Below are 109769 nucleotides of genomic sequence, written 5' to 3'. Positions count from 1 at the left end.
TGGTGACACCAGACCCTACTCCAGTGCAGAGGGTTGTTTTGCAATCTGAAGTCACCTTGTTAATATACTGTCATGCATGGTTACGAGGTGACATGGCTCCAGTGTGTCTTTAACATCTCTCCCCAGCTATTCAACAGGTTAGTGAGGGTTAAGCCACATAGAGTCCACTGATAAATACTTATATTGTGATGTGATTAGGTCCCACTCATGTTGGCCTCTCCATCAATGCCTTCCAGTTTGAAACAGAAGTGCTGATGAACATTCCAGAACCAGGACCTCTGGCCTCAGTGGGAACACAATCACGTTCCATTCAGAACACTAATTCCATAACCACACAGAACTCCATGTATGTTGTTGAGACAGACTGCAGAAGCAGCAGGGACAGATAAGACAGGGCTCAGGACAGGGTGAGTCAGCCAGACCAGAGAACAGACTGAAAGGTGTTGATTCCAGTCTGTAACTGTCGTTACGAGAACATAGAGGAATTTGACTGGCGTCAGGAATCACAGCTGGTATTCTGGTCTGACTGATGATGTCATCAGTGTATTGGCCAATGGATACAGGTTGCGGCTGGGTTGGATTGATGAGGTCATAGGAATGGGACAAAGGTATGTGAAGTGAAGAGGACACAAGATATTTGAATCCAGTCACCCCTTACCACAGCCCATTGCCGGTCACAGACCCATTGCCGGTCATTAACATAATCTATCAGTGAGCTTGTACTTGTAAATGGGACACTCCTTCACAACATTTATAACTCCCTTTCCCTGTCATGTATACCCCAGTGACTGAGCACAGAGTTTTCTGTCTAACATCTACTGACTAGACCCATTACTGGTTCGAAGTGAGTCACTCAGATCATGTTGCTGGCAGGACGTTTTATTCCAGTAGAAATTAAAAGGGTCCACCACAAAATGGACAGCTCCCTTCAGCAGGATTCAGCAGGACATGCATTCTGAGCAATCAGGAAGTTGTTATTTGATTACCGGACTCTATGTGATGTGCCAGTCTCAAGATCAGTCTGTCAGTACCCATCTCTTGTTCCATCCTGACCTTCTATGGTCCTTTTATATGAATTGTATAGCCTTATGCCTGTTTTGATGTTACTCCTTTTGTCTCCTACTGTGGCTTCTACTGTGTGAATGTTAAAGGTGACATTGTATGTATGTAATTGATAAACAGACCTTATAATGTATGGTTTGAAACTCTGGGTCAGCTCAGAGAAAGAGAAGCCTGTCTGTCATTCTATTATGATGTTGTTGTGTTAGATTTGACAAGGTCGGACAGTGCGAAATGTGATCAGGTGGAACATTTAAATTACAGGGAATAAGGGAGACGGATTAATATAGGGGAAGGGGGGAAGATGGTTGCTTTTAAAGAATGGCAGAGGCTGAGCGGTGTACTATAGGAAGCCTTTCTGCCTCAGTTAGCCTCAGAAGCCTTTCTGCCTCCCTGACCTTTTGGACATTCCATGTGTATCTCTGACCATCAGGTGGACAGGAAATTACTCACAGGAGAGACAGAATAACAGGAAGTTAGAAAAATGACAAGGAATTAAGGGATGAGCTAAGGACCAATGGCCCTTTTAGAAAACAATTCCCCCACAATCCTTGAAGTAGTTGCAGCTGATTTGACGGAATTGGCTTGGTGAAAGCGTTTTCACTCGATTTTAAGTTGGATACTTATTAGCTGATAATGACTGGCTGAGATACCCTAAATGGTGCAGTTAGGAGCAGTAATGAGCAGGTGTTATCCTAATGTTGCAGTAATGTAGTCAGGTTGATGCGAGGGAGAGCTGTGACACACTGGTCTGAACAGGACAGGAGCCGTTGTTAATGCAGAAGGTGGCTTGAGCTTTGATTGGTTCTCTCAAACATAGTTTTTTCCTGGGGGGTTGAAAACTGTCATTGTTTGGATTTGAAAATCCAACAGTTGTATTGGAAGGGGGGTGGGGCTCATGGGCTGTGTGTAGCTGCCCATGTGGGTGTTTGAGTGAGAAACACAAAGACGAGCCAATCAGTAAAAACCACACAGCCCCCTTCATTATCGACTCATCTTGACTACAACATCATGGAGCCTTTCCAGACTTAAGTGAAGAAGACTTTGAGTTGGGTGTCAGCCAGACTAGCAGTAATCAGCTGTTATAAGCAGTTATGACCTCTTGTTGAAAATGACTCAAGCTGAACTGAGTACTTGATTTATTTTTTTTAGTTGACAGACACCATAGCTGTTTATAAGAAGGTGCAAACATGTTTTATTCTCATGGTGTTACAAGTGAAATAACAGAACCCAACCTGGCTAGTACTCTACTGGTGTTGTCATCAGAGAGAACAAAATGGAGAGAAAGGAAAGAGAGAGAGGGAAGGAGAGAAAGATACATTCTAGCTACTCTCATTCAGTCCTATCAGTGTTTCTCTTTTGGCACATGTGGTGTGTTTTGTTTCACACTCTGCTGAGGCATGACTCAGGGCTTGTGTGGTATATGAGGGAGATGGTGTGAATCGTTATCAGCCACCTGATTCCCTCCTCTTTCTCTCTCAGTGTTGTTATTGCTAGTTCACCATTACGTTCTCTCTCTGGATCCACAAGTGTTCTAGCCGGGAATCCACACTGAATATCACACAAATGTAGTGAAATGGACACACTTGCTAGCCAACTTCAGCAGTTTTCTCATGGTGTTTTGAGCTTGCCCACTGCTTTCGTGGAGGAGAGACCCAGGTTTATTCGACAAAAGTATAGTAAAAAAATATATATATCTTTGCGCCATCTAATGGAAACAAACGGCAGATATAGAAATATTTTAAGATCGAAAACAGTTTTATACGTTCGACGGGTGGATTTATTTTTAACAAATGACGATGAAAACGCTGTTTTTAGAATAAATGATGATTGACGAATAATTCTAAAGGTACGCGGAGCACGTGATGTCATCAGGTAGCCTAACTATAAACTCCACTCCACATTCAATTCTAAATGCCTAGTCTATTGCTTGCTAAACACATTTTCTTTGCAGGACAAGGATTGTCCAGACTTTCAAGACTACCTGAATTGCTTCGCTTTGCTTTTCTGGATGGCCGGGAAGTTTCACCATCCAATTATTTGAGATCTGCAAGTTTCGCAATGGCCCGTCGATATGTGAGCATATGAGACATTAGAATATGGCAAATCTAGTCACTTATTGCATTCTATCTATGCTGACTTTCGCGGGCTACCTAGACATGAAATAGGTGTCAGGACAAATGGGCTGTGGCAATTTATTAATGCGCAATTTGCCTAAATGGGCAATGGAAACACTTCAACCACTACATTTTTATTCGACAATATAGGTTTTTGCAAGATCATTTTTTAGGTATGACGTCATTACGTCCAGCTGTTTTTATCGACACACAAGATGGTTAAATGGAAAAGCACCCTAGCAGGCAATTGTCGCATCTATTTTCTATGCAAACTTTCTAAATGTCGACAAAAAAAATATCTAGATAATTTAATGGAGACATAGCTAGTGTCTCAGAGGAAGGCTTGTGACAGTCAATAGTGATTAAAAAAAAGTCAGGTATAACTTTATGCTCACATAAATACATTTCATTGCCCAGTTATCATACAGTATATTGACACAGTTCAGACCGAAATTCCCCTGAACACACATTTAATTGTGTTAGCAATAGCCCCCGAGACATTTGACACCTTCATCAGCGCAGCTGTTTCCATGGCTACTGTAAGTCATTAAATAGGCAACAATATTCCTCTGTGACTTAACAACCAGAGGAAGACCACAATCCTAGCAGCAGGCCCTCTCCAAAGACTTACAGAAGGCCTACATTAACAAGGCCTTTAATGGTTTTGAAAGTTTCCCCGCCCCAAGCTTGACTTGGTGGAAACTAAAGGGTGGAGTATGTGTGAGCAAGGGTGGACTATGAGGGATAGTCACACAAGCATTCTCCATTTCACTAGGCTGATTCCAGCCTGCTTAATTGTTTGAAGGGGATAAAACATACTAGCGTGTTACAACCAGACTGATCTGGCAAACTGTATATATAAGCCCACCAAATCAGTGTGGTTGTACGAGGCTAAAAACATACAGGAGCTGGCAAATTTTCTCAGAGACCGAACTAAATCGGGTAATTTGGTCGTCCAAGGAGGTTTGTTTGTTATATTTAATTGTTTTGATGATAAAGCTAAAGCATTGGTATGTATGGTAAAGGACCACATTAAGCCACAGTTATTCTGTTGTTTACCTCTCCATAGCAACACATCATGTGGAGCAGGTTGGCTGAAGTTCATTTACATTCCAATTTCATGTTTTTACTGTACATTGGTATTTCATATTTTTTAAATGTACATACATTATGAAATTAGGTCTCAGTTTTATTGCTAATTTCACCTTTTCCAAATGAAAACATAACATCTCTGTTGTTGCCAGTGGCGTGTATTCATGAAAGCCAAGGGAAGCCAGGTTTCCTAAAAAACAAATGAGTCTCTCTGTGTTTCATAATTTTCCTTAAATTCGCAAGAGGCTGAATGTACTGTATCTCACTGGAGAAAGCATCCGAAACAGTCCCCCTTTGTCTCTGTATGTGTAACTCATCTATCTGATGCTGTCTGGTCAAAAATAGTATGACATAAAATAATAGCCAATAAGTAAGCTCAACTGTGAATGGTCCTGGAGCACCAAAAAGAAGTGTCAAGTGAAGCCAGTTTGGATTTGGCTTCACACCAATCACATCACATTGAGAGCAAAATGTAATTGACAGAAACAACTTAAATTGTTACATCTCGTTGTGTTGTTGTCCTGATAGCTAGCTAGCTACTGTAGATAAAATTGTCCCTTTCCTAAATTAGCCATGGATGGAGATATGGATTTGGACTTGAGGTTTTACTTATTTCTCCATACTGGCCAATGATTATAACGGTAATTCTGATCCAACCAAAAATTCATACATTGTGCCACTGGCCTGAGAGGATGGAAGTTGAATATGTAGCTAGATGTAGTAGGCTAATGTTAACTAGCGGGCCCTTTCGTTCTCCATGAAAGGAAGTTAGGCTAGTGAGCAAGCATTTTAGCCAGGAAGTCTAGGACAACAAAAACTAAAACCGTGTACTGTACAACAGAGTCATAGACCATTTTGTCAACATGAAAGAGAGGAGGATGGCGTTTCTCTACAAGTAGGGTGAGTCGACATGTTTTTTCTACTTGCACGAATGCATGCACACAAACACACACACATGCACACGCACACACACACACACACACACACACACACAGAGAGAGAGAAATCAGAACCACAGACAGTCAAATCATATTTACCTTACACTGATTGGACTAAATTGTTTTTGGTATCTTTTAGATGTCACTGTATTAGACTAAGCATAGGTGATTTGATGTTGAAATGTTGATGTTAAAATGGTGCTGGAATAATGGAGGCAGCTCCTGTTGTCTTTGGGACTTGCGGTAACTCTCAGGGGTTCTAATTCAATAGTTGTTTAATGGTCCAAAAATGTCAGAAACATTAACTTGCTTGACCATGCTGTAGGTCATGTAACTGTTTGGTACATGCAATATGTTTTGTGGACTTCACCGGACAGAGTTTGCTCTCGGGTTTTGTGATGAAACAAATGTGTTGTTGAATTTATTTTGCCATTGTGTCTTCTTATTGTCTCGGCCTTAGGCGTATATTTCACGGTGTCAAGGCATATGAACTAACAGGTTATAGAGAAAACAACCTATTATGGCTTGGCTTCCCAGGGATTTTACCCACGCACCACTAATGCTTGTTGCCAGAAACTGTACCATTTGCTGGGAAGGTAGAGCTCTGCCTTAATAAATATCCATATTCTAATTGTTAGAGCTGATTAATCCGAGCAGTAAAACAACATGATTTTCTCCAACAAGATTTCCATCACAATCTTAATTAGCTCAAAGTAGTGCCTGTCTGTTGTTGGTGGGTATTTGCATGAGAACGTTATAAACAAGTGTACTAAGCTCCTTTTTGAGGATGGCTGTTTGTGGTGACTGTTTCCTAATTAATGTATGGTTGCCTTATAAACATTCTCTTTTGATTACATCACAGCCAACCACCACTCTCACAGTCTCCATGCTTCTATGTATACAGCTCGGCTCCACAGACAATGGGATTAATACACAGTACTGAAAGTCCCCACCAAGGACACAGAAAAATACAGATGTGTCCCAACTTGTCAGTTTGAGAAACCCCCCCCCCCCTCCTTTTCCACACACAGTTAGTAATATTTACATATTTTGCATTACTCATCTCATGTATATACTGTATCTTATTCTATTCTACTGTATTTCAGTCTATGCCGCTCCGTCATTGCGCGTCCAAATATGAATATTTTCTTAATCCCATTCCTTTACTTTAGATTTGTGTGTATTGTTGTGAAATTGTTAGATACTACTTGTTAGATATTACTGCACTGTTGGAGTTAGAAACACAAGCATTTCGCAACACCTGCAATAACATCTGTTAAACACATGTATGTGAACATGTCAAAGCAGCCGATATGCATCTGTCAGCACTTCATATGAACTTGAGTCATCTGAATGTATAAATCCACATTAACCATATGTGGCCAATTTTTTATAGGGACTAATTTAGACTGCAAATCACACTGTAGCCCTACATGATTCCTTAGCTATTACACTGTTGATTCATAATTAACTTGAATTCAGTTGGTCCTGCACCAACAAGGTAGCCAAAGAGATTGTGTGTATAAAGTAAACGTATCAATAAACAATGTGTGATAAAAAAATAGCATAGCCTAAAGGTAAATGTTTGTTATGCTATGTGCCTTGAGTTATCTGGGGGTCCGGATATCATGAAAAAATCTACCCCAGAATGAAGTAAACACTGCGCCTTTAAAATCAAACAGCGCTCCCTAATCCCACGGTCGACTCCACACTATCCACCCTCGGATCAAGAGGTTTGCTTTAGTTCAGTATTTTGCCTACGCACTTGTAATAACTGTTTAATTATAGGCGAGCTAAGTTGGCGTTGTGAGAGGACCACAGTGGAATTTGTTCAGAAACTTGCAGGAAAAGTTTGGAACTCATGTACTCGCTACAAAGTTGCAAACAACGTTTTTTGAATGGAGGCTTCGGCAGTGAGCGCCATAGTGAAGTTCGGAAAGGGGGCGCAGGCTGGGGTGGTAGGCTATCTGATCTGACTTTATAATCAGACAGTATCCTGTTGCGAGCAGAGTCAGCTGGCTCACCGAGGAGAGGACGGAGCTTCTCGCTATTATTCGGATCTTTATCCATTCCGGAGTAGGCCTAGACATAATTGCTTCCGCGGGATAGCTGACACATTACGGGTGAAACTGTACTTTAACTTCGGGTTGGGATCTCCACGTCAGAATACCGCGTGACAGTGCTCTCTCTCCGCTGCCTGGACTGGACAGTAGACTGCGGTAATATTTTACTTTGGGAGTGACGAGTGTTTGGATTTAATCCTGTCGTTTCAATTGTTTACTGTATTTAACGTTGTTTTTACTGGTTAGCCTACTTTACATTTTTTGGGACGGAACGTTTTTTTGTGAAAGTTGTGACTCGAACCCTAAATCAGATCATAGTTTATACACATTTTGTAATTCACTTCAAGATGGATAAATACGACGATTTGGATCTTGAGGCAAGTAAGTTTTTAGAAGACCTCAATATGTATGAGGCATCTAGGGACGGGTTGTTCCGAATGAAGAAGGACGCAGGGAACAACTCCGACTTTGAAGAAACTAGGAGAGTTTTTGCCTCCAAAATGACAAAAATCCACATACAGAAACAGCAAGAGGAAATTGCAAAAAACAATTTGGTAGTGAGAATGAACGGGGGTCAAAACAGAGCGGCAGACAGCACGTTTTACACCAAAGACAGGCCGCCTATCAATAGCTACAGACCGGCAGGAGAAGCTGCAGCCAAGCCTCCCATACTCTCTGGCCCTATGCCAGGCACCGCCAGTGGCGCGAGTCAGTACGCGCCCTATGACGCTCTGAAACACCATTCACCCAGTCAACAGTCATACGGCTACGGAAACAATTACGATAATAAGGAACGTTTTGAGCCGCATTCTTACCACCACGCCTTGAGTCCCACCAGCCCTGGGAATGCACACACATATGCTTCTGGTCACCCTGTCAGTCCCTCGGGCACTTCGGCCTCCTACTCCTCGAGGGGGGGCCAGGCCTCCTCAGGATCCTCCAGCCCTGGTGGATCATCAGGCCTTATGTGCAGCCCATCTCAGCAGCCCCCACACCACTCACCATCTCCCTCCTTCTCCGACAGCCTACCGTCTTCGAGCCCCACTAGACTGCACCAGAGCAAGGCTGCCACCCTACAAGTGCAGCAGAGACCCCCCATGGTAGCTGATGCTGGGGCTGCAGCAGACTGGATGCGGAGCTTGGGGAACCCAGACCTGTTAGCACCGCTCCCTCTGAGTGCCTTCACTGACGGAGCTGACCTGTACCAGCAGCTGTCTCCCCAACCTGCCCCAGTTACACTGCCAACAGGCCCTTACTCAGCAGCATCCTCTATGAGCCCAAGATCAACAGCCAGCCATGGAAATCTAGGCCAGAATGGGCTCTCTCAGAGTCCTGTGGCTCTCACCCCCAGCCCCACCCCTGCTCAGGTGGCTGTCCCAGCCCCAACTGCACCCCCATCTGAGGCAGCCCAGCCCAAAGCCACCGCTGGAGCTTACTTCCCTGCCTCTGCCTCTCCCTCTGGAATCAGTGTCTCTAGGAGCTTTGGCCAGGGTCAAGGTGTAGGCCAGGCACAGGGCAGGCAAGTGGCCATGGGGGTGGATGTGCCCTCTGGCCTAGACAGCCAGCTGTCCTCTGGTGGTGTGGCCTGCCAACTCCAACCCCAGCCCCAGTCTGAAGCCCCCAGCCCCCCCAGAGCTCTCAAACTGCCCAGCCAGACTCTCCATGTCCAGCCGGAGCAGGGGCCGTCTGCCGCCGAGATCAAATTAGAAGCCCTGACCAAGCGTCTGGAGAAGGAGATGGACGCCCAGCCAAAGGCAGACTACTTCGGTAAGCTTAGTTTGACATTTTGATCGACCTGGTGTCTTTTATCAAATTCACTATTTCTCTGCGTGGGTCACTGTTCAAAACCTTTCACCTCGTTCATTTAACCTTATCTTTGTGTATGCGTGTGTATGTGTTGGTTTGCTCATGCCAGATCAAGTGGAATAGTTGTGAGGGTGTCCTAGCGCCCTGTGTATGTTTCTGATCATCATGGCTCATACTGTTGTTCAGTATTGAACTCGACAGACAGACAGACAGAGTGTTTAGCCAGAGGCCTCTCTTCTATTCTCTTCTCCGTCTTTTAGTCTAGAATGAATAATTGTCTAATTTGTTTTTTCTCGTTCTCCTTAAATCCTCCCGTCTGTGTATGTCACTGACTGCCGCCCGCCCGCCCGCCTCAGTAATAATAAAGTCTTTAATAGTTCTGGCTGAGGCTCGGCCCAGGGCCAACCAGGAGAAGGTGGTCTTCTCCTCTCAGCTGTAATAAGCCTGGTGGATTAAGTGGAGGACACATCAATAACAAAATTCATTAGTAACAGGATATTGGCTGCTTTTTTTTAGATCAGCGCTGCGCTTTCGTCATTCTCTCCCCGATCACATCCATTCTCTCCCCGATCACATCCATTCTCTCCCCGATCCCGATCACATCCGTTCTCTCCCCGATCACATCCATTCTCTCCCCGATCCCGATCACATCCGTTCTCTCCCCGATCACATCCATTCTCTCCCCGATCACATCCATTCTCTCCCCGATCCCGATCACATCCGTTCTCTCCCCGATCACATCCATTCTCTCCCCGATCACATCCGTTCTCTCCCCGATCACATCCGTTCTCTCCCTGATCACATCCATTCTCTCCCCTATCACATCCATTCTCTCCCCCATCACATCCATTCTCTCCCCGATCACATCCATTCTCTCCCCTATCACATCCATTCTCTCCCCGATCACATCCATTCTCTCCCCTATCACATCCATTCTCTCCCCCATCACATCCATTCTCTCCCCGATCACATCCATTCTCTCCCCTATCACATCCATTCTCTCCCCGATCACATCCATTCTCTCCCCGATCCCGATCACATCCGTTCTCTCCCCGATCACATCCGTTCTCTCCCCGATCACATCCATTCTCTCCCCGATCCCGATCACATCCGTTCTCTCCCCGATCACATCCGTTCTCTCCCCGATCACATCCGTTCTCTCCCTGATCACATCCATTCTCTCCCCTATCACATCCATTCTCTCCCCCATCACATCCATTCTCTCCCCGATCACATCCATTCTCTCCCCTATCACATCCATTCTCTCCCCGATCACATCCATTCTCTCCCCTATCACATCCATTCTCTCCCCCATCACATCCATTCTCTCCCCGATCACATCCATTCTCTCCCCCATCACATCCATTCTCTCCCCGATCACATCCATTCTCTCCCCTATCACATCCATTCTCTCCCCGATCACATCCATTCTCTCCCCTATCACATCCATTCTCTCCCCCATCACATCCATTCTCTCCCCGATCACATCCATTCTCTCCCCTATCACATCCATTCTCTCCCCTATCACATCCATTCTCTCCACGATCACATCCATTCTCTCCCCTATCACATCCATTCTCTCCACCATCACATCCATTCTCTCCCCGATCACATCCATTCTCTCCCCTATCACATCCATTCTCTCCCCGATCACATCCATTCTCTCCCCGATCACATCCATTCTCTCCCCTATCACATCCCTTCTCTCCCCGATCACATCCATTCTCTCCCCTATCACATCCATTCTCTCCCCGATCACATCCATTCTCTCCCCGATCCCGATCACATCTGTTCTCTCCCCGATCACATCCGTTCTCTCCCCGATCACATCCTTTCTCTTGTCATGTGTTTGGCTGTTTGACTCAGTCTTTCCAAATAACATCATCACATGGCCGAGCACAGACCCGGGCTTGCACATTCTTGCTCTAAACCACCATGTGCATGCACGCAGACACACATGCATCCACACACACACAAAGGCACACAGGCACACACCCACCCACCTTTTGATGCAGCCACAGTCTGGGGAATACAGACAATGACAACTGAATAACAGCACCTGTTAGTGTTTTTCCATGTAGCCTGTAGCTGCCCTAGGATACATGACATCAGTCTCTTAAGTTTAAGTACAGATGAATATATAACTGGTTACAAGTAAATTTACACTTTTCACTTTTAATGCAGAAATAACTATTGAATATAACATTTGTGCCCAATGTGTGCAACAGGAGAAGTGGAAGTGAAAGAGCACATGTTTGGTGGGGCTGATCTACAGATGAGAAAAGCATTGAGGAAGAAAGAAAGAGGAAAAGGAGAGAGCGAGAGAGAAAGAGATAGGGCAGGAGGAGAAGAGAGAAAGAAGTAGGGCAGGAGGAGAAGAGAGAAAGAAGTAGGGCAGGAGGAGAAGAGAGAAAGAAGTAGGGCAGGAGGAGGAGAGAGAAAGAGATAGGGCAGGAGGAGAAGAGAGAAAGAGGTAGGGCAGGAGGAGAAGAGAGAAAGAGATAGGGCAGGAGGAGAAGAGAGAAAGAAGTAGGGCAGGAGGAGAAGAGAGAAAGAGATAGGGCAGGAGGAGAAGAGAGAAAGAAGTAGGGCAGGAGGAGAAGAGAGAAAGAAGTAGGGCAGGAGGAGAAGAGAGAAAGAGATAGGGCAGGAGGAGAAGAGAGAAAGAAGTAGGGCAGGAGGAGAAGAGAGAAAGAGATAGGGCAGGAGGAGAAGAGAGAAAGAAGTAGGGCAGGAGGAGAAGAGAGAAAGAGGTAGGGCAGGAGTAGATGAGAGAAAGAGGTAGGGCAGGAGGAGAAGAGAGAAAGAAGTAGGGCAGGAGGAGAAGAGAGAAAGAAGTAGGGCAGGAGGAGAAGAGAGAAAGAGATAGGACAGGAGGAGAAGAGAGAAAGAAGTAGGGCAGGAGGAGAAGAGAGAAAGAAGTAGGGCAGGAGGAGAAGAGAGAAAGAAGTAGGGCAGGAGGAGAAGAGAGAAAGAGGTAGGGCAGGAGGAGAAGAGAGAAAGAAGTAGGGCAGGAGGAGAAGAGAGAAAGAAGTAGGGCAGGAGGAGAAGAGAGAAAGAAGTAGGGCAGGAGGAGAAGAGAGAAAGAAGTAGGGCAGGAGGAGAAGAGAGAAAGAGGTAGGGCAGGAGGAGAAGAGAGAAAGAAGTAGGGCAGGAGGAGAAGAGAGAAAGAGGTAGGGCAGGAGGAGGAGAGAGAAAGAAGTAGGGCAGGAGGAGGAGAGAGAAAGAAGTAGGGCAGGAGGAGGAGAGAGAAAGAAGTAGGGCAGGAGGAGAAGAGAGAAAGAGGTAGGGCAGGAGGAGAAGAGAGAAAGAGGTAGGGCAGGAGGAGAAGAGAGAAAGAAGTAGGGCAGGAGGAGAAGAGAGAAAGAGGTAGGGCAGGAGGAGAAGAGAGAAAGAGATAGGGCAGGAGGAGAAGAGAGAAAGAGATAGGGCAGGAGGAGAAGAGAGAAAGAAGTAGGGCAGGAGGAGAAGAGAGAAAGAAGTAGGGCAGGAGGAGAAGAGAGAAAGAGATAGGGCAGGAGGAGAAGAGAGAAAGAAGTAGGGCAGGAGGAGAAGAGAGAAAGAAGTAGGGCAGGAGGAGAAGAGAGAAAGAGATAGGGCAGGAGGAGAAGAGAGAAAGAAGTAGGGCAGGAGGAGAAGAGAGAAAGAGATAGGGCAGGAGGAGAAGAGAGAAAGAAGTAGGGCAGGAGGAGAAGAGAGAAAGAGGTAGGGCAGGAGTAGATGAGAGAAAGAGGTAGGGCAGGAGGAGAAGAGAGAAAGAAGTAGGGCAGGAGGAGAAGAGAGAAAGAAGTAGGGCAGGAGGAGAAGAGAGAAAGAGATAGGACAGGAGGAGAAGAGAGAAAGAAGTAGGGCAGGAGGAGAAGAGAGAAAGAAGTAGGGCAGGAGGAGAAGAGAGAAAGAAGTAGGGCAGGAGGAGAAGAGAGAAAGAGGTAGGGCAGGAGGAGAAGAGAGAAAGAAGTAGGGCAGGAGGAGAAGAGAGAAAGAAGTAGGGCAGGAGGAGAAGAGAGAAAGAAGTAGGGCAGGAGGAGAAGAGAGAAAGAAGTAGGGCAGGAGGAGAAGAGAGAAAGAGGTAGGGCAGGAGGAGAAGAGAGAAAGAAGTAGGGCAGGAGGAGAAGAGAGAAAGAGGTAGGGCAGGAGGAGGAGAGAGAAAGAAGTAGGGCAGGAGGAGGAGAGAGAAAGAAGTAGGGCAGGAGGAGGAGAGAGAAAGAAGTAGGGCAGGAGGAGAAGAGAGAAAGAGGTAGGGCAGGAGGAGAAGAGAGAAAGAGGTAGGGCAGGAGGAGAAGAGAGAAAGAAGTAGGGCAGGAGGAGAAGAGAGAAAGAGGTAGGGCAGGAGGAGAAGAGAGAAAGAGGTAGGGCAGGAGGAGAAGCGAGAAAGAGGTAGGGCAGGAGGAGATGAGAGAAAGAGGTAGGGCAGGAGGAGAAGAGAGAAAGAGGTAGGGCAGGAGGAAAAGAGAGAAAGAGATAGGGCAGGAGGAGAAGAGAGAAAGAGGTAGGGCAGGAGGAGAAGCGAGAAAGAGGTAGGGCAGGAGGAGATGAGAGAAAGAGGTAGGGCAGGAGGAAAAGAGAGAAAGAGGTAGGGCAGGAGGAAAAGAGAGAAAGAGATAGGGCAGGAGGAGAAGAGAGAAAGAGGTAGGGCAGGAGGAGAAGCGAGAAAGAGGTAGGGCAGGAGGAGATGAGAGAAAGAGGTAGGGCAGGAGGAGAAGAGAGAAAGAGGTAGGGCAGGAGGAGAAGAGAGAAAGAGGTAGGGCAGGAGGAGATGAGAGAAAGAGGTAGGGCAGGAGGAGAAGAGAGAAAGAGGTAGGGCAGGAGGAGAAGAGAGAAAGAGGTAGGGCAGGAGGAGAAGAGAGAAAGAAGTAGGGCAGGAGGAGAAGAGAGAAAGAGGTAGGGCAGGAGGAGAAGAGAGAAAGAGGTAGGGCAGGAGGAGAAGCGAGAAAGAGGTAGGGCAGGAGGAGATGAGAGAAAGAGGTAGGGCAGGAGGAGAAGAGAGAAAGAGGTAGGGCAGGAGGAAAAGAGAGAAAGAGATAGGGCAGGAGGAGAAGAGAGAAAGAGGTAGGGCAGGAGGAGAAGCGAGAAAGAGGTAGGGCAGGAGGAGATGAGAGAAAGAGGTAGGGCAGGAGGAAAAGAGAGAAAGAGGTAGGGCAGGAGGAAAAGAGAGAAAGAGATAGGGCAGGAGGAGAAGAGAGAAAGAGGTAGGGCAGGAGGAGAAGCGAGAAAGAGGTAGGGCAGGAGGAGATGAGAGAAAGAGGTAGGGCAGGAGGAGAAGAGAGAAAGAGGTAGGGCAGGAGGAGAAGAGAGAAAGAGGTAGGGCAGGAGGAGGAATTCAACTGGTCAGCAGAAACAGATTCGTAAAAGGCCCAAGAGCATTGCCTTCTGCTCCTTTTATTAAGCTAGTGCCACGCAGCACCCAGTTTGCGTGCTCTCTGGAAATTGTTATCGGGAAATAAGGGGGAGAAAATAAGTGCTTGGCTGTCTTTCCCCAGCTATACTGCTGTACTGTTCTGTACCAGACCTGTACTCTGTGTGCTGCAGTTAGAAACTGCTGACAAGGTGTTTATTACTTTGCACTGAGAGCCCAGTTCCAGGCTAGTCCTGTTACTCACACTGACACGGTACCCGTGGAAAATATGTGTACAGCATACTATGTCCTACAGGTAAGGCCAGGAGTTTTTCCTCCTCACCAGATCAGGAAAAACTACAGATGCTAGTTGTCATAGGTTATGCCAAGTTTATAACTCCTTGTCCTAAGTATGTACTACCATGTATTTTGATTTGGGAGAAAGTTTAGTTCACATGGATGCTTGGGTTCGGCATGCTGAGGCAAGGCCAGTCATCAAAACGGGACGTCCAGCCGAGCAAGAGAGAGAGAGAGAGAGAGAGAGAGAGAGAGAGAGAGAGCGAGAGGAACAGATAGAGAGAAAGAAAGAGAGAGGTAGCGTGAGAGGAGAGATCTCGCGTGCACTTGTCCATCGGTCATAAAGCATCTCACTGCCGCCTCGTAAAAGGAATTTTCTGCAGGAACGAGGAACGTCAGTTAGGATTGTAATTCCCGTCCCAGCCCCCCATGGATCCACTCATTCAGTATGTAAGGGAAGATGTTCTGGGGCATGTTGCTGTCATGCTGAACAGACCCACACAGATTCATAAGCACACATGTTAACATGTTATAGAGATTCCTGTGGGGGGCTGCAGTGGAAGATGGTAGAACGTTTGTGTATGACAATACTGTAATGCTGACACGCTCACAGCACACACACCCAGCACACACTCATTTTCTGCGTCATGCTGTCGTGCCAGACAGATGCAGTTCCTGGCCTGGTCTACATACTGAACTGAAAGAGACCTGCATTTTCCACTGAAAGGAGAGGAGTATTCTCTCAGCCTGATCCATAGGTCTGGATGCTCAAACAGCAAGCAATGCAGATGCAGAAGCACAGTGGCTAGGAGAAACTCCCTAGAAAGCCAGGGTCCGAGGAAGAAACCTAGAGCGGAACCAGGCTCCGAGGGGTGGCTGTGTCGGGTGAAGATTATAAGAGTATATGGTCATTAAGGCCAGATTGTGTTGAGTTACTCCTCTCTACCAAGCTAAACTATGGCTAAATGAAGAACCATAATACTATGGGAATGATGTTCTATTCCAGGGTTATCTGTTCAATATTTCGTGTAATTTATTAAAGGATTGCCTAATTTGTATGATACAGTATATTATTGACCAATGTGACTATAGAGTATTAAGTATGTAAGCCATATTTACACTGGGGGCATATATCTAGTGTAGAGGTCGACCGATTATGATTTTTCAACGCCGATACCGATTATTGGAGGACCAAAAAAGCCGATACCAATTAATCGGACGATTTAAAAATATATAAATAAAAATGTATATTGACAATTACAACAATACTGAATGAACACTTATTTTAACTTAATATAATACATCAATAAAATCAATTTAGCCTCAAATAAATAATGAAACATGTTCAATTTGGTTTAAATAATGCAAAAACAAAGTGCAATATGTGCCATGTAAGAAAGTTAACGTTTAAGTTCCTTGCTCAGAACATGAGAACATATGAAAGCTGGTGGTTCCTTTTAACATGAGTCTTCAATATTCCCAGGTAAGAAGTTTTAGGATGTAGTTATTATAGGAATTATAGGACTATTTCTCTCTATACGATTTGTATTTCATATACCTTTGACTATTGGATGTTCTTATAGGCACTTTAGTATTGCCAGTGTAACAGTATAACTTCCGTCCCTCTCCTCGCTCATACCTGGGCTCGAACCAGGAACAGTTCGACAACAGCCACCCTCGAAGCAGCGTTACCCATGCAGAGCAAAGGGAACAACTACTCCAAGTTTCAGAGCGAGTGACGTTTGAATCGCTATTAGCGCGCACCCTGCTAACTAGCTAGCCATTTCACATCGGTTACACCAGCCTAATCTCGGGAGTTGATAGGCTTGAAGTCATAAACAGCACAATGCTTGAAGCATTGCGAAGAGCTGCTGGCAAAATGCACGAAAGTGCTGTTTGAATGAATGCTTACGAGCCTGCTGGTGCCTACCATCGCTCAGTCAGACTGCTCTATCAAATCATAGACTTAATTATAACATAATAACACACAGAAATACGAGCCTTAGGTCATTAATATGGTCGAATCCGGAAACTATCATCTCGAAAACAAAACGTTTATTCTTTCAGTGAAATACGGAACCGTTCCGTATTTTATCTAACAGGTGGCATCCATAAGTCTAAATATTCATGTTACATTGCACAACCTTCAAAGTTATGTCATAATTACGTACAATTCTGGCAAATTAGTTCGCAACGTGCCAGGCGGCCCAAACTGTTGCATATACCCTGACTCTGCGTGCAATGAACGCAAGAGAAGTGACACAATTTCACCTGGTTAATATTGCCTGCTAACCTGGATTTCTTTTAGCTAAATGTGCAGGTTTAATAATATATACTTCTGTGTATTGATTTTAAGAAAGGCATTGATGTTTATGGTTAGGTACAGTCGTGCAACGATTGTGCTTTTTTCGCAAATGCGCTTTTGTTAAATCATCCCCCGTTTGGCGAAGTCGGCTGTCTTTGTTAGGAAGAAATAGTCTTCACAAAGTTCGCAACGAGCCAGGCGGCCCAAACTGCTGCATATACCCTGACTGTGTTGCAAGAGAAGTGACACAATTTTCCTAGTTAAAATAAATTCATGTTAGCAGGCAATATTAACTAAATATGCAGGTTTAAAAATATATACTTGTGTATTGACTTTAAGAAAGGCATGGATGTTTATGGTTAGGTACACGTTGGAGCAAGGACAGTCCTTTTCCGCGAATGCGCACCGCATCGATTATATGCAACGCAGGACACGCTAGATAAACTAGTAATATCATCAACCATGTGTAGTTAACTAGTGCTTATGATTGATTGGTTGATTGTTTTTTATAAGATAAGTTTAATGCTAGCTAGCAACATTCCTTGGGTTCTGACTGCATTCGCGTAACAGGCAGGCTCCTCGTGGAGTGCATTGTAAGGCAGGTGGTTAGAGCATTGGACTAGTTAACCGTAAGGTTGCAAGATTGAATCCCCAAGCTGACAAGGTAAAAATCTGTCATTCTGCCCCTGAACAAGGCAGTTAACCCACCGTTCCTAGGCCGTCATTGAAAATAAGAATGTGTTCTTAACTGACTTGCCTAGTTAAATAAAGGTGTAAAAAAAAAAATAATAATAAAAAAATAATAATTGGCCAAGTCGGTGTCCAAAAATACCGATGTCCGATTGTTATGAAAACTTGAAATCGTCCCTAATTAATCGGCCATTCCGATTAATCGGTCGACCTCTAACCTAGTGATTTAGTAGGTTCATGTAAAAGGGAGATTAGTGTGGCCATCCTAAATGCTCATATGGGTCACCTCCAAAATGATACCCTATTGCCTATTTAGTGCACTACTTGTGACCAGGGCCCATATAGTAGTGCACTGTATAGGGGATAGGGTGCCATTTCAGATCCATGCCTAGTGAGTTCCAGCCAGCTAGGGCTGGGGTCTCTCATATCATATACTCTGCTCTGATTGGCAGAGCTGCAGCTGGATGTTCTGGGAAACTGAGTGTGGTGCCAAACGGCTGCACCAGGGGAACACAGAGGAATGTCTGGAGGACGGGATTGGGCTGAGGAACATAAAGAGCGGGTGGGGAGCACACTTAGTTTCAGAAATGATTGGATTAGCAGAAGGTACTTCGGGTTAATTTATAGAACCTTTTGGTGCGCCTTTGGCTGTGAGAGAGCGAGGGCGAGAGGTAGAGCAGGGAAAAAGAGGCAGAGCGGAGAGCAAATTTATGGGTGGAAGGTCAGACAGGAAGGGTAAGTGGTGGGACAGGACAGAGGGTGGAGGGGATCACTGTCCCTGCGCGCGCGCACACACACACACACACACACACACACACACACACACACACACACACACACACACACAGACAGACAGACAGACAGACAGATAGTAGAGGTTGAGTGCTTTGTATTGTGTTGTGATTAAGGATGGCTTTCTCCTATCAGGCTGTAGTCTGTCTGTTGACTGGACAGTTTGCCTTAACTCTTCCCAGAGTTTCTTGGCTTCTGCTTTGGCACTCAACCTGTACCCCTGTCAAGTCCTGCAGGAAGCCTTTGTATGTGTGTGTGTGTGTGTGTGTGTGTGTGTGTGTGTGTGCATCTCTCTCTCCTCTCTCTCCCTCTATCTCTCTCTGTGTCTGTGCCTGGGGCCTTGCTTCAGTGTTTGATTGGTTGTATAAGTAAATGTGTGTTAGTGTAGTGAGAGAATGTTTTTGTGATGTTAGGCTGTTGTTTTTGGTGGGACCAGTGTTGATGTGATTTCATAATGTCCAAGCCTTGGATTCTAATACTGCCATATGATACACACACAAACATAACTAGTACTATCATAAAGACTATTACTAAGTGCAGTAGTCTTATTTGGCTTCTAACATGACAAGTCAACTACCATAACATCAAGTTCCTGTCAGAGATTGTGGAGGTATATGAAGAGGCTTGTTGTGAGCCATTGGGAAGCAGTAGAGGCAGACGTTTTGACAGCTGGGCTGCTGGGCTGGTGTTTGGGGGGTGAGGTGAGGGGGAGGATGGGGGTGAAGTTTTGGCTCTGTGTTTTGATTCCATTCCCCCCTCACCCACGCCGTCGTAACCGTTAAAGAAAGCACTCCCCTATAAAATCACAGGGGTTTTGGAATATGGGACTGTAATCAGGGAGGAAAATGTTGCTTCTTTACCTAAGAATGTTTGTCCTAAACAGGAACCAGTTTGTTTGGTTGTTTATGTATCCCTCTTACATTTCTGTGCATTTTATAGTTTCAATGGCATGTGCATTACAAACAACAGCTGTGACTTTCAACTCTGGTAGAAAATCATACAATTCTCCGTTTTGAAATTTCACCAAGTAAATCCAAAGTTGAGCTAAACAAACCCAACCCTGTTGAGTCCATACAGTACAACTGACTGTCTGTCAGTCTGTCTAATGATGGATTGAACCTAGAATTCCAGGGTTGAGGTGAGATGGTTTGGAGGAGAGGAGAGGAGGGGTAGAGGAAGAGGAGAGGAGAGGAAGAGGAGGGGTTGAGGAATAGGAGAGGAGAGGAGGGGTAGAGGAAGAGGAGAGGAGGGGTAGAGGAAGAGGAGAGGTAGAGGAAGAGGAGGGAGGAACACATCATGAGAGCAGTAGGCCCTTCATCTCCAGACATTGTTATATAAGGGGATAGGTAGATGCGGCTGTGCTGTAGGCTACAGTGGTTTATTGTCATTTTGAGGGGAGGGTTAATTCAATAAGGTGTGTATATAGCTCATTCATATAGTGTGTTATAGTGTGTAAGGTAAAGTCATGACGGGCAGGACAAATGGCTAGAAGAAAGTCACAAGAAGCTACTTAATGTACTCTAAGACTGAATGTACTGTAAGACTTAATGTACTGTAAGACTTAATGTACTGTGAGACTTAATGTACTGTAAGACTTAATGTACTGTAAGACCAGAGGGTGCTCTATATTCATTGTAGTTAACAGGAAATGTTGATTCAATCAGGTGTATATATAGCTCATTCCTATATTGTGTTACAGTATCAGAGGAATTCCTATATTGTGTTACAGTATCAGAGGAATTCCTATATTGTGTTACAGTATCAGAGGAATTCCTATATTGTGTTACAGTATCAGAGGAATTCCTATATTGTGTTACAGTATCAGAGGTATTCCTATATTGTGTTACAGTATCAGAGGTATTCCTATATTGTGTTACAGTATCAGAGGAATTCCTATATTGTGTTACAGTATCAGAGGAATTCCTATATTGTGTTACAGTATCAGAGGAATTCCTATATTTTGTTACAGTATCAGAGGAATTCCTATATTGTGTTACAGTATCAGAGGAATTCCTATATTGTGTTACAGTATCAGAGGAATTCCTATATTGTGTTACAGTATCAGAGGTATTCCTATATTGTGTTACAGTATCAGAGGAATTCCTATATTGTGTTACAGTATCAGAGGAATTCCTATATTGTGTTACAGTATCAGAGGAATTCCTACATTGTGTTACAGTATCAGAGGAATTCCTATATTGTGTTACAGTATCAGAGGAATTCCTATATTGTGTTACAGTATCAGAGGAATTCCTATATTGTGTTACAGTATCAGAGGTATTCCTATATTGTGTTACAGTATCGGAGGTAGAGTCATAATAGGCAGGACAAATGGCTTAAAGCCAGTCATAGGTTATAAGGCCAGACTAGAGGACTGTGTTGTAGTTAACAGGAGATGTTGATTCAATTAAGTATATACACTTAGAACAGCCTCAATTCGTTGGGGCATGGACTCTACAAGGCGTTGAAAGCATTCCACAGGGATGATGGCCCATGTTGACTCAAATGCTTCCCACAGTTGTGTCAAGTTGGCTTGATGTCCTTTCGGTGGTGGACCATTCTTGAGTGTGGAAAAACCCAGCAGTGTTGCAGTTCTTGACACAAACCGATGCGCCTGGCACCTACTACCATACCCCGTTCAAAGGCACTTCAGTCTTCTGTCTTGCCCATTCTATCAGGTATCAAGGTAAGACCCAAGTGCAGACTGTGTGAAGTAACAATGTTTATTGTAACAACAGGGGCAGACAAACGACAGGTCAAGGCAGACAGGGGTCGATAATCCAGAGTAGGAGCAAAGGCTCAGGGACGGGAAGAGTCGTCAGGTGGGCGGGTACAGGGTCAGGACAGGCAAAGGTCAAAAACCAGGACGAGAAAAGGCTGGGAAAAAAATAGGAGCTGACAGGACGAATGCTGGTAAGCTTGACAAACAGGACGAACTGTCACAAGGACAAGGACAGGTGAAACAGATCAGGGCGTGACACATTCAACCTCTGAATGGCACACATACACAATCCGTGTCTCAAAAATCCTTCTTTAATCTGTCTCCTCTCCTTCATCTACACTGATTGAAGTGGATTTAACAGGTGACATCAATACGGGATCATAGTTGTTACCTGGATTCACCTGGTCAGTCTATGTCATGGAAAGAGCAGGTGTTTCTAATGTTTTGTCTACTCCGTGTACATTCAGTTTATTAGGTACACCCATCTAGTACTGGGTCGGACCCCCCTTTGCCTCCAGAACAGCCGGAATTCTTCAGGGCATGGAAACATTGCTCAATTGGTTTCAAGGGACCTACTCGTGTGCCAGGAAAACATTCCCCACACCATTACACCACCAGCCTGTACCATTAACACCAGGCTGGATGGAGCCATGGGGTCGTGCTGCTTACACCAAATCCTGACTGCCAGCATGACGCAACAGGAACCGGGATTCATTGGACCAGGCGATGTTTTTCCACTCCTCAATCGTCCAGTGTTGGTGATCGTCTGCCCAGTGGAGCCGCTTCTTCTTGTTTTTAGCTGATAGGAGTGGAACCCCGTGTGGTCGTCTGCTGCAGTAGCCCATCTGTGACAAGGACCGACGAGTTGTGCTTTGCGAGATGCCGTTCTGCACACCACTGTTGTACTGCGCCGCTATTTGTGGCCCGCCTCTTTGCTTGCACAATTCTTGCCATTCTCCTTCGACCTTTCATCAACGAGCTGTTTTCTCCCACAGGACTGTCGCTGACTGTTTGCCGCACCATTCTCGGTAAACCCTAGACACTGTCCTGTGTGAAAAGCCCAGGAGACCGGCCGTTCTGAGATACTGGAACCGGCGAGCCTGGCTTCGATGATCATAACACGCTCAAAGTTGCTTAGGTCACTCGTTTTGCCCATTCGATCAAACAGTAACTGAATGCCTGTCTGCCTGCTTTATATAGCAAGCCATGGCCACATGACTCAAGGTCTGTAGGAGCAATCCATTTTTGTGAACATGGTGGTGTACATAATAAACTGTGTATAGCTCTATATTGTGTGTATAGCTCTATATTGTGTGTATAGCTCTATATTGTGTGTATAGCTCTATATTGTATGTAAAGCTCTATATTGTGTATATAGCTCTATATTGTATGTAAAGCTCTATTGTGTGTACAGCTCTATATTGTGTGTACAGCTCTATATTGTGTGTACAGCTCTATATTGTGTAACAGTATGAAGAGGTGAAACTTAATGTTGTCTCTTCTCTGTGGCTGACAGTGGATGCGTTGCAAATGGTCCCCTATTCCCAATGTAGGGAGTAGGGGAGCATTGGGGATGCTGCCAGTGGGTTAGGGGAGGCGTACAGACGTAGTGCCTGGTGATATCTGTCTGCAGGAGAGCAGGCTAGAGACAGAAGCTTCTTTGTGAGTGGCCAGGCGAGGCGGTACTGTCCCTGGCGTGGTCTTCGTCCCCCTGGGGAATGTTGTGTGTGTGTTTAAAACACTGTTGTTTCAGCACAGTTCCAGGCCATGCTGCTGTGGGCTCATGTTGTTCTGTTACCACATCTCTCTCAGCTCTCAGCACACTGCCGACCTCTCAGCTCAGTCAGAAGACCTCAGCACACAAAACACCTCAGAGGACACATGACACCAACTCTTTCTATTTTCACTGGACTCTCTCTCGCTCTCTTTCTCATTCTTTCTCTCACTCTTTCTGTCTTTCTTTCTTTCTCTCGCTCTCTCACACTCTATCACTCTATGGAACTTTCCACCTCCGCTGCCTGTCAGCTGACTAGATTATACTGCATGATTAGCTGTGTGTGTGTGTACGTTGCTATGCACTGCAGCATGCACATGCATGACTGAAGAGTGTGATAGAACAAACCACTGCCTGTGAAGACCCAACATGATAGATTGATTAGGACATGGCGTGTACTGAACCTCACCCACCACAGGTATACACACCAGCTGGGACAGCTCTCCAACTTGCATTACAGTCTCTTACATTTCTATCCCTTTCTCCTCTTTCTCTCACTCCTTTCTTTCTCTTTCCTTCTCTTGTCTGCCTGTCTCTACCACCAACCTCTCACTTCCTGTCCTGTCTGACTGGTGGTCTATAAAGGGGAGGGCGAAAGGGACGTTTGTGTTTGTGTCTTTCAGTCTGGCTGAAGTGTGTGTGTGTGTGTGTGTGTGTGTGTGTGTGTGTGTGTGTGTGTGTGTGTGTGTGCGCATGCCGTCTGTCTAGCAGCAGTGTGTGCAGGGAGCAGCGTTTGGTAGGAACAGGTCTTTTATCACTGTGTTCATGTGACAGACTCCTCTAGCCCAGAGCCAAACCAAACAAGCAGATTGGAATATATTTCCCCTTTCAATGATACAGCATGGCTAACTAATTTCCTTTGACTGTTGTTAGGCCTTTTACATTCCATTGTTTGTGTCTGGTTTTGTCAGGCTGCTTGTTATGGATCCCGCCTCTTAATCAGACTGTTTTTATTCATGTTATGGAATGCATACAATTGTAACTTTCTATTCTAACAGGACAACTGCTTATGACTGAGACAATAGTGGTGCCAAAGTACATGATGGTGGCACAGTGTGTGTGTGTTCATGTCTCTGACCTGGCTGTTGTGTTGTGTTCCAGTGAGCTGTGTGAAGTGTAACAAGGCTGTTGTGTTGTGTTCCAGGGAGCTGTGTGAAGTGTAACAAGGCTGTTGTATTGTGTTCCAGGGAGCTGTGTGAAGTGTAACAAGGCTGTTGTGTTGTGTTCCAGGGAGCTGTGTGAAGTGTAACAAGGCTGTTGTGTTGTGTTCCAGGGAGCTGTGTGAAGTGTAACAAGGCTGTTGTGTTGTGTTCCAGGGAGCTGTGTGAAGTGTAACAAGGCTGTTGTGTTGTGTTCCAGGGAGCTGTGTGAAGTGTAACAAGGCTGTCGTGTTGTGTTCCAGGGAGCTGTGTGAAGTGTAACAAGGCTGTCGTGTTGTGTTCTAGGGAGCTGTGTGAAGTGTAACAAGGCTGTTGTGTTGTGTTCCAGTGAGCTGTGTGAAGTGTAACAAGGCTGTTGTGTTGTGTTCCAGGGAGCTGTGTGAAGTGTAACAAGGCTGTTGTGTTCCAGGGAGCTGTGTGAAGTGTAACAAGGCTGTCGTGTTGTGTTCCAGGGAGCTGTGTGAAGTGTAACAAGGCTGTTGTGTTGTGTTCCAGGGAGCTGTGTGAAGTGTAACAAGGCTGTTGTGTTCCATGGAGCTGTGTGAAGTGTAACAAGGCTGTTGTATTGTGTTCCAGGGAGCTGTGTGAAGTGTAACAAGGCTGTTGTATTGTGTTCCAGGGAGCTGTGTGAAGTGTAACAAGGCTGTTGTGTTGTGTTCCAGGGAGCTGTGTGAAGTGTAACAAGGCTGTTGTGTTGTGTTCCAGGGAGCTGTGTGAAGTGTAACAAGGCTGTCGTGTTGTGTTCTAGGGAGCTGTGTGAAGTGTAACAAGGCTGTCGTGTTGTGTTCCAGGGAGCTGTGTGAAGTGTAACAAGGCTGTCGTGTTGTGTTCCAGGGAGCAGTGTGAAGTGTAACAAGGCTGTTGTGTTGTGTTCCAGGGAGCTGTGTGAAGTGTAACAAGGCTGTTGTGTTGTGTTCCAGGGAGCTGTGTGAAGTGTAACAAGGCTGTTGTATTGTGTTCCAGGGAGCTGTGTGAAGTGTAACAAGGCTGTTGTGTTGTGTTCCAGAGAGCTGTGTGAAGTGTAACAAGGCTGTTGTATTGTGTTCCAGGGAGCTGTGTGAAGTGTAACAAGGCTGTTGTGTTGTGTTCCAGGGAGCTGTGTGAAGTGTAACAAGGCTGTTGTGTTGTGTTCCAGAGAGCTGTGTGAAGTGTAACAAGGCTGTTGTGTTGTGTTCCAGAGAGCTGTGTGAAGTGTAACAAGGCTGTTGTATTGTGTTCCAGGGAGCTGTGTGAAGTGTAACAAGGCTGTTGTGTTGTGTTCCAGGGAGCTGTGTGAAGTGTAACAAGGCTGTTGTGTTGTGTTCCAGGGAGCTGTGTGAAGTGTAACAAGGCTGTTGTGTTGTGTTCCAGGGAGCTGTGTGAAGTGTAACAAGGCGGTGTACGGAGCCACTGAGGCCTGCCAGGCTATGGGAAGCCTCTATCATGATGTCTGCTTCACCTGCAGCGCCTGCAGTAAGTACTACTACAGTAAACCCTGTCTACCTCACCTACGCTCTCCTTACCTCTAACATGACATACTTCACCAGAAGTAAGTAACCTACCACTTCCCCCCTATATTAATATATATATATATATATATATATATATATAGGCTGTTGTGTTATATATATATATATATATATATATATATATATATATATATATATATATATAATTCAAATAATATGTAATTAACATTTTATAATTATTAAAACTATTTTATATATTTTTTATGGATGTTAATTTGTATTCTGTGTAAACTTAAACAACTTAAACCAGATATAAAGTATGTAGAAAATATAATGGAGCTATATTTTTTTTATATGATCATCTTTTGAGAACTAACAATCACCAAAATAAAACTAGACAGGGAAAGCCTAAAATTCTAAAAATGGCATGGGGCCCCCATTGATTTTGTTATAACGTTATAGTTACTCAGATAGCATAAGAACTTAGCTAGGAAATTAGCTTTAAAATTGCACATTTGTCTCAGCATTTCGATTAAGGCAGCCCTCCGCACCTCTCTGATTCAGAGGGGTTGGGTTAAATGTGGAAGACACATTTCAGTTGAATGCATTCAGTTGTGCAACTAAGTAGGTATCCCATTTCCTTTCCCTTTCCCATGACAAAATGTGTACAATTGCAGGAAATTAGCTATAAAACAACAACATGTTGTCTTTCCGGCCAAGAAGACAACATCTAAAATTCGGCATCTACGGAGACCGCACCATTGGCATCGACCACTACCACTACTACGACCACTACCACTACCACCACCACTACTACGACCACTACCACTACTACGACCACTACCACTACTACAACCATGACCACTACCACTACTACGACCACTACCACCACCACTACTACGACCACTACCACTACTACGACCACTACCACTACTACGACCACTACCACCACCACTACTACGACCACTACCACTACTACGACCAATACCACCACCACTACTACGACCACTGCCACTACTACTACCACTACTACGACCACTACCACTACTACGACCACTACCACTACTACGACCACTACCACCACCACTACTACGACCACTACCACTACTACGACCACTACTACGACCACTACCACTACCACTACTACGACCACTACCACTACTACGACCATGACCACTACCATGGCCACTACCACTACTATGACCACGACCGCTACCACTACTACGACACTATCACGGCCGCTACCACTACTCCGACACTATCACGGCCACGACCACTACCACTACTACGACCACTACCACTACTACGACCACTACTACGACCACTACCACTACTACGACCACGACCACTACTACGACCACGACGACTACTACGACCGGTACTACGACCACGGCCACTACTACGACCACTACTACGACCACTAACACTACTACGACCACTACCACTATTATGACCACTACTACGACCACTAACACTACTACGACCACTACCACTACTACGACCACTAACACTACTATGACCACTACCACTACTACGACCAAGACCACGACCACTACTACGACCACTACCACAACAACCACTACCACTACTACGACCACTACTACGACCACTACCACGACCACTACTATGACCATGACCACTATACCTACCACGACCACTACTACGACCACTACTACGACCACTACCACTACCACGACCACTACTATGACCATGACCACTATACCTACCACGACCACTACTACAACCACTACTACGACCACTACAACTCCCACGACCACAACCACGACAACTACCACGGCCACGAACACTACTACGACCACTATACCTACCACGACCACTACTACAACCACTACTACGACCACTACCACGGCCACTGCTACGACCACTACTACAACCACAACCATGACCACGACCACTGCTACAACCACTACCACTACTACGACCACTAAGACTACTACGACCACTACCACTACAACGACCACTACCACTACAACGACCACTACCACTACTACGACCACTACAACGACCACTACCACTACAACGACCACTACCACTACTACAACCACTACCACTACGACCACTACCAGTACTACGACCACTACAACTACTACGACCACTACCACTACTACGACCACTACTACGACCACTACCACGACAACCACTACGACCACTACCAGTACTACGACGACTACAACTACTACGACCACTACCACTACTACGACCACTACTACGACCACTACCACGACCACTACTATGACCACTACCACCACGACCACTACTACGACCACTACCACTACTACAACCACTACCACTACTATGACCGCGACCACTGCTAGGACCACTACCACTACTACGACCACTGCTACAACCACTACTACGAGCACGACCACAACCACGACAACTACCACTACTATGACCACTACCACAACCACAAACAACTACCACGGCCACGAACACTACTACGACCACTACTACGACTACTGCTACGACCACTACTACAACCACTACTATGACCACGACCACTGCTACGACCACTGCTACTACCACTACTACGACCACTACCACTACTACAACCACTGCGACCATTACCACGACCACTACCAGTACTACGACCACTGCAACTACTACGACCACTACCACGACTACGACCACTGCTACAACCACTACTACGAGCACGACCACAACCACGACAACTACCACTACTATGACCACTACCACTACTACGACCACTACTACGACCACTACTATGACCACTACCACTACTACAACCACTACCACTACTACGACCACTACCACTACTACGACCACTACCACTACTACGACCACTACCACTACTACGACCACTACCACTACTACGACCACTACAACTACTACGACCACTACCACTACTACGACCACTACCACTACTACGACCACTACAACTACTACGACCACTACTACGACCACTACCACTACTACAACCACTACCACTACTATGACCACGACCACTGCTAGGACCACTACCACTACTACGACCACTGCTACAACCACTTCTACGAGCACGACCACAACCACGACAACTACCACTACTATGACCACTACTACGACCACTACTATGACCACTACCACTACTGCGACCACTACCACTACTACGACCACTACGACGACCACTACCACTACTACGAACACTACCACTACTACGACCACTACCACTACTACGACCACTACCACTACTATGACCACTACCACTACTACGACCACTACCACTACTACGACCACTACCACTACTACGACCACTACCACTGCTAGGACCACTACCACTACTACGACCACTACAACTACTACGACCACTACCACTACTACAACCACTAGCACTACTGTGACCACGACCATTGCTAGGACCAATACAACTACTACGACCACTACCACTACTGCGACCACTACCACGATCACTACCACTACCACAACCACTACCACTACTATGACCACTACTACGACCACTACTACAACCACTACCACTACTATGACCACGACCACTACTACGACCACTACGACCACTACTACGACCACTACCACTACAACGACCACCACCACTACTACGACCACTACCACTACTATAACCACTACCACTGCTAGGACCACTACCACTACTACGACCACTGCTACAACCACTACTACGAGCACGACCACAACCACGACAACTACCACTACTATGACCACTACCACTACTATGACCACTACTACGACCACTACTACGACCACTACCACTACTACAACCACTACCACTACTATGACCACGACCACTGCTACGACCACTACCACTACTACGACCACTATGACGACCACTACCACTACTACGACCACTACCACTACTACGACCACTACTACGACCACTACTACGACCACTACCACTGCTAGGACCACTACCACTACTACGACCACTACCTCTACTACGACCACTACCACTACTACGACCACTACCTCTACTACGACCACTACCACTACTACGACCACTACCACTACTACGACCACTACCACTACTACGACCACTACTACGACAACTACTACGACCACTACCACTACTACGACCACTACCACTACTACGACCACTACCACTACTACGACCACTACCACTACTACGACCACTACTACGACCACTACTACGACCACTACCACTGCTAGGACCACTACCACTACTACGACCACTACCTCTACTACGACCACTACCACTACTACGACCACTACCTCTACTACGACCACTACCACTACTACGACCACTACCACTACTACGACCACTACCACTACTACGACCACTACTACGACAACTACTACGACCACTACCACTACTACGACCACTACTACGACCACTACTACGACAACTACTACGACCACTACTACGACCACTACCACTGCTAGGACCACTACCACTACTACGACCACTACTACGACAACTACTACGACCACTACTACGACCACTACTACGACCACTACTACGACCACGCCAGCCATTCCTCAAACCTACTGATCTATATACACAAACCCAACCCAACCTGCCTCACTCACTCTTTCCTCACCTTCTGTGTACATGCATGTAAGCACGTGCGTGCACACACGCACACACACACACACACACACACACACACACACACACACACTAGTCACCTAGTCCAGGATTTCCCAAACTTGGTCCTAGGTGACTCTGAGTGCACATTTAGTTTTTTGCCCTAGCACTACACAGCTGATTCAAATAATCAAAACTTAATGATCTGTTGGTAGTTTGAATCAGCTGTGTAGTGCTAGGGCAAAAACCACAACGTGCACCTAGACGTGGGGGCCCCAGGACCCAGTTTGGGAAACCCTGACCTAGTCCACCCAGTGTGTTGAACAGGCTCCCATATAGCTCATGTCAGATCATGTTGCTGTGAGTTGTATTGTATGCTGAGTTCCTGTCCTACTAAATGGAACTGTCACATCATCTCTCCGACACTCATCCCCCGCCCCAGGCACACACACACACACACACACACACACACACACACACACACACACACACACACACACACACACACACACATATATACACATACCGTCAGCTCCATGATTACAACCAAGGAACTGTGGTGTTTAGTTTCGGGGTGTGTCAGTCTCTCCTTCAGCCCACACAAAGAGAAGAGAATGCCACATCAAAACACACAGACCCTGGGACATGAAGCTAGAACACCGCAGCTGCAGTTTAGTGGCTCATTGATTCATCAAATCAATCGATGTGATTCAGTTACTCAGGGATTCTTAGAATCAGTGATTCAGTAATTCACCAACTTTATGGTTCAGTGTCTCACTGATTTAGTGATGTTCAGCTCGGATGATTCCCTGGCTGCACCAAATTTGCTTCCCCCTGCCCTTGCCTGTCTGTCTCATCTCCCCTGATCTTGGCTTCTCTCATAGATGAGCTTTTCACTGTGTTTTCACTGTGATCTCCTTACTAGAACTTCAGAGGGATTCCAGAGCCATCCTGTCTTTTCCACCAATTATAATCCCCCTGTGGAGATGATCTCTGACCTCTGCCCGTGCCCATTAGAGGGCAGTGTGAGGCCTCCTGACCCCTGACCTGAAAGCTCATGCTCTACCATCTCTGATTAACACACCCTGTGCTATCCTTTATCTGCCCAACCGTGTGTGTGTGTGTGTGTGTGTGTGTGTGTGTGTGTGGGTGTGGTGTGTGTGGTGTGTGTGTGTGTCTGTGTCTGTGTGTGTGTGTGTGTGTGTGTGTGACTGTGTGAGGCGCTAAAAAGAAGAGCCACAGAATGGAGAGAGTTAGGGAGGCTGGTAGGGTCTAAACTGGGGGGAGTTAGGTGGATACACACTGACTACATACCTCCCATAACCTTCTCCATCTGAGGGCACAGAGGCTGCGGCCGGCTCCACCAGGAGAGGGACCGGGCCGGGGAGGAATGCATACGTAAGGGGCCTCCAGGTGGGAGTCCGAGGAGAGGACACAGACTGATGTTATGCCAGCTGGACCCAGGGAGGTAGGGGTGCACGGGGCAGGACAGGAGGACCATTCAGAACTACCTACCACCTACTGTCAAGTTCCACCTACGCCGGAACACGCACGCACGCACACACACACACACACACACACACACACACACACACACACACACACACACACACACACACACACACACACACACACAACAACGGTCTTGTTAAGCAGACTCTCCCTCCCCCTTAACCTCTCTACCACCTTCATGGTTCTTTTGTTGCATAACAGAATCTTTATGACCCTGAACTTAAAATACTTAAAGGGGAAGGTAGTGGGGAGGTAGGGGGGAGACAGGGGGTGCGTCCTTTGTTAGGTAGAAGGATAGTTCAAGCTGCATGGCTAAGACAGAAGACGCTAAAAGCAGCTAATTATTGACTCTTCTAGAACGGTCACAAGCATGCCTGTTTAAAGCACCAGCACACAGCAGCCCAAAACACCACTCAACCCCCTTCAGAACTCCCCTTCGCCCAGGGGAGATATGGGCTTGTTTGTAAAAGAGGAAAAGGGCTTGCAGGTCTATTAAAGTTGGCTATAGAGTGAGCTTCCAGCTAGTCTATGACAATAATCTGTTGGTCAAGACAAAGGGCTGTTAGAAGGAGCAATGAAACCAGAAGGTGAGCAGAGACAGCAAAGCTCCAGCAGGACGCTAAAGACCAGAGTAGGTGAGAATGAGAGTGAAGGATTGTAGGGGATTACACATCTCAACCTCAGAGCAGATCAACAGACTGGACGGCTGGGAAGCGCACTGGACGGGAAATGACATGGGCAGGAAGTGGTTTTGGTCGCCGTGACGCCTAAGATATTTTCGCCACCATGAATTGTAATTTTTTACTTTCCTTTTAAGACCTTTATTTATTTTGCACCATTATTCTCATTCAAATACTCATCATACTCACAATTTTGGACGAGAGAGAATGGAACACCTTTAATACCAGCACGACTAGAGATATTTGCTTCTAAATAAGTGTTGGCTTTGCCACGTCTCCCTCAATAAAGAGGCCCTTTCTCACAAACGTAGAGTCTAAATCTGCCCTCACGACACACAGTTAGGCAGTCAACTCCCAGCTTTTCCCATTGGAAGATGATTCGGCATGATTTGATCAAGCGGAGAGTAGCGCAGTGTGTGTGTGGACCAGAGCATCTGGCTGAGCTGAGACTGGAGGGGATGTGGTTTGTTGTGAGAACAGAAGTGTAATTGTTGTGTCCTCAGCCCAACCAATCCCAACCCACCTTACAACATCAGCCTCTCCAACTAATCTTCTGCCGTTATAGAACACAAGCATGGATTGGATGTGACGTTAGTGACCTGAAAACTGCTGTGGTTTTATTGCTGGCACTCTTAGATGGTGGATAGATTGTGAAGCTAAACCACCCTACCCTGTCCCTGTGTCCACACTGTACATCTGATAAATGTGATTGAGATAAGGGAGGACATTGCTGTGAGTAACAATTTCCTCCAAATAAACACTTATAGGCCCTATTGGACACATGTTGTTGTGCTGGGGAAATAAGTATTAGAAAGGATTCAACTAAATGAACCTTAATTCACATGCTTTTTGAGAACCATTACAGCTTTTCTAAGGAAGAGTGGGTTATGGGTATTATGAATGTTTTCAGCACATGTGAAATGTGGTCCATTTTCTTTTCTTTTGCTGTGATGGCATCTGATCTGTGCATTTCTCACATAGCTCTTGTGATCTTCTTCCTATATTTCTAGTGTTTATAGTACAGTAATAGACAGGCTTATACATAATTAATGAAAGGTGTTGGAGAAGTGGACAGATAGATCTTAGAATCAACCTAAAGGTATTAAAGAACGTTTTCATTAGAAAACAGCCCAGGCCTGTGTGTGTTTTCTGTCTCTGAGGCATATATTATTTATATTAGGGGGGACATAGTCGTCATTCTTCTGGAACTCTTTCGTTACTGTCAGCACAGTCTTCTTCGGACATTCATTCATCTTATTGTCTCACAAGGCTCCCTGCCTTCTCTCTCTCTCTCTCTCTCTCTCTCTCTCTCTCTCTCTCTCTCTCTCTCTCTCTCTCTCTCTCCAAAAAGACAGGAATGTGAAGAAGTGTTCATCCCCCATTCCCTCCATCACACTTTTCTTCGTTCCTGAGGGAAATGAAGGGGAAAATAGGGTTATTAAATTATGATTATTCAAGGACAGTTTTGCACCTTTTCCTGATGCGGAGATGGTCTTTTTGTTGTTGTAAGGATTCCCTTTCTGGCTTTGATATTGTCAGTTTATCCCTCTGAAGTACAGGCAGGATAGGTATGTCATATGGCACTTATTACAAAGGAATGTTACATTCCATTCAAATCAGTTCAATGTAATTCAATGAAATGTTGTACATGATAAGACCGTTAGTTCCGAGTTCTGTCAGGAAGCTTGGCCAGTTTCATAATGCTACTGCATGCGTAGGTTCAAAGCCTTGATAGAAGTACAGTACGGGATGTCTCATTGTTTGGCTCTATCCATGTCCTTAAGAGGAGCAAACCCTTCAGATGGCTGTTGTGGGCTTTCAGGAGCTCTACTGGGATTTAGGGTCTATTATTGTTGCCCCTGGGAGGGTCCCACATGGCATTAGATGTTTTTAGGATAATGTGGGTTCTGGGTTTATCACGGATTTAGAGTTAAAGTACCAGAGAGGAGGAATCAGTGGAAAGTCTTATTTTCCCTGGGGGGAGGGGTCACTGGGGTCATGTTCAGTAGGGGAGAAAACCTTAACTCAGGGAAACGGGAAGGTACTACCTGAACTTCAGCGTTCTTATTGGACAAAACTACCCGAACTGTCAATAAGAACACACATGTCCGTTTTCCATTGAAAAAGGTTTCGCTACAGTGTACCCTAGCATGATCAGGTCACCACTGGTATCACTGCAACCGGTGCTCTGCCCTTCTCTCCATCACAGGCCCCCATTCCTTCAGCCAGCCATTTCTGACAATGAGACCTGTGAATAAAACATATTAGTTCCTAATCGGTTAGGGATTCTTTTAGCAGTTAGTGATTCTTTTAGCACCATCTCTCTACTCGCCTTTCACAATTTTTTATTAGTCTAACGTGTGTAGCTAATAGCTCTGTGGCAGACAGGAGATGAAGAAGGCTACCATTCACTAGTGTTAACCCCTCCCTTCCTCCTTCACCTCCTCCCTGAAAATGTGTGGAATGTTTCCCCTTCCTGTGGGATGGGCTGTAGGAATGGAGGGAGGGGAGGGGAGAAGAGAAGGGGGTATATTATGGGGGATTCAGACAGACAGTCAGACAGGAAGTGCTCTCGGTGTGTGGAGCGATCTTGGAGAGAACAGACAGAAAGCAGGAAAGAAGAAGAGCTAGTGCTGCCTCTGGGCCTGAGGCCTGGGTCTCTCACTCTCTCTCTGTCTCTCTCTCTCTCTCTCTTTTTGCCACGTGAAGCAAACCATTAGAGAACTCTGTTTTAATCAGTTACGCTCTGTTTAGTCATTGTATTCAATCACACCATTTTCCCCTCATGTGCTAGTGATTGTCTCAGCGAGGGCCCAGATGTGTTCCCTGTAGTTCCCAGTGCAGCAGAAAGCTGTCCAACCAGGCCAGTCTCTCTCTGAAGCAGATTAAATCAAGAGGCTGCTACAGTATTAGACTCAGTGTTTATTTGAGTTGGTGTCTGGGAATTAGCAAGACTTAATGGATTCTGTCTGACGTTCTGGAGCCTTTGAACTGAAATAAGTTACCACAGCGCTTAGGAGAGATGTATAAGACTCATTAGCCCGGTCCCAGATCAGTTTGTGTGGTCGAATTGATCTGAGACCAGGCTAGGATTTCATATGGAGTTCACACATCTCTCCGAATACTCCCAGATGCCTCCCGTGTGATCTGCTGCAATTTGGTCAAAGTAATCTTTGTGTCACGACTTCCGCCGAAGTCGGCTCCTCCCCTTGTTCGGGTGGCGTTCGGAGGTCGACGTCACCGGCTTTCTAGCCATCGCCGCTCCATTTTCCATTTGTTTTGTCTTGTTCCCTGCACACCTGGTTTACATTCCCAATCACACTGCATGTATTTATTCCTCTGTTTCCCCCAATGTCTTTGTGTGGAATTGTTTGGTGTTACGTGTTTGAGGTTACGCGCCAGGCTGGTGTTTATGATCCGTGTTATTGCACCTAGTATGTTTATTTGAATTCATTAGCTTTTGTGACTGTGTTTTGCGCTCTGCACTTTTGCTATTGTGGCTGGAGGTTTTGACGCAGTTGCGTCCGCCTGCTGTTTTCTCCTGCCTCAATAAAGTGTGCGCCTGTTCACAACTCTCTGCTCTCCTGCACCTGACTTCTCCACCAGTACGCACCCAACACCTTGACACTTTGGTCTAATCATGGTCAGACAGTTTGATCTCATGGTTGGACCCAGCCCAAACTGTTCAGTGTTGTTTCAGTTAAGTTTATACTCTGAAAGCCCGTCTCTCTGTTTTTCGTCCCAGGCAGAAGGCTACGGGGGAAAGCATTTTACTACGTCGGTGGGAAGGTGTTCTGTGAAGAGGACTTTCTGGTAAGTAGTCCATCTGGATACTGTATCTAGAACCCTGCATAGTTTAGCAGTATGTGAATAGAGTATTATCTATATTTCTGACAGCAGATATGTGTCTTCCGCCGTGTGCTACCGTGACTATATGTGACCGTGACCTCTGGACTCCAGATTATAGTTTAAATTTGATTTCTTCACCTCGTGGCCCAGGTTCAAGTTTCTAAGGGATTCTGGATCAGTTTACTCCTGTAGGGGCATTAGGGAGGGGGGTCGGGGAACTGGAGCTTGTACTTATCCATGTTTTAGAGGCATACGCCCCTGGGCATTGCACAGTGACACCTTGTATAAAGAAGGACAAGCAGGAGGACCCATGTTTACCTCAGCTGCCCTTTCACAACAACACGCTCCATTACATTACAGTTTGTCTGTTACTAGTCGATTAAATCAGTTGTCCTACTGTCTCTGTGCTGCTAATGAGTCTAACTTGTCTCGCCTGGTATTAGAGGACTATTTCTGGACATGGTTGTATTTATCCCTAATTAAACATTAAGTTGATGTGGGAGAATTCCCCCATGTATCATATGAAGTGGACTGGGCTCATATGAGAAGAAGACTAGGAGTCAGTCTAAGATGCCAGCTGATGTCGCAGCCGTAACCTCACTGTCCTCCCCTCTCCTCTGCCTGTTCCAGTATTCTGGATTCCAGCAGTCTGCAGACAAGTGTAACGCATGCGGACATCTGATCATGGATATGGTGAGTGTGAGTGAGTGTGTGTGTGTGTGTGTGTGTGTGTGTGTGTGTGTGTGTGTGTGTGTGTGTGTGTGTGTGTGTGTGTGTGTGTGTGTGTGTGTGGGTGTGTGGGTGTGTGTGTGTGTGTGTGTGTGTGTGTGTGTGTGTGTGTGTGTGTGTGTGTGTGTGTGTGTGTGTTGAGCAGCAGAAACATGGAGTCACTCCTCCTTCAGAGAACTTCCTGTGGGCACATCTGGAGAAAGCTTAGGAGGAAGTGGTTGTTTCAGGACACGCGCACACACACACACACACACACACACACACACACACACACACACACACTAGGGTAAAACCAGGACACAAAGAGAGAATGTTAAACCCAAGTCCAGTAGTCATCAGCAGGTGTAGTAACACATGAAGGATTTACCATGACATGGCTTTACACATGTTAACCATACAGAGCTGTAGCGGAGGGACAGATCTGTTTTCCTATTATCACTGTCTCTCTCTCCAACACACTGCTTCCCTCAGCTACTAACTTACTGTAAGACAGTCAACTCTATGCTCCATGGATGAGTGATCAGCGATGCACCACTTGTTCGATATGATAAAGCATTGAAATTCTCTCTCTCTTTCACTCCCCTTCTTTTGCTCTCTCTATCCCCTTCTCTCTCTGTCTCTTTCTCTGTCTCAACTTCTCTCTCTCTCTGTCTCTCTCTCTCTCCACCCCCCTCTCTCTCTCTCCCTCTCCCCTTCTCTCTTTCTGTCTCTCTCACTCTCCACCCCCCCTCTCTCTCTCTCTCTCCCTCTCCCCTTCTCTCTTTCTGTCTCTCTCCCTCTCCACCCCCCCTCTCTCTCCCTCTCCCCTTCTCTCTTTCTGTCTCTCTCCCTCTCCACCCCTCTCTCTTTCTCTCTCCCCTTCCCTTTCTCTCTCTCTCCCCTCTCTCTTTCTATCTCTCCCCCCTCCACCTCTATAGATCCTGCAGGCCCTTGGGAAGTCCTACCACCCTGGCTGTTTCCGTTGTGTCATCTGTAACGACAGTCTGGACGGAGTGCCCTTCACTGTGGACACAGAAAACAAGATTTACTGTGTCAAAGACTACCACAGGTATGTGGGTACAACCGTGATGAACACTGCAAAACATAAACATATTAGTTTAACTGGCGCTAACAATACGGCCAGAAGTCATGTTGCTATAACAGAAGCCAGCGGCAGTTCCATTTGGACATAGCAGGATCAGGTTTTTGCCACGTGGAGAGGAAGGGGGAGAGAGGAGATGTTAGGTAGGAAGAGCTGAGTCTCCTGTGGAAGAGCAAAGGGAGTAGCAGCATGGGGTCACCTCAGCCAAGCACAACAAACACACTGAATCAGGAATCTGGTCACAATGGAATCCACAGCAGCCGGCCAGGCCAGACCAGGGCAACCGCCCAGTATACTGACAGAACCATGGGGAAACTAAGAGCCATGGGCCTTATGTTAGAGCAATCAGAGCTCACTGTACTGAAGCCACCAGATGTCTTTTCCCGCCTATTCACGGTGAATCGTCACTAGCATTCATTCACTAGCATACTGTTGCTTTGATTAAAGGGATAGTCTGTCACCCAAATTACACATTGGTTTCCTTAATCTATAGGCAGTCTATGGACAAGGGATGACATCAATCAAGGCTTTTGTTTAGTTTCCCTGGCACTGCTTCCACATGCTAACATTTTAGCATTCGTAGCGCCAATCTCACTGAAGTCATGAAACCGATATTTGCATTTTTCGTGCATCATGTCCAAATCATCCGAAAGTCCAAATCATCATCCCGAGTGGCGCAGCGGTCTAAGGTACTGCATCTCAGGGCTAGAGGCATCACTACAGACCCTGGTTCGATTCCAGACTGATCACAACCGGCCGTGATTGGGAGTCCCATAGGGTGGCACACAATTTGCCCAGCGTTGTCTGGGTTTGGCCGTGGTAGGCCGTCATTGTGAATAAGAATTTGTTCTTAACTGGCTTGCCTAGTTAAATAAAGCTTAAATAAAAATGTGAAATAAAATAACAAAAATGATTGTGAAGCTCAACATTTATATTTTAGCGACTTACAAGAGAAATTAGGTTTAAGTGCCTTGCTCAAGGTCACACCACCAGAATTTTCACCTGGTCGGCTCGGGGATTCAAACCAGCATCCTCAACCAAGTCACTTATAGATGCTTTGAAAATGATGCCCAAAAAATGCTACTATTGGTCCCATGACTTGAATGGTATTTGTGCCACAAATGCTAAAACGTTAGCATGTGGATAAAGTGCCAACAAAATGAAACCAAAGCATGGATTGCTATTATACCTTGTCCATAGACTGCTTACAGGATAAGGAAACTATGTGTAATTTTGTAATTTGGGTGAACTATCCTTTTAACGCAATTCAAATTCAGTGGTGTTACACTGGGCTATTAACACAATAATACTCTTATAAATACTGCACAGAGTCCAGGAAAAACATGAATTTATTACGGATACCCTATTACGCATATATCTAGGACAAGAAATGTGTGTGGTTTCTCAATCAGACCTAGTCATGCCCACTACACTGAGAGGTCCTTTGTTTTACAGACTCAGACATTCAGGTGCCAGCCAGCTGCACACGGTGTGTGTGTCTGTGTGTGTGGGGAAAGAATGAATGTATTTTTCTGGATTGCTTGAATCACGTGTGAGGCTGAGCCAGCACATCTGCAGACCTGGAGACTCACCACCTCTCCTTAGCAGTCTCAACGCTCTCATACACACACACACACTGAAGGGGAGAGAAGGGGCAAAGGAGGAGAGAAGGGGCAAAGGAGGAGAGAAGGGGCAAAGGGGGGACTGGTTGAAGAGAGGAATAAGGGTTAGAAGTATTAACCTGAAAAAATAGTAACAGATATAAATGCTGTATCTATGTCAAGCCTGGTGGTCTTTCTGTAGGGAATCAGTATAAACCGGACATATTTTCAGTCTGAAACTGTTATTATTTCTATCAATTGATTTATCTTCGTTGTTCTCTCGTTATCTCAGGGTCTTGGCCCCCAAATGTGCAGCATGTAACCAGCCCATTCTGCCTTCAGAGGTAAGCTCTCTTTGAACACAACATTTTCAAGTAATAGCCTAAGGACTTACACGTATACAACCATAAAATAGGTGTTTTTCTGATCATCTGCATGTCATGTATGATAAAAAGACCAAATTGATCGGTTGACTAATAGTATAATGAACAGTATAATGAACAGGGCCTGGAATGGTTCCTGTCTGCAAAGTGATTTCAACAGGAAGAACTCCTGTCCGTAGTAATGATGAATGATAATCAAAATATTCAGGCATATATTATGGTTTATGATGCAAACACTTCCACTCCCATCCCATGTCAATATAGACAGTCACATTGCAACCCCTGACCTGATTCCCTCAGGGTAAAGATTGATAACCAACCCCAGTGTTGAACCTGAGACAGGAGCCAGATGTGAGGAGAGAGTTCCTCTGGCATATCAAACGATCAAGTGTCCTACTGAGGCAGTAGCACACATCAAGTATCCTACTGAGGCAGTAGAAAACATCAAGTATCCTACTGAGGCAGTAGCAAACATCAAGTATCCTACTGAGGCAGTAGCAAACATCAAGTATCCTACTGAGGCAGTAGCAAACATCAAGTATCCTACTGAGGCAGTATCACACATCAAGTGTGCTACTGATCAAGTATACTACTGAGGCAGTAGCACACATCAAGTATCCTACTGAAGCAGTAGCACACATCAAGTATCCTACTGAGGCAGTAGCACACATCAAGTATCCTACTGAGGCAGTAGCAAACATCAACTATACTACTGAGGCAGTAGCACACATCAAGTATCCTACTGAGGCAGTAGCAAACATCAACTATACTACTGAGGCAGTAGCACACATCAAGTATCCTACTGAGGCAGTAGCAATCAAGAATCCTACTGAGGCAGTAGCACACATCAAGTATCCTACTGAGGCAGTAGCACACATCAAGTATCCTACTGAGGCAGTAGCAAACGATCAAGAATCCTACTGAGGCAGTAGGAAATGGATCAAGTATCCTACTGAGGCAGTAGGAAACGGATCAAGAATCCTACTGAGGCAGTAGGAAACGGATCAAGTATCCTACTGAGGCAGTAGGAAACGATCAAGTATCCTACTGAGGCAGAAGCAAACGATCAAGTATCCTACTGAGGCAGAAGCAAACGATCAAGTATCCTACTGAGGCAGTAGAAAACGATCAAGGATCCTACTGAGGCAATAGCAAACGATCAAGGATCCTACTGAGGCAATAGCAAACGATCAAGTATGCTCCTATCCTGTAGTGCAGGAGAAGGAGGAAGGGGTGTGCTGTGTTTTAACATGTTGCACATGAGCAGGTATCCCTTTAAGCAACTGTTTGGATGTAGAGGGACTTGAAAGGGATCTCAGGCATGATGATCAGCTTCCCCTCTTTAAACATTTGGAACTCGTCTCTGAAGTCTCGCTCTGTAATGAACACGATGGGAGACAGAGAGCTGGTTTCAAGCACAGGGTGCAGCAGGTGTTTATTTGTAAAAGACCACAGGAGGAGGCAGGTAACTGGGTCCAGGGGCAGGTAGTAGGTCATACACAGGGGGTCCAAAAAAGCAACAGTACAGGCAGGGAAAAGGATAGTAACGTCGTCCGGGAGATCAGGCAATAGGTTGACAACAGGAAATCCGATAGGCTAAAGTACAAGCAGGGAAAAGTAAAAAACGATCATACATGGGAGGATTAAATTACGGTGGAAACCAGCGCTCCAAATAGAAATGTGTCACAAAACAAACAAGAATTCAGGTGATTGGGAATCTGGAGAGTGAGCTGCGTTCAGGGGATCTATGTGCTTGAGAGTGTGAGCTAGAAAGTGGGCTGGAAGGTGAGCTGCGTTCAGGGGATCTACGTGTTTGAAAGTGTGAGTTGGAAGCAGATGTTACACGCTCTCTCCTGAGCCAAGCAAGCTGCAGTCAGGATTCAGGAAGACATCAATTTTCACAGCTATTTACTCAGTTTAAGGTCTGGGCTGAAACGATAAACCAATCTGATAACAGACCTGGGAACATCTCTTGTTGTAATGGCTGTCATAGTTACACGCAGGTCAGCAGACATCCCCCCCAAACATTTTATTTATTTATTTAGTACTTGATTGAGCTGGTGCAATGGAACCAATGGAATAGTCCCAAAAGAGCAAACCCATATGATCTGGCACTCCATTCAGGCTCAATCAAAGTATCTGAAAGAGCACTATCTGAACCAGAGGCCCTACTAGGACACCATCCACAGAGGTGTAGATTCAGGGCTGGGCTTCTATTGGAGACCTCTGTGTGTAGGTCTACGTGGGGTGGTTTTGGGAGGGGTGTTGTTTGCATTTTTTGGTGTGTCGTTCAGATGCAGGCACTGCACCCTAACGCCTCACTCAGTGCATGACTGTTACCCTAAACGTTATCCCTCCCTCTTAAAAAAATGTCCAAAATTAGAGTTGACTCTACAGGAATGTTGCCCCTCCTCACTGAGGCTATAAGGGTAGAATTCAGAGCAGGGGGGCAGTTTGTTTTGCACGTGCATGTACTTTGTTATGAAAAATGCCAGATAAATTCATGCCTACTAGCAGGTGGTTTGTAGAAGGGACCACGGTGCAGTACACGGAGAGAGTTTAGAATAGCTTTTATTTAATGTGTATAACTGGTTTTAAATGAGTTGATGGATAACTGAAGATCGTCCATGTACCCTCCTGCTGAGTGTCTGGCTGATATAGAATATAAGAAGTCAGTTAGCTGAATAGTTAATTCTACCATAATGTCAATTCTGACAAGACTTACTTCATTATCACATAACAATGGTATATAACCACATGACCATGATGAATAGCTTGTGTGATGACAGTAATAATTGGTGAAAGTCTGATATATACGGAACATTCCAGCTGTAGTACCTGCCCTCTGAAGCTGTCGCAGGCTGAACACAGACTGTCTGTCAGAAGCTGACTGTTGGTTTAGCCTTGGTCTTTGACACCTGGCTGTTTTCTCAGGTGAAGGTTCACAGTACTGTTCAGAATGCTGGTGTTGGCCAAAGGACAACTTTCTACACAACTACCATCTTGCCAATCTTGGCCTATTTGTAGGCCTATTTCAAATGCTGTAGTTTGTAAAGGTTGGATGTAAAAGGACATATATGGATGTCAGGACAAAACCTAATTAGCTAGCCTGCTGGTTGATATATCATCAGTAATTAGCTTACTGTACATTTTAGCAATCACGGCTAACTATAGCTGAAAAAGAATCAGGCTAAATGAAAAAGCAATGGACAGAGGCCTATATTGCAAAGGGATATTTTTATTGATGGACGCTCAGCATTAAAAAACAAATGTACTGTAGGCTATCTAAGGACCTCAGCATCTCAATACTGTAGGTCGTTATCAATGAAACGTCACAATAAGGTGCAGAGCGTTTGATTTGTCTGTTGGGGGGCAAGGAGGGAAGCTTCACGATATCTCTCAATATTGGCCACCATTAATTGGATATTTGAGTGATCTAAAATATAAGTGAATTATACCTTACAAGTCTGAGAGGTTTAGGTTCATTTCCCATCCTTTGTGGGCTCTGCTTGTCAAGCAGCAGAAGGGCGCATTTGCCAATGTAAGCCTATTCTGCCCTACAAAGAAAAAAGGCAGCAACTGCTCATTGCGTGGAACTGAGAAAAATTGCTTTTAGTTAACTTGGTTAAACAGTAACTTTATGCAGTTACTGCTAACATGACACCCCATTTTCTCCAAAACACAATACAATATAGGCAGGATACTTGTCCACATGATTAAGCATGTATTTAATGTAGCAAAAATGACATTAACTAATTTTTGACCAAATGAGCAGTTACTGCCTTTTTGCTTGGTAGGGCAGTCTTGTTAGCTGATAATGTTTACTTTGCAAGCTACCAGTAGAAATGTTGTACAGTTGGCTAAACATAGTGGTAAGTAGACCTTATGTACTTTTTTCTCCAACCAACGTAGGCCTACCTAGTGAAGTTAGCTAACATTAACCCTTTTCAACAGCTAGCTACATGCCAAAGGGATTGGCTACCCTCACGAATCTGAAAATACATGTGCAATTGATGTTTCTTTATCATGAAGAACATGCAGTTACTTGTTGTTTAACTCTGATAGAGCTAAATGTGGAATAATCTGAAATGTGTAGTTCTGACTATACTCTTCAAGGTGATGATATTAAAACCAAATAGTTATAACATTTATTTAACAATCCCTTAAAAACAGCATGTACAGTAGTTGTCAATGCTTTTAGTGGAGCTGGGGGGCAAGGAGCCACCCAGCAGGCAAATCAAATGCTCTGAACCTTATTATGACGTTTTACTGATCACAACCTATGGAATCCCATTTGAATAGGATCTCTGGTTACAGGACTCTGATTGGCTGCTGCGTTTCCCACTGTCACCTGCACCTGCAGAAGATGAAAAGTGCTCTGAATTGAATGCACTCTGTTACAGCCAACATCTACTTATGGTTTTGTCCATAAAACAAACAAACAAAACAACATTGCTGATAACTACTGAGTACAAATGTACATACTATGACTGTGATAAGTGGTTGTCTCACCCATAGAATAATTTAATAGGATCTCTATGGTCTCAACTGTCTTAAGATGCATTAACTGTCAATTGCTCTGGATCAGAGAGGCTGCTAAATGTCTACATTTTTTATATATAATTTTAAAAGTCCACTGAACAGAGCCACCTGTCACATGTTTCTCCCACACCTGACATTGGCCGCAGGAAAAAATGGAGAGTTGACCGGGCCATGCACGCCATGTTTAACTGTTTTAATGAACCGATCCAGCCTATACTGATAGCTACTGGGGTTCAGTGGACACTGAAAAGGCTGTCTGTTTGTCTCCACAGGGCTCTGATGAAACCATCCGAGTGGTATCCATGGACAAAGACTACCACGTGGAGTGCTATCACTGTGAAGTGGGTAAACATTAAGATACAAATTCTCTTTTCTATTTCCTTGTTGTTTTCCCTATATCCTTGTAGAGACTGGATGTTCTGTGTTGTTGGTGACAAGACTAAATGTTAATGCTGTCATCTTAGTAAGTATATCCACTATAAAATGCCAAATTATTTCTCCACATGAATATGCTTAAATACCAGGGGGTAGATCCTATACCATATGTCAGCCTTCTCATCATATCAAGAACTCCATATTTCAGTCATCATTTAGTCTTTTAAAATAAACGTTAGAGAGATTTGGTTATGGGTTCTGATTAGTCGTCATAAAGTGTCAGGAGAATAGTCTCACTTCGTATGGTCACATATTCTGGAAAGCTATTTACTGCACACAGATCGTAGACAAGGTGGTCCCAGTGCTTAATTATAGTCTTGGTACTAATTGCGAGCTAGGAAGAGGAGCTCAAGCACATGTTAATTTGCTCGTCTGTCTGATTCTCCTCAAGTGCCTCTTCTCCTGACTCCCGCCTCAACAGCATTTGATTGACATATGGAGTTCTGAGAGCACTTGAAAACAAACAGCAGTGAGCCGTGTGGAGACGAGAGCTTTTGAGGATCTGTCTCTCTGAATAGCTCCACTGTGGAAGCCAGTTAAACAATTAATAGGGGTGTAGAGAGGACACCCACTGCCCTTCTCATACAGTGTTTAGTCTGTCAAGCCTGCTGGGCAATTCAAGAGGATTTAAGAATCCCTTCAAGTTATTTCGTCTTTGACAAGGTTTTGTTCTCAAAGACGTTTACATTGGAGGATAGAATGGCCCACAATTCACCTTGCTGGCATAGATAGCTATACCTCTGGGATATAGACAAATGTGTATTTTAAACCAGCGTTTTGAATGCAAATTTTGCAGTTCAGATCCCATAGAATTGGATAGATGTAGATGGAATCACAATCACCTTTTGGAGTAATGTTCAAGTGTTATTAGATTTATTTTATAGGCTTTTCCCTTTTATCTTCCTCATCCCTCTGTGTTGGTCTGTAGGACTGTCAGATGGAGCTGAACGACGAGGAGGGGCACCGCTGCTACCCGCTGGACGGCCACCTCCTCTGCCACGCCTGCCATCTGAAGCACATCGAGCCGGGCTGCGCCTCGCCCACCGCAGCCTCCTACCAGCACCAGTTCTAGTTTTAGGATCTAGTGCATGGTGCCACCAGGTGGCCCTCTGAACTAACTGCCAATAACCAACCACAACCAATCTGCCAAAAGAATCTGTCTATAATGGTTTGAATGATAATGTATGCCTTTACTGTACATCTCTGATGTAAGTGAGGTCTCTGTTAGGGTTAATTGTGCGATTTATTGATTGATTGATTGATTGCGTGTGTGGGAGTATGCTTGTAAATGACCTGTTATTATTCTTTATGTAAAAATCAATTTCTCTATTGAAGACATTGTTTATTAGTTGTAAAGTGTTGAACTTTCATCTGACACAAATGTTAATAATCTGGAAATAACAAACTTTTTATTTTAAATATATATATATATATTTAAATACCAATGCCAAAGCACAGATATTTTAATGACTGATACCAAGACAATTAAGCATGGAATTATAACAATACAATTTATAGTCTCAATTAGGTGCATTGTGTGTAAATAAATATACATTTCATGTGCTTGTGTAAATATCTTGATCTTCATTTTCCCCTTTGTGTGCCACCAATTTCAGTTGCTCAGTTTGAACCAATGTATTTGTAGATACTGATACAGTAGAAATAGTTTGCATGGCTTAATAGAGAAATTGCCCAGTTTTGTTGTGTCTCTGTGTGTGGGTTATGGTGTGTTTCCATTACATTTTATACTAGAAATACATGAATTGCTCATTTAAGCTAATATGCAGGCAGTGTCTAGAAAGTCAAAGTTAGCAATTTAATACACAAACTGTACATGGTCCTTTATTATTCTATGTCAGTGGGAATCATGTTGTATTAGTATTACATTTCTATTGATAAATGAACCCTGGATGTTCTGTTCCCAACACTGATACCGGGCTAATATTCCTACTGTCCTCTGTCACACACAACTCCTAGAATATACTTTCTATTGCATTATTAACCCAAATATGGCAGTTAAGTTATGTTCCGAGTCAACAATGTTTCCAAACTCCCTGCACACAATTACCACCTAAGTAAATAGATAACTAGGTTTATTCTATTCCAATAAACCCCCGAATGCCCTGAACCCATTTTGGTTTGCAGTGATAAAAAAGTGACTCTAAATTATTCTGTTTTAGTAGGCTTAGTCTATCATATTTCATGATTTATTATATTTATGCTTGTTTTAAAAAATTCCCATGATCATTAATCATTTGTATTCCAGTGGCTTACTCTATTTAAAAAGGATTTGAGAGATGTCCATATGAAATATATATATAAAAAAGTACATTGTAATAGCCTGTCAAATTGTCTGTCTCTTCTTCATGAACAAGTAGCCTATATACAACAAAAACTTTTGCACACCTGTAGTAGGTATATCTTTACACAGCTATCTAGGATAATCCAAATAAATTGAGCCTTAAAGGGCCAATCAGCAGTTGCAACGAAGACAAAGCCCTGCCCACCACTGTTTCAGTAAAAAAAATGATGGATTGGGCTGGAGAAATGTAATTCCTATCCTATTCATAGGCATAGCTATGGATGCAAAATTAGTTTTTTTCCCCATGTTTTGAGGCTATACAGTGTTTATTCACATTTACTTTTTTTTTTTAAACATTTGAGTAAAACAAGCTTTTATTTTTGGTTCTGATGGGGTACGACAGTTAAACTAAATTTATGAGGCATTTCTAAATGATATTCTTCAATAATCAATGGGTACAGAGCATTAATGTATGGATATATATACTGCTGATTGTCCCTTTAAGGCTATTAGGACACACAAAAACATGTGAATACAAAAGTTTGATCAATTGTAATATGAGCAGTAACGTTAGACCAGACAGCGCTGTTTTTTCAACAAACTCGCGGCAGTGCAGAATCAAATATGCAGTAGCCCCTTGGCGAGGAAAAGGTCCGAATCAGAGGATCCGAGTCAGCCAAGAGTCGAACTCAATCAAACAACTCATGATAGCATCGAAACAAATAATAATGTCTTCCTTCATCATGACAACAAACAACCTATAGCTTAATCTTCGTAGAATAAAAAAATCAGAGAAGATCCGGAGAGAAAAAAAGAACCGAGCTAGCCAGGAGTCGAACCTAGAATCTTCTGATCCGTAGTCAGACGCGTTATCCATTGCGCCACTAGCCCGCTTATAACAGCAATGGGACTATCGGATTATAAAGCTTTCATGATCTGATATGAGGATTCGTACAAAAATAGTACGATTATTAAACGGTCACTTTGATCAATTAATGTATTTGTGTGTGCTATATAATACGTTTCTGCCTGCACTTTATCATAGTTTGCAAATTTACTACGACACTAAATGTCTGACCCTGGACGCGAACTCCGGTCCAGCCATAATATACAATGTGCACATTCATTGACACGTCACTAGGTCAGACCTCCTCTAAAGATGGCGACCGCCTACGAGAAATTCAATCTGTAAGTCTTGAAAATATATATCGTTTTCAGACTTGTATTTTCAGAAGCTAACTACAACTTTTTTGAAAAAAATTGCCATATTCTGATGAGAGAAAATTGCCGTAGGTGTACGTCTAGAGCTAGCTAGCAGATGATAAGCTATTTAGCTAACGTTCAACTGCAATTACAGGCTGCAGTCAATCGTATGCGGGATTTGTTTCAGTTTACAGTATTGTAGACAGTTTACAGTTATGTCAATGATGTGTAGTTGTGTTGTCCATAACAGTACTTATCTAGCTATCTGCCTTTTGATTTAATGAGTGGTAGAATGCAATCGATTTTGTTGATGAAGCAGCTAGCTAGCTAAAAAATACAGTTAGCTTAGTTGTTAGCGTTAGTTAGCCCATTGAGCCAGCTAGTATGTGTGAGCTAGCTTGTGGTGACGTTAGCCACTAAATTGAGCTTTGCCAAATCAAGCCAATGATTTCCCTTTGTATAAGGCGGGATTCACCATGCCAGATGTTCGTCTACCAAGGTCACTGATTTTGTGTCTCCATCCTCTGTACCCACTCTCCCCATAGGCACACTACCCCAGAGAAGTTTTACATTGAGGCTTGTGATGACGGCTCCAATGATGTATTGTCCATTGACAGGGTGTCCACAGAAATGATCCTCACCGGTATGTTGAGTAGGCTGTGTTTGTGCGCGTTCATCATGACATGATACGGTCTTATGCTGACCAAAGTCCACTTTATATATTTTTTATTTTATTTAACTAGGCATGTAAGATAAGAACAAATTCTTATTTACAATGATGGCCTACCAAAAGGCCTCCTGTGGGGATGGGGGATGGGATTAAAATTACATTTAATAAAAATATAAGACAAAACACACATCACGACGAGAGACAACACTACATAGAGAGAGAGACCTAAGATGACACACATTGTTGGGCACAGACAACCGCACAAAGGGCAAGAAGGTAGAGAAAACAATACATCATGCAAAGCAGCCAGAACTGTCAGTAAGTGTCCATGATTGAGAGATTGAGATAACTGTCCAGTTTGAGTGTTTGTTGCAGCTCGTTCCAGTCGCTAGCTGCAGCGAACTGAAAAGATGAGTGAATGGTGGTTTGTGATCATAAAGGCAATGAAAAAATGATGTGGCTCAGTTGGTAGATCACCGTACTTTCAACAGCAGAGTTGTAGGTTTGATCCCCATGGGAGACCAGTACAAACACATTTGAAAATGTATGCATTCACTACTGTAAGTTGCTCTGGATAAGCATGTCTGCTAAATGACTAAAATGTAAAAAAATAAAATAAAAAAAAGTATGATTATTTGTCTCTGTCCCTCTAGTGAGGAAGGACATTCCTCCCCATGCGGTCACCAGGCCAATATGTGGGATTATGGGAACTATCCGTCTGGTGGCAGGTAGGTTCAATCTTGCACTCTTTCAACGTGAGTCAGTTCAGACTCTCCAGTAAAATATCCATTGAGAAGACTTTACCTGTGTATTACACACAAATGTTCTCAACAGAGTGAGTGTTTACTTTAACGACACCTGTGCCCCTCTGTCTACCCTCCCCAGGCACGTACCTCATCGTTATCACAAAGAAGAAGAAGGTGGGTGACCTGTTGGGCCATGCCGTGTGGAAGGCTATGGACTTTGACGTTATCTCTTACAAGAAGACTGTGCTGCACCTGACAGACAACCAGGTAGGGAGGTGTGAGTTGGGGCCCCAGTGCCAGCCCACAAGCACCCAAGCTCTACATGACTGTGGATGTTTCAGGCCAAGAAGAGAGCCTTTCACAATGATTCCTTGTTAATGACAGTGGGTTGTTTTGATGTGGATGTTGACCAGTCAAAAACCCTAGCCTGATACTCTGGGTTATCCTCTCTAGGGTAGGTGGCACCAAATCGTCCCACCTACGTAACAGCCAGTGGAATCCTGTGGCGCGTTATTCAAATACCTTAGAAATGCTATTACTTCAATTTCTCAAACATATGACTATTTTACAGCATTTTAAAGACAAGACTCTCGTTAATCTAACCACACTGTCCGATTTCAAAAAGGCTTTACAACGAAAGCAAAACATTAGATTATGTCAGCAGAGTACCCAGCCAGAAATAATCAGACACCCATTTTTCAAGCTAGCATATAATGTCACAAAAACCCAGAAGACAGCTAAATGCAGCACTAACCTTTGATGATCTTCATCAGATGACACACCTAGGACATTATGTTATACAATACATGCATGTTTTGTTCAATCAAGTTCATATTTATATCAAAAACCAGCTTTTTACATTAGCATGTGACGTTCAGAACTAGCATACCCCCCGCAAACCTCCGGCGAATTTACTAACAATTTACTAAATTACTCACGATAAACGTTCACAAAAAGCATAACAATTATTTTAAGAATTATAGATACAGAACTCCTCTATGCACTCGATATGTCCGATTTTAAAATAGCTTTTTGGTGAAAGCACATTTTGCAATATTCTAAGTAGATAGCCCGGCATCACAGGGCTAGCTATTTAGACACCCAGCAAGTTTAGCCCTGACCAAACTCCGATTTACTATTAGAAAAGTTTGATTACCTTTGGTGTTCTTCGTCAGAATGCACTCCCAGGACTTCTACTTCAATAACAAATGTTGGTTTGGTCCCAAATAATCCATAGTTATATCCAAACAGCGGCGTTTTGTTCGTGCGTTCAAGACACTATCCGAAATGGTAAATGAGGGTTACGAGCACGGCGCATTTCGTGACAAAAAAATTATAAATATTCCATTACCGTACTTCGAAGCATGTCAACCGCTGTTTAAAATCAATTTTTATGCCATTTTTCTCGTAAAAAAACGATAATATTCCGACCGGGAATCTGCGTTTAGGTAAATAGACGAAAGAAAATAAAGCACAGGATCGACTCGTGCACGCGCCTAAGCCCATTATCCTCTTATCGGCCACTTGCCAAAAGCGCAAATGTGTTTCAGCCTGGGGCTGGAATGACATCATTCAGCTTTTTCCCGGGCTCTGAGAGCCTATAGGAGCCGTAGGAAGTGTCACGTTACAGCAAAGATCCTCAGTCTTCAATAAACAGAGACAAGAAGAACAAGATCTTGTCAGAGGGCACTTCCTGTAAGGAATCTTCTCAGGTTTTGGCCTGCCAAATGAGTTCTGTTATACTCACAGACACCATTCAAACAGTTTTAGAAACTTTAGGGTGTTTTCTATCCAAAGTCAATTATATGCATATTCTAGTTACTGGGTAGGAGTAGTAACCAGATTAAATCGGGTACGTTTTTTATCCGGCCGTGTAAATACTGCCCCCTAGCCCTAACAGGTTATTTGCTAGCTGCAGAAGTCACTTTCCTTCACTACTGTATGTGACCAATACGAAAGCAGCATATGGGACAGAGAAGAGAAGAGAGCCCTGTGTTGAATTGGCTATGGAGCCGGTCAACGACAGACAGTGTGTCTGTAGACAGTTGAGTGTATGTGAAGGGCAAAGCTTTCTATCAGTCAGAGAAAGAGACCCCTTCTCACAGAGAGAACAAGTACTGCTTTAAGACGGTATCATGTAGCTGTTACAAGAACACTCTGTTCTGTCCCCAAGTCTAGACAAGTGTTTCTCTATTAGTGGGCATCTCTATGTTGGCTTCTAGTTGAATTATTGTTGGAGGATATGTTATTTATAGTATATATTTATAGTATATCAGTTTAGATTCCTTGTATATATTATTTTAGAAATATAGTGGTCATCCGATACTTTCTCACCACTGTTCCACCTAATTTCTGTTTTGCTTTCCTTCTTCAACCTGCCTCCTGACCCATCTTTGACCTCTGACCCCATCAGATGCAGGACAACAAAGCCTTCCTCTCCATGATCAACAGTGTTCTGCTCACAGACGGCTTCTACTTTGCTACAGACTACGACCTGACCCACACTCTGCAGAGACTTGCCAACACCAGCCCTGAGTTCCAGGAGATGAGCCTGCTGGAAAGGGTGAGAGAATATATATATATATATTACAGTTGAAGTTGGAAGATTACATACACCTTACCCAAATACATTTTAAACTCAGTTTTTCACAATTCCTGACATCTAATCCTAGTAAAAATTCCCTGTCTTAGGTCAGTTAGGATCACCACTTTATTTTAAGAATGTGAAATGTCAGAATAATAGAGAGAATGATTAATTTCAGCTTTTATTTCTTTCATCACATTCCCAGTGGATCAGAAGTTAACATACACTAATTTAGTATTTGGTAGCATTGCCTTTAAATTGTTTAACTTGGGTCAAACATTTCGAGTAGCCTTCCACAAGCTTCCCACAATAAGTTGGGTGAATTTTGGCCCATTCCTCCTGACAGAGCTGGTGTAACTGAGTCAGGTTTGTAGGCTTCCTTGCCAGCACATGCTTTTTCAGTTGTGCCCACATATTTTCTAAGGGATTGAGGTCGGGGCTTTGTGATGGCCACTCTAATACCTGGACTTTGTTGTCCTTAAGCCATTTTGCCACAACTTTGGAAGTATGCTTGGGGTCATTGTCCATTTGGAAGACCCATTTGCGACCAAGCTTTAACTTCCTGACAGATGTCTTGAGATGTTGCTTCAATATCCACATAATTTTCCTACCTCATGATGCCATCTATTTTGTGAAGTGCACCAGTCCCTCCTGCCAGTCCCGGCTTGCAAGCCTCCCCCTTTTTCCTCCAAACATAACGATGATCATTATGGCCAAACAGTTCTAATTTGTTTCATCAGACCAGAGGACATTTCTCCAAAAAGTACGATCTTTGTCCCCATGTGCAGTTGCAAACCGTAGTCTGGCTTTTTTATGGCGGTTTTGGAGCAGTGGCTTCTTCCTTGCTGAGCGGCGATTCCGGTTATGTCGATATAGGACTCGTTTTACTGTGGATATAGATACTTTTGTACCTGTTTTCTCCAGCATCTTCACAAGGTCCTTTGCTGTTGTTCTGGGATTGATTTGCACTTTTCGCACCAAAGTACGTTCATCTCTAGGAGACAGAACGCGTCTCCTTCCTGAGCGGTATGACAGTTGCGTGGTCCCATGGTGTTTATACTTGCGTAATATTGTTTGTACAGATGAACGTGGTACCATCAGGCGTTTGGAAATTGATCCCAAGGATGAACTAGACTTGTCGAGGTCTATTTCTTTTGATTTTCCCATGATGTCAAGCAAAGGCACGGAGTTTGAAGGTAGGCCTTGAAATACATCCACAGGTACACCTCCAGTTGACTCAAATGATGTCAATTAGCCTATCAGAAGCTTCTAAAGCCATGACATCACTTTCTGGAATTTTCCAAGCTGTTTAAAGGCACAGTCAACTTAGTGTATGTAAACTTCTGACCCACTGGAATATGTGATACAGTGAAATAATCTGTCTGTAAACAATTGTTGGAAAAATTACTTGTCATGCACAAAGTAGATGTCCTACCTGACTTTCCAAAACTAGTTTGTTAAAAAGAAATTTATAGAGTGGTTGAAAAACTAGTTTTAATGACTCCAACCTAAGTGTATGTAAACTTCCGACTTCAACTGTATGAGGGAGGAAAATAATGTAAAAACATGTTTCCAATTGGTGATACATTCATGAAAACACGAGTAATGTGTTTGTGCTTGTGTCTTATACAGGTGCAGATATTTCCTATGCAGGGCATGTGGAAACAAGTTGAATGGTATGATAAAGATGTGTTTTCTTGCCCTCGTTTTTAGGCAGATCAACGGTTTGTGTGGAATGGTCACCTGTTGAGAGAATTCATGCCACAGCCAGAGGTAAGGACAGAATTGACACATGTTAACCACTTGTGGTAAATATAAAATGAATACGCTCCAGTAAAGATCTTATGATCTTTCTAAACTGCATTGTCTCTGTTCTTCTCTTGACAGCTGCACAGGTTTGCTTACCCGGTTGTCCACGGCTGTATCCTTTCATGCTTTTTTTATGTTACAAACTCCGGATGAAGACTTTTCCCTCCTTTTCAATTCTCATAAACAGGAAGACCTCATTACCACCTTCTGTAAGACAACAGATATTACCCATGTGAGATGTCATTCACGGGGCGGTTGTTTACAGTGACTGAACTGTTAAACAGCATTGCAGTTTAAACCCTGTAATCTGTCATTGGTTGGAAAGCTACCCTCTGTGATGGGAACACACTAGATCACATGGTCATCTTTACGTTCATATTTTGCATGGGGTTTAGTAGTCTGAGTGCCAGGATGTAAAGCCCATTAGATTAGTCTTGTCATTCTTTTCCCTGAGAAACTTCAACTGTTTGACAGACCATGAATATCAATAAAGTTAACTTGCGGTTTGCTCCTTTAGCCTTAAGGGGGAGCTAGAGATTCATATAGGTGGCATTATAATTGGGAAATTAGGGATATTGTATTCACAGACAATGGAAAGTGGATCCATTGACATATGATGGAGCCCACATTTCTAAGCATCACAACAGTCCCAACTCCAAAACATTTTCTGAGAAGGAGGTAAAGAAAGGTTGAATTCAGGAGGTAAAGTTAGGCTTTAAAGGTTAAGACCGTGTTGTCCCTAACCATGTGTTGTCCAGTCATCATTATGAAGTCCTGCTGCATCAATGGGAAGATCTTTGACTGGAACATCATATCCAGGCGGAGCTGCTTCAGGGCTGGAGTACGTTACTACGTCAGAGGTGACTGACTCCACATCCACCAGCACGTCTAACTGGAGCTTTCTGACTAAAGCAGGGATGATGAATAATCTTTTCCACAGTGGACCAGTGTGGGTGCAGGGGTTTTTGTTCCAGCCAAACAGTAATATATACAGTACCAGTCAAAAGTTTGGACATGTCTACGCTTTCAAGGGTTTTTCTATTTTGTAGAATAATAGTGAAGACATCAAAACTATGAAATAACACATGGAATCATGTAGTAACCAAAAAAGTGTTAAACAAATCAAAATATATTTTAGATTCTTCAAAGTAGCCACCCTTTGCCTTGATGACAGCTTTGCACACTCTTGGCGTTCTCTCAACCAGCTTTTCCAACAGTCTTGAAGGAGTTCCCACATATGCTGAGCACTTGTTGGCTGCTTTTCCTTTACTCTGCGGTCCAACTCCTCTCAATTGGGTTGAGGTCGGGTGATTGTAGAGGCCAGGTCATCTGATGCAGCACTCCATCACTCTCCTTCTTGGTCGAATAGCCCTTACACAGCCTGGTGGTGTGTTTTGGGTTATTGTCCTGTTGAAAAACAAATGATAGTCCCGCTAACCGCAAACCAGATGAGATGGCGTATTGCTGCAGAATATTGTGGTAGCCATGCTGGTTAAGTGTGCCTTGAATACTAAATAAATCACAGACAGTGTCACCAGCAAAGCACCATCACACCTCCTCCATGCTTCACGGTGGGAACCACGCATGCGGAGATCATCCGTTCACCTACTCTGCGTCTCACAAAGACACAGTGGTTGGAACCAAAAATCTAAAATTTGGACTCATCAGACCAAAGGACAGATTTCCACCGGTCTAATGTCCATTGCTTGTGTTTCTTGGCTCAAGCATGTCTCCTTATTGATGTCGTTTCTTTGCAGCAATTTGACCATGAAGGCCTGATTCACGCGGTGTCCTCTGAACAGTTTATGTTGAGATGTGTCTGTTACTTGAACTCTGAAGTATTTATTTGGGCTGCAATTTCTGAGGCTGGTAACTCTGATGAACTTATCCTCTGCAGCAGAGGTAACTCTGGGTCTTCCTTTCCTTCCTTATTTTCCTTACCTGTGGCGGTCCTCATGAGAGCCAGTTTCATCATAGCGACTGCACAAAGTTCTTGACATTTTCCGTATTGACTGCCCTTCATGTCTTAAAGTAATGATGGACTGTCATTTCTCTTTGCTTAACTGAGCTGTTCTTGCCATAGTATGGACATGGTCTTTTACCAAATAGGGCTATCTTCTGTATACCACCCCTACTTTGTCACAACAACTGATTGGCTCAAACGCTTTAAGAAGGAAAGAAATTCCGCAAATTAACTTTCAACAAGGCACACCTCTTAATTGAAATGCATTCCAGTTGACTACCTCATGAAGCTGGTTGAGAGAATGACAAGGCAAAGCTGTCATCAAAGTACATTTTTTTGTTTGCAGGGATGTTCTGAACATTTTACTATGGTTCCCAGAAAGTTTTCCTGTTGGGTTTTATTAACGTTCTGAGCAAATATTTCAATAGGACTTTTAACACTGCTATCTTAGTTTGGGTTAACTGTTTTGTGCAAAGATGCGACACATGGAAATTCATATGCTTAGGCATTAATCATTCAAACTTGTTTCTTTTTTTTATTGTGGCATGGCGTAGGTGAGATTCAAACCTATGCTCTTCTGTTCTCGATCCATGGAATTAGTCCACTGCGCCACCAGGATGGAGCTAGCATGCCATATATTTTTCTAACAAATACAAAATTGTTCATTTTAGTTTAGAGTTAGAACTTTTCCCAATGTCAAACCACTTGGAGAACGTTCCTAGAACATTACAAACATTGAAAGTCAATGTAACCATGTTTGAACTTTTAGTAAATGTTCTGTTAAGATAATGAAATATCAAGTAAGTAACATTATTATATATTATTTTATTTTTTTTTGTCGTTCCTTAAATGTGCTGAGAATGTTCCAAAGCTATGAACTATTCTGCACCTTTCCCAGATAGTTGTGGGAAGATTATTTGCTAAATAACCATAGGACAACCACACTCTCACTAAGCTCTAAGAAACATATGGTTCTCAGAATGTTATATCAATATTTTGATTAGTGGAATCAGGTGTTTTACAGCTTGGTTGTAAGAAAACCCTGCACACACACCAGCCCTTTGCAGATAATATTGGCCTGTCCACTTCTTTATATTTTTACTGTCAAACACTCCTCACTCTGAGACGGATCATTACATAATGTCTATTTGGTCCACCAGGCATTGACTCAGAGGGTCATGCAGCTAACTTTGTGGAGACAGAGCAGATTGTCCAGTACAGCGGGGGCAAGGCCTCATTCGTTCAGACCCGAGGCTCCATCCCCTTCTACTGGTCCCAAAGACCCAACCTTAAGTACAAACCAAAACCTCAGATCAGCAAAACCATCGACCATGTAAGCTACCTGTTACAATATTTATATCATTTTTAAAATGTAATGTTCAAATGGAAAAACATTTTAATGTACAGTAGTAGTCATTTAAAACAGTAAAGGTATGTGATATTGAGTATTACTGTACTGAGTCAAGTCTTTCTTACCTTTTATTGTCCTGTCCTGCTTTCACAGCTGGATGGCTTCCAAAGGCATTTTGACTCGCAGATCATCATTTATGGAAAGCAAGTGATTTTAAATCTGATTGACCAGAAAGGCTCAGAGAAACAATTGGAACAGGCCTTTGACAAAATGGTGTCCAGCTTGGGCAACGGCATGGTCAAGTAAGGACTATAGCTTTTCCCCATCATTCATTCTGATCCCACTATGCCCGTCTTCTTCTAACGTCATTCATGTATTATTTTTTTTTAGAGGTGAACATTCTGTCTAAAGCCATGGAACTCCAAATAAATGAAATTATGTAATTGGGTTTTACCTAACTTTTCTCCCTGTGCCATGCACCTCTAGGTACATAGCGTTTGACTTCCACAAGGAATGCAGTCGGATGAGGTGGCATCGCCTGCAGATCTTAGTCGATATGGTGACAGAGATGCAGGATGAGTATGGGTAAGTGTTTAGTCTGCATGGCCGGTGAGATGAGTTTGTGTACTTTGTGTTCATCTCTGTCTGTGATTTGCTGATTTGTTTTGTGACAAATGCTATTGTAAAATCAAATGGGAATCAAATTGTTTGATTGGTTGGTCAGGTACTTCCTGGTTGATGTGGATGGGAACGTTCTGGTGCAACAGGAAGGGATGTTCCGCAGTAACTGCATGGACTGTCTGGACCGTACCAACGTCATCCAGAGTCTGCTGGCACGACGCTCACTGCAGTCACAGCTGGAGGTGGGAACCACCAACCAGACACGCCCACACGGACTAGACATGTCCAATATATAGACACTCCCACTAGTTCTACACACTTCTACCACATCCATCGAGACCACAGGTGTCAAACTCATTCCACGGAGGGCCAAGTGGCAGCGGGTTCTCTCCTCCCTTGTACTTGATTGATGAATTAAGGTCACTAATTAGTAATGAACTCCCACACCTGGTTGTCTAGGTCTTAATTGAAAGGAAAAACCAAAAACCAGCAGACACTAGGCCCTCCATGGAATGAGTTTGGCCTCCCTGATCTATATACTTTCACCACATCTAGACTCTCTGTGTCTTTGACATAAGGAGCAATGTCATGTTCCTCTCTGTTCCACCTTAGGAGTTTTAGTTTTACTGTTCAGTGAAGGTGTAGACCTAGCCTCCCCTTTTACATTTTGTAAAATCAATGGTAAAAATCTTAATGGCAAACTACATTTTATGAGGAGCTCTTCCATTTTGACCTAACATAGACCTTTTAACTTGACAAAGTCAAACGTTTCACAACTTATACTACTTTCACTCACTTGACCCATATTTGCAAATGAGCAACAAACAGACAAAACAGAGACTGGAAAACCCAAACTCTATGTTGAAGGCCTCTGACTAAAGCTGCTGTCTCTGTGGACTTTGACTGTGGTCTATTTAGTTATCTGACCCTATGTGGACTGTAAAAAGGTCAGGTCTCATCTCACCCAGGTACAATAAATACTTCAGGTACCATTGTGTTTTTTATTAAACTGTTTTAGCACTGTGGGTTAAACTGTCATTGAAACATATATTAATAGTGTAGTAGTTAGGTTGCTGGTTGACCCACAGGGTGATGAAGGTGAAGTTGCATCAAGGTCTTTTGGGTGAACAACAGTGCTGAATCTGATGGCGACCATCTTGGTTCCACCTTGCCCCCTGTAGTCAGGCCACTGCAGTATCTCACCACACATCTTTGTTTATCTGCAGCGACTGGGAGTTCTCCACATGGGCCAGAGGATTGAAGATCAGGCCGACTTCGAGAAGATCTACAAAAATGGTGATCCTCAGCTGAAATCTGCACACTTTCCTACCCCTCTGCCACCACAAGCACAGCATTGTCTTCCTTATGAGACTATTCCAACACTATGGTTTAACATGATTGAAATCCTCCCCTTTTTCCACTGACTAAATCTTTTTTTGTTTTCTATTTCTTCCTCTCCCTCTCACCCTTGCTCGCTGCAGCGTGGGCAGACAATGCCAATGCGTGTGCCAAGCAGTATGCTGGCACAGGGGCCTTGAAGACAGACTTCACAAGGTGAGAGAGAAGGCTCACGTGTTTCTTGCTAATCTGGGGATTAGCAAACTAAGGCACAGGACTGGCTCTTCATAGAAACACACTCCATTTCATCAGGAAATCACTGAGTTCACCTGGCTGTAGGAGGATATGGATTCCAATAGAACTTGTCCATTATACAATGACAGAGAACTAGTTGTCTTTCTGCTGGCACAGTACCATCCCACTGTCAGTCACACCCCACACAGCCATGAAGTTAACTAGTTGGCTTTCTGCTGGCACAGTACCATCCCACTGTCAGTCACACCCCACACACCCATGAAGTTAACTAGTTGTCTTTCTGCTGGCACAGTACCATCCCACTGTCAGTCACACCCCACTGTCAGTCACACCCCACACACCCATGAAGTTAACTAGTTGTCTTTCTGCTGGCACAGTACCATCCCACTGTCAGTCACACCCCACTGTCAGTCACACCCCACACACCCATGAAGTTAACTAGTTGTCTTTCTGCTGGCACAGTACCATCCCACTGTCAGTCACACCCCACTGTCAGTCACACCCCACACACCCATGAAATTAACTAGTTGTCTTTCTGCTGGCACAGTACCATCCCACTGTCAGTCACATCCCACTGTCAGTCACACCCCACACCCATGAAGTTGGCCATGCATTATTGGCTATGAACTACATCAAAACATCATACTGGTTTGCTGATGAGTATTGAATGGACTGGTGCCCTAAGAACAGGGAGGAGTAGGATGTTTTGCTTGTGGCCTTTGTGATAACCAGGAAGACAACTCTGAGTAAGAATGTGCTCAGGAAAGGGTGGAGGATGACGATGATGATTATTTGTGGTATGTGTGAGAGATGATTATGACAGGGATGACTGAAGCGTTGCTCATGTCTCAGAACAGGGAAGAGGACACAATGGGGGCTGGTGATGGACGGCTGGAACTCCATGATCAGATACTACAAGAACAACTTCTCAGACGGCTTCAGACAGGTGTGTGTCTAGTGTGCGTGTGCGGCAGTTATTAGTCATGTTTTTGTAAATCCTTGACGTGTGTGTGGTAACTGATAATTGAGACATCTCTCCTGATCATCAGGACTCTATTGATCTGTTCCTGGGTAACTATGCCATTGACGAGGCAGACATGACCACACCCCTTCACGAGACCAAAGACTGGAAGTTCCTCACGGTGAGATCTGATTGGCTATGCTTGATCAGTGCTATGTATACTGATTGGCTACAATATGTGTTGGTTTCAGTCACAGGCGTAGATTGAGATTCCGTTATCTTATTTAACTCCTGTTTCCCCTCTCCCCCTCTAGTTGCCCATTATCATGGTTGTGGCATTCTCCATGTGTATCATCTGCCTCCTCATGGCTGGTAAGACAGCAGTGGACTCCCTTGTCAATTCTACATTGAATCCTAATAAGGGCATGGAATTTGTTTGAAAATTCTAGTTACACCTGCACCGATCTCAAGTTAGGATTTGGTCCATAAACACATTTTGCAGTACTTCATTTTACAATACTGTTTCCACTTGTACTAAACTGGTATTGACTAGGCAAGTATGTGCTATCAATGGGTACTTTTTCAGTACTTAGTTATTCCCTGTAGTGACCCTCAGTGTCCCCCCTCAGGTGACACGTGGACGGAGACCCTGGCGTATGTGCTGTTCTGGGGCACAGCTAGCTTCGTGACGGCCGGCGTCATCCTCTTCAACGGTCGGGAGTTTGTAGACGCGCCCAAGCTGGTCCAGAAGGAGAAGATGGACTGAATGTGTGCGTGTGGAAAGCAGCTACGCCCCACAGACTTCTCCTCTTCCACTTCATCCCACTCTTCTTCATCATCGTACCCTCAGCATCAGCGGGCCTGGAGCCTGTACTGATTACTGAGCCAACGGCATGAGGAAGAGGAGGAGGAGAGTGAGGGTGGGGTGAGAGAAAGGCCAGGTGTATGATATAGGGCTGTGAAGCATACAGGGACTCGCTCTGCACTGGCCTGCTGCTGTCCACACCACTAAGCACATTGTTTGGGCTGGGGCTACCCTACCCTTGTTCATAGACTGACTGTATAAGCTGAAAACTGTCTGATTTTATGATACAATACCCCACTACGGTAACACAGTTACCCCTCTGCACGGAATGCATATGAACGGACACTGGCACTGCTGTTGTTGCCATAGCAACTTTGACACGGGAACTACTTTTTAAAAAAAAATCTTGCCTTTTTTGTTGATTTGTCGCCTTCTAGCTACATCATGTCATATTTGCTCTGTTGGTTGCCATATTGTTTCAGTATCATTGCCCCTAAAGGGTTGACCTGAACGTGGTGTCTTAGTGTGATAGCCACTGGCACCCAATAAGTCAGCTGTCTGACGGCCCAGCCCAAGCCATGATCCCAAAACTAGCTCACCAATAGTCATGGAGAGAATGTGCTAGCTGGCCAACAGTCAGATAGAGAATGTGCTAGCTGGCCAATGGTTGTTGAGGAAATGTTCTAGCTGGCCAATATTTGGGGAGAGAATGGGCTGAACTGTTTCAATAGGGAACTTTAGTTATGGTGTCCCACCACCGTTAATGTCATTGTAACTGGCCATACTATTCTCAATCACTGCACTTCTGAGTGCACAGACAGACTCTCCATGGGTTTCACATGAGGATTCCTCTGAGATGTGACGAGAGGAATGTTTGTCTGTCTGGCTGTCTAGTCTTCCTAGGTATGGAAAGCTTCATGAAACAGCTGGAAAGACAAATCCTCATTAGTTTCTGACAACTAAAAGGTGTGAGAGAGCATCAAACTATATAATATAGTGAGTAGGATCTGTCTTTGACCAGTAGACTTGGAGGCCCAGACTTAGGCTAATAATGAAGCATGGATTTAAAGGTCCAATGCAGCCATTTTTTATCTCAATATTTCTGGGTAACAACTAAGTACCTTACTGTTATTGTTTTCAATTAAAGTGGTCGAAAAGAAAATAATTGTCTGGGAATGGTTTTGGGGGAGGGGAAAGCTGAGCTTGCTGTTATTGGCAGAGAGGTTTGGAAATCTTTCTTATTCATCTATTAACTCATTTTTACCGTCTGGTGATGTCACCAGGCAGGTCAAAACTCCATCCCACCAAAACAGGCTGAAATTTCAGGTGGTCTTTTCAAACACTAGAAGATCATTATAATTTCACAGTATTATTCCAACCTGGAAATATATATTAAACACGGGGAAAATATAGTTTTTGACTGAACTGGGCATTTAAACGAACCAAAGTCTCATGGGGCATTGAGGATTTTAAATGCCACTTGTCCCCTATGACGATTTCTTTGTTTTAGTGTATCTCTGGGTGGGAATGTGAACTGTTGCTCTCTCTTACACAATATTTCTCTATATTATTCATCCTTTGATTATTGGCTTTTCTGTAGCACTAGCCCCAAGTCAAATTATGCTGCCTTACCACAGGTCATTATAAGAGACAGGGTGTTTAGTAGCAGGATTGGGGCCAATTTCAATTCAGGAAGTAAAATCCAATTCACAATTGTATTCTCATTGAAAAGCATTGAGAACATGTTTAATTGGAATGGGAATTTCAGTTTACTTCCTGAATTGAAATTAAATTAAATTGAGCCCAACCCTGGTGTATAGTGTACGTAATCATTACAGGATCACACTTATCTTACCTGCTGTCAGAGTGCTACCTGCTGATCTGAGAATGTTAAAGTATGTAATATTAAATTGATTATATTGCCGCTTATGTGTCTTTCCACTTCAACTGTAGTGGTACAAAACGACAATGAGAGAGTACGTATGTCCTATAACTTTAAATCTAGTGGTCCAATAAAACATTGGTGTATGGCTACTATGATAATGCATATTCCAGTTATTATGCTTCTCAAAGCTACATATTGAAATGGCTCACTTGCTGTAGCGGTACACATTGGATGCCATGCTAATGGTCAACAGTACATTCCGCTGTGCATTATCAGCCATAAGCCTATCAAATTCAAGAATCAGACAGGATAGTGTCTCTTGCTGATCTGTGTTTTTAAACAGATGATTTAGGTGCCATGTAAACCCAGATACAATTTAATGTAATGACAAAGCATTGTATGCTTGTAAGAATGATGTGCTATTTAAGCTGAGTAATGTTTGAGCGGTTTTAGACACATTTTTGGTTTGACTGCTTTACCAATGAAAATGGGTTGCTACTGTTGGCTCAATGCAGTAATAAGAAAACAAGCTGGACCAGTTTTAATTGTTTTATAGGCCTATATTATTGTCACTTGTTTTGTTTATCAGAGGATTTATTTTGGGGGTGTTATTTTCCAGGATTTTAATTTGTTATTGTGTTTTTTTGTCACTTAAAACATGGTGTCCAAGAATGTGTAATAAATGTGTCATCAGTTATTCTGTTCCATTTCCTAATATTGTTCTATAGAAATTGTTATTTTACACAAAATGTAGCCTATCTATTGTCCATAGTGTTTTCTGGTTTAGTTAAGTTTTAAGTGACAATATGGAGCATACTATTGGTACCGTAATAAGAAACAATGTCCTTCCTTATTTCCTTTAGGGGGTAGTTTATGAATGTGTGTAGCAGTCCATTTTAGCAAGTGTATTCTTTATTAGATAATGGTTAATCATTGTCTGATTTATTTTCAGAAAACAACAGAACTGCCCATAACTATTTTCTTGGCAGTTTTTCCCTAGGTGGCATAGTGCCACAAAGCAGTACCCACCCTTACTAGTGCTGGTACACATAGCAGAAAGTAGTTGAATTTTTGAACAAAATGTTCATACATTAGTTTGAGGATGTGCACATACAGCCTGCTCTTGGTGTTATTCCCTCCATCTATGATGCATTGAGGCACAGTATGTCAGTATGATGATTTTACTTAATTTTATTTGGATCCACATTAGCTGACGCCATGACGACAGCTAGTCTACCTGGGGTCTGACACTTAACAAAAAAGACATTAGACGTTAAGAAACATTGACAAGTAGACATTAGAGACATTTAAAATACCTGAAAGGTAACATTGATCACTGAATATGATAATTGACTGTTAAATCTCATCAGATCGTTTTCTTGAATATTAACGTACTTTTCCCTTGAGAAATGTCAAACAACTATCACAAACCATTTTTGAGTATTTTTAAAAAAATGGTGTCCGCCACACAATTTAGTTTTCAGTGCATTTCAAAGGCAGTAGGCTATACTTTTTCGTGGGACTGTTACAAATTTTGAATAAGTAATTTGTATATTTCAGAATCTGTGATCGTGTGTTGCAGAGTCAATAGTGTTTAGGCTTTGCCGTCATTGTAGTATAATTAAACGTAGACAGCGAAAATGACTTTGCCATTAGCAGCACCGCAGATATTGAGAAGAGTGAGATGCAAGACATCGCTCTCACAGGCACACGGTTTCTGCACGTGCACAGGTTCCCTTCGCAGCGTAGAAGTTGAGCCTTGTGTTTCAACACTCTTAGTTGTTGCGGAAATTGTCCCACTATGCTGTTTATTTTTCTGCATTTATGTCACATTGCTGAGTCTAACTTTAATGTGTAATGTTTTATCTGCTGAGGAGTTGGATAGCAGAGGTAACAGATAAACCAGCCTCCTCACCCCTCTCTTTATCCAAGCTGTGATGAAAGCTGTGATAAACAGACACAGATGCTCTCGCCGTAACGTTAACAGAACAGCTGTGTAACGTTACTGGAAGACTAGCTAGCTCACAGTGTCATTTGCTCCCGCCTGCCGAACACCTGCCCTTGTCGTAACGTTAAACTGCTGGGTAGCGGAGTGCGGCAGGCACTCCCGTTGTCTTAGCTAGCTAGCTACTGGTGTCGCTCCCGCTGTGTACCTGTGTTAAAACGGCCAACTGTAGCCATCTGAGCGGTTGGCTTCTGAGCCCTCACCCGCTGATTCTACTTTGGTCCGACCCGCTACAGGATGTCCGGCAAGAACCAGGCAGATGTGTCCATGTCCAAAGTTTTATTCTCTTAGTCACCACACACACACACACACACCCATCAGAAGTGATTTTTGTGGTTTCTATAGATGAATAGAACTAAACATGCATATTGGAGCTCCTGAGGGGTGCAGCGGTCTAAGGCACTGCATCTCAGTGCAAGTTGCGTCACCGGCCGTGATTGGGAGTTTCATAGGGTGGATCACAATTGGCCCAGCGTCGTCCGGGTTAGGGTTGGCCGGGTAGGCTGTCATTGTAAATAAGAATTTGTTTTTAACTGACTTGCCTAGTTAAATAAAGGTTAAATAAAAAATATATTTATTAACAATGATACTGCAAACTACACAATTTGATATTTACATAGCCCAATAAACAGCATGGCATTACAACATAACATCAGAGATATTCACACATTCAATTATCTGTAAGGTCCCTCAGTCGTGCATTAAATTTCAAACACAGATTGCCTCACAAAGAAGTGCACCTATTGGTAGATGAGTTAAAAAAAACAGACATTGAATATTCTTTTGAGCATGGTGAAGTCATTTGCACTTTGGATGGTGTATCAATACACACAGTCACTACAAAGATACAGACATCCTTCCTTTTTTTACCCCTCCACCACCCCGTTCGGAGGACAAATATCTTAGGTTTTTTTTTTTACAGCTTTTTTGCTAAATATACATACATTTTACCTATACATTTTGCATACACATTTTACATACATGGTACTTTTATATATAACAACAATACATTACCAAACAAACTCTTTAATCCCAACCCTCAGCCACTCTCAGCCCATCCCACCTATCACCATAGACCACCCTTGTTTGGTTTCCATGTGCCATATATTTTTCAATTGCGCTGTGATGTTTCACAAAACGTTTGAATCTTTCTGATCGTATATTATCCACAGATTGTGAGCTAAAGATGAAAACCTTTGTAACGAGTATTATTATATTATTTATTGATTGGCTATGGCTTTCCAGATCACCCAACACTGCTATTTGTAAGGTTAATTTTAAGTGCATGTTGTGATTTTTTTACCATTCCTGAAGCTGTGACCAGAAATAAGCTACAATGGGGGCAATACCAGAATAAGTGATCTATTGATTCTGTCTTTTCGCAACAAAATCTACAGAGCTGAGATTGTTGTATGGCCCATATATGTAGCATTCTGTTGGTGGCAAGAATTGTATATAATCATTTAAATAAAACAACTCTAAGTGTTGAGTCAAGTGTAGATTTTTGTACCAGTTCATTAACCATGTGCCATGGAATTGGTACATCGAAAATCTCCTCCCATCTATTTTGCAACCTGTATGGCGCAGCTGTCAACATTTTTGTCCTCAGATTAAACTGGTATATTTTTCTATATATGCCAGTTCCTTTCAGCCAATTTGTATATTTAATATATGGCATGCAAACAAGTTCCCTACTTTTTCCTTTTTCCACTTGCCTCCTCCATTTTTGTGGAAGTGCTGCAATCAGTTTTGGTTATAAATTTGGATTGAGCAGATATTCCCATATATTTTCAATAATTGCATAACTCCTCCATTTCTATTCATAATATCAATAATAAATATAATACAATTTATTTTAAAAATTCCATAAAGAATGTTTTTTTATTAATCAATATATTTGAGTTTAACCATAACATTTGTTGTAATAAAAGATTTAGATGCACTATTGTAAAGTGTTTGTTCCACTGTGATATCTTAAGGTGAATGCACCAATTTGTAAGTCGCTCTGGATAAGAGCGTCTGCTAAATGACTTAAATGTAAATGTAAATGTAATATTTGTCCTATCTTTTCTGGAGGATAAAACAAATTGTAACCAGCTTTGTATGGCTTGTTTAAGAAAGAGCGATACTTTAAACAAAATGTAATTTTCAATTAGTCGTAAATGAGAAGTTGTAATCCGTATGAAGGCAAAAAAGCAATTTTTGAACAAAGGATGAGCTTTTCTTAATAATCTACTGGAGAACCATTTTGGGTTTAAGTATAATTTATGTATGAGTGAAGCTTTAGTGAGAGGTTTAAAGCTTTAATATTGAATAATTTTAGTCCCCCAAACTCATTCATATATAAATAGGCACGTTTAATTTTGTCTGGCTTAGCATTCCAAATAAAATGAAATATTTTTTGCTCATATGATTTTAAAAATGAATCATCGAGAGTAGGCAATGCCATTAGTAAGTAAGTAAACTGTGATAGGACCAAAGAGTTAATCAATGTAATTTTTGGTATTTACCTCTCCATGGTTGCAAAATCGTATCTATTTTTGCTAACTTTCTATTGAAATTAATTGTGATAAGTTAATTTATCTTTTTTGAGATGTGAATACCAAGTATGTCTACTTCACCATCCGCCCATTTTATTGGTAAACTACAAGGTAGTGTAAACACTGTATTTTTTAACGATGCAATACGTAATATGGCACTCTTGTCATAATTAGGTTTTAATCCAGAGAGGCTAGAAAAGTGATCAAGATCTTCAATGAGACTGTGCAGGGATCCAGATTGCGGACTTAAGAAAAAACTAGAGTCATCAGCATACAGTGACACTTTTGTTTTTATCCCCTGGATTTCTAACCCCTTGATGTTCTTTTTGGATCTAATTGTATTAGCTATCATTTCAATGGCCATAATAAATAGATTTGGAGACAACAGACAGCCTTGTTTTACTCCTCTTAAAAGCTCAATCCTTTCTGAGAAGTAACCATTGTTTACTATTTAACATCTGGGGTTGCTGTACATAACCTTAACCCATTATATAAGAGATTCACCAAAATTAAAGTATTCCAGGCATTTATATATAATTTCTAATCATACTTTATCAAACGCCTTTTCAAAATCTGCTATGAAGACCATACCTGGTATCTTCAACGTTTCATAATGTTCAATTGTTTCAAGTAATTGTCGTATATTATCTCCAATATATTGTTCATGTAAAAAACCTGTCTGGTCAGGATGAACAATATCTGGTGTAACCTTTTTTATTCTATATGCTATGCATTTTGCCAGTATTTTCGCATCACAACATTGAAGTGTTAGAGGCCTCCAGTTTTATAAATGGACTGGATCTTTATACTTACCACCTGGGTCCTGTTTAAGTAGTAATGAAATCAGACCTTCTTGTTGAGTACCTGAAAGTCTACCATTTGTATAAGAGTAATTAAAACATGCTAATAATGGATCTTTGAGTATATCAAAAAAGCCCTGGTGTTTTTCCAGATATTTTGCCTCACAAAGTTCCTCTTCTGTAAGTTAGCCTTCACAGCGGTCTTTCTGTAAATGTGTTAATAATAATAATAATACATGTAAAATTATTATTATTATTATTATTATTATGAAAGAAATCCTTACAGTTAACATCATTCAGTGGAAATGGAGGAGACTGAAAAGAAAACATATGTTTAAAATATTTTGCTTCCTCTTTCAAAATATAATTTGGTGAATCATGGATAACTCCATCATTTGTAACGAGTTTCTGTAAATTATTTTTGGTAGAACTTCTGTGTTGAAGATTCAAGAAAAATTGTGAATTTTTCCCAATTTTCCATCCAATTTTTCCCCATTTTCCATCCAATTGTGTTCGGCGGTCGATGTCACCGACCTTCTAGCCATCGCTGATCCATTTTTCATTTTCCATTGGTTTTGTCTTGTCTTCACACCTGGTTCCAATTCCATCAATTAGATGTTGTGTATTTAACCCTCTGTTTCCCCTCATGTCCTTGTCGGTGATTGTTTGATTGTATGTTATGTGCAAGTTAGGTTCTGGTGTGCGGCGGGTTTTGTACCCACTTTTATTATTTTGTATATTTTGTTTTTCAGAGTTTTGTGAGCACTTATTAAACGACTCCGTTTATACCAAGTTCGTTCTCCTGCGCCTGACTTCCCTGCCACCAGCATGCACCCATTACACCTTTATTAGTCTAGTCTCTTTTGACCTAAACTGCTTTTGTTTTAATGATGAGTATTGTATTGAATGGCCTCTAAGTGTCCCATACAAAAAGTGTCCCATACAATAAGGGGATCTGCTGTACCTATGTTGTACAAAAAAAGACAATTATGAATGATTTTGTCTTAGTTAAGAACAAATTGTCATCCAATAGCCTTTGATTAAATTTCCAATATCCCTGTGGAAATTCTGTAAGAGTTACATGGAGGCCAATTAGATGGTGGTCAGATCGCATTCGATCTCCTATTAACACTTTTTTTTTGTACTTTTGAGGCCAGCAAGAACGAGACTAGGTAGTAATGAAGACGGCTAGCTTGATTAAGCCTCCTCCATGTATATCTCACTAGGTCAGGGTTTTCCAACCTCCATATATCCACTAGTTCTAATGTATCCATGATCTTTGTAATCTCCGTAAGTGTTTGAGGGTGATAGTTTGTAGAATGATTTCCTTTACGATCCATTGAGGTACTTAAAACCGTATTATAATCTCCCACCATAATAATAGATTATTTTGTTGCTTGTGAGCTCAATAGATTATTATGTATATTTTCAAAAAAGTGTGGCTCATCATTATTTGGCCCATATAGATTAATTAGCCAGATCTGTTTTTGGTCCAATAGAACATTTAAAATAATCCATCTTCCTTGCGGATCTGTTTGCACAGTTTGTACAATCGGATCAAAATTTGTATTAATTAGTATAATCACCCCTTTTGAGTTTCTTTGACCATTACGAAAATATTTTTCTCCCTCCCAGTCCTTTTTCCACCCAACCTCATCTATATTTGTAGAATGAGTTTCCTGTAACAATAGATATTATATTCTTTCTCTATTATCCATATAAAATTTTTTAGGATCTGCTAAGCCATTACAATTATAACTTGCTATACTTATTTCTCCACTTACCATAATGATACCCAAGTTTCAATTATACTTACCACAACCAATTTTTGTAAACTTACCATTAACAAGAATTTAAGCTTTCTGCCAATATCAGATATGTTTATGTCCTAGAAATAATAATGCATTAGCCTACGTTAGCTCAACCATCCCGTGGGTGGGACACCGAAGAGATCCTTAAGAGTTATTAAAAAGCACCATGATGATTAAGTGTCCATATAGCTGTACCATAATCATTTGCACTGTTAAGCATACTGTAACTGCAACTTTGTAAACCTCCAATTGTCCTAATATTCTACCCACTTAAACCTCCCCCCACATCTAGGTCTGTTGTCACTAAGACCGTCAAACCATCTCCCTGACTCATGACGAACCTTTGGGTCCTAAGGCAAACCCTTGGCCGCCCATTGGCGTTAGCCAGAGGGAAATATGGGCAGTCCCATGATAACATTATTATCTATGAGGATGCCTAAGACAACTAACCAAATAACATGGAAAACAGTCAGAAAAAAATAGTAACAATAATAGATACTATTAATATAAATTATAACAGCACAATCTTACAATGGTCAGTTCATTGGATTCAATTGTTCGTAAAAAAGAAAAAAAAATGAAATGCAAGATATATTTAATGTAGTCCTCATTATATCTTGTTGTATTCCGACAAAAAAAGGAAGAAGGAAAAAGGAACATAGATTCTAACGGCCGCTAATTACTGCAAATACAAAATTCGTCTTAGGCATCACTTTATATCATGTTGTGCTGTGCCAGAGCCGACCGCAAGCCAACCCCAGGCACTCCCTTATGAGAAGGCATACTCAAATACAACTCACAATCGATTCCGACACAGCCACGGCATGACAGCCAAGAACACATGCAGTACTGACGATCCAGAGCGCGTAAACCTGTAAAACCAACCCTCTCTCCACCCTACACATTATGTTTTTATTCCAGGGTCGTTGCTCTACCACCTCGGCTGTTTTACCTACGCCTATATCATTAGGATCAAGAATAAAAAAGGTAGTATAAATATTTCATATAGAGATATATAATATACCTTTCTCTCGCTCAGAGAAGTGCTTCCATAAGCCAATTATTGTATTAGTTCTACCGTTAACTTGAATCCCTTTATCCCAGTGTTAACCAGCCCACACCCACTAGAGACAACAACCCTGTTGATAATACCTCATCCATCCATTTGCCGATGTGATTCGAAATAATAATCATCCTTTACATTTTTTATATTGAGATTTATTTTTTAAACATAAAATGGTAATAGCAATTATTTTAGGATAGGCCTATTCCAATAGAGAACCTATGCAGGTTTGTAATTATATAATCCTTTATCCTAGCCCTATACTACATCTATTCATATTTAGCAAGTTTTATCTTAAAAGATAATCATTCCGATTCACATTGGTGAACAAGGGCCGCACTATATAACAGCTTTTAAGTCAAAATATACCCGACCTCTACAATTAGGACATATATAAACAAGAAAAATAACTTGGTATTTATAATGTACAATCTTCAAATTAAATACATAAAAAATCCTAAAGAAAAAAAAGGTCAGCCTTACCCACCCTCGCCTTCCCCTAAATCAATACCTGATAATACTTCCATATAGTCCAAAGTTCCACATTGCCTAAATAGAAAAAGGATGAGTTCCTCATACCCATTCTGCACTCTCCAACCATATTTTAAGTCGACATACTCCACGGTTCCATTAAGCATGAATAAAACCCAAAAAAAGTAGTTAATGCAAAAAAAATGTTTTTGTAAAAAAACATTGAATCTATATTTGTACTGTGTAACGCGGTGCAAATATGTATGTTTGGACTACTTCAACAGGACGTAGCTACACAGCCATGTTGTAATCTTCGATTCCTTGAACATTTGATTATTTACATATAATTTATCGACCACGAACATTCTGCTTCTCTGCTCGGAGCCTTTTGAAAGTGGCCTTTTGAAAGTGGGGTACAGGGCACGTCGTCTCTCCTCTATTTCATGAGGAAATGGTTAATTAATAGAGAATAGGGTGTTCTTCAATTCCATACCCTGTTGTAAAAAGGCAATTTTCATTGTGTAGTGGGTTAGCATAACTACTATCGAACGGTGCCTTCCCTCTGCTCTGCCACCAAAACCGTGAACTCTTCGAAAATCAATTGTTGACCACCTTGACTTTTTCTTCCATCGACTGATCGTTTTCATCCTCCTTTATTCTCATTATAACAATATTATTTCTCATACTTCTGCACTTTAGATCAAGTAATTCGGCTTTCGTTGTTTTATTATCAAACCGTAGCCTCTCTGTAGTGTCTTTTAGGGAGTCCACGGTAGTTTTCAATATCTTATTTTCCGCTCGTATTTCTTCCATCATTTTATTCTGTAATCCATTCATGTTTTTAAGGCCTCAACCTCCCCAGCCTCAGACTCCCCCTCCATTTTTGTGATGAATTCATGGGACAAGCTGTGCCTACCACGCTGCCACCTGCCATGTCATCCAGACCTAGTCCCAGGGTCCTTAGTTTATTGATGAACTTTGAGGGCACCCTTTCTAACTCAGATGCCGTAGAGGAAGGAAACCGCTCAGGGATTTCACCATGAGGCAAATTATGACTTTGGAACAGTTACAGAGTGTATCACTTTACTGCAAGTAACCTGGTGGCCTCATGCAGGGAATGTTATTCATAATTTCATAATTAATAGACCTTTTTTTTTGGTAAGAAAATCCAGTATTTCCATGTCAAATGGTTTTGTTCTATTTCAGTCTTCTGTGATGTATATAAAGTGTAATATTGGGATGCTAACTCAACATTTATTACATTTCAACTCTATATCTGACATGGTACAGGTGGCTTCTTTTTTAAGCCCGTAACCATGTGTGTGAAGTGTATACTTTTGTTTATAGATTTGTTTAAGACTACCAAGAAACTCTGTGTGACCCTGCAGTTGTAACGATCGTCTGACAGAGGGGACCAAGATGCACCGTGGTAAGTGCTCATATTAACTTTAATGACACTTTAAATAAAACAAGAAAACAAAAGCCAACAGTTCTGCCAGGTGAACACACAAGACAGAAAACAACTACCCACAAGACCTCAAAGGAAAACAGCCTGCCTAAGTATGGCTCCCAATCAGCGACAACGATGTACAGCTGTCCCTGATTGAGAGCCATACCAGGCCAAAACAAAGAAATACAAAAACATAGAAAAAAGGACATAGAATGCCCACCCTAGTCACACCCTGGCCTAACCAAAATAGAGAACAAAAACCTCTCTATGGCCAGGGCGTGACAGCAGTAAAAGGTTAATGGCTGTGATTCGAGAAAACTCTACAATACTAACCTAATTGACAGAGTGAAAAGATGGAAGCTTGTACAGAAAAAATATATTCTAAAACATGTGTAATGTTTGCAATAAGGCACTAAAGTAAAACTGCCCAAAATTTGGCAAATAAATGTGCTTTAAGTCCTGAATATAAAGCGTTAAGTGAATCTGGTGAATAACTGTCTTAGAGTGGTGGTGGTCAGGAGAGTAGCGACGGTACTGGTGCTCCCGCTGCGGTGACTCAGGCCAGGAGGGCCTACAGTACACCCTCGTGAACTGTTCCATTTCATAGAGCAGCTCCTCATATTCTCTCAGCAGTTCCCAACTGGAGAGGGTGTGGCTACTGAGGAGGCCTGGAGCAGGGCTTGTAGTAGTCTCTTAGGTGAGAGAGGTGCGTAAGGCTTCTCAGCTTCCTCAGGTGTATGATGGCTTCGTGTGGCAATGTGGGCTGAGGTGGGTGGTGGTAGGCGTCTCATGGTGAGACACACAAACTCCTCTTCAGGGCACCTCAACATCACAACTATACAGTAGCAGGTCAGAATCTGTCTCGACATGCATATTAACATGTTACTGCAAGCTACACAATTGGATCTTTACATAGCCCAATGAACAGTATGACATTACAACATAACACATCAGAGATATTCAAACAGACTAGTCTCAACAGAGAGTGAGGGTAATTACTGATCTGCCTGACAGTCAAGATTTATGGCCCAGTCTTTCCTGACAACTAGGGATTTTATCTGATTTTAGGAGGCACCATTGCTTAAAGAGGAATTTCACCCTGGGAATCTGGGCCTGTTTGTGCAATTTCGCGAAGGCTCTGTGTTATACTGATCGCACTATACGTTTTTGTGCGTATAGATATGGTTGTCCTTGTTCGATAAAGCCATTGGATGTCTTTCAGTGATGTTCCTAATGGTGGATTCATTGCTAAATATACAAGCTGATGCCTTTTCTTCAGTCTCTGAAAGACTACAACTGATGTGGGACAGGTGCTTCGTGCTCTGGCACTGTCTCTCCCCCATGGAGGGATTTTTTGAAAGGGAGGTGGACACTAACGACACAATCCTTTGGGAAAAACTGAAAAAATCCAGTCTCTTAAGCAGTTGTTGAAGTTAATCCGGGAACCCCTGCGGTTAGGGTGAATCCCGTCTCTTTTAACCCTTGTACTTTTCTGTAAAACAATTACGTCCGTTGTGGTATGGGTAAGAGACAGTCAAAGAATCAAGTAAAAACAGACAAAACTTTATTTTGTCTTGTCAGACCTTTCAGAAATAAGAAATACAAGAACATTTGATTTCAAAAACTCTATATTTAAGAACTATTTGTTAAACATATTTCCTTTCACAAACAAGCATTTTCTGTTTGGAGCTCATTTTTGATTGTCTGTGTCAGAGATCTGCTGCTCTCGTACTGAGAAGGAGAAAGCTTGGGAAAGATCCTTTTCACCCAAACATAGTTAAAAAAGTGCAACCAGAACCAGTCAAAACAAAATACATCGAAGACACTTGTTTATTTTGGATCGGTGCAAATATCTATACACTGTGAATGCCTCCGGGTCAAAATGACCCACAACATTCCACAACACATCAGTGTGTCCACATTTTGAAGTTAGGTTCATGACCCTAAATGAGGAAAAGTAATTTCATTTCATGGTCAAATTGACCCGCAACATAATAGGAGGTTTAAAGAGTGTTGATTGCTCCCACAGCAATGAAAAATTGTCACAAAAGGAGACATTCTTGTCTTTGCAAAGTTTCTTCAGGAACTTGTTTAGGGCAGCGAGGCAGCTGTAACATTCTAAACCCCTTCTATAGCACTGCAGTGGGCCAGAGATGATTATTCTGCCCTGTGCCAACAAAGGTGTTCAAGAGAATGTTCAAGCTCTGTAAGGTCACATCCAATTTCTGGAGACGGTCCTCTTTGTCCTTTCCAGTAATGAGGATGTCACCCAGGTAGCATTGTACTTCTGGCAAGCCACTCAAGATCTGACCCATTGCCTGACGTGCCCCTTGTCTGTCACGACAGTCAGCAGCCCCTTTGACTTTTCATCCACATGCATCTGCAAGTAGGCGTGGCAGAGGTAGATTTTGCTGAACTTTTAACACCACATCTGCCTATGTCTCACTTCCGCATCTGCGGTGAAAGGTGACAGAGCTAGAGCGATGTTTGTCAGACCATGAGAAATCACAAAAATCGGTCTTCTCACAAAATTGTCTGTAGCATCCGAACGGTCTGGCCTACAAAATTATTACCCCCTCTATGGAAAGATGGGACTCATGAACACAATGGTGTTCTCTGTTTTGCTCTACAACCCACACAAGCGTCTTGGGACTCATCTTGGTACAGCCAATGCACCAACTTCTGTCTGTAGTGTCCGAACAGTTTAGGCTACACACTAATATGACCCATCTGTTGAAAGGTGAGACTCTCACAAACAAGTACATGTTGGTTGTTTTGCTCTAGGATGCCCAATGTCCTCACAAGACTCATCTGAAAGTCCCCCGGTACCAGTTGTATAAGGGCACAAGGTGAGACCCAAATGCAGACACAGGAGGCAGATGGTAGAGCTCTGATATTTATTATAACAAAGGGAGCAGGCAAAGGCAGGTCAGGAACAGGCGAGAGTTCATAAACCAGGTCAGAGTCCGAACAGTACCAGACGAAAGGCGGTCTCGAGGTCAGGCCAGACATGGGTCAGAAACCAGATCTGAGTCCAAAACAGTACAAGGGGATAGGCAGGCTGGTAGTCAGAACAGGCCGAATGGTCAGGCAGGCGGGTTCGGAGTCAGGACAGACAAGGGTCGAAACCAGGAGGACTAGAAACAAACAGAGACGGGAAAAAATAGGAGCGAGGAAAATCACTGGTTGATTTGGCAAACAAGACGAACTGGCACAGAGAGACAGGAAACACAGGGATAAATACACCAGGGATAATAAGCGACACCTGGAGGGGGTGGAGACAATCACAAGGACATGTGAACCAGATCAGGGTGTGACAAGTTGAAAACATTTATGGAAGTATATATGGAGGCACATGTAAAAAAATAAAAAAATAAAAAAATGTTTCCTGATTTTTGTTATATCGTTCAAATGTAGGACAAACACTTCAGAATAAACTTCATTTTCTATCTGTTATTCCATGTAATGATTCTGTTATTCAATGTGTTTGTATGGGCTAATAGCAGTAAGGCCAAATACAAATGTTCATCAATTATACAGTACCAGTCAAAAGTTTGGACATCTACTTATTCAAAGGTTTTTCTTTATTTTTACTATATTCTATATTGTAAAGTAATAGTGAAGACATCAAAACTATGAAATAACACCCATGGTGTTATCACCCATATCATGTAGTAACCAAAAAGTGTTGAACAAATCAAAATGTATTTTATATTATAGATTCTTCAAAGTAACCACCCTTTGCCTTGATGACAGCTTTGCACACTCCTGTTAATTGAAATGCATTCCAGGTGACTACCTCATGAAGCTGGTTTAGAGAATGCCAAGAGTGTGCAAAGCTGTCATCAAGGTAAAGGGTGGCTTCTTTGAAATAATCTCAAATATAAAATATATTTTGATTTGTTTAACACTTTTTTGGTTATTACATGATTCCATATGTGTTATTTCATAGTTGTGATGTCTTCACAATTATTCTACAATGTAGAAAATAGTAAAAATAAAGAGAAATAACGAGTAGGTGTGTCCAAACTTATGACTGATACTGTATATATATTTTTTTTTGATACTTAAAATTCAAAATCAATTAGCAATATTCTCCTTGGTATGACCTTCCTAAAACCATTCATATAGCTTAGTAGACCCCCCCCCCCTGCTTAGCCAGGGCTTAGACTGTTTAGTGGCAAAAATAAGGGGTGTAAAAAAATTAAATACAAATGTTTCCTGGTCTTTCTTATATTGTATCTCTCAGATATAGGATAGATAATTCAGAACAAACTTCCTTTTGATTTTTCAGGGGACAATCTGTTATTCAATGGGTTTGTAAGGGCTCATAGCGGTAAGGCCAAAAAAATCTAATGTTTTTTTTCTCATTTAAAACAATTCCATATACCTTAGTAGAACCACCCGTGTTCCCTTCCCTGTATGTAGTGTACTTAACAGCTCCGTTCCCTTTCCTGTAGGTAGTTAGGTAGGTAGACTTCACAGCTCTATTCCCTTAATTTGAATTTCTCAACAGTTGTCTTAATGAAGAATCGAAGGAATACTTCAGGATTTTGGCAAAGATCATCCTCCCCAGAGTCAGATTAACTTGTGGATACCATTTTTATGTCTCCTTGTCCAGTATGCAGGAAGTTGGAAGTAGTTTTGTGAGCCAATGCTAACTAGCTTTAGCGCAATGACTGTATGTCTATGGTATCGGCTAGCATTAGTAGATACCATAGACTTCCGGTCATTATGCTAATGCTAGCATAGCTTGTATGAACACATTTCCATAGCTTGTATGAGCACATTTCCATAGCATGTGCCAGTACATTTCCATAGCTCTTGTCAGTACATTTCCATAGCTTGTGTCAATACGCTTCAGAAGCTTGTATGAACACATTTCCATAGCTTGTATGAGCACATTTCCATAGCATGTGCCAGTACATTTCCATAGCTCTTGTCTGTACATTTCCATAGCTTGTGTCAGTATATTTCCATAGCTCTTGTCAGTACATTTCCATAGCTTGTGTCAGTACATTTCCATAGCTTGTGTCAGTATATTTCCATAGCTTGTGTCAGTACATTTCCATAGCTTGTGTCAGTACATTTCCATAGCATGTGCCAGTACATTTCCATAGCTTGTCAGTACATTTCCATAGCTTGTGTCGGTACATTTCCATAGCATGTGCCAGTACATTTCCATAGCTTGTGTCAGTACATTTCCATAGCATGTGTCATACATTTGATATTGCAGAGTCACATTGTTGACATCTCATCACAAAATAGTACTAAATGCATTTATTTCCATACAGATATTGAAACAGACTACAGATATTACAAATTTAACTACTCAATCTCATATGCACAAAATGAATTTCTACTGAAAAGGTGGACCTTGGTGGTCATGCTAATGGAAGTATGGAACTATTCCTGGCTATTGAGATTTGGGAGAGAACACTTTCCTGTTTATCTAGTAGAAAGAGGAGGAAGGGAAGCGCTACTGAGGTACACAATAGTACATTTTGGTAGACAGAAGGTGCTTGTTGAGCTGAATATCAGGAGTTTACAACCTAATTTACTGGCTAATTTACTGGCTAATTTACTGGACAGACCAATCAACTGAAGGCAAACTAAAAATAAAAAAGATTGAGTTGGAAAATTGAGTTGTCCCTGTGTCCTTTGGATGGTGAACAAGAGGAGGACTTGACAGTGCTCTTTGGTAAAAGGGATGAATTGGTCCTCCTTTCTTTTTGACTTTCCTGTTTATATTACCCTTTGGGTTGTTCCACAAAAAGAGTGACTTTTGGGTAGTGTTATTTTGTCAAAAAAACATATTTCACCTAATATTATCATTCTGTCATGAGGAGCACACATTCCAATTCCCTATTCAAGAGGTCAAATTAATTAAAAAATGGCAATTAAAGTAACAGGGTTGACAATTTTATCTTAAATCAGCCATAACCCCCTGCAAGCTTAACAAAAAATAACTTGAAACATTTCTTGCCCATCAATGGGTAACATGCTCGAAGTTTTATGCTCAACGCTAACAGTTTTCTACCACAAAACAACAGAAAATGACCAAAAACCGTAGAACCAGTTTATAATTATTTTTTATTTAACCTTTATTTAACTAGACAAGTCAGTTAAGAACAATATCTTATTTAAAATGACGGCCTACACCGGACAAACCCGGATGACGCTGGGCCAATTGTGTACCGCCCTATGGGACTCCCAATCACGGCCGGTTGTGATACAGCCTGGATTCGAACCAGGGTGTCTGTAGTGACACCTCTAGCACTGAGATGCATTGCCTTAGACCGCTGCACCACTCGGGGAATGCTGCGCCACTCGGGACCGCTGCACAACTAGAAATAGTTTCAGCATATTAACATTTGTCTAGTTTACATAACAGGCTTGACCTTAAAATGTGGGACAAACGTAAATTAATCACTAATGCAAGAAAATATATATATGTCAGAAAAACATGACGTGGATCATGTCAAAATGTAGATTTTTGGCACCTTAGCGAGTCTTTATTCATATAAAAAAATAGGATATATTACATTTTCCATGTGGTTTGTATTAAAGGGCACTTAATTTAATATAGCAGGCTTTAAAATGTCTACTTAAATATCAGAGGTGCAAAAGGCACTCTATTTGTAGAACGACCCCTTTTATATTCAGCCCTAAACCTCAGCTCACTAGGTTGAAGACAAGACTACATTCCAGTCTTAGACAGAGAAAAAAAGTGCTTAACTTCAGACAAACACGCTATTTAATGCAGGTGGTTCTCGGATGGCCCATGTCTATCCCATAGAAATATAATCTCATGCTATACTGGACAAAAATATAAACGCAACATGTAAAGTGTTGGTCCCATGTTTCATGAGCTGAAATAAAAGATCCCAGATATTTTCCATACGCACAAAAAGCTCAAGTCTCTCAAATGTTGTGCTCAAATTTGTTTACATCACTGTTAGTGAGAATTTCTCCTTTGCCAAGATAATCCACCCACCTGACAGGTGTGGCATATCAATAAGCTGATTAAACAGCATGATCATTACACAGGTGGACCTTGTGCTGGGGACAATAAAAGGCCACTCTAAAATGTGCAGTTTTGTCTCACAACACAATGTCACAGATGTCTCAAGTTTTGAGGGAGCATGCAATTGGTATGTTGCCTGCAGGAATGTCCACCAAAGCTGTTGCCAGAGAATTTAATGTCAATTTTTCTACCATAAGCCGCATCCAATGCCGTTTTATAGAATTTGGCATGTAGGTTCAATGGGCCTCACACCCGCCAACCACGTGTAGCCACACTAGCCCAGGACCTCCACATCTGTCTTCTTCACTTGCGGGATCGTCTGAGGCGGTGCTGAGGAGTATTTCTGACTGTAATAAAGCCCTTTTGTGGGGAAAAACTCATTCTGATTGGCTGGGCCTGGTTCCCCAGTGGGTGGGCCTGGCTCCCAAGTGGTGAGCCTATACCCTCCCAGGCCCACCCATGGCTGTGTCCTTGCCCAGTCATATGAAATCCAAAGATTAGGGCCTAATTTATTTATTTCAATTGACTGATTTCCTTATATGAACTGTAACTCAGTAAAATCTTTGAAATTGTTGCATGTTGCATTTATATTTTTGTGGTCTATACATCTAATGGTATTATAAAGTACATAGCTTGTCAAACCAAGCACTTAAAAAAGTGCTTGGTTTGATTTCATAGCATTGAAATATGTCATCCTTGCTGGATACCAGCAAGTAGGACTGAATGAAATGCCTGGTTTGCAACAGGCTGGCTGCTGTATGTGTGTGTATCTTGTTCACTCATACCAATGGTTCAAATGTCTTCATGTCTTTAATAATTTCACCATAGAAAATACTACTTAGAAAACATGAACACATCATTGTGGTACTACAGTTAAAATAATAATTGTTCACACCAATACTTGGTTCACACTAACACCAACCTGTATTAAACATAGTACAAATATATTTGCACACTGTTTCCATCACTGTACAGGGGCACAACTTTGATTTTAGAATGTTTTTCTTTTTTAATCCAGTTGGATAAACACTCCAAACAGCCTACCTGACCGCTCGGAGGCCTCTGCATGGTTCTAAAGCACACCGTTGCCTCAATTTTTATCACATTCCAATGATAAAACCAGCGGGGGACAAAAATGCAATTTCAGAATGTAGGGGGGACCTGTCCCCCCGGCCCAGTGAAAGTTGCACCCCTGTTATTATAAATGGATGGTTTCAAATTGTTCACATGAAAAATGCTCACAGTATTACAACATGTTTGGCAATTGTTTCTGTGCAAACCCATAAATTTGCCTGTAAAAAGAGTAGGTCTACATTGTATTTTGTGCTCGTGAATATGCACAGCACATTGGTGCATAGCCATTGGGCTGTATCCTAAGTCCAGTTGATGTGGAACCTATGACAACAGTGCAACACTACAATACTTTCTAATTAGAAGAGCACAGAAACTTTCACACGTTCAGGAGGTGAAACGCTCTGGAATGTTGCAGAAAGAAATGCTTCCTATAGAGCTGACATGATTTCCTATTCTAATTGACAGAACAAGTGTCTGTTCTACAGAATATATATCTATCTGAACATTCTGTTACATTGCACCCCACTGAGTATGATCCTGGTAAGAAGTCACTGATGGTGGATTGACAGCAAAGCCCATAGGTATAGATATGGTCATGGTCCTGGTCATAGAGATTTGTTCGTGTTATGTGAAATTATCAGTATGTTTGCAAACACTATCACATATAGCTATTGCTACAAGTTGTTCTTGGTCATTTGACACCAGTCAGACTGTATTCAGTCATAACCGAGTCAGACAAAGGTCTGCTTGTACATCCAGGCTCTCAACATATCTCACAACTCATTGAGTAATCTACAGAATATCTACAGTAAACCAATGGGATACAACATACTTCACCATACTGACATTTAAGGGAAAAAATATCTTAAAGATTTTGTGGAGCTTTAAATAAAGAGAGGGTTGACACACTGTGTCCCAAAACCTGCTACTGAAAGCTAAACATTAAAGGTCCAATGCAGCCATTTTTATCTCAATATCATATAATTTATGGGTTACAATTAAGTACCTTACTGTGATTGTTTTCATTTCAAATGGTCAAAAAGAAACCAAAATAGCTTCTTAGCAAAGAGCAATTTCTCAAGCAAGAATTATGCTAGGACTGTCTTGGAGAGGTCTGAGTGGGGAGGGGAAAACGGAAAACTAGCTGTTATATGCAGAGGTTTGGAACTCTTATTGGTCTATTAACTAATTTACCACATGGTGATGTCATCAGGCAGGCCAAAGCTCCATCCCACCAAACAGCTCTTACACTAAAAAGGGATTATAATAATTTTCCCAATATCACAGTATTATTCCAACCTCATAGCCTGGAAATATGTATAAAACACAGGAAATCGTGTTTTTTACTGCACTGGGCCTTTAAACAATGCAATAAACCATTGACAAGATTATTTGTTTGTTTTTCACTTGGATGTAGTTCTAAGCCCTGCTCAGAACCACAACTACAAAATACAAAAGTTCACTATTATCACCCAGTAAGTGTTAGATGCCAAAGTACGACTAGGCCTAATGCTAGGTACAGATCTGCCAGTCTGTCCACCAGCAGCACAGCGGCAGAGCCAGCCTGCCCCGGGGGGAGAAAAAGGGCCTTTGGTTTGTGGTGTGGCATGAACCACTGCACCAGGAGGGTGAGGTACCGTTCTGTTAAGACAACCATGATACGGACAGTAGGCTGTCGACCAGTCGATCCTATAACTAGCGTGTCCAGTCAGTCTCAGAGCCGTAATGTAGCAGCTCTGCCTTGTGTCACTCCGTCTGTCAACCAATACGTCGGTCTTTACGCTGACACAGTGCGCTCTCTCTTCCCACTGGCCAGGTTCCTCTTCTTACAGTAGGTGTAGAGGGCCGTCAAAGGGATACAGCAGACAGAGGAGGCTAGGAGGAGGCCGATGAAGGCTTGGGCGTAAGGAGGATACTCCGTCACCACAGACTTCCCCTGGAGGAGAGGGAAGACAACAGGACAGGCAGAGATCAACATTATATCTGGGTTCAGCATATTCTGTTCCAGTGATTTTCTTTCATTCATGTATGACTGGTACAATCAAATCTCCCTTTGGGGATTAATAAAGTACAATCTCATCTTACCCGTTTTTTGGGCCGAGTGCTTGTTAGTGTAATGACGGGTATTGATAAGATATTGGAGATAGAGGCCTTACCAGTTCTTTGTTCCAGGCCTGGTATGTGGGCGTTCCTCCCTGGATATAGTTGACGATGTAGAAGATGAATAGTGTAATGAGGAGCATGGGACTGACTCCTGCCAACATGATCTTCCAGTACCAGTTAAGACGATGACCTAACATGTCTTCTACATCCTTCTCAAACCTGGAGAGGGAAAGGTTGCAGGAGCATTGACATGATGACTATGTCCATTAAGGCAGCCCCCCGCACCGCTCTGATTCAGAGGGGTTGAATGTGGAAGACACATTTTGGTTGAATACATTCAGCTGTGCAACTGACTAGGTTTCCCCTTTCCCTTCCTAAAATACTTTCATATATTTTGGATGGGCAAAAGACAACCATGGTATTTTAGTTTAAACATTCATTCGACATGCAAAGGAAATTGCTTATATGCTTCATAAGCCATAAACAGTACAAGCCCAACTTAAAAAAAACTACAGTACAGCCAAGTCAAAAGCCTGAGAGAAGAGTGAAAGGAATGTGAGGTATTTGTGGATGATTATTATGCTAAGTGTTGTTTGGCATTACTGGACACAATACAGCTTTTATGAGGTACTTTAAACACTTAGCTCTACTGGCTGCAAACAACTGCAGTAGGGCTACACATTCTCAAGTAGAAACTGTTTCAAATAATGTCAGCTCAACTATTGTTTCTTGGAGAAAAGGTACTGTATGACAAGATGTGTTAGTTTTTCCTGATTTCGAACAGCAATGGTGATGATGCTTAGAAAGCTTCTGAAATGAGCCATTCTTCCTTATCAATATTGCACGCACACACACACACCTTTTGATGCCATATATGTAGCAGACAGTGATAACTTCAATGAGGACGATGAAGAGCAGAGAGAAGGTGGCTCCATAGTCGTTGAACATGGTGAACCAGTAGTTCCCAGAACGGGTGGTGAAGCCCAGGCCAAGGAGCAGGCAGAATAGACACACCAGACCTACAGGATATGACAACACACCTGTTAGTCTCACACACAAACCAAACCTAGAGGATTGGCCCACTCAGCCTAGACCAAACTTATCTCTGTCCTGACCACCCAATGGTTGAACCAGCTTCCCCTGATGTTAGGACAGCAGAGTCCCTACCCATTACCCATCTTCTGAAAACCTCTCATTAAATAGTATCTTAAATAAGATAATAAATAAGACATAAAAAAACGTACTTACTACGACGGTGTTATGTAGTTATCTCACCTAGCTATTTTAAGATGAATGCACTAACTGTAAGTCACTCTGGATAAGAGCATCTGATAAATGACTAAAATGTACAATTTAGGATGGGACAACACACACCTAACTCAAGCAGCAGGCAGAACAGACACACCAACCTTAGGACAAGACACACCCGGGTCCACCCTAAACCTAGCTTCATGTTCACACCTTAGCTCAATTCTTACCCTCAACCACAACCCTAAAGCTAGCTTCATGTTCACACCTTAGCTCAATTCTTACCCTCAACCACAACCCTAAAGCTAGCTTCATGTTCACACCTTAGCTCAATTCTTACCCTCAACCACAACCCTAACCCTAGCTTCATGTTCACACCTTAGCTCAATTCTTACCCTCAACCACAACCCTAAAGCTAGCTTCATGTTCACACCTTAGCTCAATTCTTACCCTCAACCACAACCCTAACCCTAGCTTCATGTTCACACCTTAGCTCAATTCTTACCCTCAACCACAACCCTAAAGCTAGCTTCATGTTCACACCTTAGCTCAATTCTTACCCTCAACCACAACCCTAAAGCTAGCTTCATGTTCACACCTTTGCTCAATTCTTACCCTCAACCACAACCCTAAAGCTAGCTTCATGTTCACACCTTTGCTCAATTCTTACCCTCAACCACAACCCTAAAGCTAGCTTCATGTTCACACCTTAGCTCAATTCTTACCCTCAACCACAACCCTAAAGCTAGCTTCATGTTCACACCTTAGCTCAATTCTTACCCTCAACCACAACCCTAAAGCTAGCTTCATGTTCACACCTTTGCTCAATTCTTACCCTCAACCACAACCCTAAAGCTAGCTTCATGTTCACACCTTTGCTCAATTCTTACCCTCAACCACAACCCTAAAGCTAGCTTCATGTTCACACCTTAGCTCAATTCTTACCCTCAACCACAACCCTAACCCTAGCTTCATGTTCACACCTTAGCTCAATTCTTACCCTCAACCACAACCCTAAAGCTAGCTTCATGTTCACACCTTAGCTCAATTCTTACCCTCAACCACAACCCTAACCCTAGCTTCATGTTCACACCTTAGCTCAATTCTTACCCTCAACCACAACCCTAAAGCTAGCTTCATGTTCACACCTTAGCTCAATTCTTACCCTCAACCACAACCCTAAAGCTAGCTTCATGTTCACACCTTTGCTCAATTCTTACCCTCAACCACAACCCTAAAGCTAGCTTCATGTTCACACCTTAGCTCAATTCTTACCCTCAACCACAACCCTAAAGCTAGCTTCATGTTCACACCTTAGCTCAATTCTTACCCTCAACCACAACCCTAAAGCTAGCTTCATGTTCACACCTTAGCTCAATTCTTACCCTCAACCACAACCCTAACCCTAGCTTCATGTTCACACCTTAGCTCAATTCTTACCCTCAACCACAACCCTAAACCTAGCTTCATGTTCACACCTTAGCTCAATTCTTACCCTCAACCACAACCCTAAAGCTAGCTTCATGTTCACACCTTAGCTCAATTCTTACCCTCAACCACAACCCTAAACCTAGCTTCATGTTCACACCTTAGCTCAATTCTTACCCTCAACCACAACCCTAACCCTAGCTTCATGTTCACACCTTAGCTCAATTCTTACCCTCAACCACAACCCTAAAGCTAGCTTCATGTTCACACCTTTGCTCAATTCTTACCCTCAACCACAACCCTAAACCTAGCTTCATGTTCACACCTTAGCTCAATTCTTACCCTCAACCACAACCCTAAAGCTAGCTTCATGTTCACACCTTAGCTCAATTCTTACCCTCAACCACAACCCTAAAGCTAGCTTCATGTTCACACCTTAGCTCAATTCTTACCCTCAACCACAACCCTAAACCTAGCTTCATGTTCACACCTTAGCTCAATTCTTACCCTCAACCACAACCCTAAACCTAGCTTCATGTTCACACCTTTGCTCAATTCTTACCCTCAACCACAACCCTAAACCTAGCTTCATGTTCACACCTTAGCTCAATTCTTACCCTCAACCACAACCCTAAAGCTAGCTTCACGACCACACCTTAGCTCAACCCTAACCTCCTCTTCCCCCCCTTACCCTCATCACCCCTTCTCTCTCTCACCATTGAGTGTTTTGGTGCTCATGTAGCGGCTGATGAACTTCAAGTCACTGAGGGGGGTGATGACGGCGATGACGTTGCCCAGCATACTGCCCATGCCCAGCAGCAGCAGCATGATGAAGTAGAGCACAGACCACAGCTGAGACACGGGCATGTTCTTAATGGCCTCACTGTACACTATGAAGGCCAGGCCTGTACCCTCAACAGCCTGGGAGGAGAGAGAGAGGGAGAGAGAGAGAGCACGAGAGAGAGAGAGAGAGCACGAGAGAGAGAGTTTAGTGGATATTCAGTCCTGCATAGTGCAAAAGTGTCTGAAGTCAGTATTACATTTTTTGCTTTCCTCCATTTGAAAGTTAAGTGGGATGGTTTATTAAAGACAAAATGGAAAATCCAGAAGAGCGTTGAAAATTAAATATTAACATTAATTGTAACTGCAACAGCCAATGATATTTGCCACAGCTCACTACCATCACCACAGAGTCAAATAAAGTTGTATAGGTGACATTGAACTATGACTAAAATATTAAAGATTTATAGAATGGTGAGTGAAGTTATTATTGCCTCACAGTAAAATCCATTTATTTTGTTGCTACATGATAACATATTGTCAGGAAACCAGAGGTGTGTTGTTAGATTAAGGGCTCGTGTCACGACTTCCGCTGAAGTCGGTCCCTCTCCTTGTTCGGGCGGCGTTCGGCGGTCGACGTCACCGGCTTTCTAGCCACCACCGATCCACTTTTCATTTTCCATTTGTTCTGTCTTTGTCTTACACACCTGGCTTCACTCAACCAATTACTTGTTAATTATTTAACCCTCTGTTCCCCATGTTGTGTTTGTGAGTGATTGTTTATTGTAATTCAGTCCGTCTTTGTGGGCTCGTGATGTTACTTTGTAAATTTGTCTTTTTGAGTTAAAGTACGTTGATTACTCATATCTGTTGTCCTGCGCCTGACTCTCTACACCAGCTACACACAGGACCCTTACAGACCTGGTGTTGTTCTACTCATATCTGCTGTCCTGCGCCTGACTCTCTACACCAGCTACACACAGGACCCTTACAGACCTGGTGTTGTTCTACTCATATCTGCTGTCCTGCGCCTGACTCTCTACACCAGCTACACACAGGACCCTTACAGCTCGATTCAATCCATATTGCGGAAGTTCTGAGCTATAGTGCAAAAATGTTAAGGTAAGATCAGATTGAGCCGACTTATGCAGCATTTACCCTGAATGCAGTCTCTGCGAATGCGGGAACATTGAAATTTAAAGGCAATCTCGCTATATCGCAGAACTTCCGCGATTCAGATTGAATCGAGCCCTAAGAGAAGTAGCAAATTAAGTTGTCTTATCAGTATTTTGCACAAGTTTTCCTATTATTATTATTATTATTTCCTATTATTTGAGTTGTGTCATCATGACCTACCGTGTCTAGTTCAGCCTCTAGGTCACAGGTCTCCAGCCTACCTCCCAGATTGGCAAACTGTTCTGGGTGTGTCCTGTTCAGCTCAGCGATCCAGTGGTTGACATTCTCCAGACTGATGGTGTCCTCTGATAGATCAAAGGTGTTCAGGAGCAGCAGTCGCACCCTGGGAGAAGAAAAGAAATGTCAGTGTTCTGAAAAGGCAAGTGGTGTAGCGCAGTTTCTCTGAAAACTGTTTTTTTAGGTGGGGGCAGGGGGCCAGGTAACTTCCTGCAATTCTACACATTTTGCCATGGGGCAGAGAAAAATGTGCAGTTTTAAAGCAAATTTCCTGCTATTCTATGCATTTTGCCATGAGGTTGAGAGACAATTTAGCAGTTTTATAGCTAATTTTCTGTAATTCTAAACATTTTGCCATGGCTTATGACATTTATACATTTTTGGGTTAGGACCCCCAGCCCTTTCCAGTGGCTGCATGCTATGCCACTGGAAAGGGCATTTCTGATCTGAATCATACAGTATATCTAGCCTCTTATACAATTCCTCTCATTGCTGATCTAGATTTCAATGCCTTCCCCAGTCTAAGCACCTGCCATTTCTTCCATTTGTATGTCTGCAGAAACTGCTACAGTCTACAGACGTTAAATTCATTGCATATGTTTGACCTAGAATTGTTTATGTTTGTACTGGCTGAGTGCTGCTGACTGGTGTCACCTACCCCTCTGAGTTGAAAGTTCAATGCCAAAGTCAATGAGACAACCAACCAGACCGTGACCCCACCCAGGGCCTCACCTCTCCAGGCAGCTCTCGTAGTTGAAGGTGGCCTTAAAGCCATAGATGGAGAAGGTGACGATACTGGCGAAGATGGAGGTGCTACTGTTGACCATGGACACGATGATGGCCTGCTTCTCAAAGTTGTTGTTGTACTGGTTGTAGCTGGCAAAGGCGATGAGGGATCCAAAGCCCAGGCCCAGAGAAAAGAAGATCTGAGTGGCCGCATTGATCCACGTAGTGGGGTTAGCCAGCTGTTCCATCTAAGACAGCAAACACACACACACACACACACACACACACACACACACACACACACACATTAGTAAAGCATATTAGTAGCACACACACACAGTGGCAAGAAAAAGTATGTGAACCCTTTGGAATTACCTGGACTTCTGCATAAATTTGTCATAAAATTTGATTTGATCTTCATATACGTCACAACAATAGACAAACACAGTCTGCTTAAACTAATAAAACACAAACAATTATACATTTTCATGTCTTTATTGAACACACTAAACTTTCACAGAGCAGGGTGGGAAAAGTATGTGAACCCTTGGATTTAACTGGTTGACAGCAATAACCTCAACCAAACATTTTCTGTAGTTGCGGATCAGACTTGCAATGGTCAGGAGGAATTTTTGACCATTCCTCTTTAAAAAACTGTTTCAGTTCAGCAATATTCTTGGTGTCTGGTGTGAACCGCTTTCTTGAGGTCATGCCACAGCATCTCAATTGGGTTGAGGTCAGGACTGACTGGGCCACTCCAGAAGGTGCATTTTCTTCTGTTCAAGCCATTCTGATGTTGATTTACTTCTGTCTTTAGGGTTGTTGTCCTGTTGCATCACCCAATTCCTGTTGAGCTTCTATTGGCAGACAGACAGCCATGATGCTCCCTTCACCATACTTTACAGTTGGGATGAGGTTTTGATGTTGGTGTACTGTGCATTTTTGTTCTCCACACAGTCCTTCCTAACAACTCAACTGTAGTTTCATCTGTCCACAGAATATTTTGCCAGTAGCGCTGTGAAACATCCAGATGCTCTTTTGCGAACTTCAGTGGCTTCTTCCGTGATTTCCTCCCATGGACATCATTCTTGTTTAGTGTGTTACGTATCGTAGACTCGTTAACAAAGATGCTAGCATGTTCCAGAGATTTCTGTAAGTCTTTAGCTGACACTCTAGGATTCTTAACCTCATTGAGCATTCTGCGCTGTGCTCTTGCAGTCATCTTTGCAGGATGGCCACTCCTAGGGAGAGTAGCAACAGTGCTGAACTTTCTCCATTTATAGACAATTTGTCTTACCGTGGACTGATAAACATCAAGGCTTTTAGAGTTTTGTAACCCTTTCCAGCTTTATGCAAGTCAACAATTCTTAATCTTGGGTCTTCTGAGATATCTTTTGTTCAAGGCATGGTTCATTCAGGCAAATATGTTTGATGCCCATATGAATAACCCCTATGATGTAACTGGAATGATGAGATAGACGTTCTTTTATGTTTTTGTTTTATTATTTCACTGCCATACTGTGTTCGATCTTGTCTAGCCATCTTGTCGCAAGAGGACCACAATGGAAATAAGTCCCAGACTTTGTGTGTTATCCTCGATGATTTTATTCATGTGCATGTATGGCTTAATTATTTTTTTTTTTTAAATGGACAAATTAATGAACTAAATACTTCTTGTGAATAGCAAACTCAAATGTTGTGAGTTTTTTGATAGGGCATGGCAGCCCTAACCAACATCTCCAATCTCATCTCAATGATTGTACTCAAGGTTAGCTGACTCCAATTAGCTTTTGGAGAAGTCATTGGCCTAGGGGTTCACATACTTTTTCCAACCTACACTGTGAATGTCTAAATGATGGGTTCAATATAGACAAGGAAAATACAATACTTGTGTGTTAGTTTAAGCACACTGTGTTTGTCTGTTGTGATGAAGATCAGATCTAATTTTATGACCAACTTATGCAGAAATCCAGATAATTTCTAAGGGTTCACATACTTTTTCTTGCCACTGTATGTAAAGCAGGATTAAACAGAACAATGTACATGAGCTACCATACTTTGGGTGTGAAAACGTAGATCTTTTGCATCTCGTCTATGCCGCTCTGTCTTTGCTCATCCATATATTTATATGTACACATTCTTATTCCATCCTTTTACTTAGATTTGTGTGTATTAGGTAGTTGTTGTAGAATTGTTAGATATTGCTGCACTGTCGGAACTAGAAGCACAAGCATTTCACTACACTTGCAATAACATCTGCTAACCATGTGTATGTGAACAATCAAATTGTATTGTATTTGATCAATAATGTTCTTTCATTCATCTAATCATTCATACCTTGGGCGTGAACATGTACTTCACACCATTGATGGCTCCGTGAAGGGTGACCCCACGGATGAGGTAGATGATGAGGACCAGGTAGGGGAATGTGGCTGTGAAGTACACCACCTAGAGGGCAGAAACAGCAGGGGGATTCAGGGTCAAAGTTCAACTATGCTGCACTGATAGCCTGTTTTCTAACAGATTTGGCCCACTTGTCCCACGGTTTTATAACATTGCTCGCTGAATTTACTGTGAAGTTGTAGGTGAAAGTAAACTTGTTCGTGTATATCTTTCCATCAATTGATAACGATGTTATTACTTTTCTATTATTTATCTCTGTACTGTTGGGAAGGGCCCGTAAGAAAGCATTTCACTGTTGATCTACACATGTTGCTTACCAAGCATGCAATGATTAAAATGTGATTTGATTTATTTTGATGAACCTCTTTTAGGTTCTCCTGTGTGCACGCGCTTGCACGTTATAATAAACATCATAGGCAGCTCGTGAGATTCAAGTTTGGGGAAGCTTACAATTTATCCTACCATTTCTACCTATCTGCGTGCCAGTTATTCTTCATGGAACAGTTTCATTTAAATCTCCTTCCAGACTCACATTAAGCATCTCCAATCCAAAATGAAATCTAGAATCGGCTTCCTATTTAGCATCAAAGCATCCTTCACTCATGCTGCCAAACATACCCTCGTAAAACTGACTATCCTACTGATCCTTGACTTCGGGGATGTCATTTACAAAATAGCCTCCAAAACTCTACTCAGCAAATTAGATGCAGTTTATCACAGTGCCATCCATTTTGTCACCAAAGCCCCATATACTACCCACCACTGCAACCTGTATGCTCTCGTTGGCTGGCCCTCGCTTCATATGTCGCCAAAACCACTGGCTCCAGGTCATCTATAAGTCTTTGCTAGGTAAAGCCCCACCTTCTCAGCTCACTGATCACCATAGCAGTACCCACCCGTAGCACGCGCTTCAGCAGGTATATTTCACTGGTCACCCCCAAAGCCAATTCCTACTTTGGCCGCCTTTCCTTCCAGTTCTCTGCTGCTAATGACTGGAACGAATTGCAAAAATCACTGAATCTGGCGACTCACATCTCCCTCACTAACTTTAAGCATCAGCTCACAGATCATTCCACCTGTACATAGCCCATCTGTAAATAGCCCATCCAACTACATCATCCCCATATTGTTATTATACTTTTTTTTGCTCCTTTGCACCCCAGTATCTCTACTTGCACATTCATCTTCTGCACATCTACCACTCCACTGTTTAATTATTCAATTGTAATTACTTCGCCACTATGGCCTATTTATTGCCTTACCTCCCTAATCTTACCTCATTTGCACACACTGTATATAGATTTTTTTTATTGTGTTATTGACTGTACGTTTGTTTATTCCATGTGCAACTCTGTGTTGTTGTTTGTGTCGCACTGCTTTGCTTTACCTTGGCCAGGTCGCAGTTGTAAATGAGAACTTGTTCTCAAATGGCCTACCTGGTTAAATAAAGGTGAAAAAAATGTGTTTCTCAAAATTACTATCACATGGTTAATCAGAAAAATCTGAATTAAAATGATCAAAATCTCAACTAATGCAAGAGCACCAGCCTTGGACACATGGACACATTGATTCATTGGTGGCTAAAGAAATTGGCACATGGAACTCGGAGATGGCCAATGCAGCAGTAGGCCTATAACTTTCATCGTCAACTAAGTAAAATGGGCTTAACACAAATTAAAACAGTAGAAAATATCATGATATAAATTCAGTTTTTTTCAATCGCATTAATCTCTCTGCATCCCTTTCTATCTGTCTTGACTTGAGCTATCGCTAGTGAAGTGCAACATTGTATCAACTCAGCAGGTTGGCGTGCTCAGATGTGTGCGCTCCCTCCATGTTATGACAGAGAAACCATACACATGCTCATTTCTCACATGGGGCACTCCAAACAAAATACATAGAAAAAAAATTGCAAAACTCCTAAATAAACCAAAACTTGTTTCTCACAAGTGTAGCAGGTTGTGAACTCTGCAAACAATGTTTCCACTCCAAGAATGAGAACAGTAAATTACTGTGATACATGAAATAACAGAAATGTATGTAACTGTTGGGGTTCATTTCCTTGTTCCTTGTCAATCATTGGCTCATTGGTGAAATTAGCATTATGACAATATCTTTAATTAAATCATTCAAAAACATTTAATGCAATTGCAGACAAAAGTTGACACCAGGAACATAGCATGCATGTTTCCGAGTAAATTCTGCAAAATATAAAAAGGTCCCAAGTTAATTTATTAAACCTGAAGTCCAGCCCTAGTGATGTCACTGCCTACATCATCATCTTCTACTCATGAGACCAAAACCATGCCTACTCAACACTAAAACTCTTGTTTATATAGCTATCTAAAAGCTTAGCAGTAAATGTCCAAGTTACTTTACAGTGGAATGTCTGACTAATCTCTTAACTCTTACACTCCCCTGCAGAGTTCTGTCTTCACAGTCACATATTTCTCAGACAGTTTCTTCATAAGAGGCAGAGAGCCTAGAAAAGTACTGTGGAACAATATTAAACCTCAATGTATGTATGTATGTATGTATGCATGTATGTATGTATAGTTAATCTGTAGTCTAGCACCCTATAAATGTGAGGGAGGGGTCTTATAACCCCTCCCCTTCTATTAATACAACATAAGCATAATCAATTATTATAAAACATCAAACATTTGGTACAGCCCCTATCGTAACCCCTAGGTGAACCTCTTTCATAACCAAATGACAGGGGATTAACGGCACCTTGACTAGGCCTACTTGTTACATACTGTATGTAATGGGGAATTGATCAAAATAAACAAAAGGAAAACAATTCACACAAAACAATGAATGTGCAAGAATTGTTGGGAGACATTGGAGCACATTATTGAGAGCTGAGTGCATGTATTCTGGAGAGAGACGCAGACGCCCATATTTTCGCCACACACGTCCCTTTATTCTTGTCTCAACATTTTCAATTATACTCAAGACACATTATCTTCACACATTTTAGATGCCTTTCACGGACATACGCAACTCAATAATCAGCTAGGTCTACAGTGGCCTGCGAAAGTATTCATCCCCCTTGGCCTTTTTCCTATTTTGTTGCCTTACAACCTGGAATTAAAATAGATTTTTGGGGGGTTTGTGTCATTTTATTTACACAACATGCCTACCACCTTGAAGATGCAAAATATATTTTGGGGTGAAAGAATCAAGAAATATGACAAAAACCAGAAAACTTGAGCGTGTATAACTATTCACCTCCCCAAAGTCAATACTTTGTAGAGCCACCTTTTGCAGCAACTACAGCTGCAAGTTCCACTGGATATCATAAGGTGAATGCACCAATTTGTAAGTCGCTCTGGATACGTATAACTTTCTTAACCCTTTCCTTTGTTATCGAGGTCACCTCTCAGATGACTGTTTTCCTCTGCTCAGTAAAAATACAGGTAACTGCCAAAATAAAGGAAACACTTGACTAAATGAGGGATACAAAGTATACTGAAAGCAGTTGAGTTAATTAAGCAGTTTACATCCTATCATGCTTAGGGTCATGTATAAAAATGCTGGGCAGGCCATTATTTTGGCCACCATGGCTATGCCCCCATAGGATGACAATGCCCCCATCCACAGGGCATGAGGTGGCACTGAATAGTTTGATGAGCATGAAAACGATGTAAACCATATACCATGGCCGTCTCAGTCACCAGATCTCAACCCAATTGAACACTTATGGGAGATTCTGGAGTGGTGCCTACAACAGCGTTTTCACCACCAGCAACAAAACACCAAATTATGGAATTTCTTGTGGAAGAATGGTGTTGCATCCCTCCGATAGATTCTATAAGTGTCTGGAACTCTATGTCAAGGTGCATTGACGCTGTTCTGGCTTGTGGTGGCCCAATAACCTATTAAGACACTATGTTGGTGTTTCCTTGATTTTGGCAGTTGCCTGTATGACACAGGAGACGATAGTGACCCATGTCCACTAGATCTTCAGCTAGCATGACATAACTGTCTTGACCCTGTCCATCATTACCAAGCTGATCTCTGACCTCTCACCTTCCCGGTGGACTTGACCCCCTTGACGATGAACAGGTAGACAATCATCCAGGCCAGCAGGAGGCAGAGCGCCTGTCCCATGTGAATCCCTCCGTTCTCCTCAATGGACCCGGAGATGTCCAAGGTCTCTCTGTAGAAGAAGTACTGTGTGGGCGTGGCCCGCTCACACTCCTCCACATGGCCAGTCAGGTTGCTGTTAACCGGGCACTCTGCCCATGGCAGGACCGACTGGAGCAGAGTGGGAGGAAACAGCACAGGTCAGGTCAGGCACAGGACATTACAGATAGCACTAGAGCAATGAACTGCATCTTCTAAGATTCCAAACAAAACAGTCTGCACAGGACCAGTAGTGTGTCCTCAAAGCTGAGGGAGCCTGTTGATACACCTTGTAATAAGATTGTAACAAGTTATTGAAGATTGTCTACATTTTATGATTGCATCATGCATTTGAATGGAGGTCAAATACTTTGAGTTGCTCTATTGAAAATAAAGATAATTTTGCCATTGTGAGACTGGAACTAACCTGGAATGAATGAAAGAGGTACCAGAAACTCCATGCATTGATGACATTGTAATAGAGGCATAGGTACATGGAGGTCACAACACTGGCCAGACCTGGAACCAGCAGAGAGACGAACAGATACATTTAAACTATAAGCAGATATCTCATTTGCATCTTTGATAAGGATACTTTTATTAGGTTGTTGAAATACATTTGCAGTGTTGGGAAGAAGTAAACTACATGTAGTTCAACTAGTAATTTAATTACATTTTACAGTAGCTTACATTTTAGGGTTCTTCGGATTTCCCCATAGCAGAACTCTTTTTGGTTCCAGGTTGAACCCTTTTAAATTCCAGGTAGAACCCATTTCGGTTCCATGTAGAACCCTCCAGTTAATTACTTTGTTGCCATGTAGCGGAGTAGTTAACTACACAAACTACATACTACATTTTTTGCAAAAAGAATAGACAATATGTAGGCAATACTTTCCTTTCTTTTTCGGAGTCAGACCTGCCTAATTCTCACTTGAAGCAGTTTTTTAAACAAGCTAAATTACACATTTTGTTAACATATGACCCCAAAGTGATCTGTTCTTGCAATTTGAAGTCAATGACATTTTAGATTTACATATGATAATTTGTATGTAGTGAACTACTTTTTCAAAGTAACTTTAGTTAAGTAAACTATATTTTTCTTCCAGTGTGAAGTAATTGGTAGCTTAAACTATAAACTATATTTTTAGAGAGCTTCCCCAACACTGTACATTTGACACAAAAGAACTGGCCTAAATGTAACAAAACCATATATTTAAATGTGTGTAATGTGATCAATTAAAGGCAAATGTATGTACTTTATTCAATGGCAGTGTGCACCCATACATGTGTAGCACTCTATGTGCAGTGTCCACTGTCCCAAAAAATATTATTAAAAGTAATAAAGAAAAAAAATGATATACACCTACTCATTCAAGGGTTATTTTTGACTATTTTCTACATTGTAGAATAGTAGTGCCGACATCAAAACTATGAAATAACACACATGGAATCATGTAGTAACCAAAAAAAAGTGTTAAACAAATCAAAATATATTGTATTTTTGAGATTCTTCAAAGTGGCCATCCATTGCCTTGATGACAGCTTTGTAGACTCTTGGCATTCTCTCAACCAGATTGATGAGGTAGTCACCTGGAATGCATTTCAATTAACAGGTGTGTCTTGTTAAAAGTTAATTTGTGGATTTTTTTGTGGAACGGATGATCTCCGCATGTGTGGTTCCCACCGTGAAGCATGGAGGAGGTGGTGTGGGGGTGCTTTGCTTGTGACACTGTCTGTGATTTATTTAGAATTCATGGCACACTTAACCAGCATCGCCTTCCCATCTGGTTTGTGCTTAGTGGGACTATCATTTGTTTTTGAACAGGACAGTGACCCAAAACACACCTCCAGACTGTGTAAGGGCTATTTGACCAAGAAGGAGAGTGATGGAGTGCTGCATCAGATGACCTGACCTCCACAATCACCTGACCTCAACCCAATTGAGATAGTTTGGGATGAGTTGGACTGCAGGGTGAAGGAAAAGCAACCAACAAGTGCTCAGCATATGTGGGGACTCCTTCAAGACTGTTGGAAAAGCATTCCAGGTGAAGATAGTTGAGAGAATGCCAAGAGTGTGCAAAGTTGTCATCAAGACAAAGGTTGGCTACTTTGAATATTTGATTTAATACTTCTTTGGTTACTACATGATTCCATATGTGTTATTTCATAGTTTTGATTTCTTCACTATTATAGTGTTCACTAGTGTGCTCCCTCTCCGGCCTCTAGGTCACCAGGCTGCTCGTTATGGTGCACACCTGTCATCATCGTTACGCGCACCTACGCGTCATTAGACTCACCTGGACTCCATCACCTCCCTTATTACCTTCCATATACATGTCCCTCCCTTTGGTTCCTTCCCCAGGCGTTATTGTTTTTGTTCCAGTGTCATGTCTGTGTGTTGGTCGTGTTACTTGTTTTATGTTGCGTTTATTTATTAAAACACTCACTCCCTGAACTTGCTTCCCAACTCTCAGCGCACATCGTTACAGTAGAAAATAGTAAAAAAAAGAAAAACCCTTGAATGAGTAGGTGTGTCCAAACTTCGACTGGTACTGTATATTCAGTACTCACCCACTCCCCCCAGATATGGGCTAATAGCTCTCCATGCTCCAATGCTGCCCAGATGCATCTTCTGACCAATGGCTAACTCCATGTAGAACAGGGGTACCCCCAACAGGACCAGCATAAGCAGGTATGGGATCAGGAACCCACCTGTGGACAGAAAAAGGACACACATACAGTATATTTGGCCATTCAAACGACCTGCAGTAGCAGAGACAAAAACACACACATGATCTATAAGGTGAGCTTCAGATTCATATGACACCCAGAAAATGTGTTCTCATTCTTAATAGTTCTATTTCATTTACATAATGAATGTGGCCTTGGTCCTTGTATTCTGTTGCATATTTCTTCTCCCTATATATTAATGGAAAGAAAGGGAGCAGTGCAGTGCTTCCTTCATTATTCTTTGATCAAGGGTCTAACATCTAAACAAAGCTTTATTCATGTTTCTACTGGGTTCTGTTCTCTCTGACTTTCTCAGTATTCATGGCAATCACAAAAAAACTGTCTGGCCTGGGTCACCCCGTGAACTGAAAGCAAAGGGACCTGTCTACTGTGATTTCCAGTCTGCTAGTCTGAGTCGTCGACAGTAATTACAGTAAGCAGGCAGTGGGGCAGAGAGTGAAGGGGGCAGGGGGTGAGGAGGGAAAGGGGAGCACGGGGACATGCTCAGTGACACAAACACAAAGTCAAAGCGAGTTTAGAGAAGGGTCAGCCACTGGAACCATTTTGGGATTCATTAATTCACATTAATTTACCCATCCGTCCATTCATTTCATTCATTCATTCATTCAGTGGGTGAACATAGTGGTATTAAAAAGCATGTCATTGTCCCTAATTTAGCAGTTAGAAGGAAGATTCCATGCTTCTAGCTCTCAGATTCTTCATGCTACCTTCCTTTGACTGTAATGAACCCTTGTGAATGAGTGTTCACACAGAAACAGCTTGTATAATCGGATAAGGATTAGACGGAAATTGAAATGGTTGGATATATTGGAATAAATAGCTTTCCTGTACTGTAATCTCGGATTCCTCAAGTTGTTGCACAAGAAAAACACGATTGTAAAATCACGTTATTGTGATGTGTATCAGGTGATTATTTACACTATGACAAATCATTTTTTGAGCACTGTAAAATAAATAATGCACAACGCAATCATAACATAGTATAGAACTTAAAGGGGGCCTCAATATGTATTATGTAAGACCCCTAACCTCTAATGTCCCATCTTTCTGTTTTACGTTGTGATCTGTTAACAATGAGAGGGACATTAGATTTTATAGGCTTTTTGGGACCTCCTGTCATTTGTCCACGCTCATGATGTACTGTTTGTTCTACATGTCATTTTGATTACTGTATGCTTGAATTCCTGTCATTAGGTGTATGCCTGCTGTAGATTATTAGTATTGAATAGCTTCTCCTAAACCAGAGCCTCATAGGGGTATGCAAGGATGGAGCAATTCACAAGGTAGAATATTTCATACCATTTCATGAGGTAATTCAAGTGTATTTTTCTTCCGTCATCTTATCTCTGTCAGTGTCAAGTTGGTGGGGCATTGCCTTAAAGTTACTGTCCAGTATTTCCAGAATTCAATTAAATATGACCTATAATTGAACTTTAGTTCCAAAACGCTATATCCCCACATTTTTCATATTTGTGTTTTTTCACCCAAAAATGATTGCTTATGGGTACCTTCATCCGTGTGTGAAATATTACTGTTGTCAGATTTTCTATTCATAGATTTTTGATGTATATTCAAATGTTTTTGTTTTTTGCAAAACACTATGTATCCATTGTTTAGCTGGAATGGAATGTTCGTATCCTGTATATATGACAGTGATATATGGCTGTCTCACCTACCTTAATGCACTAACTGCCACTCTGGATAAGATAAGAGCATCTGCTAAATGACTAAAATGTAAAATGTAAATATTTTACATAAAGATCTCACATTACTATAGCGATTCATTTTTTATTAAAAAAATTATAATATTGATTTTACAAATGTATAATTTGTACAGTTCTTTAATAAACATTTTGTTATGTCACATTTAACTGTATAAAACCCAGCAGTAGTACTTATCTCAAGTTTTGCAAAAAAACATGATTATTTGTTTCTCTGAAATGAAACCATTAAGTGATTTTAAACAAATACATGTCTGTCAATGAACAAGCCCATGCCCTGATTAGATGGTGAAATAACACACTAATCTCTTGCATAAGTTCTTTAAACAATAAGACCTAATTTACCAACATTTCTGAAAATATATATATATATATATATATATATATATATATATATATATATATATATATATATATATATATATATATATATATATATATATATATATATATATATATATAGCATTTTGGAAGGAACCTCTTCAATTACTTACAATATGAGTGAAACAGTTTTCCTTCCAAAAATTGTAATTAGGTATGTTAAAAGCAGCTTTTCTGTGTCGGAATGGTGTGGACCAGTGGAGGCTGCTGAGGGGAGGACGGCTCATAATAATGGCTGGAACGGAGCAAATGGAATGGCATTTGATACCAGTCCACCTATTCCACTCCAGCCATTACCACGAGCCCGTCCTCCCCAATTAAGGTGCCACCAACCTCCTGTGGTGTAGGCATACCCCAACAGAATGTTGTGGGTGTATACCGGTCATTAAAAATATTAATGCGAGTAGACCACTGATTGGTCAGCTCATGCTACTCTAGACCGTTGATTGGTCAACTCATCCTCCTCCGTAGTATGAAATCATACACCACAAACTGATGCTGGCACTAAGATCGCACTCAAACGCACTCAACACGCTGTATATGGCCATAAGCAAACAAGAAAATCCACCTCCAGAAAGGGCGCTTCTTGTGGCCGGGGATTTGAATGCAGGGAAACCTAGTTTTGACTCACTTTTTCCATCATGTAACCTGTGCAACTACAGTCAACAAAACTCTAGGTCACCTTTACTCCACACATAGAAACGCATTCAAGACTCTCCCTTGCCCTCCCTATGGCAAATCTGACCACAACTCTATCCTCCAGATTCCTGCTTACAAGCGAAAACTCAAACAGGAAGTAACAGTGATTCACTCAATACAGAAGTGGTCCGATGAAGTGGATGCTAAGCTACAGGGGCTGCTTCGCAAGCACAGACTGGAATTTGGTCAGGGATTCAACCAATAACATTAAGGAGTTTACCACATCAGTCACCGGCTTCATTAATAAGTGCATCAACAACGTCGTCCCCACAGTGACCGTAGGTACATATCCCAACCAAAAGCCATGGCTAACAGGCAACATCCGCACTGAGCTAAAGGCTAGAGCTGTCGCTTTCAAGAAGCAGGACACTAATCCAGACGCTTATAAGAAATCCCACTACAACATCTGATGAGCCATCAAATAGGCCAAGTGTCAATACAGGACTAAGATCAAATCCTACTACGTTGGCTCTGACACTCGTCAGATGTGGCAGGGTTTGCAAACTATCAAGGATTACAAAGGGAAACCCAGCCGTGAGCTGCCTAGTGACACGAGCCTACCAGCAAGCTAAATGCCTTCTATGCTCACTTCGAAGCAAGCAACACTGAACCAGTCATGACAGCATCACTGTGTTCTCGCTCTACATAGGCGATGTGAGTAGGACCTTTAAACAGGCTAACATTCAAAAAGCTGAGCGTTCAACACCCTAGAGCCTTAACAAGCTCATCAATAAGCTCAGGACCCTGGGACTGAACACCTCCCTCTGAAACTGGACTCCAGGTGGTGAGGGTAGGCAACAACACATCCACCACACTGACCCTCAACACGGGGGCCCCTCAGGAGTGAGTGCTTAGTCCCCTCCTGTACTCCCACGACTGTGTGGCCGCGCATGACTCCAACACCTTCATTAAGTTTGCTGACGACACGACGGTGATAGGCCTGATCCCCAATAATGATGAGACTGCCTATAGAGAGAAGGTCAGTGACCTGGCAGTATGGTGCCAAGACAACAACCTCAAAAATGAAGCTGATCGTGGACTACAGGAAACATAGGGCTGAGCATGCCCCCATCCACATCGAAGTGGCTGTAGTGGAGCGGATCAAAAGTTAAGTTCCTCTGTGTCCACATCACTAAGGAATTAACATGGTTCAACACAGCAGACAATGCCTCTTCCCTCTCAGGAGTCTGAAAAGATTTGGCATGGGCCCTCAGATCCTCAAAAGGTTCTATAGCTGCACAATTGAGAGCATCTTGACTGGCTGCATCACCGTTTGGTATGGCAACTGCTTAGCATCTGACCGCAAGGCCCTGCAGAGGTTAGTGCTTACGGCCCAGTATATCACTGGGGACGAGCTTCCTGCCATCTATACCAGGTGGTGTCAGAAGAACGCCCTCAAAATTGTCAAAGACTCCAGCCACCCAAGTCACAGACTGTTCTCTCTGCTACCGCACGGCAAGCGGTACCGATGCATCAAGTCTGGAACCAACAGGACCCCGCTTATACCCCCAAGCCAGAGGACTACTAAATAGTTAACCAAATAGCTACCCAGACTATCTGCACTGACCCTCTTTTTACTAACTATTTTGACTCATCACATACGCTGCTGTTACTGTTTATGATCTATCCTGTTGCTTAGTCACTTTACCCCTACCTATATCTATCGTAATTACCTCGTAACCCTGCACATCGACTCGGCACTGGTACCTAGTGTATATTGCCAAGTTATCATTATTCATTGTGTATTTCTTCCTTGTATATTACTCTGCATTGTTGGGAAGGGCCTGGAAGCATTTCACCTTTAGACTACATCTGTTGTTTACGAAGCATGTGACATTTTCTGTGGTTGATTTGATTGATTTGAAATAGCCAACATTTTTTAAACTATCTGTTTGAGATACACGTTTGGGTTTTTAAAGTGTAAATTATTCAATATAATGCTTTGGACACAAATACGAGTATATGATGAGACAACAATATTATTTGGGTATGAGTTAACAGAATATTAACTTTTACATGTTTTTTGTTACTGGACAGTTACATTAAGGCAATAACTCTACAATAATAAATACAGAACAACTATACTAGCATACCACACCTGTATTTATGGATTGGACATATTGGCCTTAAAGCAACCAAGGCATCAAAGAGTCTTGTATGTGAACATTTTCTAGGAATCTATGAATAGAAGAACACAACACCTGTTGACTGTTAGGCTACTAATTGTAAAACTTTGCAATCAGTTGAGCCCATTAAAAGCAAAATGCAAAAGCAAATGTTGATCCATTGTTATTCTGTGATAAACAACTGGGCGCGTTAAGGGTTAAAATGGGCTCTGTATCAATTCAAACCTTAGAGTGGAAAGTACTTGTGTGCGCGCTTTTGAAAGCTCCTTTATGTATGCGCTTTGGTACATGCATTACCCTCTGTTTTTGAGTTGACTAACTGTTCTCAGTGACTTATGGGAGGAATATGAATTGAACTAACTACTAAGTGAGATCATTTTAAAAAATATATATATTTTCAAATGTCCTGCACCATTAACCTTTAGAGGAAGAAAACAAAAGGCTGCACAGTAACACCTTCACTTACTACAAATGTTTAACAAGGTGACTGACGCTAACCAATATAGTAATCGTTCCGATTCCCTGTAATTAATAAACTGAAAACGTTTCACCCAGGGTAAAAGAATAACTAACCCATTCTACAACCGCACAAGATCAGTGCTCCATTGCGCATGGATAAAGGTGAATAAATTGGACACTGACTGGCTATTCATATAGCCTACATTACCACTTTTAATCAGTAAACACTAATTGTATTCATTCATTTTACACAGCGTCAAATATTGCAGTTCGATATTTAATCAAACTGTACACCTAAATGTACAATATATTATAGATGAAACCCTAAATTAGGCTATGCGCTGCACCTAAACAAATAAATATTGCTTACCCCCGCCATGCATTTGACACAAGTATGGAAAACGCCACACATTTCCCAGTCCAACCGCATATGATACACACGCCAGGACAAATTGCATGGGATTGTCCCACTCTGCTCTTGCGGCGTCCTTCCCCATCGTTGAGTCCTGAGCACACAATCAAGCCAATGTTCAGGTCCGGTCGAGTCGGTGCGGTGGACAACCTTGACAGTCAGCAAGCCTAAGTCTGAAGTACCGGGAGTATGGATGGCACTCCTGTCTGGATAATAGAACAAATCTAATGACAGCGCCCTATGGGAAACAGGGAGAGTGTGTCAACAGGAGGCTGCTCGAGTCAGACACATTTGCAATGGTTAAAGAAATAGCATGGAGTTTATAGAACGCTTGCCCATTCTAATTAGGTCCCCCTACTTGAGAGGGAGGGCCTAATGTTTTAATGGGTAGGCATAGGCTAGAGAGTTTACATAACCCAGGTGAATGTTTGATTTTCCCAGCTCTTCTTAAAAACCTGAGTTTATAAGTCTGTCATAGAGACAGTGGACCATCGCCAATACCTTTTATATTCCTTAGGGTAGGCTTCAGATAGCATGTCTTTGCTTTTGTACAATGGACTTCACAGTACAAGATTCAGTGCTGGAAATAATGCATTTATTTTCCTTTTAACTGTTCATACAATTTGAAACATAGTACTGGAGTCAGATGTGCAAAAACAGCACAACCAGTGTTAAGGTGTCAATGATTCAAATAGTTTTTCTGTAAGAAGTCAATCAGTAAGGCACATTCTTCTACCTAAAAAAGGGACATTTCATTACAGTTTTAGTGCATTTAAATTAAAAAGCAATGCAAATTAAAAAAAAAATAACAGAGATGAGCAAAAAAAAATGTGTGAATATACAGCATCAAACAGGGACAATACAGTACAAATAAAGGGTGAAAGATAGACCCAAAAGAAAGGAGAACGGAGACAATCAGAGAGAGAGAGGATGTCCTCCAGGGGTATGTCCTCGCTGACCTTGTGTCTAGCTGCAGATTTCCCTGAAACCCACTCACCTTGCCACCATGCATCCACTGATGCAGGAGGGTTCAGAGTCCAGACAGGCAAGGGTCACAACCGGGAGGACTAGTAAAAACAGAGCGAAGGAAAAAAACAGGCAAACAGAATAACACGCAGGTTGACTTGAGGAACTGGCAACAGACAAGCAGGGAACACAGGAATAAGTACCCACGGGCTAATGAGGAAAACAGCTGACACCTGGAGGTGGGTGGAGACAATCACAAAGACAGGTGAAACAGATCAGGATGTGACAATAGGCCCCTAAAACACTTCTATCCCCAAGCCATAAGACTGGTAAATAGCTAACTAACTACTTGGACTATCTGAGTTGACCCTTGTATTTATAATTTATTTTGTACTGTGTCTATGCACACTCACTAGACTCTACACACTCACGCACATTGACACTCCAATACATACAACATGTACACACATTTATACTGACGCTACACACACGGACACACACCCACATATAATCTTTATTTACGCTGCTGCTACTCTGTTTATCATACATCCTGGTGCCTAGTCACTTTAACCCTATACATATGGTGCCTTCGGAAAGTATTCAGACCCCTTGACTTTTTCCACATTTTGTTAAATTACAGCCTTATTCTAAAATGGATATAACATTTTAAAAAATCCCTCAGCAATCTACACACAATACCCCATAATGACAAAGCGAAAACAGATTTTTTGACATTTTTACAAATGTATACAAAATAAAAAACAGAAATACCTTATTTACATAAGTATTCAGACTCTTTGTTATGAGACTTGAAATTGAGCTCAGGTGCATCCTGTTCCCATTGATCATCCTTGAGATGTTTCTACAACTTGATTGTAGTCCACCTGTGGTAAATTCAATTGATTGGACACCTGTCTATATAAGGTCCCACAGTTGACAGTGCATGTCAGAGCAAAAAGCAAGCCATGGGGTTGAAGGAATTGTCCGTAGAGCGCCGAGACAGAATTGTGTCGAGGCACAGATCTGTTATAAAAAAAAAAATCTTGCAGCATTGAAGGTCCCCAAGAACACAGTGGTCTCCATCATTCTTAAATGGAAGAAGTTTGGAAACACCAAGCCTTCCTAGAACTGGCCGCCCGGCCAAACTGCGCAATTGGGGGAGAAGGGCCTTGGTCAGGTAGGTGACCAAGAACTTGATGGTTACCCTAGAGCTCCTCTGTGGAGATGGGAGAACCTTCCAGAATGCCAACTATCTGTGTTTTTGTTCTACTTTATGTTATTTTTTAGTACTACATTGATAATGATGGGTTTAGAGCTTGCAAAAATACACTGCTCAAAAAAATAAAGGGAACACTTAAACAACACAATGTATCTCCAAGTCAATCACACTTCTGTGAAATCAAACTGTCCACTTAGGAAGCAACACTGATTGACAATAAATTTCACATGCTGTTGTGGAAATGGAATAGACAACAGGTGGAAATTATAGGCAATTAGCAAGACACCCCCAATAAAGGAGTGGTTCTGCAGGTGGTGACCACAGACCACTTCTCAGTTCTTATGCTTCCTGGCTGATGTTTTGGTCACTTTGAATGCTGGCGGTGCTTTCACTCTAGTGGTAGCATGAGACAGTCTACAACCCACACAAGTCGCTCAGGTAGTGCAGCTCATCCAGGATGGCACATCAATGCGAGCTGTGGCAAGAAGGTTTGCTGTGTCTGTCAGCGTAGTGTCCAGAGCATGGAGGCGCTACCAGGAGACAGGCCAGTACATCAGGAGACGTGGAGGAGGCCTTAGGAGGGCAACAACCCAGCAGCAGGACCGCTACCTCCGCCTTTGTGCAAGGAGGAGCAGGAGGAGCACTGCCAGAGCTCTGCAAAATGACCTCCAGCAGGCCACAAATGTGCATATGTCTGCTCAAACGGTCAGAAACAGACTCCATGAGGGTGGTATGAGGGCCCGACGTCCACAGGTGGGGGTTGTGCTTACACCCCAACACCGTGCAGGACGTTTGGCATTTGCCAGAGAACAGCAAGATTGGCAAATTCGCCACTGGCGCCCTGTGCTCTTCACAGATGAAAGCAGGTTCACACTGAGCACATGTGACAGACATGACAGAGTCTGGAGACGCCGTGGAGAACGCTCTGCTGCCTGCAACATCCTCCAGCATGACCGGTTTGGCGGTGGGTCAGTCATGGTGTGGGGTGGCATTTCTTTGGGGGGCCGCACAGCCCTCCATGTGCTCGCCAGAGGTAGCCTGACTGCCATTAGGTACCGATATGAGCTCCTCAGACCCCTTGTGAGACCATATGCTGGTGCGGTTGGCCCTGGGTTCCTCCTAATGCAAGACAATGCTAGACCTCATGTGGCTGGAGTGTGTCAGCAGTTCCTGCAAGAGGAAGGCATTGATGCTATGGACTGGCCCGCCCGTTCCCCAGACCTGAATCCAATTGAGCACATCTGGGACATGTCTCGCTCCATCCACCAACGCCACGTTGCACCACAGACTGTCCAGGAGTTGGCGGATGCTTTAGTCCAGGTCTGGGAGGAGATCCCTCAGGAGACCATCCGCCACCTCATCAGGAGCATGCCCAGGCGTTGTAGGGAGGTCATACAGGCACATGGAGGCCACACACACTACTGAGCCTCATTTTGTCTTGTTTTAAGGACATTACATCAAAGTTGGATCAGCCTGTAGTGTGGTTTTCCACTTTAATTTTGAGTGTGACTCCAAATCCAGACCTCCATGGGTTGATCAATTGGATTTCCATTGATTATTTTTGTGTGCTTTTGTTGTCAGCACATTCAACTATGTAAAGAAAAAGCAGTGTACATTTTTGAGCAGTGTACATTTCACTGTACTTGTGCACGTGACAAAATTGAAACAAACAGCTTATGAACAAGTCTAACACAATTATCACCATATGTTTCACAATTCCTACTGTGACAATCCTTCCACTCACCCACTTCAAACCAGGGTCTCAGATGGGGGTTAGACTGGTTGTGCAATGGTCGCCTGAAGGGTGCACGTGCGGTTTGCTGCTTGCTGCACATCCCACTTAACTGTTGTTGAATCCGGCCCAGATGAGGCTGGTGGAACGGTTTGTCAGGGAAGATAGGGAGGCAGTGGCCGTCGTTTTGGTAGGAGACTGGGATCTGCTCAAACAGCGATGGGTGTAGACCTCACATCTCAGCCCTAAATGGGACACAACAGGAGTTAATGGTCAGAGCTGTCCAGTTGGGACTGGAGCCTCGTGGAGGGAGGCCATGGGACCATGTTGGAGGAGCTGTATGAGGCAACAGCAGGATTAGTTACGGGCGGGTTGGGGGTCGGGGGAGGGCAGGGGTCAGAGTGGGGTTCACAGTGAGGGGTGCAGCTGTACAATTGAGCTGAATTCTGTTTTCCATTGCTCCCCACTGACATAACACAAATGCATTGCTATTTGTCCCAGATGACATCCCCCTCTCTGATGCATTAGCTGTGTTTATTTGGGATTTCATAATGGTCCTAGTTGGACAGTTAAGGAAGACACCCACGGGACTGGTGTGGCGTGATCATTGGGGTGGAGGGAGAATGTCTGAAGGACAGAGAACGCAGTAGAGGAAAGCAACCCAGCCTGCATATTTACAATCGGAGAGGGGTTGGGGGAGAGGGGACATGTTTTGTCAACAGATGTGGAATTTAGCTGCTAGTGGGAGGTCAACATCATATCCTCTTGTCTGTAACCCAGAACTGGTCTGTCTGCACCATGGTGAGCTTTCAACTGGTCACATCCTTCCAAATAAAAAGCAGAAAGGCCAGAGGCTGCCTGGGATTGGGTCAGATCTGACCGGAAAGATCTGGACAAAAAGTCCACCACAGTGAGGCACAGTCCGTCTGGGTTAGGGTTCTGACGGTAAATGCTTTAACAGGTCCTGACATCGCGTTGCTGTGGCTGCTGTGAGGAACAGAGACCCCATGCCTGCTCAGTACAGGAACACTACAGGAACGAGAGCCAACTCCTCGCTGGCCCATATCCCTGGCAACAATGGACAATTAGTGACTGTTGCGGTACAGACTGTCTGTAAAGTTAAGACGCCGTTACATAACAGTTCTCTCAATGGGTCTTTGTCTCTCAATGGGTTCTTGACACACGGCTGTTCTGTCTCCTTAAGCAATGTGCCCAGTCTGCTCTTAAATCTTGTACACTGGTCACAAGATGGGTTGATCAGGTGAGACCATTTGCATACACTTAATGAGTGTATTGTTTTCCCTCATTCAGAATTTGACACTTGTTTATTTACAATGAAATATAATTGCTTACATTTTGCTTTTGCGAGAGTCATACCACAACATCA

At 42.6% G+C, this 109769-nt stretch overlaps 3 protein-coding genes and 1 non-coding gene across 4 annotated transcripts; 2 read left to right on the top strand and 2 right to left on the bottom strand.

Annotated features, from left to right (window-relative positions):
* The first annotated feature begins 6868 nt into the window (after positions 1-6868).
* On the top strand, positions 6869-47294 carry LOC115176387 (LIM domain-containing protein 1). The gene is made up of 8 exons (XM_029736396.1): positions 6869-9036; positions 25501-25602; positions 36076-36143; positions 36810-36872; positions 37826-37956; positions 39883-39934; positions 44788-44856; positions 45879-47294. Exons 1-8 carry the CDS (start codon positions 7617-7619, stop codon positions 46020-46022), a joined length of 2049 nt encoding a protein of 682 aa, XP_029592256.1. The 5' UTR covers positions 6869-7616; the 3' UTR covers positions 46023-47294.
* A 776-nt stretch (positions 47295-48070) lies between these two features.
* On the bottom strand, positions 48071-48143 carry trnar-acg (transfer RNA arginine (anticodon ACG)). The gene has a single exon. It is a non-coding gene; the product is annotated as a tRNA-Arg (tRNA).
* Positions 48144-48385: 242 nt separating this feature from the next.
* LOC115176416 (phosphatidylinositide phosphatase SAC1-B) lies at positions 48386-64140 on the top strand. Its single transcript, XM_029736449.1, has 18 exons — positions 48386-48440; positions 49001-49098; positions 49779-49853; positions 50011-50138; positions 52285-52434; positions 54169-54228; positions 54343-54376; positions 55023-55124; positions 57388-57560; positions 57732-57880; positions 58065-58163; positions 58303-58441; positions 59426-59495; positions 59681-59753; positions 60645-60738; positions 60842-60934; positions 61068-61125; positions 61383-64140. The coding sequence occupies exons 1-18, from the start codon at positions 48412-48414 to the stop codon at positions 61517-61519; spliced, it is 1761 nt and encodes a 586-aa protein (XP_029592309.1). The 5' UTR covers positions 48386-48411; the 3' UTR covers positions 61520-64140.
* A 19321-nt stretch (positions 64141-83461) lies between these two features.
* LOC115176484 (sodium- and chloride-dependent transporter XTRP3) lies at positions 83462-105609 on the bottom strand. Its single transcript, XM_029736516.1, has 12 exons — positions 105463-105609; positions 104424-104703; positions 98488-98628; positions 96344-96435; positions 95821-96048; positions 91720-91830; positions 89389-89630; positions 88600-88762; positions 87180-87384; positions 84647-84806; positions 83841-84006; positions 83462-83620 (listed from the first exon to the last, which is right to left on the bottom strand). The coding sequence occupies exons 2-12, from the start codon at positions 104548-104550 to the stop codon at positions 83462-83464; spliced, it is 1794 nt and encodes a 597-aa protein (XP_029592376.1). The 5' UTR covers positions 104551-104703; positions 105463-105609.
* Between the last annotated feature and the right edge of the window lie 4160 nt (positions 105610-109769).

The sequence above is a fragment of the Salmo trutta genome, chromosome 37 (assembly GCF_901001165.1).
Source record: "Salmo trutta chromosome 37, fSalTru1.1, whole genome shotgun sequence".
NCBI classification, from domain to species: domain Eukaryota; kingdom Metazoa; phylum Chordata; class Actinopteri; order Salmoniformes; family Salmonidae; genus Salmo; species Salmo trutta.
The sequence above is the reverse complement of the archived record's forward strand: the minus strand, read 5'-3'. Positions and strand labels throughout refer to the sequence as shown.

Bases quoted from the DNA above. Each gene is read 5' to 3' on its own strand.
- LOC115176387 (XM_029736396.1), top strand. From the start codon at position 7,617: ATGGATAAATACGACGATTTGGATCTTGAGGCAAGTAAGTTTTTAGAA. The intron at 37,957-39,882 runs GTATGTGGGTAC...TCGTTATCTCAG, and splicing joins TGTGTCAAAGACTACCACAG to GGTCTTGGCCCCCAAATGTG. The intron at 39,935-44,787 runs GTAAGCTCTCTT...TTGTCTCCACAG, and splicing joins AGCCCATTCTGCCTTCAGAG to GGCTCTGATGAAACCATCCG.
- LOC115176416 (XM_029736449.1), top strand. From the start codon at position 48,412: ATGGCGACCGCCTACGAGAAATTCAATCT. The intron at 57,561-57,731 runs GTAAGCTACCTG...CTGCTTTCACAG, and splicing joins TCAGCAAAACCATCGACCAT to CTGGATGGCTTCCAAAGGCA. The intron at 59,496-59,680 runs GTGATCCTCAGC...TGCTCGCTGCAG, and splicing joins CGAGAAGATCTACAAAAATG to CGTGGGCAGACAATGCCAAT.
- LOC115176484 (XM_029736516.1), bottom strand. From the start codon at position 104,550: ATGGGGAAGGACGCCGCAAGAGCAGAGTGGGACAATCCCATGCAATTT. The intron at 96,436-98,487 runs GTGAGTACTGAA...TGCTGGTTCCAG, and splicing joins CCCATATCTGGGGGGAGTGG to GTCTGGCCAGTGTTGTGACC. The intron at 87,385-88,599 runs GTAGGTCATGAT...CTCTCCTCCCAG, and splicing joins TAGAGGCTGAACTAGACACG to GCTGTTGAGGGTACAGGCCT.